Source organism: Drosophila bipectinata, chromosome 4 (assembly GCF_030179905.1).
Source record: "Drosophila bipectinata strain 14024-0381.07 chromosome 4, DbipHiC1v2, whole genome shotgun sequence".
Classification (NCBI taxonomy): domain Eukaryota; kingdom Metazoa; phylum Arthropoda; class Insecta; order Diptera; family Drosophilidae; genus Drosophila; species Drosophila bipectinata.
Genome location: NC_091740.1, coordinates 13,367,649 through 13,511,827, shown reverse-complemented (window position 1 = coordinate 13,511,827; position 144,179 = coordinate 13,367,649). Strand labels below are relative to the sequence as shown.

The 144,179-nt window shown below is 39.3% G+C and overlaps 4 protein-coding genes and 1 pseudogene across 13 annotated transcripts; 3 read left to right on the top strand and 2 right to left on the bottom strand.

The window, feature by feature from the left end:
• The first annotated feature begins 28,014 nt into the window (after window positions 1-28,014).
• On the top strand, window positions 28,015-28,464 carry LOC138926912 (craniofacial development protein 2-like). The gene has a single exon (XM_070282523.1). The coding sequence runs from the start codon at window positions 28,015-28,017 to the stop codon at window positions 28,462-28,464; it is 450 nt and encodes a 149-aa protein (XP_070138624.1).
• A 7-nt stretch (window positions 28,465-28,471) lies between these two features.
• LOC122322086 (uncharacterized) lies at window positions 28,472-29,281 on the top strand. The gene has a single exon (XM_043213440.1). The coding sequence runs from the start codon at window positions 28,472-28,474 to the stop codon at window positions 29,279-29,281; it is 810 nt and encodes a 269-aa protein (XP_043069375.1).
• A 10,570-nt stretch (window positions 29,282-39,851) lies between these two features.
• Window positions 39,852-103,443, bottom strand: lgs (BCL9 domain-containing protein legless). 9 transcript variants are annotated; one of them, XM_043213470.2, is made up of 7 exons: window positions 103,286-103,443; window positions 102,779-103,110; window positions 102,361-102,705; window positions 102,100-102,303; window positions 74,962-76,992; window positions 41,670-41,854; window positions 39,852-41,614 (listed from the first exon to the last, which is right to left on the bottom strand). In XM_043213470.2, exons 2-7 carry the CDS (start codon window positions 102,924-102,926, stop codon window positions 40,160-40,162), a joined length of 4,368 nt encoding a protein of 1,455 aa, XP_043069405.1. In that variant the 5' UTR covers window positions 102,927-103,110; window positions 103,286-103,443; the 3' UTR covers window positions 39,852-40,159. The 9 variants fall into 9 exon arrangements, with proteins under 9 accessions (XP_043069405.1, XP_043069407.1, XP_043069406.1 ...); XM_043213472.2 differs by having other exon boundaries at window positions 102,779-103,002; window positions 103,286-103,442; XM_043213471.2 differs by having other exon boundaries at window positions 102,779-103,107; window positions 103,286-103,441.
• A 22,400-nt stretch (window positions 103,444-125,843) lies between these two features.
• Window positions 125,844-132,292, bottom strand: LOC138926847 (putative nuclease HARBI1; annotated as a pseudogene).
• Zip102B (Zinc/iron regulated transporter-related protein 102B) lies at window positions 129,600-131,278 on the top strand. 2 transcript variants are annotated; one of them, XM_070282415.1, is made up of 3 exons: window positions 129,600-129,825; window positions 130,104-130,380; window positions 130,477-131,278. In XM_070282415.1, the coding sequence occupies exons 2-3, from the start codon at window positions 130,284-130,286 to the stop codon at window positions 130,983-130,985; spliced, it is 606 nt and encodes a 201-aa protein (XP_070138516.1). In that variant the 5' UTR covers window positions 129,600-129,825; window positions 130,104-130,283; the 3' UTR covers window positions 130,986-131,278. The 2 variants fall into 2 exon arrangements, with proteins under 2 accessions (XP_070138516.1, XP_017086961.1); XM_017231472.3 differs by lacking the exon at window positions 129,600-129,825 and adding an exon at window positions 129,848-130,022.
• Window positions 132,293-144,179: the final 11,887 nt, after the last annotated feature.

The following is a 144,179-nucleotide window of genomic DNA, read 5'->3' as shown; positions in this document are numbered from 1 at the left end:
TGTTTAATTAATGTTTTGTTTATATTATTTTTGCTAATATGTATGTGTAAATGTATGTTTTTAACACTATATGTATTTAAAAATACTAGCAGTACCCTGCCACGTTTCGCTGTGGCATATTGTTGTTGCACGCATAAAAAATAAGTCAAACAAAAAAGAATAATTTTCAAATTAATTAAATTCTGTAATACTTGTGGGTATACAATATTCTTTGTTTCTCCTCCTTAATCATTCATTATTATTTCTGTATTTTAGTACATAGGTTGCTCTTCACTTAAGCACCTTGTGATACACGACATTTTTTGTTTTATTATCAGGCGCAAAAACAAACAACGCAGATGGTCTTCCGACCCGTGAACATGCCACGTATAATTGACCATGGGAAAAACATGAATGTTCTAGATTTAAACCACAAACTTTTAAGGATTGGCCTTGTGATTTGTTGATTGTCATGGCAAATGCAAGACGTATCGGAAATTGAAGTCTTTTAAATTCAAACGGCATATCGGTTGGGATCATCGGGATCCTCGGAATGAGAACTTCCTCACCTTTGAATTTTCCTATCATTATCGTAGCGTAAATTACATTGTTCATCAATTTACTAACCACCAAACGCGTACCGTTGCACAGTTTTGGTTGGTTTATGTTTCGAAGCATGATTACTACGGAGCCAACCATTAGGCGTAAATTGTGCGGTGGTAAGCCAGGCACGTCCAAAGAGTGTATCTACAAAATAAAAACCAGGTTCTTTAACTACATTCTATGTAAGTATAAAAATAAATACCTTAAATGTCGGATTAAAACCTCCTTCTTCGATAATGTCTGCCCCAAATGACGTCATTTGGAAACAACTATTGTATTTTCGAGTATTTGCAAGAAAGTGGCGTGATTCTTGTGTTTCGCCGCAAAGCAATGAATACAATGGCTCTTGTGGCGGAGTCAACACTGGCAATTTCACTTTACCATTAACGCAGCATAATCCAGGCGTTTCTCCGGAAAACTTTAATGCACCACAATACTCGCAAACAACGTCCATTTGCCCAATGCAAACGCTAGGATGCAAGCTGTAATCATTGCTGCAATCGTATCGAAACGCAGCTCGATTCAAATCAGCTAAATATCTGCGTCGCAAATTGAAATCTATTTGAGAAGCACGAAGTCGAGCCATACTGTTGCGGCGCTGTTCACGTGCAATTTCTCGTTCTTCTTCAGTCCTTTCATATGCAATATTTTGTATTCTTCTTGCATTACGGCTTTGTCGGGAAAGATTCGACCGTCTTGGTCGCGGCATTATTAATTAAACTTCACTTCACTTCAATCCACTTGTTAATTATTTATTTAATAGAAATAGTTTTAATATTGATTTCAGCGCAACACAATCTTTTTGGTTCGTTGTTAAATTTGAGAGCCTGACTATGAATTTGACTTCGTTTGTAACTGACATTTTGACATTTGACATTTTCTTCTTAGCTGTCTGCCTAAATAAAAAAGTATGGGCCAGGGAGGAACGCTGTCGAACGGGACAAAAAGTATCCTATGTCCTTCTCCTGGCTCTAAGCTACCTCCCTACCAATTTTCACTCAAATCTGTTCTTCCGTTCTTGATTTATAAGTGTTGTAACATAAAACACGTTGTTCTTTTATATATATAGATATCTGTTAGTATCTATTTTAAACATTAATTCTTTTTTTTTTGTTTTATTTTACTAAAAAGAAGAATTTTTATTTTTTTTTTATTTTGAATTTTCTTTTCCTAAATCCCATTTTTCTTTATATTGTTTGTATTAATTTGTTTATATTAGAGTTTTCAATTCTATTATTATAAAGTTTTAATCTATCCTTATGTACCTTATGTATATCCAATATATATGAACGTATGTACTCATTAAAAGTTCTGTGACTTCTTTCGAGTATGCAAGTTAAATTGTTTGTTGTTTGGTGAATTAAAAAAATGTAGATTTTACTTTTTAATTATACAACTTGGTGTTAAACCTTTATTTATTAAACGTAACAATTACAAGAAACTTTGGATTTCTCTTAAATATTTTTGTCAACCGTTCGCGGTCTCGGTCAAAATAGGACTGAATTCTTAATTCTAAATCTGATCCAAAGAACCTCGGCCATCAGTTGTGTTTAGATTAGAGGCTTAAGATGAAACTTTCGCATCTTATTGTGAAATTCGATTAAGCTGATCGATGCAATTTGGTGGGTACTTGAAACGCAAAAGGCGTAATTGATTGGACTTTTGATTTTTGATTTGTTTATGGGGAACCGAGATCGGACCTCAGAGCCAAAGACAAAGCCGAAGGCAAATGCAGAGTTTGGAAATATTGTTAATAAAATTCATAAGTGGAAAGCCATAAGTGGCCTGGATTTATGGGTTGGATAATTAAGCCAAAGATCAAGCCAAAGGCAAATGCAGAGATTGAAAATATTGTTTATAAAAGCCATAAGTGGCCTGTATTTAGGGATTGGATAACTCTCCCCCTTCTAAAATGGATCGTCCCGATTCAATATGAAATTTATTTAAATGATCTCTTAATTCTGTTAATAAATTTTCTTGGTTAATAGATTTTTCTGGTACAGGCCGATGTTTTTTGGTTTCAAATAATATAGCATTTTTTTCTTTTATAATAAGTGAAAGAATCAAATATATAATGATTAAAATTAATAATATAAAGGTAAGTGATATTTTAGTATTCTTAATTTTAACGAAAGGGGTTTAAAATGTTTATATTATCTAAAGAAAGATCAGAGTTATTTGATAATATGTAATCGGATATTTCATAATTTTTAAAGTGGTTCGTAGGTACGTATTCAAGAATTTTATTTTCCAAATTGGTATATGAGATATTATTAATTTTAGTGGGAGTTGTTAACAATATTGTTTCCATTTATAAGAATGGCACCATCTTGTATGATGTCTATTTTTTTATTTATTTCTCTTATTTTTTTACAGGTTGATTTCTCACCATTTAATAATCGGGTAAAACAAGTTTTTTTGTTACTTAGAGTGCAATAATTATTAATAATCATAAAACATATTTTCGCATTTTGCGACTTGATTGCTTAATACTAGTTTAATATGTCCATTAAATCAGCTATAATTACTGGTTTTTGTTCATGTTTTAACATTTCCAAGATGTCATCATTGTTTAAAATAATGGTATTAATAACGTCTATTTTTGCTAGAGTGATTGTGTCAATTAAATTTTGCAGATCAAATGTTAATAATCGCAAGCGATGTTTTCGAAGTGGTAGATCTTGATCAATTAATACTTTTTTAAAATCATCGGAGTGATTCTATTTCTTTGAATAATCGGGAGTTGATAATAGACTGCTTATTATTGTTTTCAATTAATTCATTAATTTTATTCTGAGCTGTAATAAAATCATCATGGTCCGGAGTTCCAGCTAACCATTTCCACACGGTGCCTAACTCATTTATCCCTCTTTTTGATCTAGTTGATATTAATTGTGATAAAATTAGTTCTATTTCTTTTATATCATATTTAATTTCCCATTGTGACCTTTTATTAGTATCCCTTTTAATATTATCTGATTCCAAATTTATTATTTCTTTATAAAAGCTTAAGTTAGTTACATGGAATAAATCTGCGTATGAATCGTACGTCAATAAGGGGCTGGTCAAAAAGGGGCTGGCTTCTTAGTTCTAAATCTGATCTGATAAATCTGAATCTCGGCCATCAGTTGTGTTTAGATTAGAGGCTTAAGATGAAAATGTCGCATCTTATTGTGAAATTCGATTAAGCTGATCGATGCAATTTGGTGGGTACTTGAAACGCAAAAGGCATAATTGATTGGGCTTCGAAGGGAAGCTGATGTTTACTTTTAATTTTGATTTGTTTATGGGGAACCCAGATCGGACCTCAGAGCCAAAGACAAAGCCGAAGGCAAATGCAGAGATTGGAAATATTGTTTATAAAAGCCATAAGTGGCCTGTATTTACGGGTTGGATAACTCTCCCCCTTCTAAAATGGATCGTCCCGATTCGTTTAAATGATCTCTTAATTCTGTTAAAAAATTTTCTTGGTTAATAGATTTTTCTGGTTCAGGCTGACGTTTTTTGGTTACAAATAATATAACATTTTTGTATTTTATAAGTGAAAAAATCAAATATAATAATTAAAATTAACAGTATGAAGGTAAGTGATATTTTAGTATTCTTAATTTTAACAAAAGGGTTTAAAATGTTTATATTATCTAAAGAAAGATCACAGTTATTTGATAATATGTAATCGGATATTTCATAATTTTTGAAGTGGTTCTAACTAACGTAACTACGTATTCAAGAATTTTATTTTCCAAATTGGTATATGAGATATTATTAATTTTAGTTGTACCATTAAATGTTATTAAAAACGAACCGTTTAAATGGGAGTTGTTAACAATATTGTTTCCACTTATAAGAATGGCACCATCTTGTATAACGTCAATTATTTTATTTTTTTCTCTTATTTTTTTTACAGGTTGATTTCTCACCATTTAATAATCGGGTAAAACAAGTTTTTTTGTTACTTAGAGTGCAATAATTATTAAAAAGTTCGTTCTTAAAATTGGACATTTCATAAAACATATTTTCGCATTTTGCGAATTGATTGCTTCATACTAATTTTCCATCGATTTTCCATCGACAGCTATAATTACTGGTTTTTGTTCATGTTTTAATATTTCCAAGATGTCATCATTGTTTAAAATTTTGGTATTATAAACGTCTATTTTTGCTAGAGTGATTGTGTCAATTAAATTTTGCAGATCAAATGTTATAACCTTTTATTAGTATCCCTTTTAATATTATCTGATTCCAAATTTATTATTTCTTTGTAAAAGCTTAAGTTAGTTACGTGGAATAAATCTGCGTATGAATTGTACGTCAATACGTCTTTATTGTCCGTAAATAGAAAATATTCGTGACTTGAATAGTCAATTATTTCGGATTTTGTTAATAAAATAAGGTGTAGTATGAGCACCTGATAAAACATTTTCTGGGAAAGGAAAGAAAAAAAAGGATAATATATAAATACTTAGAATTTTATATTATCTTTGTGAATAATTCTATTTCTATTGTTGATTATTATTTTGTTGGGTAAATTTTCTTTAACTAATTGTTTTTTTTATCTGGTTTTAAGTTTATTTCTTTCCCCGTGTTTCTTTTCATAGACTACCTGTCCTACATGATATTCTTTTTCTTTTCTGTTTTCATTATGTGTTTCCAGCATTTTCTCTTGAGTATTTTTCAAAAGTTCAGGAATGTTATCGTGCTCTATTTTACGTCAAAAGGTTTTTGGTTCGTTGTAGAATGAATGCTCTGATTATATTCTTGAGCGGCTCTTATTACTATTTCGGAAAAGTCAGTTAAATTAAATTCTCCTTTAAGGCATCGAGCTAATTCTGTTAATGTAGAATGTGCCCTTTCAACCTGTCCGTTTGACGTGGTGTGCCTCGGGTCTGCGTAATGTAAAGTTAAATTGCACCTTTGTGCGAAAGATTTAAATTGGGCCGAGGTAAAGCTCGGTTCATTATCGGTCATTATTACTTTTGCTTGAGGAAAATGTTGAAGAAATTCCATTACTTTATTTTCGATATTTAATTTATTTTGGATTTCTTTTACTACTAGATATTTTGAGTAAGCGTCAATACAAGTTATGAAAGTAAGACCTTGCGCGTAATCCTTTCTCCTTCTTTACTTGGAATTGGGGCTTCCCCAATTGGAATTTTTATTGGGTGCCTGTTATATTTATTTTCGTTACAAATCACGCAATTTTTAATATATTCTTTTAATTTTTTAAAACAGTTTGGCCAATAATATAATTTACTGATCTGTTTGTAATTCTCTTCTAGCCCCCTATGAGCACGGCTGTGTGTTTCTTCTATTATTATAGCTTTATCTTCCTCGTTTTCCACGTCTTGTAGAAAGATTCTTGTAAAAAGGAATGTGTTTGTGAAATTATTTTTTAATGGTAATTGAATTTGAAATAAGTCCTCTAAGGTACAATGAATTCCTGCCGTAATGTTAGGTGGAAGATACTCTCTTAATATAGTTATTACATTTTCTGGTGTGTCATATTCAATTAAATGTCGTGTCCTGTCAAAGATTTTCAGTGACTCATGTATTGTACACCTTCCCGTTGTTAATAACAGTTGTTGTTTAAATTGATTTAACGGTTTACGGGTCTCTTATATTACATTTTCAAAACTACTTTCAGCTGAATGCTGTGTGTTCTGATCTGAGTCTGACTGGTCTGTTTGTTCTATGTCGCTGTTAGTAATATTATTTATCTGAATTCGAGATAATGCGTCTGCAACTACATTTGTTGTACCGGGCTTAAATGTTATTTTCGGTGTAAAACTTTGTATGAAAGAATACCATCCTTTCATATCTACATTGGGATTTTTGATTCTTGAGATATAACTGCACCAATTGCGACGTCTGAAGCGTCGGTGGTCAAGGTAAATTTTTTATTATAGTCCGGTTGAACTAGTTCTACTTGAGCAATGTGATTTTCTTTCAGCTCGTTAAAAGCTTTACTTGCTGGTTCATCCAGCTGAATTAACATTTTTGTTGACATTCTTTTTTGAGATTTTGCCATTATGACCTCCAAGATATTTTGTTAGAGGTTTGGCTATGTAGGCGTAGTTTGAAACAAATTTTCTATAATAGCCCGTAAAACCTAGGAAACTTCTTAGTTCCCGAATATTTTCTGCAAGCGAATATTTTCTAATGGTTTGTAAGGGTCTGCCTGTTTCTTCTCTTGTTTGGATTTTTCCACTTCGCCGGCTAGCACGCGTTAACACCTACAGGGATGGGAACACCCGGAAAAACCCAAAAGACAGCCTTACAAAAAAAATATAGATATGGTGAATAAATAATAATACACTAACTCAACAAAAAAAAAATAAATTCGAAACAAGCAAAAGTAAAAAAAACGACTACGTTACACCATTCATTAAACCAGCAAAACAAACACACAGCGGACACGAGAACCTCCGACATGGGACACCACGAAGGTTTCCCATCCATGGTCCAACTCCTGGATCCGTGGGATCATCACACTCGATCTGCACTCTCACATTCTGGATTACGCGTTTCACTTCCCCCCCTTTATTTCTTTTCTTACTCACATTTCATTTTAATTTAATTTTGTTTTTATTTCATCCTTTATATTTTTAGTGGATAATACTCTTAAATATTAAACATGAATTAACCTAACACCTAACCAAGGCACCTTGGGACGAATACAGTTAATAGATTAATTACAAAAAAAAATAAATAACAAATAATTTAAATAAATAAGTTTATAATCTACGCTAGGATACGGACAGGGCTTCAGGTACTTTTTAAATTTCTAATTTTCCAAAAAAACCTGTGGGCCACCCGGGAAGGGTGACCAATTTCCTTTCTTGTAGAAATTTTCGCCTTCGGGTGGCTCCAATTTGTTGACGAGCTCCAAGTCCTCTTTTTTCGAAAGATACTGAGGTTCAAATGGATCGTTATAATTTATCTCGATTTCATTTTTTCTTTGTACTCACTTTAGAGCTCCGTAGAAAATTATTTGGAATTTTTAGTTATTACTTTTTTTTCCCACGTGTCCTCCTCCTGTTGCCGTTCTCTTTCCCTTTTTGTTTTTTTTTTTGCCTCCTTGATCCCGGCTTTCCTCTCAATCACAGCGGTTGGATCCCGCCCGGTTCGTCCTGACTTCTTCTTTCTCAGGTCCATTCAGTTTGTTCCGATGTGCCATCCCTAGCCCCGTTGTGCCATCCCTAGCCCCGCTGTGTCATCGCTTGCAGCGACTATCGACACCTAACAGCACACTACGGTTTCCTTAGCTTGCGAGGATAACAGGAGTGGAAGAAAAGTGTCGTGTAAACTGCAAGGAGAAAACTGCTTTGATGCTTAGCCCAACGTAGGCTTCGTCCACGCCCTGAGATTTACGCTTAAACTGGAGCTAGCCGGGCCCTCATTGTTTTAAATCTTTGGCATGAAAGACGCCTATCGGTTGCCCTGGTAGGTTCTCCAGCGCGTACAGTGAGTTGCCCAGAACTTTGCATATCCTACACTTAACATATTTTTTGCAGAACTTGGCGTTGATGTTCTTGTGGAGATTGCTGAGTACGAAGTTCCGCTTAAAAACTTCTTGTCCCGGTAAGTACTTGACTTCTTTGGTTTTTAAATTGTACCTCCGCGCCGCCTCTTCGTAGGCCTTGTGAATACGTTCCTTTATCCCGGAACGCTGGACTTGCTGTTTCTCCGACCTTCGTAGCTGCTGAATCTCTGACTCGTTTAATGCTTTTAGCTTTCGGGCCAGTTGGTAATCTCCACCGTTCGAAAACATATGTTGCCCGAACATTGCGAAATATGGGGACACCCCTGTCGAGCAATGTGACGCTGCCCTCAGTGCCGCCTGCACCTCCGGTAACCGTTCATCCCATCGGGCATGGTCCTCGCCGATATTCACCCTAATGGCCGCGAGTACCGACTGGTTGACGCGCTCGGATGCGTTTGCTTGCGGTGCGTATCTGCCCGTTTTCATGTGCGTTATCCCATACAGCTGCATCATATCCTCAAATTCCTTAGAGATAAATTGCCTGCCATTGTCCGTGTGTATGATTTCCGGCACTCCAAATTGCGTGAAAATATGTTCTCTAAGGAATCCGACAACCGCCAACGACGTTGCTCTGGGCATAGCTTTCAACCAGGCAAACTTTGTAAAGTGGTCTACCACTATAAATAACATGGTATTGCCGCGCCTGGATCGGGGATATTTTCCGAGGAAATCCAAGTATAACTTTTGCATTGGTCTGTCGGTTTCTACTTCTTTTCCCATCGGCGGTCTCGTAATGTGCGTGGAGTGCTTATTTTCTTTACAGCTGACGCAGGTACTAACCCATTCTTTCACCTGTAACACCATGTTCGGCCAATAGTACATTCGCTGTAGCCTCGCTAATGTCTTCCGGATTCCCCCATGCAGAGCCATCTCCCCTTCATGAGCTTGTTGTACTAATGTACTTGTTAGTTCCTCAGGGATCCACAATTTCCAGTCGAACTCATCGCTGTCCTCCCGGCAAAAACGAGTCTTCTTGAAAAGTAAGCCTTCTTCAACTCGTAAGTCTGGGAATCGATCTCCTTGCTCTTTTACTAACTTTACTCTTTCCCGGTACTCCTCACTTGCGAACGCCGTCGTCTCCATGTTCACAAGGCTCAGCTCTTCTACTTCGTTGGGGCGTGAAAGAGTATCGGCCACCACATTGTCCTTTCCTTTCCGATGGTCGATGTTAAACTGGTAAGGCTGTAGCGCTAGAAACCATCTGGCCAGTCTCCCTTCCAGATTTTTAAAAGACATCAGCCACTTAAGGCTCGCGTGATCCGTCAAGATGGTGAACGGCATCATCTCTATGTAGGGACGGAACCTCTCAACAGCTTTGACTGCAGCCAGACACTCTTTCTCGGTTACACTGTAATTCAGCTGTGCGCCTCGCAGCTTTGCCGAAAAGAAGGCGATCGGCCGTTCCGCTTTATCGTCGTCCTTCTGGAACAACACCGCGCCGATACCTACATGACTCGCATCGCACTGAATCCAGAAGTGCTTTCGGAAGTCAGGGTGGGTCAAAACCGGCGCACAGGTCAGTGCTTGCTTTAGCTTCTGGAACGCTACCTCCGCTTCAGGTGTCCACTGTAGCCCTTTCCCTCTTTTCAGGCAATCGGTTAAAGGAGCGCTTATTTCGGAAAAATTTTGTATGAACCTTCTATACCAATTCGCCGTGCCAAGGACACTGCGCAATTGTCGGACGTTCTTCGGGACCTCAATTTCTTTAATGGCTGCAATCTTCCGTGGGTCTGTTTTCAGAGCGCCATCTCCTAAAACATACCCCAAATACCGCAAGTATTTAAAACAGAACTTTGACTTCTGCAATCCGATGGTCAAATTCGCCTTCCGTAAGCAATTTCCCACTTCTGTTAGTAACTCGCAATGCTCCTCAAAGGTCTTCGAGATCATTAACAGGTCATCGAGATATACGAACACTCGGTCTCTGAGCCTCTGTGGGATGACTCTATCCATCAACCTGCATAATCTTTGCGCCGCATTGCATAAGCCAAAAGGCATCCTCCGGAACTGATACAGCGGCCTCCCAGGTATAGTAAAGGCCGTATACGGACGACTCCTTTCCTCCAGTTCCACTTGCCAAAACGCATGTTTTAGGTCGATGCTGCTGATGTAAATCGTGTCATCGACCCGGCTGAGGATGGACTCTATATTCTGCAATGGGTAGGCATCCTTCACCGTCAATGCATTCAGCTTCCGGGCGTCTAAACACAGCCTGTTCTTGCCGGGTTTTTGCACCAACGTCGTGCGGTTGTTCCACGGACTCTCACTCAGCTCGATGACTCCGAGTCTCAACATTTCGTCCACTTCAGCGAACAAAAGTTGCTGCTTGGCCGGGGACACTGGATAAAACCTTTCCTTGACGGGCACTGCCCCCTCTACTAGCTTTATGGTGTGCTGTTCCATCGTTGTGAGTCCTAACCCTTGATTCTCATATGCCAGGAACCCTTCCTTTACTTTATCCAGCCGTTCCTTTTGTTCCTGCGTTAGGGTGTGAGGCTCTACTGGTTCCCCTTTGCTGTGGAACTCGGTTTCCACGTTCTCCAACGACTCGACTCCCACGACTTCGGGTGCGATGTGGAACTTCCTCCAAAAATCTACGCCCAGATAAAGTTTTTGCTTCAAAGAGGGGCAAAGCAGGATCGGGATGCGGTGCGTTTGACCTTGGTATCTTATCTCTGGATAAACCTTGCCAAGCACCTGGTGTTTTGCACCGCCCGCGGACTGCATGATTGCTCGCGTCTTTTACCGTCTCAATCCTAATTTTTCAATCAATTCCAGACATCCTTCACCGAGGAGACTGACGGATGCACCACTGTCTAACAGGCCTTCGATGCTGTTTCCCTCTACTTCCACGATCGCAAACGGCCTGTTGTCGCCGCTCACCGCGGCTCGAATCGCTGCACATATCCTTTGCCTCTCGGTCCTCCGCTGTCGATTCCTTCGCCGGGCACGTTCGATTCTTGGAGTTACTGGGTACTCTTGGAAACACCGCGGCTTACCCTCCTTGTAATCCGCTCCTTGTGCTGAACTTGGATTCCCATCCGATCTTTCTAACGTTGGACTCTGCTTATTTATATTTAGTATTTGATTAATATGCTTAACACTACTTATTTTCTTATTTTCTAGAGTCTGCGGATCGGCCTCTATCTTGATGCAAATGGGTTGGAACGTGGCTCCTCGGCCCGGGACATGCTCCTTCCCCCGTTTCCCGACTGACACTTTGGACATTTCGGCAACACGACTCCGGGAGTGCCACATTTGTAGCAAAATATGTTGCGCACCGTTGACTCACACTCCCAAAACGTGTGCCCCCGCTCGTTGCAGTTCCAGCAATTCAGGGTCGACTTATCCCTCGACTTCTCTTGTCGGTGCAGGGCTTCGACTTCACCCTCCTCGGGCCAGCCGTCCTCGTCCTCCTGCTGATCTTCCAGCTCTTCCACCCTCGGACGATAAGAGAATCCTCTTTGATGCTCACCCTCCGCCGTCTGCCTACACCATCGAGTGGCTAGCATCCTCTCCGCATCGTGACACTCATGGCGTAGCTGCTCCAGGTTGGTTACATGAATCGGATATACAATCTTGGATATTCTCTCCCTCAGATTCATTTTTATTATTTTTATTAGTTCAAAATCGGATACCGGTGTCTCCAATCTTGCCCTCAGCGTCAACATCATCTGGATATAGTCCTCCACACTCTCTCCGGATCTTTGCTTCCTCTCTCGCAGCTCATACTCTCTCTCAAAGTTCGACCTATGGCTTTGAAATTGCTGTTGGAGTGCGTACCGCAGAAATGGCCAGTCCGTCTTCCCGTTGGTACGTATGTACATCCAATACCATTCTCTGGCTGGACCTTCCACTAACACATGGAACTCCCTTAGCACCTCGCTCCACGGAATGCGATACGACCTCTGCAGGTGCTCTAGTCGGAACACGAACTCCGAGACCGGCATGCTTCTGGGACTGCCATCGAACAACAAGCCCCATTTGCGGAGATGTCCCACTTCCATTCGGGCCTGGCTTGACCCTCGCGTCTGCCCCAACGACTCGGCTTGGTTCATTGCCGAGGGTACGTATGACGCGTCCCATTCTGGCTCCATCTCCAGCGACAACGCTTGACCCGGCGGTTGGTAACCCCGTGCTTCCCAGCCGATCCTGGACGCGGCTCGTTCCGGAGGCCTCGACAGATCCTGTTTTCCGTATATGTTCGGTGGTGGCTTTGAATAGTCTTCCGGCAACGGGACCACCTGTCTTATTGTGTCCGCCCTTGCTTCTGCGTGCTGCATCTTTGGTCCGGTTGGTGGTGCAGATGCTGGCCCCTGCCATCCTCGGTCGGAACACCTTGCCGTCGGCTGACACGGAGGCGGCTGTTGGAGGCGAACCTCCGTTTGGACCTTTGGTATCGCTCCTCTGCCACTGCTTCCTTGATCGTAGCCTCTTGCTACTTCGGCTTCAATGGAGGCGGCCATGGCTTGATGCACCGTCTGTCGCTCATCCAGAACTCCTGTGGGCGATACCTTCTCCAGTCCGGCCATGGATTGGTTTCCCTGTTGACCTTGAGATCTGGTCACCGCTGGACTCATTATTTCTCCACTCCGATTCCGCAAAAACTCCTCACTCCTTCTTATCTTTCTACCTGACTCTACTCTATCTTTCTCTATAATCGGCATTTCTTCATAAATAATCTTAATTTAATTCGTTTCACTTATTTCTATTATCTATTTTCCTGTTTTTTTTTTTTTTTTTTTTTTTTTTTTTTTTTGTTGGGTCTTTTAATTTTCTATTCTTCCTTTTATATTTTTTTTTCTTTTACTGCTTCTTAAAGGGGGGTTGTGAAAACGCATTCCTCCAGCTCCTCAGATCTGTGAGATTTCCTCCTATCTCGTCTCTTGTGCTGCTTCCTTCGATTTACTTTACTTAATTCTATACCAAAAAAAAACATTCATTTATCCCTTTTCCGTTCACAGCCACAAATTGTCTCGGACGGAACACACATACTTCATTACATTTATCGAACGCGGACCACATCCTCGAGCCTCTGGACTACACGCAAGACACCACAAAGGGATCTATTCAGATACGTACTTTACTTTACTTTCAAAAAAAACAATGTAAACAAAGGACTTTCCTTGCAGATTCAGTCTCGCCGGAAGGGCAGCGCGTGATCTGGATTCTACGATCCTGTCACGGGTCCAACTTCCGAGAATCCTTCGATCCTATCAGGTCCTTTTTAAGTGATTGGGCGCCATTTGTAAGGGTCTGCCTGTTTCTTCTCTTGTTTGGATTTTTCCACTTCGCCGGCTAGCACGCGTTAACACCTACAGGGATGGGAACACCCGGAAAAACCCAAAAGACAGCCTTACAAAAAAAATATAGATATGGTGAATAAATAATAATACACTAACTCAACAAAAAAAAAATAAATTCGAAACAAGCAAAAGTAAAAAAACGACTACGTTACACCATTCATTAAACCAGCAAAACAAACACACAGCGGACACGAGAACCTCCGACATGGGACACCACGAAGGTTTCCCATCCATGGTCCAACTCCTGGATCCGTGGGATCATCACACTCGATCTGCACTCTCACATTCTGGATTACGCGTTTCACTTCCCCCCCTTTATTTCTTTTCTTACTCACATTTCATTTTAATTTAATTTTGTTTTTATTTCATCCTTTATATTTTTAGTGGATAATACTCTTAAATATTAAACATGAATTAACCTAACACCTAACCAAGGCACCTTGGGACGAATACAGTTAATAGATTAATTACAAAAAAAATAAATAACAAATAATTTAAATAAATAAGATTATAATCTACGCTAGGATACGGACAGGGCTTCAGGTACTTTTTAAATTTCTAATTTTCCAAAAAAACCTGTGGGCCACCCGGGAAGGGTGACCAATTTCCTTTCTTGTAGAAATTTTCGCCTTCGGGTGGCTCCAATTTGTTGACGAGCTCCAAGTCCTCTTTTTTCGAAAGATACTGAGGTTCAAATGGATCGTTATAATTTATCTCGATTTCATTTTTTCTTTGTACTCACTTTAGAGCTCCGTAGAAAATTATTTGGAATTTTTAGTTATTACTTTTTTTCCCCACGTGTCCTCCTCCTGTTGCCGTTCTCTTTCCCTTTTTGTTTTTTTTTTTTGCCTCCTTGATCCCGGCTTTCCTCTCAATCACAGCGGTTGGATCCCGCCCGGTTCATCCTGACTTCTTCTTTCTCAGGTCCATTCAGTTTGTTCCGATGTGCCATCCCTAGCCCCGTTGTGCCATCCCTAGCCCCGCTGTGTCATCGCTTGCAGCGACTATCGACACCTAACAGGTTTCAATTTTCTCTGGGTCTGTCTTGATGACGTTATAGGATACCACGTATCCTAGAAAACGGGTTTCGCGTTTGAAAAACTTAGATTTTTCTAAAGAGATTTTCATGTTTGCCCTCAATAATATATTTATAATTTTGTTTAGATCTGTATAGTGTTGTTCAATTGAGTTTGAGAATATTATAATGTCGTCCATATAGACATGACATGTTTTCCCTATTTGTTCTCTTAGAATATCGTCCATTGCTCTCTGAAAGATTCTTGGTGCATTTGTTAATCCGAATGGCATTCTTAAAAATTCGTATTTTCCATTATTTATTGAAAAAGCTGTTTTTTCGACATAAGATTCTTTCATTAGTATCTGATGAAATCCTGACTCTAAATATATTGTTGAAAAATATCTTGTTTTTCCCAAATTTGATAGAATTACTGATGGGTTTTGCATTGGGTACCTGTCAGGTATAGTACTCTCATTACATTTTTTATAATCAATGACGAGTCTTAATTTACGGCTTCCGTCTTGATTCTCTCCTTTCTTTGGGACTACCAGAAGTGGTGAATTGTAAGGGCTTCTACTAGGCCTTATTATTATACCCTTGCAGAGGGTATTATAATTTTGTCCAAAAGTGTGCAACGCAGTGAAGGAGACATCTCCGCCCATATAAAGTATATATATTCTTAATCAGGATCACCTCCTGAGTTGATATGAGCATGTCCGTCTGTCCGTCTGTCTGTCTGTCTGTTTCTACGCAAACTAGTCTCTCAGTTTTAAAGCTATCGACTTGAAACTTTGCACACACCCTTCTTTCCTTTGCACGCAGTATATAAGTCGGAACGGCCGGGATCGTGTTTTTGATGATAAAAAGCTGGAACTTGGTACAGATTCTATTTTTGGTCAGTTAATCCGATCTACCAAATTTCATAACGATCGGTTGACTATATCTTATAGCTGACATATAACTGAACGATCGGAAATGGTATTTGGTAGAAATATCAACTTTCGTATTTTGGAAGATAGAAGCTTGGGACTTTTTTTTAGATTTTTTATTTTAATTAATTGGTTTTATTATGATGTAATCATAAGGATCGGCCAACTATATCCGATGCTTGCGATATATATCCGGGTTTAGCTGCAAGGGTATATCAACTTCGGCTCCGCCCGAAGTTAGCTTTGCTTTCTTGTTTTTTCTGATAACATTCTTTTGATTTCGCTATTCACGAAGTCGTTGACAGATAGAGCATACGGATATTGTTTCCCGTATATTGGCCTATCGTGGATAAGATTTATTTCCCCCTTTATGTCTGTTCTAAAAGGAATTTGCATATTTATCTTTGAATGCTCCTTTTCAATATAGTGAACTATCTTTTTCCTCAATCCGCCTAATTGGTCGGTACCTATATTATTTATTTGATTTTTGACGTTATTTACTTCGTCGGCACTCTCAGGATTCTTAATTCCCAAGATATTTTTATTTTTATTAACGGATATTTCTACGTCGACGTTCTCAGGATTTTTAATTCCCAAGATATTTTTATTTTTATGGACGGATATTTCTACGTCGGCGTTCTCAGGATTTTTAGTTCCTAAGACATTTGTATTTATGTTGACGGATATTTCTACGTCGGCGTTCTCGAGATTTTTAGTTCCCAAGATATTTGTATTTTTGTTGACGGATATTTCTACGTCAGCGTTCTCGGGATTTTTAATTCCCAAGCTTTTCTCACTATTTTCAACAAATAATGAATCTGTGTTTTCGCTACCATTACACAGTGCGACAAAAAAAGAAAAGTTGGAGGAACTTTTGAAGAGACCTAGTAGGAATTGTTCATTAGGTCGAGTATAGTATAAAACCATGTTTGAAATTTTTCATACACCCTCAAATCTTGATTTATTTCGAAAAATCGGTTTTTCGAAAGTCTTTTGCTCTTAAAAATTCCTAAACGCATAATTTTTGGCCGATTTTCATTTTTTTTACGTTTTTCAATAGTTAAATGTTGTAGCTTTTGAAAAAAAAATACATCTTTAATTTATTTAAACAGAAAGGATACAAATTTTACAAAAGAAACTGACATTTTTGATTTTTTGTCGTGTTTTTCGAACTTGGACGCCATTTTTTCGGTACAACTTCCAAAAAATGGTATCATTTTTGACACATATCAATATTGTCTCGTTAATTTTGAATAAAACGAGACCAATTTCATTTCGAAATTATGAAAATTGTTGATGTTATAACGCTTTTCCCAAAACAAGTCAGTCCAATCTTTATAGCTTTCCGGAGCAATAGTGTGCCATTCCATTCCGTGATCGTCCATTTCTTGGAAGTTGTACCGAAAAAATGGCGTCCAAGTTCGAAAAACACGACAAAAAATCAAAAATGTCAGTTTCTTTTGTAAGATTTGTATCCTTTCTGTTTAAATAAATAAAAGATGTATTTTTTTTTCAAAAGCTACAACGTTTAACTATTGAAAAACGTAAAAAAAAATGAAAATCGGCCTAAAATTACGTGTTCAGGAATTTTTAAGAGCAAAACACTTTCGAAAAACCGTTTTTTCGAAATAAATCAAGATTTGAGGGTGTATGAAAAATTTTAAACATGGTTTTATACTATACTCGACCTAATGAACAATTCCTACTAGGTCTCTTCAAAAGTTCCAAATCACTGTCGCACTGTGTTATCATCAAAATACTTTTTTATAATAAATTCTTTAAACGGAAGAATATTATTTTCTTCAATTAAACGTATTTCACTTTTCTCCTCATTATCATAATATTTTAACTTCTCCTGTTTCCCATTATATTCCAAGATTCCCTTATCTATATTTATTATAGCTCCAATTTTTCTTAATAAATTGAATCCAATTAGACTATCACATTCTAAACCTTCGATTTCATAAAATAATTGTTTTGTTTCAAATATATTTATAATATGGTAATACCTAATAATTGAGTAGCGATGAACTGTTGTTACCTTTTTGTATATTGGTAGGTCGTTTTTATTTTCAAACATTCCCCTTTTTGTGTAACAAGCAGTAGCTCCTGTATCTATTAAAACTTTTAGCTGTTTCTTGATTTTTCGTTCTATCCTATTTAAATAAGGCATTCGTCTGTAGAGGTCTGGTCTAAAAAATGGTCTTCATTGATATTATTTAATCTGGTTACTTTATTAGCTGGCTGACAGTCTGGTGTGTAAGCTCCAACTGTACGCACGTACGATCGCAAGCGCGTCAGTGACAATTTTTTCTTTTTCGCACATTAGTCTAAACCGAATCATCATAAAGAGATCGATAAGAGAAGCCGGCGATGCTATGTCGCCGCGACCGAAGAAAAAAATGCAAGTAGCTAAGTCTGGGCAACTTCCCAACAACAGCAACTACTACTCGCCGCTTCAAACTATTAAAGATAAAGATGATGATAACGAAGACAATGGTACAGAACACATTGTTGAAAAATCAAATAATTATGTACCTCCAATAACGGTGCTTAAATGCTCCATAGAGCAAATTCAAATCATTTGCAAAACCTTATTTATAGAAGACTACTCAATCAAAAAAATTTCACTTGGAGCCAAACTTCACTGTGAAGCGATGAGTGACTACATAAAAGCCTGCAATTTTATGAAAGGCAAATATAAATTTTTTTCCTATGCAATTAAAAATGAAAAGCCGTATAAAGCTATTCTTATGGGTCTTGATACTGACCAACCAGAGCACGTCAAACAGAAACTAGTTAGCATGGGTCTGCAATGCACAGATGTCAAGTTTGTTCGTAGAAAACGGCCAAACGATACCACCTTTACCTTCTTCGTAGTTTATTTCGTCAACAAGTCCATAACTCTTAGCGAGCTGAAGAAATCTGATTCCGTCATCGACTATGTTCGCGTCAAGTGGGATTACCAAAGGCGTCGGAGCAACAAAATAACCCAGTGCTACAACTGCCAAATGTTCGGGCATGGATCAAATCAATGTGCTGTTAAGGCGTACTGTGCTGTCTGCGCAGGAAACCATAAAACTGCTGACTGCAACGAAAACTCATGCGTTAAGTGTGCCAACTGTCATGGAAATCACAAGTCGTCCTCGCTCGAGTGTCCTTCTCGAGAGAATTACATCCAGCTAAGAGCGAAGGGCTATCCTAGACTACCTAGAAGTAACCCAGTTAAATCTCCTTCTCTGCATTGGCCAGTTGCTTTTCCAAAGCTGTCTAAGCATACTCCTCCCCCAGTAAATCCGTGCTGGCCTAATAGCCAACACCGTCAGAGCGATGAGCTACTTTCTTTAGAAGAAATCAAAAATCTCACCTTTGAATTAATTAAGCAGCTTAGAAACTGTAAATCTAGAACAGATCAACTAGAGGTAATTACTTCTCTAGCATTTAAATTCATTTCTTAATGTTAATGGATCTATCAATCGTAGCGTGGAATGCTAGGGGCATTCGAAATAAACTAAATGAGTTGGGTCACTTTTTATATAAAGAAAATATTGACATTTGTCTAGTGTCTGAAACATGGTTAACCAGGAATGTGCCCAGTAAATTACGAAATTACATATGCTATCGACATGATCGAGCCGATATTAGAGGAGGAGGGGTAGCAATCTTTGTTAAGAATAATGTACGCCACACCCTGCTACCTCTCCCCAATACATCAGTACTAGAAACCATAGGCATAAAAATAATCAATTCTCAAGGTACTGAGGTTAAAGTGTACTCGTGCTACTTTCCTGGAGGTAGTTCCAACCCTACTGCTAGAAGACTCTTCCAGGCGGACATTCACAATCTAACTAGTTTAAACGGTCATTACATACTAGGCGGCGACTTCAATTGCAGGCACGGTGCGTGGGGCTGCTACAGGGCTAACTCATGGGGGAATTTATTGAAGCGGAAACTAGACTCACAGAACTTCTATATAATCCACCCGGCGGACCACACCTACATCCCAGCAAGAGCTCAAGGTCTCTCTTCAACATTAGATTTATTCATCACAAATTGCCCGCAACGCTTTTCACATGCGGGAGCAATAAACAATCTGGGATCTGATCACCTACCAGTCCAAATTACGTTACTTAATTCCCCGGCAATAGTTGAGTCGTATTACTTCGATACTAAAAACGCAAATTGGGTAGAATAAGCGCATTGGGTAGAATGCGCCTTATCAACTCTCAGCTACCAACAATAAACCCCAGCTCAATCTGTCTTCCCCAAGACATTGACGAGCAAATCAACATCTTTAATAACACAATATCTGGAGCTAAAACTGCCAGCATACCCCAAAAAAGAATTCGCTATTCACCCAAGCCGCTTCCTAGAAATGTTACCAACTTGATAAGGAATCGGAATCATTACAGACGGAACTGGCAAAGGTTTAGACATCATATCGACCTAGAATTGTTTAAGTTACATAACTTTTTGATATCAGAAGCGTTGTTCAACCTTAGAAATAAGGCTTGGAACACAACACTATCATCCTTAGACAAGGGCTCTTCTCCCTTTTGGAAACTAACAAAAGTCATTAAGAAGAAACGCATAGTAATGCCCACCCTTGTGGAAAATTCTACTCGATATAACACTCCGGAGGAAAAAGCAGAAGTATTGGCCCAGTTGTTTCATCGCAACCACTCTTTGTCCGCTGATCTTAGTGACCCATCAACCACTTCCACTGTAAACAGCTCTAACCATGCCCTTGCGAATACGCCTATAAATCTTACAAACATTCCACCACTAACGAGAGACCAAGTAAAAGGTGTCTTAAAATCCCTAAAAATTAAAAAAGCGCCTGGCGTCGATGGAATAGACAACCTATGTCTTAGGCATCTACCTCGCAAGGGTATAAGCTTTCTTACAGTACTGTTTAACAAATGTCTTAAACTCTGCTACTTTCCAAATGCTTGGAAGAAGTCGAAGGTAATCCCCATTGCCAAACAAAACAAACCGATAGATTCACCTTCTTCTTATAGGCCAATTAGTCTCCTTTCCTCAGTAAGTAAAATATTAGAGAAAATAATTAAAGAGAGGCTTATCCAGTTCCTTGAGGATAATGCCTGCCTACCTTCTTTTCAATTTGGGTTCCGGCGTGAGCACAATACAGTCCAACCTCTTGTAAGAATCAAACAAATCGTAAATAGAAGTTTTTCAGCATCCCAATCCACCGGAATGGTACTGCTAGATATTCGAGCTGCTTTTGATTCCGTTTGGCACGATGGACTGATACATAAAATGTTCATTCTAAACTTCCCCCCAGAAATCATTAAGATAGTGAAGAGCTTTCTTTCCAATAGGTCGTTCTCGGTACACATAGAAAGTGCAACGTCCACCATAAAATACATCCCAGCAGGCTGCCCGCAAGGATCCTGCCTTTCTCCAATCCTGTATAATATATTTACAGCAGATTTTCCAGTTCTGCCCGGTTGTTCCATGTCGGTATTCGCTGATGACACAGCTATTTTAAGCTCAGGTAGATTATCATCGGAGATCACCAACAAATTAACTCTAGCGTTTGAAAAAACTAACACATACTTCCGAAAATGGAAAATCCTCGTGAACTCTGATAAAACCCAGGCAATCTACTTTACAAGAAAACGGAAAAATATCTACATTCCCAATGGAGCAATCATGCTAGGGAATACTTATGTTAGCTGGGAACCTAGCGTCAAATATCTAGGACTAATTTTAGACAAAAAACTGAAATTTGGCGACCATATAAAAAACACCATTAAAAAAGTGAACATCACGGTTCGAACTATCTACCCCTTCATAAACAGAAATGCCCGCCTGAGCTTAGAAAATAAACTATTTCTATTTAGATCAATTTTCCAAGCAATAACTTTTTACGGTGCACCTGTCTGGGCAGATATAGCGAAATGTCATTTAAAGAAGCTTCAAGTGTCCCAAAATAAAATATTAAAAATGATTTACAACCTACCTTGGTACCACGCTACGACTGATCTTCATAACACTGCTAACATTGAGTTAGTTTCAGATAGACTTCCACGCCTTACTCGGTGTTTCTACTTAAGATGTCAGAATTCGACGTACCCTCATTTAAACGATCTAGCCTTAGATTATAACATTTAGTTGTAACTTAGACCTAAAGTTTTATTTTTGTAGGTTAAGATATTGTAAGCGGTTTTTGTATTTTTCCCGCACACTTTAATATTGGATACACCAAACAATTTGTCACCACCCATTATCTATTCTAAGTTGATAAGGTATTCTTCCTGAACTCTTAAAAATCTATCCCATATTAGTATCACGCACTTTTTGTAAATTTAAGTTTGTTGAGTGAATAAATTGAATTGAATTGAATTGAAATTAGCTGCCTGACTTTCTGTTCCATCTGATTCCCTTTTTTGAGCTTGAGTTTGCTCTCTATTTTGATTTGTGTTATAGAAATTTGAACGATTTTTATTTCGATGATAATTATTATTATATCTACCTTGATTATTGTTTGCCTGCCAGTTATTATTTCTTCCTTGGTTACTATTTGACTGCCAATTTTGGCTCGGCTGCCGATTGTTATTAGATTTATTCTAGAGTTGAATCGGTGGATCAACATCCATTGGCTCGATAGCTTGTTGCTTATGATTATTATTTTGATTATTATTTTGCCAAAAATTTCCCTTTTGTGGCCAATTGTAATTTTGGTTATGATTAAAATTATTTCCCATTTTAGTGATATTATTATTTTGCCGTATTTGATCAAATCGTAAGTTGTTTCCCCGATATTTACTTTCATTTTTAAATCCATTAAACCTATTTGCGAATTGAGCACGGAAGTTGTTTGATTCTAATTCTTGGACCTTTGCCAAAGCATTGGGCAAATCTGGTGGATTTAATGAGAAAAGAGTTTCTGAAATAGATCCATTAAGTCCGGATATAAATACTCGTAGAGCATTTCCCCTTATTGAATTGTTTGTTTCTTTGGTTATTACACTGTCATTTCCGTATGTCATTATGGTTTTGTTTATTAGTAAGGTCATTTTTTTATTGACTTCGTTATAGTACTCAGTAATTGTCATTCGTCCTTGCCTGAGGATACTTAGTTCTGACTCGAGAACATGTATTGGTCGTTTGTCACTATATATAAAGTCCAATCGGGATAAGATTGCTTTAAAGTTTAAAACTGTGCCATGATTGGTAAGAGCATCATGGGCAGTTCCCATAATTTTATTTCGTAAAATTGTCAAGGCGATAAAATATTGTTCACTTTGATTTTATAGAGACTCATTACAGTTTCTGCAGCTTCCCTCCAACCTACATATTGTGTTGATTCCCCTGTGAAATTTGGTAAGGATTTTACCACTTCAAGTGTTGTATCGCATTTTATAGCTGGGTCAATTGTTTGTATTTTATAATCTTCCACAGTTTTTGCATCTGTGGCTAGCCTTCCTTCTAAACATTCTACTTTCTGCTAACTTCATTTAATTGAGCGTTTATTAATCTGTTTATCAATTCTACTGTTAAGCCGCCAGCTGTGGCTACACTGCCTGCAGAAAAATTTGGTGCTGAACCTCCGATTGCCATTGTTAGATTTAATTCACAAAAGCTATTTATCAAATCTTCCAGATTTATTCTTTATATTATTTGTTAAATCGCGAATCTTCCTTTTTGCAATATATACAACTTATATTATTTTTCTCAAAGTCACTGATCTTAAATTATAGTCTTTAATTTTTTTATTATTTTAAATTAATTCCTCACGATATTGTCCCGTTGGGGTCTTTCTTCTGTGTGGTTGGTGGTTGATTGTCCTTCCTGGATACAGTTAATTAATGGATAGAGAATGTCCTGTCTTCCTTCCTTGGTTTTTCTTGTTGGAGCGAGTTGTCGTTTTTATTTGAGCCTTCCTTCCTTGGTTTTTCTTGTTGGAGTTGTCGTTTTATTTGTTTTTGTTGTTCTTGTTTTTTTTTTTTATTTTTATGCGTTGATTTTTTTTTGTTTTTGTGTTCTTGTAATTGTTTGGTTTAAAATTTCGGTCCACCTTTGTTTTAATTCACTCTTTATGGATTATTTCATTACTTATTTTCCATTTACTTTGTTGTTAACGATCACTGTCACTTGGTAGTGTCGTTTGGTGGATGTTTTAATTTTTCCACTAAAAATGTTGAGTTGTTGTCCGCGCGAGTTCCGTTTATGTTTAACTTTTTTTTTTTTGTTAAACAATTTTTCGGAGCTTTATGTGACGCGGCCCACGTTGGGCGCCAGTTAAATTGTTTGTAGTTCGGCGAATTAAAAAAACGTAAATTTTATTTTTTAATTATACAACTTGGTGTTAAACCTTTATTTATTAAACGTAACAATTACAAGACACTTTTGATTTCTCCTAAATATTTTTTGTCAACCGTTCGCGGTCTCGGTCAAAAAAGGACTGACTTCTTAATTCTAAATCTGATCCAAAGAACCTTGGCCATCAGTTGTGTTTAGATTAGAGGCTTAAGATGAAAATGTCGTATCTTATTGTGAAATTCGATTAAGCTGATCGATGCAATTTGGTGGCTACTTGAAACGCAAAAGGCGTAATTGATTGGGCTTCGGAGGGAAGCTGATGTTTACTTTTGATTTTGATTTTTTTATGGGGAACCGAGATCGGACCTCAGAGCCAAAGACAAAGCCGAAGGCAAATGCAGAGTTTGGAAATATTGTTAATAAAATTCATAAGTGGAAAGCCATAAGTGGCCTGGATTTATGGGTTGGATAATTGAGCCAAAGATCTAGCCAAAGGCAAATGCAGAGATTGAAAATATTGTTTATAAAAGCCATAAGTGGCCTGTATTTAGGGGTTGGATAACTTATACTTGGGTGGCCGGAGTAACAAGAACCACATACGCAATTTCTGTCAAAAGTGGAGCTGGAATTTTTAAATTTTTTTAGGAAATTAATAATGTCAGCATTCAGTGGTAAACGGCCATTTGCATGATCAAAAATTCAATTTCACTGTAAAGTTTAGCCAATTTATCAACAATTGGCTCTGATTTGACGTGCGACATAGGTTGAAATTTGTCCATATTGGTTCTCTGACATATCCAATTCAATTTAAGTGAATCCAATTTTTAACGTCCTGACAATTAATCACATAGCGCCACGGAGTCTCATAAAGGAAAAGGAGCTATCCATAAGGAAGCACATTAAGTCTTTGATACACGGAAAGCTTGTTTTCCTTAAAATTGACGTTGCTACTAGGCTGGAAAAGGCATTAACATAAAGACCATAAATGCGCAAACCTGTGAAGTATTAATAATAAAATTGGGAATGATATAATTGTTTGAATCTAACAGCAGCAGCTATATAGAAGAAAGTAAAAAAGGGAAAATGTTTTGTTTTTTACCGATTTAACTGTTTTCAGGATGATTGCTCAATTCGCCTAGGCGTAAAGTATGTATGCAACAATCCGATGCCATTTGTGGAAGGAGTTGCTGCGCCGGCAGTAAGTTGTATAACTCTCCTCCGTGTGCATCCTTTGCGTCTGCCATGCTGACGAATTTTGTCTTCTGCTCCAAACTGGTCTAAATAATGGTTGGCATGTTAGCCCAGTTCTTCCAAGATCCATGCAAGAATAAAGGACTATAAAACCAGATATTGTTATTCTTGAATCTTGTCTGGATGCCGTATGTGGATGCCGCTGCATTTATATAACCCAAATATGACGGATGAGTCTTGTCAATCTTGTCTGACTCTGTCCGTGAACTCTGCCCCCCTAGAACTGCTAATCAGAGTTCCAAGCTGAGCAATGATTGCTTTGTTGGACCTACTCTAGACTTAGAACACAACAGCCTTATTAACGTTTGCGCTCGCACCTGTCCTTATCGGGCCCCTTGAGCAGCTCCACTACACGTGGACTCTCGGGGGAAGTAACCTGGATGCAACGGGAATATAGCGATACAGATAGTGCACAGATAGTGCCTATGATGCCGTCCATGCCGGGAGAGCGTCTGCTCTTCAACATGGCGACACAAGCATCAACCTCTACTTCCTCGAGGGCCGGTGGGACTCTGCCCCCCTAGAACTGCTAATCAGAGAACTGCTCCTCCGCTCCGGCAATCAACTGGGAAAAAGTTACGGAGGAGCACACGCGCACAGTCACCCCAATCGGTGACCAGCTCGCCATCAATGCGGAGGCACCCAATCTCCGTGCACTTTCTGCGTTTTCGGCAGATCTTGTAGACGCGAGCATTGAAAAAGCGAGCATTGGAAAAGTTCCAGGACGGTACAGGAGCTAAGCTCTCAACTGTACTTGGGGTAGTTGGATTTGCCACAACTGTGATCACATTATGATCCCACAACTCCCACTCGTCCACTCTCCACCTGAATGGGGCCCACATCGATGCTGCATCGTTGGCAACTGTCACGTCGATATCACTGCGTGTGCACGTGAACACCGGGCTAGGCTTGTTGAGAGCAACGGTCCCATTTTCCAGCATCCACTCAGACAGCAGCTCACCCCGTCTACGATTAGCGTTTCCCCCGGGATTCCGAGGGAGTTTGCTGAACCACTTGGGGGACACTGCGTTCGCGCCAATTCCCAGGATTGCGGAGGTTCTGTTGGCCTGCAACAGGACCGCATCCATATACCTGAGGTACGGTTCTATCTCGGCTTCAAACTGGAGCAAAGGAAGATGGAACCAAAACTCCCTTTTACGCGCACACATACGCCATATGTCTAGCGTTCACCCCTTGCAAGCACCGCCGCATACACCGGACAGCTCGGGGACAGCATGCTGTGACTCGAGGGGTGCCCGTAAAAGCGGCGATTCCGGCAGTCCACCGGGTTCGCACAGCCACGCGCACTGTGGCCGGTCTGTCCGCATTGCCTGCAAACATTCTCCTTCTGTTTGCACTCTGCCACCTTGTGGTTGAAGCCAACACACCTGTGGCACCCGTAGGTTCGCACCTATGCTCTGCATCGATAGGAGAACCACTTTACGTAGATCCTCCCGTAGATCCTTCCAGCAGATCAAGCACCTTGGGCTCGCACTCCAGAGTCACATTTACTGTGGCTCCATCGGCAACCGTCCAAGGCTTTGTGTCCAGATGGACCACCTTTCGGAACTCCGCCTCCGGGATTTGCTCCTTCAGAGAGGGTCAGCTATCAATCCATGCGGCGGGAGATACGCAAGGCAGTGGTCAGACAAGGATGTCTAGGACAATCGTATAACTTGGGAAATTCAAGGCAGTCGAATAACTCTGTCAACTCAAGGCAGTCGTATAATTCGGCTGGTAACTTAGAGAGGGGTGAAAATCGGTCGTCAATCAGTGGCCAGTTTCATAACATCCAAGAGGATGATGCCAATTTTCCGTTACCAGCCTCGAGCAACCAACAGGATACTTGGGGAATAGAAGGGGCAACTCAACCCTACCTTATGTATTGATCAATATCACACCGGAAAGAATAACACAGGATCCACTTTCTCGTTTATACGTCCCGAGCTGAACCAATTACAATACGTGAAATACCTACAAGACCCGATAGCGGTTAAGACGAGTAAGCAATCTCATAAAGATTTTTAAGTAGGAGTAAGAGAGATAAGGATGCTACTCTTCAGATTCCACCAGTTTTTTGAAGGGCTAATCGGGATAGATTTTTTAAAACCATTAAAGGCCGTGATCAACATAGAAAAAGGGTGGTTCCGCACGGTAAACGGGAAGTTGCGGATTCAGTTCGCCGAATATAGACCAAGCGAGGTTCACACAATGGAAGCCGGAATGAAAAGAGTTGTTCTTATCCCTGTACAAGTAACTGATGGGGATTTCCTGTTAAGTAAAACAACAGTGAAGGAGGACATGAGGGTATTTACAGAGCTGTATCTGGTCAAAACCTGGTAGAAATACCGAATTATGCGCATATGGACTCCGCAATTCACTCCGCGGTCGAAGACCTGCAACTGGGATTCCCGATATAAGAAAAACCACTGAATGAATATAATATTTAAGGGGTTATACAGCCGTGGTGGGCAAACTCTCATTTTACATAGCACGCGAGTATAGGGTAGGAAATTCTGCCGCAGCGCTGCCGGCACACTGACAGTGTGAGCACTCTCAATTTTTTTTTAGAAGCTCTCTCAATTGCTCCCATTTTGACAAATTTGACAGCCCAAACTTAAAAATCAAAATGTTTCCACTGAGAAAAATTTTGTTCAAAAATTGGGTTGGAAAAAGTTTTCTTCATGGAGAATATAGATAGGGAAGCGTAGTTTTTTTTCATTTGCTTAAGAAATGTTGCTGGGGGGCGTTGGGTCGTGGGTTCGAACCCCACTCATGGCAATCATGACCTCCAAAGTTTTTCGGCTTCATTATGCTTAGTGGTCTCTTTTCCGATGCTACTAAACATGTGAGGTCGAAAAACGGTATTCCCAAATACCGACAGGTGGCGGCCCAACCTCTGGAATAGGTTCCACCTGGGTAATCACCGGATCAACTGAAAAACAATTGATTAACGAAACTAATACAAGAAGAGAAGAAACCAACCACCCTCCCAACCCGTTGACGACCATTCGCATATCGAAACGGACACGAATTGAAAAATGGAACGTGAGGACTTTAATGGAACCAACAAGACTGGCGCAGTTTGAAGGAGAAATGGAGAAAATGCAGATCGCAATCGCAGGAATCAGTGATGTGAGATGGAGAGGTAACGGGACAACAACAACATCAAGCGGCAATCTAGTGATGGACAGCGAGACCAATGATGGAGGCAGGAGCGGAGTCGGGATATATGTGTCCAAACAGTACAAACAGGCACTAATTTCCTGGAGCCCAGTATCCGACAGAATCATCATTGCCAGATTCCGATGCAATGCTAGACATATCACCATCGTGCAAGGCTATGCCCCAACAAAAGACGCCAGCGATAAAATCAAAGACGACTTCTACAACGCCCTCACATCCTCACTCACTAGGATCGAAAGAGGTGACATAAAAATTCTCATGGGAGACTTCAATGCGAAAATCGGCCCAACAACAACGGATTGGAAACATTCATGGGCCGACATGGTGTTGGCACACGCAGCAATAATGGAGACAGGCTAATCGACTTATGTCAGACCAACTGGTTATTGGTGGCACTGTATTCCCCCACAAGGAAATCCATAAATTCACATGGACCTCTCCGAATGGACATACTCGCAACCAAATCGACCACATCTGCATAAGTAGGAAATGGAGACGCTCGATGATGGATGTTAGGAATAGGAGAAGCGCGACTATCGACAGTGACCACGAGCTGATAATCGGAGAGCTTTTAATCAAGCTCAGCCACACTGTCAACAGGACCACAATAAGACCGCCTTCCATTAACGTACAACGGCTGAGTGACTCCAACCTATCCACCAGAATGGCCACAACGTTGCGTGAACAGATGACAACACAACCGTTGAATCACTCATGGGAACAAACATGCAGTATACTGAGGAGCACCGCGGAGGAGATGCTTGGCACCCGACAACGCAGGCGCACGGATTGGATATCAGCGCACACTTGGGAACTTATCAGCAAACGGAACAGCCAAAAGTCGAAAGCAGATCATGACTGCAGAGCTCGCGACGAACACAAAGAGCTGTGCAAGATGGTGAAGAAGTCAGCAAGAAACAACAAAAGAAAATTTCTGGACAGGCTCGCTGAAAATGCAGAAAGCGCAGCCAACTCGAACAATATCCGCTCACTGTACCAGATAATTAGTCAACTGACCGGAAGCTGCCATAGGCGAACCCAACCAGTGCGGGACCCAGATGGAAGACTCCTTACTGATGATGAGGCACAACTCCAGAGGTGGCCTTCTGGAGTGACAGAAGTGCTGTCACTTTATGGAGATCAGCTGCACAGAACAACCGAGCAGCACGCAAGATAACTTCAGGAGTATTGTACCGAGCAATAACCTCAGAATATCACCCACGGCACCATCAATTAGAGAAATAAAGGATGCAATCAGGAAATTAAAACGCAACAAAGCGGCTGGAGATGACGGCATACCGGACGAACTTCTCCAGATTAACACGCAACTAATGGCCGAAACACTGCATCCACATTTCAATAATATATGGGAATCATCATTAAGCTACCGAAGAAAGGAGACCTCAGTGACTGCAACAACTAAGGAGTGCCAGTGAAAATCATAAACATAGTGAAAGCTATGTATGATGATGCTGAGCTGGCGGTACTGCACAACGGGAAAATTAGTGCACTCTTTCAGACGAACACAGGCGTCAAGCAAGGATGTCCTCTATCACCACTTCTGTTCAACAGATGAACAGACGCGGAATCACCTGGAACTTCACCCGACATCTAGAAGACTTGGATTACGCGGATGACATATGTCTCTTGGCTCACAAATTCGAAGACATTCAAGCCAAAGCTAGGGACCTCGAGGTCTGAGCCATCACAGTAGGCTTAAAGATCAACGCATCAAAATCGAAAGCTATGCGGATCAACAACTCCAACACAAACAACAACACAATCGGAGATAATACCATCGACTTCGTCGACAGCTTTACCGACAGCTTCACAAACAGGCAGTTACACAAATAATAAATAATTGTGACAGTTGCCAAATTCAAAAGTACTATAGGAGACCAAATTAGATAAACAGTACATTCTGACGGAGATGTTCTAACGGAAAAATGTTCTAACCATAATAGTCAAATTCTCGAGATACGCGTGGGGATTACGGATTCCAGAAAAAGAAATCGTAAATATAATAAAGGCAGTAAAAAGTTTCATTGCTTTATTCCGAATACCCAAAAAGATAGTTTTTGATCAGGGATTAGAATTCTCGTCAAACCTCTTCAACAATTTGGAACATCTTTTCAGCAGTAGTTGGGGAAATACGATTAAGCAAATATACAGGCTTAAAAATGAAAATCTGACATGAGGAAGTACTGCAAAAGATCAAAGCGAAACTATACCCGAAAATCAAGAAAAGGGTAGAACAACAGAAGACCAAAAAAATTCAATCAGCGAATGCAAATAGACAGGAACCAAATCCATTACAGCCAGGGAGACGATATTTAGGAAAGAGAACAAGAGGGATAAGATTACCCCTCGTTTTTTAAAACACAAGGTGAAGGAAGACAATGTGTTGGCATTAATGTCAACTATACAACAGAAGATTCACAAGGAAAAAAAGATTAACCAGACCAAATAAATAAATAATTACAGGTGATTAAGGACCATTGCCACGGGAAGAAACTTCGAGATCCGGCCATTGAAGGGAGACGAGCCGATGGGGCAGACCAACTTGAGCTCGGCGAGAATAATACAAACGCACAAAAGATTTATACACATAGTTACACTATAGAAATATCAAGAATCAGTAGAAGGCATGGAGCAAACTCTCAGGGACATAGTTGAGGATACACAAACAAAGCATCTGGTGAGAGCATTTCAAAACAAATTACAAATGATGATGACAAGATTGGAAGCGATATGCTCAAAGAGTAGGAGAACGAGAGGATTAATAAACGGATTAGGTTCAGTCGTCAAATCGATAACAGAGAATCTAGACTAGAAGAATCTAGAAATCTATAAGACACGGAAAGGCTAGAAGCGGAGATAAGGAGAATGCAGGAAGAAGAAAAAAGATAAGCTCTCAGGAAAAGACAGGTAGTAAGATCAATATAATGTTCAAAAATCTAACAAAATACATTAATGAGGAACAAGCCAGAATTACCAAATTCATAAATAAAAAAAATAAAAAAAGTTACAAGAACTTGTATGGGGATTAAATCTAAACGATACTACAGAAAGCTTGTCTCTAGCAAAGGTGGGTGTGATCTCGAAATTTATATTTGACAAGAGGGAAGCAGCGAAGTTTGTGCAAGAGAAGAGCAAGAGCTAGAAGAGCAAGGCATACAAATAATGTCCGAGAAACACATGTATGAATTTTTAGAATTAAAATTTATTTAGATTTATAAATTTATATACATGTAGGAATAATAAAATTGTAAGCCAAGCTAACGAGAATTGTATCAAGAAACTGATCAGCGAAAAGGAAGCGAATTGCGAAACAAAGGATGTAGAACTTTTATGCAGGATTTTCGAACCGGAGGAGGGTTACATCACAATCTTTAATGGTGAAAATGTAAAACTGTGTAAGGGTCTGCCTATTTTCCTATCGGGATTTTTTCACTTCGCCGGCTAGCACGCGTTAACAAACATCTGCACAGATGGGAACACCCGGAAAAACCCGGTCTCACCAAAAAATATAATTACCTATAAACTATTTCAATTTATTAAAAAAAAAAGACACTGCTGATGTTCAAGCATTGAACACTATTTTATATACAAGTTCTTAAGTTAGAGTTTCAAGGGATCGGACCAATGAAATACGAGTCAAACAGCATGGTCTAAAACCGATCCCCTGCAGCCTACACTCAAAATAAAATTATCTCTAAGATTTAGAAATTCGCCCTATGGACATGGACATGCAGAAATCTGTTTATAACTATGCATACAATGTGGGAAGCTCTTTTCAATTTCAAAATATTCAAAACCCAGCTTCTAACATATCTGTACCATCATCAACTGAATTTGAATCTTCGTCAACCCAATATTCTGATAATGCTTTATCCCCACAGGTGCCGAACCAATACGTTTCATCAGAAAACATTATTACATTTTCAAATTAAGAAAAATATAAAAAATGTAACTGAATGAAAATTTAAAATGATTAAAATGAATGAAAACAAAAAAATTTTTGAATAATTTTTTACCTTAACGTTACAATTAACCATTCTGCAGGTATAATTGTGGTTTTATTAAAATTTGTCCAATTTTTAATAATTTGCGGTTCAATTTTTAACAGAATGTAATCAAATGTGCTGATTTTCATTCTAGTATACTTCACAAATTTTTTTTCATCTTGTCGCAGCTCATTAAATAAATGATGAAATTCGCCGAATACTTTTCTTCCCAAATTAATTGGGTGAATTCCTCCATTCACTGTTTTCTTTCGATTTAATTTTAAAAATAAACTTTCCTCTAACAGTAGCTCATCATCTGAAGAGAAATCCATTGCGACTAACATCACAAAATCGCAACAAATTCGTCTTGCACTATGTAACCTATTAGCTTACTCGCATCGCAAGGAATTCATCTTCAGCTTCGTCTTCATCTTCGTCTCAGCGCGCACTATGTTTGCAGCCTAAGTCTGTAAAGACCTGGGATGGTTCCAGGGCAGCGTAAAGTTGGTGGCGTGCGACGACAAACCATCCGCCGAGCTCTAAAAAACTGCGGTAGAGGAGCTTGGCGAGATCTACGAGGGCGCCAAACTTATTGTGTTCCCTGTCCCCTGCAGGGCCCGAGTGAGAATCTGGATCCCGGCCACTATCAAGAACTGGCCCAGATTCTTACCACGCTTCAGCTCCACGCTCCACGCTCCACGCTTCTTACCACGCTCTTTGCTCATCCTTGGTTGTCCACCAAAGCCTTCGATTCGAAGCTTGGTACCGCGGCGTTTTATCGATAACGTTCATGCTAGTCGTTCGATGATAAAATTGGTGATCACTCAATTCTGCGACCCTCATTCCACCAGAGCTCGAAACATCGCTGCCTGTCCGTTCTTTTCTTCTTCAAGGTTTGTAGTTTCTAGACCAGTGGCGGGCAAAACGCACACCTGTTTAAAATTTGTAGAGACGTAGATTTTTATTTCGTTTTTCGTTAATTTAAAAGTTTGAATGGGTACTAAAATATTTCATTTTATATTATAACAAGAAAGGAAAGCTAACTTCGGGCGGAGCCGAAGTTGATATACCCTTGCAGTTAAAACCGGATATATATCAAAAAAAAAATTTTTGGAATAGACTTTTTTTGATGGCACTTTTTTTTTTAGATATTTTATTGTAATTAAGGGGAGGTTCTTTTGGATTTCTTCGAAAATTAAGCAAACTTTGAGATTGGATTGCGGGAAAATGAAAAGACATACGAACTTATGCTTTCGAACTTTTGATTCGTTGTTTATTAACGATTAAAAAAAATATTCAATATTCAGGAAATTCAAAATGGCGGATCTCGTCGACCTCTATTTTTCTGCTTTGTCTAGTGTCGGTCCGCTGGTAGTGAACGGAAATTAGAAATGTATATAATTTATTAAAATTGATGGAATTTCCTATGCCTTATACCTAACGACAATTAATTTTGGTAAAAATAAACCAATTTCATGGACGTTTAAAAAAAAATTGACATTTTTTCTCTTTTTTTTACTTTGATCTCGTTTAAAAATTATAAATAAACAATTTTTTATGCCAATTTTAGGTATAAGACATACAAAAAAGTATGTACTTTTAAACATTTTTTGAATGAAGGAAATCGGATCATCTCTGTGCGCGACAAGAGGTTTAAAAACATGGTTCCGAGAAAAACGCGATTAAAGTTTTTAGAAACTTTGCCATGAGATAGCTTTCTTGTTATCATGGGTATGTTTGACACGCTCTAGCTCAAGAAATACGCGTCGTATCGAAATATCCCTTGGCACGTATATCCTACACATATGTAACTTTCAATTTATTAACAAAAAAGAAACCGATTTTTTCAAAAAAATCCAAAAGAACCTCCCCTTAATTGGTTTTATTATGATATCCTCATAAGGATCGGCCAACTATATCCGATGTTTGCGATATATATCCGGTTTTAACTGCAAGGGTATATCAACTTCGGCTCCGTCCGAACATAGCTTTCCTTTCTTGTTTCTAAAAAAGAACTTGTTGCAGCCAAATTCCTGAGAAAATTGTTGTCAGTGAAAACATTTTTTTTTTTAGAGTTTGGGGTGTCAAATGAGGCAAATTTCCGACCCTATGCGTGCTATGAAAAATGAGAGTTTGCCTCCCACTGTTCTAGATGAAGCAAGGTATGTTGGATTTCGTCACACTTGAAATAATTTCTTCATTTGCTTTCCCTCGATTTGTGGTCGATTTAAAAAAAATTGCACACATTTTTTGTTTTTGAACCCAATTTAGTCTTTCAGATACTGTATTACCGTGGAACTCATCACATCTATATAACGACAACTGAATGAGTGTTGCTTTGCAATAGTAGCACGATGCTTACCTGTCGGATGTACCGGATGGCTCCAGATGGCTCTTGGCTCCACGAATTCAAGTATTGTCTACGAGGGCTGGACTAAGTTTCCCATTGTTTCTTAAACTAGGCCCCTGTCGAGCTTGTCAGTAAGCAAGATTTGAATACGTTAATGCCTAGGGAAGGGACGGTCAGGTGGTTTTCCTGACTTGACTCCATAATAATTTCAGCAAGTCGCTATGGGCATCAGACTCTACTAGATCTTCTTGACGATAACATTACCCTGCTCATCTTTTCTCCATGTGGATGAACGGCCGTATTTGAAGATGTCGCAATATTTTTCGAAGATGTTCCGTTCTCATAATTTCGATGTCCGATAGCACCTAGATATCTCTTGCCCAATTTCTTGCTGGGCATCGAAGAGGTCTTGAATGTTAGCATCAAGGGCAGGTTCCATTATTATCTTTGTAACAATGTTCTTCCTTTCTATCGTTCCGTTATTTGTTTCTGAACGTTGGGAGTGTGTTTTCACTCCGACTCGCCACCGAAATTGGTCAAAGAAACTGAAAAACAAGAAAGGAAAGCTAACTTCGGGCGGAGCCGAAGTTTATATACCCTTGCAGTTGAAACCGGATATATATCGCAAACATCGGATATCCATATGAGAATATGATAATAAAACCCAATTTATTATAATAAAATATCTAAAAAAAAGTCCTAAACGAAATACTTCAAAAATACCACAGTTGATATTTCTACCAAAAACTATTTCCGTTATTAGCGAACTAGTTATATTATATAACAGGTATATGGGAGCTATAAGATATAGTCGACCGATCGTTATGAAATTTGGGAGGTCGGATTAATTGACAAAAAATATAATCTGTACCAAATTCCAGCTCTTTATCTTCAAAAACACAAAAGTTGGGTCTATAGGATATAGGTATAGGATATAGACTGCAAATTTGGCATGTCGTAATGTTTTGCCAAAAATAGCGCTAGTGTCAAATTTGAACTCTCTAACTCTAAAAACACCAAAGTTATACCATTTCCGATGAATCAGTTATATGGAAGCTATAGGATATTATAGTCGGCCGATCCCAGCCGTTCCGACTTATATACTGCGTGCAAAGGAAAGAAGGGTGTGCAAAGTTTCGAGTCGATAGCTTTAAAACTGAGAGACTAGTTATACCATTTCCGATGAATCAGTTATATGGAAGCTATAGGATATAGTCGGCCGATCCCAGCCGTTCCGACTTATATACTGCGTGCAAAGGAAAGAAGGGTGTGCAAAGTTTCGAGTCGATAGCTTTAAAACTGAGAGACTAGTTCGCGTAGACACAGACAGACAGACGGACATGCTTATATCAACTCAGGAGGTGATCCTCATCAAAAATATATATTCTTTATAGGGTCGGAGATGTCTCCTTCACTGCGTTGCACACTTTTAGACAAAATTATAATACCCTCTGCAAGGGTATAAAAAGTAGTAAAAAAGCTTCGGGGGGTTCTACTGGGGGGTTTGCCGCCCACTGGTCTAGAACAAAAGATGTTTGAAACATGATGATGAACGTGCTCAATTTTTTCAGATTGTTCTGCAGTGGAAACCAGCAGGACAAACCCAAAACTAGACAATCAGGCATGCTCCGGTTTTCACTTTCGGTTTTCGTTTTCGTTTTGGGACCAAAACCGAGATTTTCGTTTTTAGGTGCTCCGGTTTTCACAAGTTTTTAGTTATCGTTTTGCTATCGAAACGTTTCATTTCTCATAACTTCTTGCTGCCGAAACAGGTGATTTGAGGTTTGGTCAGCAACAAACAGCCGTCTTTTGTAGCCAAAAGAATTAAGGAGAAAAGCCAGAAAAACCAAGTTAAGGGAATGCCACCTTTTCAATGGATTTCATTATACCCTTGCAGAGGGTATTATAATTTTGTCCAATCCATCTCCGACCCTATAAAGTATATATATTCTTGATCAGGATCACCTCCTGAGTTGATATGAGCATGTCCGTCTGTCCGTCTGTCTGTCTGTCTGTCTGTCCGTTTCTACGCGAACTAGTCTCTCAGTTTTAAAGCTATCGACTTGAAACTTTGCACACACCCTTCTTTCCTTTGCACGCAGTATATAAGTCGGAACGACCGGGATCGGTCGACTATATCCTATAGCTGCCATATAACTGATTGATCGGAAATGGTATAACTTTGGTGTTTTTAGAGTTAGAAAGTTCTAATTTAACATGAAAGCTATTTTTGGCAAAACAATACGACGTGCCAAATTTCATAAGGATCGGCCGACTATATCCTATAGCTGTCATATAACTGAACGATCGGAAATGACCCAACTTTCGTGTTTTTGATGATAGAATTCTGGAATTTAATGCAGATTCTATTTTTGGTCAGTTGATCCAACCTACCAAATTTCATAAGGATCGGCCGACTATATCCTATAGCTGTCATATAACTTAACGATCGGAAATGACCCAACTTTCGTGTTTTTGAAGATAGAATGCTGGAATTTAATACAGATTCTATTTTTGGTCAGTTCATCCAACCTACCAAAGTTCATAAGGATCGGCCAACTAAATCCGATGTTTGCGATATATATCCGGTTTTAACTGCAAGGGTATATCAACTTCGGCTCCGCCCGAAGTTAGCTTTCCTTTCTTGTTTTCATTTCATTCCGGTGTTTTCAACAATTTTTTTTTATACACTTTTAGCACAAAACTAATTAAATTAAATTAATTAATTTTTAAAAAACATATTTTACCCAATTTCAACAAATTTATCGCCATTCGTTTGATTATACAAGTATTTTTAACTTGCTTTTTCAAATGTATGGCAGCTTAGGCGATAACTCATGGTGTCGGACTTATCGGTCGTTCACCAAAACGAAAATTGTTGTTGCCGACGGCAAAATTTTATATCCAAATTTGAGGTGGGGTCAGAAATTACTCGTTTTAAAAATAACACAGCCACACAAAAAAAAAAAGTGTCCGGGTTGGGAGATCAGAGTACCCTATCCCCATGTATTTTGGACCGCTGAACACGAATCTGAAGTCCGTTTTGGTCCTGCACGTGTACGTTTCTTCCTAACCTCAAAAAAAGTTTTACATTTTTGGAGGTATGCGACTTTATTTTTAATTTATTGGATTTTTATGAAACTGGGTACCCAGGGGTTTTTGGGGTCGCTGATTACGAATTTAAAGTCAGATTTTCAAAATTCAATATGGCGGATCCAATATGGCGGACGAATTTTTGAACAATTTTTGGATTTTCATGAAACTGGGTAAAACGGACCAGTCAGATTCGTGTTCAGCGGTCCAAAATACATGGGGATAAGGTACTCTGATCTCCCAACCCGGACACTTTTTTTTTTTTGTGTGGCTGTGTAATTACAAGCCTAATTGATCTTCTAGAGGTCTTAAAAGAACGACAATAAACCAATAAGTCAACTACTTTTTTTCCTTTTCAACTACTTTTTTTTCCAACTACTTTTTTTTAGCTGAGATGAAGAACGATCGAATTTCAAAATTAAAATGATGTTAAGGGGACCCCCCCCATTCTCGATTTTAAATTTTGACGATTTTCAATGGGCTGGCAAATGAACATAAATTATTTTTTAGGGTTGTAACTGTGCTTACATATATTAAGACACAAAAAGGAAGAAAATCATTTCACAGAATTTTTTTTTGTTTTGTTTTTGTTGTTGTTTTTTGTGATCAAAGAAAATCCCTTCTTTTCGGCGGCGCATGTGATTTCCGCTCACTGGAACATCTGAATCCAAAAATTTCAACGGGATTAGAAAAAGTACATGTTTGGCTCTCGTATGAACTAGGATTATTAACTTCGCCCAAAAATTAACAAAATGGTGGACCTTTGAAATTTTTTTTTCGAAATTTCCATTTTTTTCAGCCACAAATCGAGTTGAAAAGTAAAGAAGATCTTCACCGATTCGATTTATCCTAGTTCATACGAGAGCTATATATGTATAGAATAACGTGTTAAAATTTGGAACCGATTGGATTAATAGTTTTTGAGTAACCTCATGCGCCAGTCGTAAAAACACTGTTTCGAGAAAAACGCGTTTAAAGTTTTGAGATGGCTCTCGCCGTCGCCTGAGGCTTCCACCATAAATCGGCTATATCTTTAAGAGTTTTTGAAATTTTTACTTGAAATTTTCAGGGAACATTCTTGAATAGTTACAAGTTCGAATTAAATTTAAAAAAAAATATCGATTTTTTAAAACCGAGAATGGGGGGGGTCCCCTTAAGGGGTTACGCCACCCTGACCGCGTGGAAACGGGACGGTTTTTCAGGAATTTCTTGTGACTAAACTAGTTGAGATAGAATTTTTCCACTTTTATTTCTATTCAATACAACTAATAAGCTTTATAAATTCTAAAAAAAAACTTGTTTTCCATGCAAAATGGCGGAGATATGAATGTCGGCGATCATCGGTTTTTCCGGAGTGCTCCTTGATGGTGGGCATGATTCACGTGTCAATTTTCATCTCAATCAAGTTAACAACATTTTTTTTTAAAAAATGATAAAAAAGAAAAAAATTTTAAGAAAGAAAAGTTTAAGAAAAAAAAAAAATTACGCAAATGAGAGCACTTCAAAAATTGACTCAATTTTTTGGGCAAAAAATTTCGTACTAAAAATTGCATAAAAAAATTTCTATCCATTGGATCGAAAAAATCCTACGTCACTCTGTGGAAAATCTATGTAAGAAGATGTGTATCAATTTTCAAGTCAATCGGTTGAACAGTTTTTGAGTTATCATGCCCACCGTCTTGAAAAAAGTGGTTTCGAGAAAAACGCAAAAGAAGAAACAGAAGTGTCTTAGGTGCCCTCCTGCCGTGCCGACTTCAAATAAACATAACTTCTATAATTATCAAGATATTGTCTTCGGGGACGTCTTAAAATACGCGAATATAGTCTTTTAAATTAAGTAAAAAAAAAATTGAAATTTTTTGAAAATTTCAGGGTGGCGTAGCCCCTTAAAGAAAATAGTACGTCTGGAGACTCGTATGGCCGCCCTACCCCAAATTACAAGAATCAAAATCCTTTTACTTTTACGTGAATTTCTCACAAATTCATAGCCTTTGGCATATGTTTTGAAAAACAGCAGCTGAAGGCCGCTAAACTCCGGTTTTCACAAGTTTTTAGTTATCGTTTTGTTGTAAAATTGTTGTTGCCGACGGCAAATGATATCCAAATTTGAGGTGGAGTTAGAAATTGCTCGTTTTTAAAATAATTACAAGCCTAATTGATCTTCTAGAGGTCTTAAAAGAACGACAATAAACCAATAAGTCAACTACTTTTTTCCTTTTGGCATATTTCATGTTCTTTTATTTGCCTTGAACATTTTATTCACCGCAAACACATTTTTCGAATCAAATTGCCAAGAGTTTCCTTAGGGAAGTTCTACTTAGGAAATATTGTCTAGGGGTTACAACTAAAGAGAGTTACAACATCGACATATTTTCCTGGGGAATAGTTTTATTCTTCCAAATGTAATTTTCTGAATATATTTTCAAGTTATTTTAAGCTTATTATAATTGGCAAACAAACATTTTGTTTCTAACAATTTAAATTGAATTTACAAAAATTGTTTTAGCCTTATCAAAAAAATCTCAGATAATTTTGTTAAAAATCATGTTCAAAAATGGGTGCAATAACTTAAAGACTTAGTATTAAAAAATTACAGATATTAAAATTATTTGTTTACAAAGAATGCTGGATTTGGTGACAAGTTGGGTGACATTGCCATAATATTTCCTTGCTGCTGGATCTGTTGTTGTTGACTTCTAGTATTTGTTGCGTAAAGTTGTTGTTGAAAACTATGGTATTGCTGTGCATATTTTATATCACTCGGAGATGGTCCAACAAAGTTTAAATTTGAACCATTTTGCGGGGCACTATTTCCTGTAGTCGCCATTAAATTATTGTTGCTGGGCCCAATTAAATTCTGTAACTGTCCTTGCCCGTGTGGAGGGATTTGACCTCCAACATTTGTTTGATTTTGACATATTCCACTTGTCACAGTCTTTATGTGATGAGGCTTGGGCTGATTAGATTGTTGTGGCGCTGAAAACATATTTGATCCAGTGTTACTACAAGCAGGACCATTGAAAAGCGCTGAACCATCGCATTCTGAAGTATCCGCATTATGTGAAAACTGAATTTGCCTGTTGACTGAATTTTGGATACGGGGACCCGTTGCATGCGGTCGCAAACTATGCGGTCGCATACCTCTTATTATTGAAGGTTGACCAATCCCCATACCAACATCATGGCCAGTTAGGCTTCCATCTTCTTCCATCAAAGCAAGTTGGTTACAATTTTGGTAAAAATTTACGGTGTTTCCAGTACCTTGATTAGAAATCTTGTTTGGCTGGTCGCCGGGAGAGCTAACGATCATGGCACCTGTTCCAGTTCCTACTAACATACCACCGTCCACAGTCGGTGGGCCATTACCGACAGAAGTCATTTGGGGATTTGCGTATCTCTGCAAAAATTCAAGACTTGGTGGCATTCGCACATTGCTCACTCCATTGTTATTATTAGAATTATTCTGCGGCCGAACGGGCATATACTGTATTGTGTTTGGAGTACTTGCCTTTACCTGTATATTCGGATTAAAGTTTGATCCAAAATTGACAGGCATACGGCCCATTAAACGAGCACCAGGAGGCAAAACATTTTGAAAATTAGGAGAAATTGCAGAACCTGATATAGGACCAGAACCGAAATCTCTTATTACACTGTTTGGAGAATTAGCGTTAAAGGACGATCCGGGAACGCCCGGAGCACACATTTTCGGGTTTAGCATCCGCTGACCTAATGAATTCATCATGGGGTTAATAGAATGGCAACTGTTTTGATTAATGACATCTATAGCAGCAGCATCTAAGCTAGATATCATTCCGTGCTCCATATTCAAGTCTCCTGATCCGGACCCACTTATCATGCTTATTCCACCAGTTCCAACTGGACTTCCCACACCAGAAACACAACTAGTTAATTGTTGGGACATCTGTGCCAGGGATGAGATTGGATCAAAATTCTGAACTATCTTGTTCGTTGTAGAGCGATTGCCATTCGGGTTTAAGGGAATATTATCTGAACGCCGATTAAACTGTACGGATCCGACAAGTCCGGAAGATTGGCGCTGAAACGAAAATACTAATTCAAAAGCCATTTTTAATCTAAAATAAACTGATTACCTCCACTTGTAAATTGGAATTGGACATTTTATATGCATTTAACGATGGATTGTTATTTATATTCGAATGATGATTAAATATAAGCCCAGGGCTAGAAGAAGCGAAGCGCGAGTCAACATTGGCTTCAATTGTTCCAGGCGATCGGGGTGCATGCGAGCTTGGTCGCCTGTTTTTTATGTTATCTCCTGTAATTGAGATATTAATAAAATTAAATGATCATGATAGTGGAAAAAATATTTATCACAGCTAAAATTGTTAACTGCTAGTTTAAACTATCGGTTTAAACTAGATCTTTGAATACAACCGATAGTGATGAACATGCAAAAAGTTGTCGAACACTTTTGTCAACATATAGACAAACATTTTTTTTTGCTCATTTGCTCAATAATGAACACAGTGCTGAACACAGAAATCTGTGTCTTTTCTAACAGTTTAGTAAGATAATTTAAACAAGAAAGGAAAGCTAACTTCGGGCGGAGCCGAAGTTGATAAACCCTTGCAGTTAAAACCGGATATATATCGCAAACATATGATATAGTTGGCCGATCCTTATGAGAATATGATAATATAACCCAATTTATTATAAAACTAAATTTAAAACAAGTCCCAAACATCTATCTTTAACAATACCAAAGTTGGTATTTCTACCAAAAACCATTTCCGATCGTTCAGTTATATGGCAGCTATAGGATATTGTTGGCCGATTCTAATGAAATTTGGTAGGTTGTATCAACTAATCAAAAATGGAATCTGTACTAAGTTTCAGCTTTCTATCTTTAAAAACACGAAAGTTGGGTTGTTTTCGATGGTTCAGTTATATGGCAGCTATAGGATATAGTCGGCCGATCCTTATGAAATTTGGCACGTCATAATATTTTGCAAAAAATAGCTCTTGTGTCTCTAACTCTCTCTAACTCTAAAAACACCAAAGTTATACCATTTCCGATCAATTAGTTATATGGCAGCTATGGGATATAGTCGGCCGATCCGGGCCGTTCCGACTTATATACTGCGTGCAAAGGAAAGAAGGGTGTGTGAACAGTTTCAAGTCGATAGCTTTAAAACTGAGAGACTAGTTTGCGTAGAAACAGACAGACAAACGGGCATGCTCATATCAACTCAGGAGGCAATCCTGATCAAGAATATATACACTTTATAGGGTCGGAGATGTCTCCTTCACTGCGTTGCACACTTTTGGACAAAATTATAATACCCTCTGCAAGGGTATAAAAATACAAAATAAAACTGTAAACAACTGTCTTTTAATATTTTGTAATAAATTTAAAAAAAAAAAGGCTTTTGGTTCACAGAACATCAATTTTTCATTTCGATAAAAAAAAAGAAAATGAAAAATCGTTCAGTCAAAGGTAGAGTTAGGAAATAATTTTTTAAGATGTTATTTTATTTTTTATGTTATTTTATAAACATTTTTTTACCCAGTACTAGCTTGTTTCATTTTTATAATGTCAGTGTTTTGATCCAAAATATAAAAACCGAGGTATATTAACCTTGCCGTTAAGACCGGATATACATATAATAGAAATATCGGATATAGTTGGCCGATCCTTATGAAATTGGATTATGGATTGTTACATCAAATCAGTCTTATCTTTCTTATTTTCAGATTCAATAAATGTGTTCGGTTAAATTGGTGCTGAAGCGCGATTAGAAAAAACAAAAGCTACAGAAAGCTCAAACAAGAAAGGAAAGCTAACTTTGGGCGAAGCCGATATACGGACCGATCCTTATGAAATTTGGCATGTAATGCTTTGCAAAAAATAGCCGTAATGCTTTGCCAAAAATTTAAACTCTCTAACTCTAAAAACTCTAAAGTTATACCATTTCCGGTCAATCAGTTATATGGCAGCTATAGGATATAGTCGGCCGATCCGAGCCGTTCCGAATTATATACTGCGTGCAAAGGAAAGAATGGTGTGTGCAAAGTTTAAAGACGATAGCTTTAAAACTGAGAGACTAGTTCGCGTAGAAACGGACAGACAGACAGACGGACATGCTCATATCAACTCAGGAGGTGATCCTGATCAAGAATATATATAAGTTAACTGAAGTTAACCAGGCAGCGGCAATGTCCGATTATTTAAGGATGTAGTCTTATGTTCCGACCTACTTTTAGAGGTTATTTAAAAAAAAAATTGTTGTAATAAAAAATAATACAATCGTTTCAATTTTCAAATATGTTTTTACAGGCATAAGAAACTATTTGAAAATATTTTGTTTAACTTATTCTTGTGTAGTTTAATACACTTTATAGCATGCCAAAGTATGCATATAAAAAAAAAAGGTAGGTCCCTGGCGCAGGTGATTTCAACTGCTAGTGTCATCCGAAACAAAAAATTTAAATAGATTATTGTTTTGTAAGCTTATGGCTCTGTCCCGTACTAGAATGAAATATTTTCATTAATAAAAAACAAAATGGCAAACTCACAAAAAAAATTTTTTTTTTAATTAAAAAAATGTATCTTAAATTAATGATAATATAAAAACTAATCATTAAAAATAAATGATTCTAGTACGGGACAGAGGTGTTACTTTTTAGAACAACATATTCAAATTTCAGTTAGATCGGTACCATAGAATTTTGTGAATCACCTGCGCCGCACACAAAAATGTGGTTCCGAAAAAAACGCGTTTAAAGTTTAGAGGCTGTTTCTCTGTCATTATTTGATATTTATACCCTTGCAGAGGGTATTATAATTTTGTCCAAAAGTGTGCAACGCAGTGAAGGAGAATCTCCGACCCTATAAAGTATATATATTCTTGATCAGGACCACCTCCTGAGTTGATATGAGCATGTTCGTCTGTCCGTCTGTCTGTCTGTCCGTTTCTACGCGAACTAGTGTCTCAGTTTTAAACCTATCGTCTTTAAACTTTGCACACACCCTTCTTTCCTTTGCACGCAGTATATAATTCGGAACGGCTCGGATCGGTTGACTATATCTTATAGCTGCCATATGACTGTACGATCCAAAATGACCCAACTTTCGTGTTTTTGAAAATAAAAAGCTGAAATTTAGTACAGATTCTATATTTGGTCAGTTGATCCAATTTACCACATTTCATTAGGATCGGCCGACTAAATCCTATAGCTGCCATATAACTGAACGATCGAAAATGGTTTTTGGTAGAAATATCAACTTACGTATTTTTGAAGATAGAAGCTTGGGACTTTTTTTTAGATTTTGTATTTTAATTAATTGGTTTTAGTATTATGTAATCATAAGGACCGGCCAACTATATCCGATGTTTGCGATATATATCCTGCGCAAACTGCAAGGGTATATCAACTTCGGCTCCGCCCGAAGTTAGCTTTCCTTTTTTGTTTAATTATCATTAATTTAAAATAAAATAAAAAATTTTTTTTTTTATGAGTTCGCCATTTTGTTATTTATTGATAAAAATATTTCATTCTAGTACGGGACAGAGCCATAAGCTTACAAAACAATAACACAGTGCGACAAAAAAAAAAAGAAAAATTGAAGGAACTTTTGAAGAGACCTAGTAGGAATTGTTCATTAGGTCGAGTATAGTATAAAACCGTGTTTGAAATTTTTCTAACACCCTCAAAATCTTGATTTATTTAGAAAAAACAGTTTTTCGGGACTTTTTTGCTCCTAAAAATTCCTAAGCGCGTAATTTTAAACCGATTTTAAAATTTTAGACGTTTTTTAATAGTTAAATGTTGTAGCTTTTGAAAAAAAATATATCTTTAATTTATTTCAACAAAGAGGATACAATTTTTTCGCAAGAAACTGACATTTTTGAATTTTTGTCGTGTTTTTCTGACTTTGGCGCCTATCAAAGGTGATGTGCAGGTTTTTGTGCTCGACCGCTTGTGGAATTAACTATCCGTGGAGGAATAGCTCGGGGGAGTAGTTAATACGAAGTGTGTAAGTCACCACTGCAAACTTTTCAGGATAAATAAAAACGTTCCATCGGCAGGACCAATTCTCAAACTTTTTAAAAAATTTCAGCAGGGTCCTGTCAAAATGGCCGAGACTTCCGCATAAGTGGCTACACACATAGATCTGGCCACTGAGGGTACAGAAAATACCTCCACTGCCCAGGAGCATACGAGGACCAAGAGCACATTTTTATACCCTTGCAGTGGGTATTTAAATTTTTTCTTAAAGTGTGCAACGCAGTGAAGGAGACATCTCCGACCCTATAAAGTATATATATTCTTGATCAGGATTGCCTCCTGATATGAGCATGCCCTTTTGTCTGTCTGTTTCTACGCAAACTAGTCTCTCAGTTTTAAAGCTATCGACTTGAAACTGTTCACACACCCTTCTTTCCTTTGCACGCAGTATATAAGTCGGAACGACCGGAAGCGGCCGACTATATCCTATAGCTGCCATATAACTGATTGATCGGAAATGGTATAACTTCGGTGTTTTTAGAGTTAGAGAGTTTAAATTTGACACGAGAGCTTTTTTTGGCAAAGCATTACGACATGCCAAATAACGATCGGCCGACTATATCTTATAGCTGCCATATAACTGAACGATCGGAAATGGTTTTTGGTAGAAATACCAACTTTGGTATTTTTTAAGATAGAAGTTTGGGACTTTTTTTTTAGATATTTCATTGTAATTGGTTTTATTATGATATTCTCATAAGGATCGGCCAACTATATCCGATGTTTGCGATATATATCCGGTTTTAACTGCAAGGGTATATTAACATCGGCTCCGCCCGAAGTTAGCTATCTTATCTTGTTTACAATTGTAGGAGGTATCGTGCCAGCGTTGGATCACTACCAGCTCCGGAGCAGATTGTAAAATTTATGTGCAGCTCACAGGAGCAATGGGACTGGGTAAGCCAGTTGACTCGAAAATTAACGTCGCTTAAGGGAGAATGCCTATATTAAGCAACCCTTCACCGCGAAGCAATAATTTGCAGTGGTACTGCAGTTTCTGTGGTGTGTGCGGGGGTGTCTTTAGTACGTAGGCGCCGGCTAGACATGCCGGTGAATCTTGCATGCTATTGGTACGGTCCAATAGTATCTAGGATAGATTTTAACCTCAATGGAGCAATCAAAAAAAAAAAACATAGATCTTCTGTGTAGCTGCTGAGGAGTATCGCGAGTGAAGAGCATGTACAGGATGGGTCCAAGGACGCTTTCTTGGGGAACTCCTGCAATGATTGGCTTTAACACGGAGGTTGTTCCATCCAGGACAACGGAAAAGGTCCTATTAGAAAGGAAGCTGCCGACAACTTGAAACAGTTGGTGGTGAAGAAGTCCTTTTAGCTTATACAGGAGCCCCCGATGCCAAACCCTGTCAAAGGCCTGTTGGATGTCTAGAAATGCAGCCACCACATACTCTTTCAGTGGAAATCCGCTTAAAACTAATTGTCCCACAGCAGTTGTTTGAGGGGACTTGTTCCCCCGTGTCCACCTCTAAAACCTTATTTTAGAAGGAGAGTAAGTTGTTTAAAAAAATGTTGCGAATAGATAGGCAATGGCCTAATATGAAGTCGCAGATGAATTTTCCAACGTAAGCAGGGGAGGACAAGATACATGTTACTCTTAGTGTTTATAAAGTTATAAAACTGCTTCGGATCTTGAGTAAATTCATCCAGCACCGGCAAAAATAATTCCTGTGACATTCCGAGTTATGCATGGTTAAATTTGACCAAGCTAGTAGATATCTTCAAAAATCTATACTACTGCATTTTTTTTTTTTATTTAAGTAAGAGCCAAGAGTTAAGAGCCAAACCAAGGAGGATTTGTTTAAGCGGACGGATGGCAAAGCTCTGGAAAGAGAGGTACGATCTGCATCAGATACAAAACACAAGCCAATATTAAGTCTAATAACGAATTTCAGGTCTAATTTGACCTAGGGACATGTCCAACATGCCCGCGGCGATTTATGCGTGATAAGTAATGAAGATGGTGAGTTATATACAAGCTGGTCATGATCGGACCTAAGATTAAAAACGGAATGAATAGCGGATAAATGATGTCACCATGTGGGCTGTTAGGACAAAGGAGGCATGAACAGGTACTGTATTACTATGTTTACGGATGGCAATCACGAATTCTTAAAAGCATGATATGGAAAAAACTGTGTTTATTCGACAGGGTTGTTGATATTTGATCGATATTAGCGAATATTAATATATCAATATCGATATTCGATAATATCGTCCCGATATTTTAAAGTACGACACTATTGATATTCGATATACAAATATAGAATATCGTTATCGTTATGCCCTCGAAAACAACTGTCTCTGTTCAGTCTTCCTGGAAGCAAGCACAAGCACTGGCGATATAGGTGAAAAAAAGACAGCGAAAGATTATTTTGAAAAAATTTCAATTTCGAAAAGCAAGTGTTCTGTGTGTGGAAAAGTAGTGAAAACAAGTGGGAATACCACTAACACTCGGGCGCACCTTAAAACAAAACATCCACAAATTGCCCGAATTTTGAAAATAGGTCTAAATCAAAATACGACATTTAAAACTTATGTTAATAAAGTATACGATTATTATGATGATGTTTCGTCATTTGAAATCGCTGCTGTAGTGTTTGTTATTGTTTTGTTTCACGTATTTTGTGTTGTTGTTTTGTTACAGAGCGCTGGATCTGATAATACTGGCAGTGATCTGCGTCAATTAAATTTGAACCAGTGCGTCGAAAACATTGAAAAATATAAAGGTAACACATGAATGTTATGATAAAACATATTTTAAACGATTTAAAAAAAACAGTGCACTCTACTTCGCTATTTTAATTTAACATGTGATTTTAACAGAAGGAGGTGATGTGAACCGAAAAATTACCCAAGCGATAGTCTTTATGATTTGCAAAGATAATCTCCCAATAAGATGTGTCGAAAAAGTCGGTCTGAACAATTTGATGAACATTTGCTGTCCTCGTTACCAAATGCCTTCTAGATTTACAGTAAGATCGATTATCTATTGAAATTTTATTCGTTTTTGATTTATAACAAAGATATGAAACAGAGATATGAACAAAGATATAAGAGATATGAAGTTTAAGTTGCAGTAGTTAAAAATTTTCTCCAGAGTGTGACTGATATATCTTTTACAAGTGATGTCGTTACCGTTACGAATTCAACAAGGTCTTTTTTAACATTAACAGCTCACTTCCTCGCAGAGGCCATTGGGCCTTGACAGTGTTTGCCTTACAGCAATTCGACTTTCTGAAGTTAATATTTTCATATAATAATTTGCAATTATATTACATATCTTGAAATAAAAACATTGTGTTTTTCATCAAATTATATTTTATTTTAAGGCGCACACAGGAGAGTACACCCAGTCCTTTTTTACGCGATCTCTTTTTACGCGATTTCACTTTACGCGGTTATTTTCGCGGATTTTTCACTTTAATTGCGATTGCGATTGCGATTACTCTATGTGTATCAATTATTGCAAATCTAGTCATTAGTCATTTACCATTACGGTTACCATTTTTACGCGATTTTTTTTTACGCGATTAGTGGCAGAACCAACAACCGCGTAAAAAAAGGACTGGGTGTATATGAGTCGCGTAATTGGTGAAGTATTGGAAGAATTGGAATCACAATCGCAAAACAAGCATTGTCGATGACTACTGACAGTGCCGCAAATGCTAAGGCTTTAACCGCAAATCTTCTTGGCGCTCAAAAGTGGATTCCTTGCGCAGCCCTTGCGCAGAATAGAAACAAGGACAAAAACGTTCCAGACATGCTCCAGAATTCTGAAATGAAAGTAGTTTAAAAACTTATTGAACTACTAGCTCCATTCAAAGAAGCCTCTGAAGAAATTAGCGGAGAATATTACGTAACTGCTAGCTTGGTTATACCTTGGACCTGGGTTTTAAGACGGCATATAGAGTGCATGGCTCCAGAAACAGAAATTGGTCATCAGACTTCTCGATACATTTACATAATGCGAATTATGCGTTTAGAGTATTTTCCATCCGATATTTGATTTTCTTAATTAAGTGGTTATTTACAGGACAAGGAATCTTCTCCCACAGAAAAAATCCATACGTCCACGTGGGACAAGCACTTCAAGCATGTGGAAGAAAAAAACCTCACTGCAGAAGCTCAAATGAGTCGTGAACAGCTCCCAAATGAGATGCAGCTTTATTTTCAACACCCACTTGCAAAAAAATCTGATAACCCTTTAACGTACTGGATAGGGAATCGTAATGTTATGCCACTTTTGTCTAAAATTGCCTTGAAATATTTGGTTCCTCCTGCGTCATCCGTGCCGTCTGAACGGCTTGCTTCCCCGATTAAACTTGTTGTTTCGGACAACCGGAGCAAAATGACCCACGAACATAGTAAAAAGCGGGTTTTCTTGAAATCGGTCAACGAAAAATATTGGATCAATTAAATTTATATGAAGCCACTACCTTCCTTTTCGTTGCACATACACTTTCAGAATAAAAATGAATTTTTTTTTGAAATGGAATGTTGTAAATGTTATTTTCCCTGACATTGGTGATATATACCGATATTCGATAATATCGACAATTTTGCATCCGATATTATCGGGCTGAAATAATATTTTTCGGAATATCGATATTTACGATATTCGATATTTTTTTCAAATATCAACAACCCTATTCGACACATATCATTTTGTGACTTGATTTAAGTAGAGATGACAGCCGGGTAAAATGAGATATTTAAGACAGGTCAGACTTTTACAAAAAGTCAACAAACCAAGCAACGCGATGGATAAAAATTAATTTTTCATTTAAAAATATGATCGGAAAATAAGAATCGGAAAATTAATTTCCAAAGTCGCTAAAAAATTTCAAAAAAATTTATGCACGGCGTTGCCACCTGATTTGTACCACCAATAAGTGTTTTTAGGCTGAAATCATAAGCAGCTTTCGTAAATCGGCTGAACCGTCGATTGAAAGTGTGAATTCGCGATCGTATGAACACAGTATAAGTTAGCAACCAAATCCCAGCTTAGGCTAAGCAGGTCAATTCATATTCCCTTTATTAATATTAATCATTTTTATTATTATTATTATTATTACACTTCTTAATAATTTTGTTCCACCCTAATGGGCCCGAGACTTAGCCGTTAAAGACTTAATTAACCTGAGTCTTTAGGTCAGCGGTATCGAAGAACAGTACGCTTCCACCCTAATCTCCCTATTTCAACATAGGAGCAGTACGGCCAACCGGCTACGAATTATTTGAGACAGCAATCTCCCTATCTCAACATAAGAGCACATAGGGGCACATGATAAAATACACAAACGTCACTGAAAAGCTCAAATTCTTTGACTGTGAAAACGTTAATTTCACCAAAATTGATGAAATAGTGGTACCAAATTCGCCGAAAGCCGAATTCAAAAAAGTTATTCTGAAAAGAATAAAGGTGTTTTTGACCTCTAACGAGGCGCTAACTTTCAACACCTCGGTAATCGCCACTATTCGAACTAAGAGTGACCAACCCGTCTACTCCAGATTATACCCCTACCCCATGGTAGTTGACAAAAAAGGGACTGACGATAATGACATCAGGAAGAAGCGTTTGGTAATCGAATTTAGGAAAATAAACGAGCAAACAATTGCCGATCGCTACCCTATGCCAAGCATTCCCATGATTCTGGCAAACTTGGGGAAAGCCAAATAGTACTTACTACCCTATACTTGAAGTCAGGGTATCCTCAGATATACTTGGCCGAGAAAAATCGGGAAAACCTCGTTCTCAGCTAACGGAGGGAAATACGAATTTTGCCGATTGCCTTTCGGATTAAAAAACGCAGGTAGCATATTCCAAAGAGCCATCGATGATGTTCTGCGGCAACCATCGAGAAATAGGCAAGATATGTTACGTCTACGTCGTTGACGTTTTTATTTTTTCCGAAAACGAAACCAAACGTATTACGCACATCGATATAGGCGTGCGTATATATTACGTTTGATGAAACCCAGCGCAATGCGTTTGACCACCTGCGTAATATCCTGGCATCAGAGGATGTCAAACATTCGACCTAACCACTGACGCTTCAGCAGGTGGAATAGGAGGCCCATTACAATGATCTCGCATAAGCTTAAAAATTGCGAGCTAAATTACGACACCAACGAATTGTTGACGATAGTTAGGGCCATAGGCAAACTACAGAACTATCTTTACGGCACTCAGGAGGTTTGGATCTTCACAGACCACCAGCCGCTGACTTACGCGGTATCTGACAGAAACACCAACGCTAAAATCAAGCGATGGAAGGCCTTTATAAACAAAAACAACGGAAAGTGGCTTTACACGGCCGGGAAGCAAAACCTTGTAGCCAATGCGCTGTCTCGCCAACACTTGAACAACCTAGAGGTTGAGGCTCAGTCCGGTGCAGTGAGCTTTCGCTCTCAAACACCATCGGGACTACGGATAAACCCCAAAACTGCTTCAGAAACCAAAATATTTTGGAAGAGACAAACTAACAACTTCGGCGAGACTACATTGTTTTTGGCAATAGAACTCGCCACGTTATTTACTTAAACAATTATTTACTGTTAAAGAAATCATCAGCGCCAAGGTCATAAACGCGATCCATTGCGACTTTCCGACACTAGCTTGTGTTCAACATGCCTCAACAGTAGTTCCCTGCAAAGAAATTTTGGCACTGTAAAACCTTTATAACTGAGATTACAAATACCAATGAAAAGCTGGAAATTGTTAATGCAGAACACAACCGCGCCCACAAAGCTGCGCAGGAAAACGCCAAGCAAATCCTTCGCGACTACTATTTCCCGAACATGTCAAAACTGGCCAGAGAAGTTGTCGCGAATTCCAAAGTCTGCAATAAAGCCAAATAAGATCGCCAACCCAAGCGACAGCAGTCAGGAAGCACCCCAATTCCTTCATATGTAGGGGAGATGTTACATATTGACATTTTTTCTACCGACAAAAATATCTTCCTAACTTGCATCGATAAGTTCTCAAAGTTCGCCATCGTACGGCCCTTATCTTCTTGGGCAATAATTGATGTACGGGCCCCTATACTCCAATTGGTAAATTACGACAAAATTAGAACCATCTATTGTGACAATGAGGCTTCCTTCAATTCTGAAACGATTACGTTTTTGCTGAAAAACCAATACAGCATCGATGTCATTAATGAGCCACCGCTTCACAGTAGCTCCAATGGCCAAGTGGAAAGATTCCACAGTACCTTGGCAGAAATAGCCAAGAGCCTCAAAATCGATAAAAAAAAATTGACGACACTGTGGAATTAGTGTGGCGGGCTACAGCAGAATACAATAGATCGTTGAACTCAGTCACGGATTGTAGGCCAGCGGAAGTTATCCATGCCAGCTGCGACGAAGTCAACTCGGCTATTAGAGGCAAAATTGACAAGGCGCATCAGACCAACCTCGGCAGAATCAACACTTCAAGACAAAACAGAGTCTTTGAAGTTGGGGAAAAGGTCCTCGTGCGAAATAATAAAAGACTGCGATATAAGATGACGCCGCTCTATTTAGAATAGTAGCAGAACTAAAAACGTCTGTTCTCATTAAAGGGATTGTGGTCCATAAGGACACTAAAAAAATAAACATCTCCACCATCCATACTCGCTTTTATGTTAAGGGGCCCATCCACAGGCGAGCATGTTCGTCAAGATGCTCGCCTACTTGAATTTTATTTTCTCCACTAACTAGAGCCAACATTCGTGCGAAAATCATTATTCGATAAATTTGCAAACTATCAACATGTCAACGGACAATGACTGCGGCACTGTAATTGCACTTATGAAGCGAAAAAAAGGAAGAACAGTGTTCATCGAACTCTTTGTATTTTTTGAGTTGAACTTCTTATGCATTATTACGAAATTGCTTGTAGTGTGTGCATCGCTTTTGGCGTGCCATAGCGCAGGCTCATTTTTTAGGCTATCATTAAAATCTAGCAGGAATGTTTTGTTCATTTTGCTCTACCAAAACGTTTTTCCAACTGACGTTCGTGCCAACATTGCCATCCATTTGCGAGCATGTTGTTGCAAACGTTGTCAAAATAGAACGATTTCAATTCCATTTGAACATTTTGACGAACACAAAATTTGACAACGAACACTACCATCCACAGGAAAAATTTCGTCGAGCACAACATGTTCGCCGAACATGCTCTCCTGTGGATGGGCCCCTTTATACAGAACTCGATACTACTACAATCTCCACAGGCTTTTAAAACAAACGAAGCAGCGCTGATTGAAGAAAACAATAGGCAGGTTGTAATCAACACAGAGACACAGAAACACATTAACCAACTTACAGATACAGTAAAAAAGAGAAAAAGGGACGGGTTAGTTGACTCCGGCCACCTTTTCGAAACACTTCTAGCCAGGAATACAATCCTTTTTTCAGAATTACAAAATTGCATGCTCACAATCACACTTGTCAAGAACAATATTATAAATCCGGTTATATTTATTCACAACGACTTTAAATCTATCTTTGACAAAGAGTTCACGGAGGTCCCCATAGTTAGTCTTATGGCTGTATCTAAGATTAAAGTTTTTCAATCTAATGTTTTTTTCCATGTCATAGTTCAGTATCCTAAAGTTAAGCTTATTTGTAAAAAAGTCCTGCTCTTCCCTGTCGCACACTACCATACTATGCTACAAATAGAAGACAACATCGTGGCGGAATGCGATGACGGAATCCTAGCAGTCTCCGATTGCGCTTCTACCAACTTGGCCACATTTTACAAAAAGGCGTCCCACGACACTTGCGCCAGGCAATTACATGCAGGCGGGGCGGCTACATGCCGGACGCGGCCCAGCAATCTGGAACCCCTTACCTAGGATTAGGCCGTCAGCCAACGGGTACAACAGGGGGACCAAGCAATTGCGTGCCGTAACTGTGTACACCGCTGGTAGTGCGACTATACTCTCCACGTGAGGGCGGCTGGTAACAGGTCCCGGTAAGGTCATGTCTGTGCTAAGGATGCTGGCTAATGGTAGTCGGGCGGGGAGAAGAACACTCCCTTCCTTAAATCACCTTAATCCAAGGTGGAACAACATATGCCGAAGGATGCGTGTCCGAGGGGAGGCTCGGACGCTAATATGCGAACTCTTGGGGACCGGCCGACCTTCCAGTTTTAACCAGGTATATCGTGACAAGCGAGATGTGTCATGATGGACGAACCCCTTCCCGCCTACTCGTCGGACCAAAACATGAATACTACCTTACCAAATAAAAAGCTAAGTGGAGAACGGAACTCCCTAACTCCCTGACCCGTCAAACTCCAAGGCTCTCAAAAGCCAAGGAGTTGCTGAGATGAAGAAGCCCCCCACAGAGGGGCAACATCTGGAGGCGGGACGCGCCGGTGCGGAGGAGGAGGTTGCCAAGGCTTCTTCTTCCAAAGCGGGGCTAGCCATGGGACCACCGAACGGTGTGGAGAGGAAGACCCCAGGGTCAACCTCTAAACCAACCGGCGGGGCTCCAAAGGCGAACCCTGGTCCGGGAGCGTCTCACTCGACGCAGCGTAAAGGCTCTTATAAAGATAGGAGAAGAGCAGCCTTCGTTCTGATGAGGGCGGACCCATCGGCAGAGGTCCACGGAGGACCTCCCACTCGTTCGCCGAAGTGACGAAGGGAAGAACCCTAATTGGATGGGCTCATCCCCAAGGACCTTTGGCGACGAGTGGTTAACGAGTTGCATCGACGCTTCGTGGAGGAGATGCTACAGACCGGAGGACCGGAATTGCCTGCCAAGACGCGCGATCAGTAGAGACCTACAAGCGAATGGTAGCATCGCTTGGAGAGGTCTACCCCGGGGCTAAGCTTGTGGCGGTTGACTGGGAGGAGATCCCAAGCAAACCGAGGGCGCGAGTGTGGCTCACAGAAAAGCCAGCCGACCCTAAGACCATCCTAACGATGCTTAGGTTGTGCAATCCGACGCTTCCAACGGCAGACTGGAGAGTCTCCCTGGTTTCCTCTTCGCATCGGATTTATAAATACGGACCGTCACATGCTCAAATCCATACTTTAACCGGTGCTCCGACCTTTCCAGGGCTTTCACGGTCTCCTCGTTGAGTGTGAGGACGACCTGCCTCAGCAGCTGCCCTCCTGCTACTCAAACAGCTGTTGGAAGACAGAAAGAAGCACAATATAGCAGATAAACCTCCATCACAGTAAAGCGGCGTCAGCTGCTCTCCTACTTCACCTCGCCGATAGTGGAGCTGATGTGGCCCTCATCCAGGAACCCTGGATCCTTGGAGAAAGGATTTTTGGGTTGGGGGCGTCGGAGTATGAGCTCTGCAAAGCCGATACAACAGGTAAAAGGCGAACCTGCATCCTCACAAAAAAGAACCTTAGCATATTTTTGCTACCCAATTTCAGTAATGAAGACCACTTAGCCGCAGCCATAGAGAGCCCAAATGGCCCTCTAAGGGTGTGTTCGGCGTATATGGGCCTCGACCAGGAGGCCCTCCCCCCGCACACGCTACTCAAACAGCTGGTGGAAGACAGCAGGAAGCACAAGATCGACCTGATCATAGGTTGCGATGCCAACGCCCATCATCATCAGTGGGGAAGCACTGACACAAACGAGAGGGGTGAGTCAATCTTCGATTTTATCGTAGGCTTTAATCTTCTGGTGGGTAACAAGTGTACAGAACCCACCTTCATAGTCAACAGAAGGGAAGTACTTGGCATTACTCTTTACTCTGACTCTGATGGGGAGTCCTAGAGAAGCACTCTTTCTCGGACCATCGATACATAGTATTAGTGGTCAATTTTGAGAACTTTTATCGACTAACGGTACGCAACCCGAGAAAAGCAAACTGGGAGTTATACATGAAAAAACTAGAAAGTTCCTTGGGGAAACCTCTAACAAGAGACGTTGACAGTAGGAAAGCCCTGGATGCCATGGTGGACACGCTTACGGCAGCGTTACGAATGCCAGGGCATTCAATAAAGCTTGTCCCAAAATCAGATCGGGCAATAACAAGTCAAAGAAACCACCATGGCACAGTGGTTGCGCCCGTAGGCCATAAATCGAAAAATCGACTTGAAAATAATTATTGAAAATGTAAATAGTTTGTCTCTAAATTGACCACATTTTGTCATTGCAAGCTAGTTTTTTTCGGAAATCTAACGGGACATTCTAAAAATAGAATGCAAAGTGTGAACACGTGTTCAATTTTGCTGCTGCAGCTACGTTAGTGAGCTTTTCGTCAAAACAAAAGTGAAGTTTAAAAAGGTCGGACGTTCGCAAAAATTTACCAAATTTAATAATTTAAAATGCATTTTAAAGTTGAAGGTATTATCTTTAATAAATGGGTTTTATGAAATTTATCTGACTAATTAATTTTTTTTTGTGTATTTTAGATCTATTTACCCTTTTTTGTCTTTTTTGTAAACGTCTTTTTCATGTTTAGTTAAAGTTTTAGTTGTGATCCCACGAAATCCCACAAATAGTATGTATGTTAATGTGTTCGTCTTTGAGGGTACTGTATGCCTAAAATCAGCTGCAGAAATTTGCAGATGTTAATATAATCGAAAAAATACTGATGCTATCTAGCGTTTGCCAAGGAAAAGTTGTTCCTTATTGTGCTTTTGTTTTGTTCTCGTCGCTAGTGCTTGTAATGTTTTTGAAATATTTCTATTTACTTATATCATTGAAATTCACTTTTTAGGAGATTCCCATAAGTGTGCATTTACACGACTATATATTTTTAATCTTTGGTGTGCAGAACGCTGGAAGATTAAAAAAAAATATTGAAGCTATGCAAGAGCAAATTGAAAAGAACGGTTACATTCCCGAGCTAAGCCAACTACCAAAACGAATTTATTTCATATGCAAAAGAATGGCTACTTTTTGGAATAGATACAAACGGAAGAAAACTGCAATTATGCAATATTAATCAAGTTGATTATCAGAATACTTTTGTATTCTGATCCATTTATTACAGGACTAATGAAATTACCTTGCAAATTTAAGTCCAATTTAAAGAAATCAACTTTAGATTTGTTAGAAGAATTTGATTAACTATTATGTTTTCTTTGTTTTTTTGATTTTATTTATGTTTTGTTATTTTATTTGATATGGCTCCTAATTTGTTTACAAAAGTTTATTATTATTAATGTATTTTAATATTACTTGAAACTGGTACTTATTTCTGTTTACAATTTTTGCTATGACAGCAGTATGATAAAGTTTTCCGATTTGGACTATATTTAGCAAGCATGTATAAAACTGGCCACACGCATAAAATTTGTAAGTTTGGTTTACATATCTTGAAAAACAAAAAAGTTTTTCCTACTATATACTTATTTTTATCCTATCGTTCCTATGGCAGCTATATGATATAGTCGTACGATATGACCAATTTTTTTACTATGCATTTTAAATATTTTTTTAGAATTTTGGTGTAAATTTCGTTACAATATCTGAACTAGAAGTATTTATGGCCGCGGCTCAATACAAGCCCAACCACTGTGCATGGTGGTCGCAAACCCTTGCGACCTTTAAGACCAAGGCCCACAAGGCCTTTAATTTTGCCAGCAAGACAAACTCGGAGACAGCCTGGGAGACGTATAAAGCGAACCTTAGGCAATACAACAAAGAACTTCGTAAGGCAGAAAGAAATTCCTGGACCAAGTTCTGCACAAACATTCAGCAAACATCAGAGGCCTCCCGACTCCGGAAGGTCCTCGCAACAACTGCTTTAAATGTAGGATACATTAAAACCTCGGAAGGTAGCTGGACCACGTCCAGTAAAGGAACTCTAGAGGCTCTCACAATCCCAATTCCAAAATACGGTCGTATTCATACCCAAAGCGGGAAAACCATCGCACTGTACCCCTAAGGAGCTCAGACCTACAAGCCTTTCGTCTTGAGGAGGAAGGACGACAGGCTTATAGGCCTTAGAGGCCTATAAGACAATGGAGAGACTAATGAGCCTCCACATTAATCTTACTATCAACCCAGATGATATCTCGGAATCACAGCATGCGTATAGGAAGGGCCTATCCACGGAGACGGCACTCCACTAGATCACTACGTTCGTCGAAAAGGCACTTAGTGACGAGGACTGCGCACTCATTGCTTTTCTAGACATAGAAGGTGCGTTCAACAACATCCAACCAAGCTCGATAATCAATGCGCTGATGGGACTAGGAATAGATGATCAATCCGTACGCCTTATAAAGAAGATCCTGGTAAACAAGACTTTTGAGGCGTCACTAGGAGGAGAATCTATTCATAGATACGTCAGAAGAGACACTCCGCAAGGAGGCGTACTCTCACCAGAGAACTGCAAGGGTGTCAATTTTTGCCACCTTACTCACACCCCATACAACTGTTGTCTCGATGCAACTCATACCTGCTTTAGCAAAGTAAAAACCCCCACTCATCAAACATGTTGTGTGTGGCATGAGTGCTGGAATTATTAAGCATCCGGTCATACAGGTGCCGATGTTATTTTGACTTTTCACACTCGCACAAAAAAAGAAATTAGAAAGAGGCACAAATAACAAAAAAAGCAGGACGCAAATATGCATGAGTAGGCAAAACCCATATAAATCACCCAGGTGTTTCGGACACACCATGGTGTACATATATGTATGGGTGCACACATGTACACGCCTGTTTTTTAATTATTACTTTCTTTTGCGTTCAAGTTCATTTCATTTTTAATTATGTCTGGAAAGATTGCAATGTCGTCGGAAAAATTTAAAAATAAAATAGAGCGTGGTGAAAACACCGTAACTCCAGCACACAAAAAGTGGAAAAAGTGTAATATGGACCATATTAAGTGATATCCTACAAGAAGACCGAACTGTCCTTCAAGGCTGGATATTTTGCAATACATACAGAAAAGTTTTAAAATTGGTTGCCCACCAAACTTCGAATTTGTCAAGGCACAAATGTTGTCTGTCTTTGAGACATCCTAAGGAGGCAAAAAAAGTTTCGACGTTGGAATCAGCCATAGAAAAGTGCAGTGAATGGGTTGTTCAGGATTGTCGCCCGTTTTCGGCAGTAAGCGGGACTGGATTTCGAAACCTGGTGGAATTTTTTGTGAAAATTGGAGCTGCATATGGGGCGAATGTATATATTGACGATCTACTGCCTGACCTAACGACATTAAGCCGAAATGCTGAAAAAGAAGCAGAAGAACAGCGCAATTTCATCTCCAAGGAAATAAAAGAAGCAGTGGATAATGGGGAAGTATCGGCCACTATTGATATGTGGTCGGATCAATACGTCAATAGAAATTTTTTGGGAGTCACTCTTCATTACTTAAAAGACTTCAAAATGATTGACATCATTCTTGGACTAAAATCGGACTAAATACTACATTAAAGAATTCTTGCCCTACTCGATGGAATTCGAATTATACTATGCTTAAATCCATAGTAGATAACTGGACAACAATTAATAAAATATTGGGAGATACTGAATGGGTTACAAAACTTAAAAGCATTAACGTATATTCATTAAAAATAATATTGATTCTCCTTGACGATTTTGAGAGAATTTTCAAAGAACTGCAAACTTGTAGTTCTTCTCTATGCTTTGTGTTGTCGTCTATAACGAAAATAAAAACACTATGCGAATCACAGCCGGAAGATCAACGTAAATACGATTTGGGAAAAAAAACTTAAGTATTTGGCATAAAACTGAATTTTTTTTATATCCACCTGCAGCAATCATGGAACATGAGGATATAGTTGAAATTAAATGTTTCTGTTTAGAAAAAATGCATTATTTCAATGATAAAACAAATGAATTTCCCGGAGGCAATAGTTTTTCGAGCAATGAATCACGTCAAGGAAGTCCAAACGTCCAATTAGCAACAAGCTCTAAAAACCAAACAATTGTACCAAAGAATAAGTTTTTCTTTTCTCATCTGGTTGCATATTCAAATAATAGGAAAAGTTATTTTGAGGAATTGGAAAGTTATTGTACAGCGAGAGTTGCTTTATGCGAGGACTTTGAACCCATTGAATGGTGGCAATCCAAGAAAAGCTGTTATCCTCTTTTATCAAAATTAGCATTGCAACTTCTTTCTATTCCATCAAGCAGTGCAGCGGCCGAGAGAGTATTTTCATTAGCAGGCAATATTATAACCGAAAAAAGAAATAGATTAGGGCCTGACACCGTAAATAATTTACTATTTCTGCATTCCTACATAAATAAATTTCAATAAAGTATTTATTATATTAATTTATTATTTTGTATTAATTTGTTAAACAAAAGAAACCAAGAAGCGAAATAAAATAAGCTTATTTATTTAAATAATATAAAAAGCAGAAGGTATTGAGCAGAAGGTTGTGAAAAAACAACACAAGCGGAAGCATGTAAAAAAAAAACAAGAAAGGAAAGCTAACTTCGGGCGGAGCCGAAGTTGATATACCCTTGCAGTTAAAACCGGATATACATCGCAAACGTCGGATATAGTTGGCCGATCCTTATGAGAATATGATAATATAACCCAATTTATTATAAAACTAAATTTAAAACAAGTCCCAAACATCTATCTTTAACAATACCAAAGTTGGTATTTCTACCAAAAACCATTTCCGATCGTTCAGTTATATGGCAGCTATAGGATATTGTCGGCCGATTCTAATGAAATTTGGTAGGTTGTATCAACTAATCAAAAATAGAATCTGTACTAAGTTTCAGCTTTCTATCTTTAAAAACACGAAAGTTGGGTTGTTTTCGATGGTTCAGTTATATGGCAGCTATAGGATGGATATAGTCGGCCGATCCTTATGAAATTTGGCACGTCATAATATTTTGCAAAAAATAGCTCTTGTGTCTCTAACTCTCTCTAACTCTAAAAACACCAAAGTTATACCATTTCCGATCAATCAGTTATATGGCAGCTATAGGATATAGTCGGCCGATCCGGGCCTTTCCGACTTCTATACTGCGTGCAAAGGAAAGAAGGATGTGTGCAAAGTTTCAAGACGATAGCTTCAAAACTGAGTGACTAGTTCGCGTAGAAACAGACAGACAGACGGACAGACAGACGGACATGCTCATATCAACTCAGGAGGTGATCCTGATCAAGAATATATATACTTTATAGAGTCGGAGATGTCTCCTTCAACTCTAAAAACTATCAGGAGAAAAACTCTGCCTCAGCGGTAGCGCCAAGTACCTAGGGATTACGCTAGACAGGAAACTGGACTGGAAGTCAAACACTATGGAAGAGCTAGCAAGGCAACAATCGCGCTCTATACATGCCAAAAAGCCATTGGCCTTAAATGGGGAATGTCCCCAAAAATAGTAAGATGCCTTTACACAGCGGTCCAATCCTAAGACCAATACTTTTCTACGGGGTGGTGTCTGGTGGCCTGCTCTCACAAACTCCACAGTTAGAGAGAAACTTAGGAAAACGCAAAGGATGGCGGAGGTCTGTATCACAGCAGCCTACGTACTACACCGACTGATGCCCTAGACTTCATACTCGACCTATTACCGGTAGAGATAATGGGGACCAAGATAGCCACGCTATCGGCAATTAGGCTACGCGAGACGGGCATATGGAAAAGGACCGACTATGAACATACCAAGTTGGACCTACACCACTGCACGCCAACGGGGGCTTCAGACTACTGCGTACCTGTTGATAATCCCACCTTAAAATACAACGCCTCCTTTCCAACAAGGGAGGAATGGGCCACACAAATCCCGGGACCTGACGGTCCGCTCCATATTTACACAGATGGTTCAAAATTGAATGGCCAGGTGGGAGGCGGTTTCCATTGCGAACGGCTGTGTCTAAATGAATCCTTCAGACTCCCCGACCACTGTAGTGTGTTCCAAGCAGAAGTAATAGCCATCGGGGAAGCACTTAGATCCCCAGCACTTACTGACAATCGAGACACAATCTATATCCTCTCAGTCACTCAATGCCCTTGACGTATTCTCATCCAACTCCAGGACAGTAAATGACTGTCGCAGATCTCTTAACGAGATGGCAGAGAAGTATGACATCCACCTCATATGGGTCCGGACATAGGGACCACGAGGGTAATTGCGCCGCTGACGAACTAGCAAGAGCAGACCTCTACTACCAATCCTCTTCTCCCGGAGAAGGAACCAGTAGGCATCCCCTTAGCTACGTGTAGGCTAAAATGCAGGGATCACTTTGACCGCGCATCACTGAGGAATTGGAGAAATCCCCAAAACTGCAGGAATTCACGCATGATATGGCATGTCCGCTCTAGGAAGAGATCAATGATGCTTATGGCCCTTAATGGGCAGGACTGTAGTCTGGCAGTCAAGGCCATCACGGGACACTGGGTAATTGGATCACACGCGGTTAGACTAGCGGTGCCACATTATGATTGCTTCAGGAGCTGTGGGGATGTAGAAGAGGAAGAGACAGTCGCACACCTCCTGTGTCAATGCCCTGCACTGGGCCGCAGCCGACTCAAATTCTTGGGCGCAGCAACACTCACGGACCTAACAGACCACCACGCAGACTCGTAGCTTTCATCCGTAAATCTGGATGGGACCGCGAGCCGCCGCAGGAAGGATAGCACACTCTTGGGCACATCAGTAGATAGGAAGGGAGAGGTCCTTTTGTAGGACCTCTGCCTGTGCGGTATCACAAGGAGCCCCACCGGCTCAAGTGGATGGGGGTGTCAGTCACTGGCCCCGCATCGCCGCCTCAACCTAACCTAACCTACCTAGCATTACCATCGATGACGGTCCCACAGCAACCATAATAGGGACCCACGTTATTATTTTCGACAGGAAGGAGGTGATTAACGACTCCGTGTATTTTAACCTCAATTGCTCTGTGAAAAATAGCCCGGGAATCGCCTCTCCATTAAATAACATCACGGGACACGATCACATACTAAGTCTGCCATTACTACAACGGATGAACGAGCACAAACTGCGTCTGATGCAGGAGCTCAGAGAGGGCGTGTCGGCTGGAGGTGCACCAAGGATTTGGTTTGCCGCGGGATTCGCCGTTAGCCTCACACTGACATCCTGCTCCTGCGGGTTGGTCCTGCTCCAACAACACTGCAGGCGCAAACGAGAATAACGAATTACTATTATGGGCCGTGGCTTTGTCTCATTGGCTGACCGCGATCGTATGACTTCTGCAAAATGTGCATGGTCAGCGGTCTGCCACGGGCATCCGGTCATGCATGAGCTTTTGTTAATTCTTAAGTTCAGTTCATATTTTGTAGTCAATAAATCAAGAGCACCAGCTCCTACTAATGAAACTCCGACTTTTAGCTGTTAAATGTTTTATTAACCAATATACCGACTGAGTCTCTAGGCCAGCGGTATCGAAGGACAGTTCCCTTCCACCCTAATCTCCCTATCTCAACATAGGAGCAGTATGGCCAACCGGCTACGAACTATTGGAGACAGCAATCTCCCTTTCTCAACATAAGAGCAGAACGGCAGACCGGCTACGAATTATTGGAGACAGCGGCGACCCCACATCGACCATTCCCCTCCCCTCACACTCGTTAATTTATAGAAAGATTTACCGGACAGAATGATTTAAATGCAATTAAATTATTTTCGCAGAGGTCGATCATGTCTAAAAAAGGTGTACTTACTTGGAAAAACTTCGGAGCTAAAGATTTTTGGGATGCAAAGAGAGAACTATCAGAATACAGTTTAGGAAGTTTGCTACGTAGTCCCGTGGTGTTCTGATAGATATGTTAAGTGTTAGTGACGAGATTAGTTTTTTGAATTTGTGGACAAAGAAGAGGTGGAACGTTGGTTAGTGGTTCTAACTACTGGTTTTACTTCTTTATGGTACCAGACTGATGTTCTTGACGAAAATGTTCTCTCTAGAAAAAAACTAGGTAAACGAGCTGAGAGCCGCTAAACTGAGAGTCAAGCGCGCAGAGCTGGTCATTGATTTTTTTCTTCAAATCCGGTCTTAGTCTATCTCTTGAACAGCACGACAATTATCACAACAATAATGGAGGCCAGATCTACGGGAAATGGCATCCAAAACTAAACGCTTTTGCATAGCTAGCAGAGGATGGTAGGCTAGGATGAAAAATCATTATAATTATTAATTGCCTCCAAATATTTCACAGCACACGCGACGCGATACTGTTTTGTCTTAAATTGGCAAACACCGGTTTACAGCAAAAAAAACAAGAAAGGAAAGAAACTTCGGAAAGCCGAAGTTGATATACCCTTGCTGTTAACCCCGGATATATGTATATCGTAAATATCGGATAAAGTTGGCCGATCCTTATTATATCATAACATAACCCATTTTTTAGAATAATAAATATAAAAAAAGTTCCAAATTTCTATCTTCAAGAACACCGAAAATGGTATTTTTACCAAATTCTGTTAACTTAGTACACTCTAACTTTTTACACTCTATTAACTTAGTAGTAAATGACACGATTAAGGAGATTAAACTATACGATTAAGATTAGAATCCGATGAGGGTACTCCTGGAGGTAAAATACGATCATTAATTCAAAATGCGCTGAACACGCGCTGAAATTCTTGTGTAGATACTATGGAGTCCTTTTTAGGCTTAGCCTACAAAATGGCAGTGTTTTTGATTCAAAGATCCGAACGCATTAAGGGACAACCCGAAATTCTCAATGACTCATGGCTAGGCTTATGCCGCGACTTATGTAGTCTCCTATAGCCGTTTAAAAAAGCCACAGAGCAGATAAGCGGTGAACAATACGTCATTGTTAGCATGGTGATTCCACTCATTTCGCTATTAGAAAAAAAATAAAACAAATGAATATGGAGACAGACGAAGGAAAACTAGCCAATGAGGCGATTTGAAGGAATTCTGAGAAATGGTTCTAGTCGTTCCAGAACGACTTCGACGACTTTAAGAGCTCTCATTACAACTCCATCGCAATAGACTTACATAAAGAATCGGAAAGCAATAAGCTAAACCGCCATCAAATGTGTTGTGTGCCAGAGAACTGCAAAAATCACTACTTTCTTGATTTAATCATATGCGAACTTTTTCAATCAACTCAACTCACTGAACGAAACACAGTGGTGAGTAAAAATCAACTCATTTTGCCGTACGCATCATTCCAATCATCTTGTGTCCTCGGTTCAAAATTTCTCACTCAATTCAACTCACTGAACAAAAAACAGTGATGAGTGAAAATCAACTCATTTTGCCGTACGCATCATTCCGATCCAAAAAATGAGCAGGTGTATACGAAAGCATCAATGGGATCAACTTGAGTTGAGTGTGGATGACTAAAGCGACAAGACGACACAATGTGAGCGTTACGACTGCATGTACAATAACAATTTCTATGCCAGCTTCTTGTAGTTTAGCTTGTAGTTTGTAGCTTGTCCTTTTTTTTTGTTTTTTTTTGGTCACATTCTTCGTTTTGCTTCATATTACATTTTAGTACTTCATAATTAGTTGCATTTTGTTACTTGATGGATATGGAGGGTATCATTGAAAAAATTCGCGCAAATGAATACCAATTGGCTGCCCGACATAAGGGAAGAAGTAATATTTGGAACATATTAACAGAAATTGTTAAGGAGGATGGCGTTGTTCTGGATGGTTTTTTATATTGCCGGTCTTGTCATAATCTTGTGAAATTCTCACCGAAACAGACTTCAAATTTAAGCCGCCACAAATGCTGCAAGTTGCTTAAAGAGTCAAAATTGTTGACTACAGTGAAACCAGTGGACAAAAAAGATGCTATTGACGCATGTGTGGAATGGGTGACACAGGACTGCCGACCCTTTTCATCAATTAATGGCAATGGATTTAGGAACATGGCAAAGTTTCTAGTCAATATTGGTGGAAGGTATAAGGAAGGAGTTGATCTTGATGACCTGCTGCCTGATGCAACGACGGTGTCTCGAGCTACGCAAAAGTTGGCGGATGAGAAAAAAAACATGATTAAAGATGAGATATCCGAAGTTGCTAATAGTGGTGGAGCAACTGCCACAGTTGACTTGTGGACGGACAGTTACGTTCATCGCAACTTTCTTGGTGTCACCTTTCACTACCAAAAAGATTTAAAATTGGTAGATCTCATCTTAGGTGTTAAGTCAATGGACTTCGAGCGTTCAACTAGCACAAATGTTTTAAACAAGTTGAACACTTTGTTTGCTGAATTCGGCATATATAATTTGGACCAAATGAAGTTCGTTACCGATCGAGGCTCAAATATCGTCAAAGCTTTGCAGAATAATATTAGGTTAAACTGGAGCAGCCATTTGCTTGCCAACGTTTTGGAGAATTCGTTTAAGGAATCTAAAGAAGTTGATGAATTAGTAGAAATGTGCAAAAAAATTGTCAAATATTTTAAGAAAGCTAATTTACAACATCATCTACAAACATCTGTAAAAAATCAATGCCCAACAAGATGGAATTCGAATTTCACAATGTTTAAGTCTATTGTGGACAATTGGTTCAACATTAATGAAATTCTAATAGAAAAACAAGAAAGTCAGCGATTGTTGCTTATAAACATATCAACCCTAAAACAATTGGTAGACTTATGTAGCGATTTCGAAATAATTTTTAAGAAGCTTCAATTCTGCAGTTCTCCATCCCTGTGTTTTGTGATACCTTCAATTGAAAAAATGAGGCATATTTGCGCACCACAAGAGGAAGATGTACCGGCACTGGTAACATTAAAAGAAATGATATGTAATAACGTTAATGAAATTTGGATTCCAAATATTTGTGAAAATAACGCTTTGTTGTAAAATCATTTTCATTGAGTTGCATTTCACCTTCTTCTTCACACATTTCATCTGTGCAAAAAAAGTTCAGTTTGCGTGAATGAGTAAAATCATATTTCCATGAGTAAAATCATTCGAGTTGATTTTTGTGAGTTAAGTGCTATTCTTGTTCAAAAAAATGATTGTTGAACCGAATGAGTAGCGCCCGAAATCATTATGCTGAACACGAGCCGAACAATTTGGAGTGACACAAAAAATCGCTCGCACCTGAGTGGATTTAAAATCTATAAACAAAATGTGAGCGCATGCAAGATTGATTGGCTGATCCGAACAGTGCAATTATTCGGCTGTTGAGCGCGTATGAATTTTTTTCATTCACCCGAATCCGTTCTCTGTTGTGTGCGATGCAAGAAGCACGCACACATAAGGCAAAGGGTGTTATTAAAATTCCTAAAAACTAAATACTAGTCATTACATAATAATACTATTATTTTATAAAAGAATTTTATTGTCTTCTTATTGTGGGAGGGAAATTTTTATACCCTTGCAGAGGGTATTATAATTTTGTGCAAATGCTGTGAAGGAGACATCTCAGACCCTATAAAGTATATATATTCTTGATCAGGATCACCTCCTGAGTTGATATGACCATCTGCGTCTGTCCGTCTGTCTGTCCGTTTGTCTGTTTCTACGCGAACTAGTCTCTCAGTTTAAAAGCTTGTACACATCCTTATTTTCGCAGTATATAAGTCGGAAAGCCCAAGATCGGCCGACTGTATCCTATAGCTGCCATGTAACTGATTAATCGAAAATGGTTTAACTTTGGTGTTTTTAGAGTTAGAGAGTTAAAATTTTACTATTTTTTGCAAAATAATACGACCCATCAAATTTTATAAGAATCGGCCGACTATATCCATAGCTCTCATATAAATGACCGAAACTTTCGTGTTTTTCGGACTGACGGACATGCTTATATCAACTCAGGAGGTGATGGTGAAATTTGGTGGTGAAAGTCCTACAGGTCGCTAAAATTGAGCAATCTTCAAAATTTTGAACACATGTTTCTCAAGAAAATGTCCAAACCAGAACTGATTGAAAATATTATATAAACAAAACTACTATTTATTTAAGGGGGGACATCTGAGTAACAGGCGAAAAAAAGCGGATTTTCTGGAATTTTTGTTGGCCAAATGATTAATTATATTATATTTGAAGTACACAAAAAAATTGTCTTTGTTCGTATCAAGGATAAATCAAATCGGTGAAGATCTTCTTTACTTTTCGCTTGATTTGTGGCTAAAAAAAACTCAACTTTTTAAAAACAATTTTTAAAGGTCCGCCATATTGTAAAGTTTTGAGCAAAGTTAATAATCCTGGCCGAACACCTAACGTCCTTAATTTTTGATCTAGAACAAAAAATCAAGTTTGGTTAGTTTCTGTACATCAACGGCTATCGACACACGTAGGATTTTTTCGATATATTGATTTTTTGTAAAATGGTGAGTTATTAAACAAAATTTTCAATTTTGACAAACAAAAAATAGCAGTATTTGGGTCTAGATCATGGGTTGGCCCCCAATACATTGATATGTTTTTAACGCATTAGTATTAGTAACGAATGACGTTTCACACATTTGTACTGTGTGTGTGTGGCAGAGCTCGGGCAGAATTTCCTATGAACGCGGGATAGGGCCGTGTCCCACCGCCAATAACTTTTGAATGGATTGTAGGATTTGATAAGAATGTTGTTGAAAATATTTTGTTTGGAGACTCCAATCTCCGCCATATCCCAAGTTAAGTACACCTGGCCCTCGCTTAACACAGACTCTTTTAGCATGAACTCGGCCTTACACGGATACAAATTTGCAGCCATCCCTTTTTTAACACGCTAAAAACCTCGTTCTTACACGATTAAACTATCGAAAATGACTGATTTTTTTTATAAAAAGCTCCTAAAGAAGAAAACATGTTGAAAAAAACTGCCTTAAACTGTAAATGAGCAAATGCACTTAAAATTTAATATGGATAGAAACATATGATCTCCTTACTTTTTTACAATTTTAAGCTTCAACAAAGTTTAACCTGTCAATTAATTATATGAAGAAACTTTTTTAATGTAATACCAACTTTTAATTTTAAAAATATGAATGTTATGCATTTATTAAAGGCATATGCATAATAACTTTTACTTAACTTTGAACGAATGTATGAAACTTTAATAAAAACATACCAAATTTGAACAATACAAAATTTTTTCTGCTGCCAATTTTGAATTTTTAGAACGTAACCCCTCATTTTGTACTGAATCCATGTTTCGCTTAACACGAGGTTTTCTAGGAACGTACGTCACCCATGGACTGCCGTCCACAGTGATCGGTGGGTAAAGGGATACTTCAATTTTCGATCCCGTTGCAGAGTTGTAGCTCTAAGAAGGAATGCGTTTTAACGGACCTCAAAGAAACCACTTTTTTGTATCTGGCTATCAAGATATTAAAAGAACGAATTGACCAATCGCCTTCAAAGCAGATGTTGTCTAGGACATGTCCTGGACATAAGAGGCTATCACTTTTTATCCTTAAAAATTGGGTTAATTAAAAAGGAAACTTACAATTTTACATTATTTGAATAATTATCTTTATCTTTGTAGTGTGTGAATTTCCAACAGGGCATTCATATCACAGGGAAGAATATCACATAGAAATTAAGATCTTTTTAAAAGCTTAAAGTTTTGTATCCATTATACTCCGGTCACCTTGGATAAGTGAACGAAAAATATCACGCAAATTTTATCTATTGGTTTTTGGCATATCGAGATAATAGTGCAGCATCAGTTATGTGAAAGCTTTTTAGAGCTTTTTATTCTAGCATAGTTAGGGCTAGAATTGCATAGGGAAGCTTAGACATTAACTTGAATTCGTTTAAGAGATAAGGCTGCATTATATTATAAGCCTAAATTTATAAAAAGTAAACTCGTTTTTATTATAATTACATCTATGGAAGAATTTATTAAGCCCAGCGAAATTTGCTGCGGATATCAGTGAAATAGTGATTTAGTGATTTTAAGCAAGGTATGTTTTGGAGTTAGTACAGTGCAGTTTTCTTTAAGGGGTTACGCCACCCTGACCGCGTGGAAACGGGACGGTTTTTCAGGAATTTCTTGTGACTAAACTAGTTGAGATAGGATTTTTCCACTTTTATTTCTATTCAATACAACTAATGAGCTTTATAAATTCTAAAAAAAAACTTTTTTTCAATGCAAAATGGCGGAGATATGAACATCGGCGATCATCGGTTTTTCCGGAGTGCTCCTTGATGGTGGGCATGATTCACGTGTCAATTTTCATCCCAATCAAGTGAACAAATTTTTTTTTTAAAAAGTGATAAATTTGGAACAGAGTGACGTAGCCGTTAAGGGGTTATATACCTTTTTGAGCGAAAAAATTGAGGGAACTTTGGATTTTTATTTCGTGTGTGTAGCAATTATTTTATGACACTGAAGTTATTTTTTATTAAAAGTACATGTTTTTATTGAAACAATAAGCGTTTGTTCTTAAAAAAATATAAACAATTTACAAAGTTATGGCAATTCTCTCGGAACCCTTTTTTTTTATAGCGGCTTGCGGTGACCACGATAGCAGTCCAGCCGGTCAACAAAAATCCAAAAACCAAAATTTTTTTATTAGTATAATATTATATCCAGTTCGTGAACGATTAGTTTCAAGAATATTTGGTTTTTCCTGCATACAGTAAACATTTTTCCAAAAAATTGATGTTTTCAGTTCTAAAAATTTTATTAAAAAATTTTTATCTGCGAAATAAAAATGGACGCAAAAAAACTGAATCGTTCACGAACTCGGCACAATCATTACGAATAATTTAAAAAAAAATTGAAGAAGATCGATCAAATAGTTTTTGTGTAATCGTGGTCACGGCGAAGGCACTTTTGGAAAAACACGACTTTGAGATAATCGCATTCAAAGTTGCTTGACGCTGTCCGCAGCCGTGACGAACCGCGCCTCAAAACGCTGCTTTCCTATCGAACTATTATTCGGATCTCCATAAAACTTTGGGAAAATATTCTCTAGGAGATATACTTTAGGATTCAGCAAAAAAAAATTTTTCGTTTTTTTTAAGAAAAACAAGAAAGCAAAGCTAACTTCGGGCGGAGCCGAAGTTGATATACCCTTGCAGCTAAAACCGGATATATATCGCAAACATCGGATATAGTAGGCCGATCCTTATGAGAATAGGAATATATAATCCAATTTATTACAATACAAAATCTAAAAAAAGTCTCAAGCTTCTATCTTCAAAAATACCAAAGTTGGTATTTCTACCAAAAACCATTTCTGATCGTTCAGTTATATGGCAGCTATAAGATATAGTCGGCCGATCGTTATGAAATTTGGTAGGTCGGATTAACTGATTAAGAATATAATCTGTACCAAGTTCCAGCTTTCTATCTTCAAAAACACGAGAGTTGGGTCATTTCCGATCGTTCAGTTATATGACAGCTATAGGATATAGTCGGCCGATCCTTACGAAATTTGGCATGTCATAATGTTTTGCCAAAAATAGCTGTCATGTCAAATTTGAACTCTCTAACTCTAAAAACACAAAAGTTATACCATTTCCGATCAATCAGTTATATGGCAGCTATAGGATATAGTCGGCCGATCCGGGCCGTTCCGACTTATATACTGCGTGCAAAGGAAAGAAGGGTGTGTGCAAAGTTTCAGGACGATAGCTTTAAAACTGAGAGACTAGTTCGCGTAGAAACGGACAGACAGACAGACGGACAGACAGACGGACAGACGGACAGACGGACAGACGGACAGACGGACAGACGGACATGCTCATATCAACTCAGGAGGTGATCCTGATCAAGAATATATATACTTTATAGGGTCGGAGATGTCTCCTTCACTGCGTTGCACACTTTTGGACAAAATTATAATACCCTCTGCAAGGGTATAAAAAGGTATATAACCCCTTAAAGAAAAAAAAAAAATTACGAAAATGAGAGCACTTCAAAAATTGACTCAATTTTTTTGGCCAAAAATTTCGTACTAAAAATTGCATAAAAAAATTATCCATTGGATCGAAAAAATCCTACGTCACTCTGTGGAAAATCTATGTAAGAAGATGTGTTTCAATTTTCAAGTCAATCGGTTGAACAGTTTTTGAGTTATCATGCCCACCGTCTTGAAAATAGTGGTTTCGAGAAAAACGCAAAAGAAGAAAAAGATGTGTCTTAGGTGCCCTCCTGCCGTGCCGACTTCAAATAAACATAACTTCCATAATTATCAAGATATTGTCTTCGGGGAAGTCTTAAAATACGCGTAAGAATATAGTCTTTTAAATTAAGTAAAAAAACAACTTGACATTTTTTGAAAATTTCAGGGTGGCGTAACCCCGTAAAGAATTATTTTTTCCCCAGTGCCACGTGCCAGTGCGGCTAGTACGAGATTACGTAAACGGCTAGTACGAGGTTATGCAATGGGCTAGTACTAGATTATGCAATCAGCTAGTCTAAGTAAGGAGCTAAGGAATGCACCAATATTCGACCGGAATTAATTCCGACAGAATCGGATGGAATCATTTTCATACATTTTTGGAGTCGATAGGCGGCTGCAGTGCAGTTTTTTTTTGTGACATAATGGACACAATAGTTTCGCTTCACGGAGAAAAAGCTCCTGCGAATCCCATTCTATTAGCAGTGAAATTGTATAAACATTGGCCTGCTTAATTATTACAAAGCTTTTCAGTTTATATTTTGCTTATTTTATTATGGAGTTTTCGCGGAAGAAAACTTCCCTCGCACCTTTTTAAGTTTAATTATAATTTTGCAAATAATTAAATGTATAAATTTCTAATTATTTGAATTATTCCTAATTATTACTAATTATTTACATTTTCTTGATTAATTTTAGTATAAATAAATATACATTTATAATATATAAGTCACTATGAATTTAAAAGAGAAACATTTGAATTTAATTGAAGTACGAACTTTGCGATAATATTTGAACATAGCGAAACAAATTGTATTGTAATATTTTTTTATTAAATATTTTTATAAACATATATAGCATTCCTGTCCTTGAGCTCATCGGCGGTGAACTTCGGTAAGTGGATACCACTGAAAGAATTTATATATATTCTGTTGACTTATGGGGAGGTTCTTTTGGATTTTTTTGAAAAAATCGATTTTTATTTTTTAAGAAAATAAATGTTACATATGTGTAGACATATACGTGCCAAGGGATATTTCGATACGACGCGTATTTCTTGAGCTTGAGCGTGTCAAACATACCCATGATAACAAGAAAGCTATCTCAAGGCAATGTTTCTAAAAACTTTAAACGCGTTTTTCTCGGAACCATGTTTTCAAACCTCTTGTCGCGCACAGGGCTCGTTCTATTGATCCGATTTCCTTCCTTCAAAAAATTTTTTAACGTACATACTTTTTTGTATGCCTTATACCTAAAATTGGCATAAAAAATTATTTATTTATAAATTTTAAACGAGATCAAAAGAGAAAAAATGTCAATTTTTTTTTAAACGTCCATGAAATTGGTTTATTTTTACCAAAATTAATTGTCGTTAGGTATAAGGCATAAGAAATTCCATCAATTTTAATAAATTATATACATTTCTAATTTCCGTTCACTACCAGCAACCCGACACTAGACAAAGCAGAAATATAGAGGTCGACGAGATCCGCCATTTTAAATTTCCTGAATATTGAATATTTTTTTTAATCGTTAATAAACAACAAATCAAAAGTTCGAAATCATAAGTTCGTATGTCTTTTCATTTTCCCGCAATCCATTCTCAAAGTTTGCTTAATTCTCGGAAAAATCTAAAAGAACCTCCCCTTAAACAGTAAATTTTGAATCTATATCCTCGCAAACTTATTAATTTTTAATCTAAAATGTAATTAAAACTTAATTCTTGAACTTAACTCAATAATATTAATTCTTCTTATATATATATATCTAAATTATAAACATGAATTATAATGAAATTATTTGTTATAGATTTTAAGGAAATATTACTTTATTTAAATAGAAATCCCTAATTGGTAAAATGAATCAAGTTTATATGAATATTTCTTTGAGTATTTTGGAAGTTGTGAAGGCTTAATGCTCTAACCGTTCCGCCACCGAACCCCCAAATAGCAATGCTGGAACCACAATAGGTATCACATAGGATTATGATATGGGGCGAATCAAACGACGTAGATCTCGCCAAGGTCGGGTGGGTTAAGACTAGGGTATAATGAACAACGTCGTATCGGGATGGTTTGTATGTCAATCAACCCGTATTCAAAAGTATGATGTTAATAAATAAAAAGAGACCATAGCCTTCTAGCCTAAAATCACTTTCACTTTTACACAAATTTGTACCAAACCAAACGTACAAATTTGTACCAAACCAAACCCTTAATAGACTCTTTTAAACTGAGCAATTATAAAGCATAAAACCCAACAGATTGATGGACGGACTGACATATTTTTTTTTTTTCATGGATATAAATGCATAACAAGCATCGAGACAAAATAAATCTCAAATATTAAAGGCGGTGCAAAATACAGAGAAAGGTTTGGAGGACTTTTTTAATAGTTTGAAAAATACTTACCAGCAGCACTTTGACCATACTGCTCTAGATCCTTTGGGGAAATGTGGGAAAGAGGAGTACCTGGATTGCTGTTCAAATTAAGGGTTAAAGAGTTGTTTGATCCGTTATTGCGATTTCGATTTGAAGTATGATTTAAAGATGGTAAGACTTCTCCTTGAAAACAGTTCTTAGACCCACTAAGAACTCCTGTGCTAGGTTGAGCCGTTGATGTCGGAGCTCCTATATTAGGAACAACAGAAGCCGGAGCCGTTCCTGGCAAAGAGGTTTCTATGTTTGGCGATTTGGACGGTAATCCCATGCTTGTGCCAGTTGTACGAGGTGAAGGCAGGGATGAGTTATTTGGACTCGATGGATTCGGGGACTGAGAGTCAATTGGCACTGATGCAGACCGTTGCGTGGAGTGATAGGGTGGTGGAGGACCCTGCAAAGATCGCACCTGATTATTAGTTGTGGAGCCACCATTAACAGATGATTGTTGATTAATTGATGTCGCTCCTGTCCTTACTTTTGTGCATTTTAGTCGCTCATCAAAGAACTGCTGCTGCAACTTAGACCACTCCATTTGCGTTACTCCTGTTTGGAGTCCTTGGTTCAGGCCTTCTTGATTTGTTATGTTTTTAGGCATATCTGTCCCAGAACCAATAACGCTTGCGCTGCAGCTTGTGTTGCCAAACGGTGGTAACAAGTCAGTGGAATTTAAAGAGCTTTGCATATTAACGCTCATTGTATTAGCAGAACCCCCTGTTGCAGATGAAACTCCGGATCCTGGTCCACACTGCAAGCTGTTCTTTTGACTATTGTTGCAGGCCATCACTGACCCGATGTCTGCCATTACATCAATGGGCAGAATAGCATCCTCCGTAATTCCTGATGGCTGTCCACTAATGAGTTCTGGCTTAATTGTACCCGGCAAAGTCATTTGACGCAATTGAGGATTTATTACAGAACCTACTCCGCTCCCTGAAGCACCAATCATTATGTCACCTGGTAGCTTTGCCATATGATTTGATACACTAACATCGACTGAATTTTCGTGTTCGGGAAATAAAAACTGATTCATTTTTTTAATTTTTGCCAATTGCTCTTCTCTGTGTTGTCGCTGTTGTGGTGTAAGATTTTCATCGGGTACCTTTACCCCCTGTAATGAAACAATATTGTTCTCGAGGGTCAGACACGAATCGCTACCTTTTTGTTCCGCTCCCAAATCTACGCCAGCTGCCTCCAGAAGCTTAATAGCATGTGCCTCACCGGAAGCGCTGCTTCCGTCTAAATTACTTTGAGAATTTGAAACGGAGCCACTAACATTACCATTGGGACCGCTGCTGTCTGTTCCACTTTCCCAGCACATAAGATCGCTATCATTAGATAAAGGATTTGACTGCTCCGTAAATCCACTATTATTCGCGTTCAAAACGTTACGTTTAAGATTATCCGTTTGACCGGTAGGTGGTTTTAAATTTCCAAGGGACTTCGGTTGTAGATGTTGCTGAACTGATGTTTTTGAAACCGAAGAATTGGGTGCCATTGATCCACCTGACGTAAAACCTATCCACGGCATCCCCAACGAACCGTGTCGTTGCAGCTTGTTCATTTTCAGCGGATTCTTCATAAAAAAATCTTCAAGAAAGCTCTTAGTTGCTGGTTGAGTGCAATGATAGGCAATTATTGTTTGGAAATGACCATTTAAAACTGATTCAGCTCCTTTGTTTGCCAGCTGGGTAGAAAAAACATATATATGATTTTGCTGTTGCATATAGTCTAAGCAGTTTCCTACTCCTGACGGATTAACTGGCAACGTATTGGTCCCACCAGAACCAACTCCAGTTCCCACACCAGAGCATTGCGATAAGCCAGTACCATGGGAAGAATTAAAGCCAGTAGACAATCCGGTGACATGAACGTTGTTTAAAGATTCATTTATTACATCGGCGTTTAATTGATTGCACGTAACGGATTCCATTCCAATTTCTTCATTATTTAGGGTCATTGATAGAGCCTTTTCGTTTAAATTATTGGTCATCTCGATTTTTACTGAATAAAGTAAAGCATTAAATAAATTAATACACATGAAAACAAGAAAGAAAAACTATCTTTGGGCGGGGCCGAAGTTGATATACCCTTGCAGTTAAAACCGAAAACATCGGATATAGTTGGTCGATCCTTATGAGATAATCATAATATAACCAAGTTTTTACAATAAAGCTAAAACAAAGTCGCAAGCTTTTATCATGAAAGATACCAAAGTTGATATTTCTACCAAATACCATTTCCGATCGTTCAGTTATATGGCAGCTATAAGATATAGTCGCCCGACGCTTATGAAATTTGGTAGATTGGGTCAACTACACTAAATATAATCTGTACGAAGTTCCATCTTCAAAAACACGAAAGTTGGGTCATTTCCGATTGTTCAGTTATATGGCAGCTATAGGATATATTATTATTCCAAAAATAGCATTCATGCAAAATCCAAATTCTCAAACTCTAACAATACCAAAGCTATAGGATGTAATCGAATGATCCCGGCCGTATATATCCCGGCCTTCAGACAAAGAAGGATGTGTGCAAAGTTTCAAGTCGATTGCTTTAAAACTGAGAGACTAGTTTGCGTAGAAACAGACAGACCGACATGCTCATATCAACTCTCCTTGATATGATGGAGAAGGAGATGTCTCCTTCACTGCGTTGCACACTTTTGACCAAAATTATAATACCCTCTGCAAAGGTATAAACAAAGATCATCCATTAAACAAGAAAGGAAAGCTAACTTCGGGCGGAGCCGAAGTGTATATACCCTTGCATTTAAAACCAGATATATATCGCAAACATCGGATATAGTTGGCCGCTCCTTATGGGAATATGAATATATAATCCAATTTATTACAATACAAAATCTAAAAAAAAGTCCCAAACTTCTATCTTCAAACATACCAAAGTTGGTATTTCTACCAAAAACCATTTCCGATCGTTCAGTTATATGGCAGCTATAAGATATAGTCGGCCGATCGTTATGAAATTCGGTAGGTCGAATAAACTGACCAAAAATAGAATCTGTACTAAGTTCCAGCTTTCTATCTTCAAAAACACGAAAGTTGGGTCATTTCCGATCGTTTAGTTATATGGCAGCTATAAGATATAGTCGGCCGATCCTTACGGAATTTGGCATGTCGTATTATTTTGCTCTCATGCTCTCCAAAAATAGCTCTCATGTGAAATTTGAACTCTCTAACTCTAAAAACACCGAAGTTATACCATTTCCGATCAATCAGTTATATGGCAGCTATAGGATATAGTCGGCCGATCCGGGCCTTTCCGACTTATATACTGCGTGCAAAGGAAAGAAGGGTGTGTGCAAAGTTTCAAGTCGATAGCTTTAAAACTGAGAGATTAGTTCGCGTAGAAACAGACAGACGGACACACGGACATGCTCATATCAACTCAGGAGGTGATCCTGATCAAGAATACATATACTTTATAGGGTCGGAGATGTCTCCTTCACTGCGTTGCACACTTTTGACCAAAATTATAATACCCTCTGCAAGGGTATAAAAATTTTAGGGGAAAAATCATAGAAGCACAAAAAATAACGTATTAATCCGTAGATTGTAACTTTGGATGAATATTCCAAAGATATGGTAACGGCTAGATGACAGTTTTTAATTTGAAGTGATATACAATGTATACATACATTTAAAAATTGTTATGTACTAAAAACAATATTGGTCAACGCAATTAAACGGCTTACATAATTTAATATATGGCAAAATTTGATCAATTTCTTCTCTTAGGTGCACCGCTGAACTTATGATGAAACGTATGTTTGTTTTGTACTTTGGTTCAGGGGAACCTAAAGTTATGGAGTAGGTGAAAAGATTTTTAGCAGTTGGCCTGTGATATTAAACCGGTAGTAGAAAGCATGTTGTATGTAAGAGATTTGTTTCAATTTCCATATTAAGTGAACTTTTAATTCTACTTAAGGGGGGGCATCTGAGTAGAGTTTTGAAAAAATCGAAAAATTTTTTTTTCGGTTGAAGAATTTTTTAGGGTCTTAGAAATAACATATCAAAAGAAAGAGTCCGGCAATAGTGTCTAAGTGGCCAAATTTTACATTCTGCGGCGATGCCTCACAGGTTTATCCCACAGTACGTACAACTTTAAACGCGTTTTCTCGAAACCGCTTTTTTCGAGCTGGTTGAACACATAACTCGAACAACTCTTAACCTATCGATCTAAAATGTATACTTTTAGATGTATAATGTATATTTGACAGTATACTCAGAATACCTATGTCTATCGACACACGTAGGATTTTTTTTTTATATTGCTTACTTTTTTTTTATCAACAATTTTTTGACGTTTTTTGTTTGTGAAAATTGAAAATTTTTAACCAAACATGATTTTTTGTTCCAGATAAGATCAAAAATTAAGGACGTTAGGTGTTCGGCCATGGACCCCCTTTAAAAAAATAGGTTCTATAAATAAAGTCTGCAGAGCCGCCATTTTGTTTTCGATTTATTAAAAAAAAATTTATTTTGTACTTTAAATATAATATAATAAAACCTCATTTACAAATTTTCGATTGGCTTTCGATGGTAACGGACTTTTTTCCTTTTTTATGCAATGGAAATACAGCCTGGTACTCCATCGGAACCTAGCGAATAAACGGGTTTAACCCTTAGAAAATCTGTTAATAAGCTATTCTCGGAGAAAAACGGACAGAAAATATTATAATATTTGCTGATGTAATGTTATATGCGTAGGGCTGATCAGTCAATTTAGTAGGAGAGTAAGCTTTTAAAAAAATTTTTCGAATAGATAGGCATTTTTTTGCAAATGCTCATGAATACGGAGTTGTGTGTGACTGCTCACGCCATAAGGTTCCGTCCCAGCATAAGCAAAAGGCAATTACAATAACAATTTTTCGTGTTTTGCCTATTCTCTTCAATCGTACTATTCCGAATGCATTTAGTTGTTTGAGTACCGTAAACTTTTCACTGCAAGAAGTTCATTCTTGTTTTTGTTTCTGCCAAAAAGGTCGACCTGAAGCGATGAATTTCTTCTTCGCAGAACATTTTTTTTTAAGTAAGAAGCTCTGCATAATTTGTCATGTTTTTTTTAATTGCTGTAATAAAAAGTTTTTTTTTGTATTATATTGATATTTTTAAACCCCTTGTGAATGTTACTATAATTTTATTTTTCAGTGCACCCACATGGATGGGATGATTTTTTGCATTGGTATGAGAGTTTGCTTTCCCGTATGCAGAGTTTGGGCAACACTCGTTTACAAAGTTATAAAACTGCTTCGGATCTTGAGTAATTTGATCCAGCAGCGGCGATTATAATTCCTGTGACATTCCGAGTTATGCACGGTCAAATTTGACCGAGCTAGTAGATATCTTGAAAAATTTATACCACACTCTTTTTTTATATTTAAGTAAGAGCCTATTTTTAGTATGTTTGAAGTTTGTGAGGCACATTGTAAACCAAGGAGGATTTGTGAGGATTTGAAGTGGACGGATATTTCCATTGCACACATGAGGCAAAAAATGTATATTATGTATGGTACAATTATAAGTGATAAAGATGGTGAGTTATCGACATTGGACCACTTTAGTTCTGGGATATTAAAGTCACCCAGAGCTATAGCTGGTCACGATCGGTCATAATTTTTAAAATGGATTGATTAGCAGACAAATGATGCCAGTATGTGGGCGGTTTGGACGAAGGCGATATGTATAAAGATTTAAATGTATAAAGGTCTAGCGGACAACATGATTTTAATGCCAAACTCTTGTAATTTCACCTCTTCAGAAGCAAGTTCGAAGTCTACCGAAATGAGGTCTCTACCCCCCGTACTCGTACTTTCTTGGAACAACTTCGAAGCTAAAGATCTCCGGATTAAACCAAGTTACCTAGTATTCAAACCCTAGTATTCAAATATGTAAGTGTTAGTGACGAGATTAGTTTTATAAATTTGTTGACAGAGAACAGGTGGAACGTTGGTCAGTGGTACTAACATGTGGAAGTTTCACACCCACTGGCTGATGTTCTCGGACGAAAACCAAAAGTGTCCGTTACGACCGTAATATATGGCGAGCGCGTTCATACAAATCGAGCCGCAAAACGGAGAAAACTTCGACTCGAGGAAAAGGAAAATGTAAGCCCTTAGTGAAAACGAGAGGAAGCGAGCATACTAGATGCAGCAAGATGAAAAGGCGCGAGCGGACGTAACCCTGTCTATTTGCATTATTTGTTATATCATATATCATTTTTTAGAACAAGAAAGGAATGCTAACTTCGGGGGGAGCCGAAGTTGTTATACCCTTGCAGTTCAAATCTGATATATATCGCATCGGATATAGTTGGACGATCCTTATCATAATATCGTAATAAAACCAATTAATTACAATAAAAAATCAAAAAAAAAAGTCCCAAGCTTCTATCTTCAAAAATACCAAAGTTGGTATTTCTACCAAAAAACATTTCCGATCGTTGAGTTATATGGCAGCTATAGAATATAGTCAGCCGATCTCGCCATTTCGACTTATATACTGCGTGCAAAGAAAAGAAGGGTGTGTGCAAAGATTCATGTCGGTATCTTTTAAACTGAGAGACTAGTTTTCGTAGAAACAGACAGACGGACATGCTCATATCAACTCAGGACGTGATCCTGATCAAGAATATATATACTTTATAGGGTCGGAGATGTCTCCTTCACTGCGTTTCACACTTTTAGACAAATATATAATACCCTCTGCAAGTTTATAAAGGATGCGCTCAACGTCTTGAAGATTATTTTGACTTCTATTGCCCAATAGAGTAAGCAACCTTAATGAATAAAAAAATTTTTGGTTAAAAAAAAATTTGAAACTTAAAAATTTTGGCGTTAGCCAAATGTGACATGTGAATGAGACATTCCGATCTACCAAATAGGTGCTCTAGAATCTACCAGTAGGTGGATCCACCACCAAAAGGCGCTCTAGAAGAAACCCTACTCCCTCTAAAACCCTGGGCAAAGGAAAAAACAGGTACTTCAAACTTTTCAGACATATTTATGATACTTGAAAGATAATGGCGTTAAAACTTTGAAGCAAATCCGGAAGCAGGACTCAAGGAGATGTAGACCAATGCACGAAACATGAACCTCGCTGGCGACTTTTCAAAATCGTCAAAAACAAAAAAAAATTTAAACATTTTCCTGTTTAGTAGGAGTGTGGTCACGGAAGAGACTACTTTTATTGAAATTGATCAAAAAAACAAAATGCTAATTTTCGTACTTTTTCGTCGATAGGTTGGCCGTCAGCCAACGGGTACAACAGGGGGACCTACACGCAAGCAATTGCGTGCCGTAACTATTTACACCGCTGGTAGTGCGACTATACTCTCCACGTGAGGGCGGCTGGTAACAGGCCCGGTAAGGTCATGTCTCTGCCGAGGATGCTGGCTAATGGTAGTCGGGCGGGGAGGAAACTCCCTTTCTTAAATCACCCCAATCCAAGGTGGAACAGCATATGCCGAAGGATGCGTGTCCGAGGGGAGGCTCGGACGCTAATATGCGAACTCTTGGGGACCGGCCGACCTCCCAGTTTTAACCAGGCATATCGTGACAAGCGAGCTGTGTCATGATGGACGAACCCCTTCCCGCCTACTCGTCGGACCAAAACATGAATACTACCTTACCAAATAAAAACCTAAATGGAGAACGGAACTCCCTAACTCCCTGACCCGTCAAACTCAAAGGCTCTCAAAAGCCAAGGAGTTGCTGAGATGAAGAAGCCCCCCACAGAGGGGCAACATCTGGAGGCGGGACGCGCCGGTGCGGAGGAGGAGGTTGCCAAGGCTTCTTCTTCCAAAGCCGGGCTAGCCATGGGACCACCGAACGGTGTGGAGAGGAAGACCCCAGGGTCAACCTCTAAACCAACCGGCGGGGCTCCAAAGGCGAACCCTGGTCCGGGACCGTCTCACTCGACGCAGCGTAAAGGCTCTTATAAAGATAGGAGAAGAGCAGCCTTCGTTCTGATGAGGGCGGACCCATCGGCAGAGGTCCACGCAGGGAGAAACCCCCCAGGCTAAGAAGAGGGAGGCCCAGCCGCAGCCGTCTAACCACTCGTTCGCCGAAGTGACGAAGGGAAGAACCCTAATTGGATGGGCTCATCCCCAAGGACCTTTGGCGACGAGTGGTTAACGAGTTGCATCGACGCTTCGTGGAGGAGATGCTACAGACCGGAGGACCCCCACCAGAATGCGCAGACGCAGGATAGTATCAGGGTAGCGTCAAGGTAATTGCCTGCCAAGACGCGCGATCAGTAGAGACCTACAAGCGAATGGTAGCATCGCTTGGAGAGGTCTACCCCGGGGCTAAGCTTGTGGCGGTTGACGATGCTTAGGATGTGCAATCCGACGCTTCCAACGGCAGACTGGAGAGTCTCCCTGGTTTCCTCTTCGCATCGGATTTATAAATACGGACCGTCACATGCTCAAATCCATACTTTAACCGGTGCTCCGACCTTTCCAGGGCTTTCACGGTCTCCTCGTTGAGTGTGAGGACGACCTGCCTCCGCAGCTGCCCTCCTGCTACTCAAACAGCTGTTGGAAGACAGAAAGAAGCACAATATAGCAGATAAACCTCCATCACAGTAAAGCGGCGTCAGCTGCTCTCCTACTTCACCTCGCCGATAGTGGAGCTGATGTGGCCCTCATCCAGGAACCCTGGATCCTTGGAGAAAGGATTTTTGGGTTGGGGGCGTCGGAGTATGAGCTCTGCAAAGCCGATACAACAGGTAAAAGGCGAACCTGCATCCTCACAAAAAAGAACCTTAGCATATTTTTGCTACCCAATTTCAGTAATGAAGACCACTTAGCCGCAGCCATAGAGAGCCCAAATGGCCCTCTAAGGGTGTGTTCGGCGTATATGGGCCACGACCAGGAGGCCCTCCGCCCGCACACGCTACTCAAACAGCTGGTGAAAGACAGCAGGAAGCACAAGATCGACCTGATCATAGGTTGCGATGCCAACGCCCATCATCATCAGTGGGGAAGCACTGACACAAACGAAAGGGGTGAGTCAATCTTCGATTTTATCCTAGGCTTTAATCTTCTGGTGGGTAACAAGTGTACAGAACCCACCTTCATAGTCAACAGAAGGGAAGTACTTGGCATTACTCTTTACTCTGACTCTGATGGGGAGTCCTAGAGAAGCACTCTTTCTCGGACCATCGATACATAGTATTAGTGGTCAATTTTGAGAACTTTTATCGACTAACGGTACGCAACCCGAGAAAAGCAAACTGGGAGTTATACATGAAAAAACTAGAAAGTTCCTTGGCGAAACCTCTAACAAGGGACGTTGACAGTAGGAAAGCCCTGGATGCCATGGTGGACACGCTTACGGCAGCGTTACGAATGCCAGGGCATTCAATAAAGCTTGTCCCAAAATCAGATCGGGCAATAACAAGTCAAAGAAACCACCATGGCACAGTGGTTGCGCCCGTAGGCCATAAATCGAAAAATCGACTTGAAAATAATTATTGAAAATGTAAATAGTTTGTCTCTAAATCAGTGGTGGGCAAAACTAACACATGTTTAAAATTTGAGTGTGTGCGTAGCAGAGAAAAACAATGAGAGCAGAGAATTCACTGAGCGAAAAAAACGTTTTTTTTTATTTCATTTTTCGTTAATTCAAAAGTTTAAATGGGCACAAAATTTGAGTATTATATTTTAAAAACAGCTTTGCTAGCAACATTTCTTAAACAAATGAAAAACTACGCTTCCCTATTTATATTCTCCATGAAGAAAACTTTTTCCAACCCAATTTCTGAGAAAATTTTTCTAAGTGGAAAAATTTTGATTTTTAGTTTGGGCTGTCAAAAGAATCAAAATGAGAGCAAATGAGAGAGCTTCTAAAAAAAATTTGAGAGTGCTCACACTGTCAGTGTGCCGGCAGCGCTGCGGCAGAATTTCCTACCCTATACTCGCGTGCTATGTAAAATGAGAGTTTGCCCACCACTGCTCTAAATTGACCACATTTTGTCATTGCAAGCTAGTTTTTTTCGGAAATCTAACGGGACATTCTAAAAATAGAATGCAAAGTGTGAACACGTGTTCAATTTTGCTGCTGCAGCTACGTTAGTGAGCTTTTCGTCAAAACAAAAGTGAAGTTCAAAGTGGTCGGACGTTCGCAAAAATTTACCAAATTTAATAATTTAAAATGCATTTTAAAGTTGAGGGTATTATCTTTAATAAATGGGTTTTATGAAATTTATCTGACTAATTAAATTTTTTTTGTGTATTTTAGATCTATTTACCCTTTTTTGTCTTTTTTGTGAACGTCTTTTTCATGTTTAGTTAAAGTTTTAGTTGTGATCCCACGAAATCCCACAAATAGTATGTATGTTAATGTGTTCGTCTTTGAAGGTACTGTATGCCTAAAATCAGCTGCAGAAATTTGCAGATGTTAATATAATCGGAAAAATACTGATGCTATCTAGCGTTTGCCAAGGAAAAGTTGTTCCTTATTGTGCTTTTGTTTTGTTCTCGTCGCTAGTGCTTGTAATGTTTTTGAAATATTTCTATTTACTTATATCATTGAAATTCACTTTTTAGGAGATTCCCATAAGTGTGCATTTACACGACTATATATTTTTAATCTTTGGTGTGCAGAACGCTGGAAGATTAAAAAAAAATATTGAAGCTATGCAAGAGCAAATTGAAAAGAACGGTTACATTCCCGAGCTAAGCCAACTACCAAAACGAATTTATTTCATATGCAAAAGAATGGCTACTTTTTGGAATAGATACAAACGGAAGAAAACTGCAATTATGCAATATTAATCAAGTTGATTATCAGAATACTTTTGTCTTCTGATCCATTTATTACAGGACTAATGAAATTACCTTGCAAATTTAAGTCCAATTTAAAGAAATCAACTTTAGATTTGTTAGAAGAATTTGATTAACTATTATGTTTTCTTTGTTTTTTTGATTTAATTTATGTTTTTTTATTTTATTTGATATGGCTCCTAATTTGTTTACAAAAGTTTATTATTATTAATGTATTTGAATATTACTTGAAACTGGTACTTATTTCTGTTTACAATTTTTGCTATGACAGCAGTATGATAAAGTTTTCCAATTTGGACTATATTTAGCAAGCATGTATAAAACTGGCCACACGCATAAAATTTGTAAGTTTGGTTTACATATCTTGAAAAACAAAAAAGTTTTTCCTACTATATACTTATTTTTATCCTATCGTTCCTATGGCAGCTATATGATATAGACGTACGATATGCCCAATTTTTTTACTATGCATTTTAAATATTTTTTTAGAATTTTGGTGTAAATTTCGTTACAATATCTGAACTAGAAGTATTTATGGCCGCGGCTCAATACAAGCCCAACCACTGTGCATGGTGGTCGCAAACCCTTGCGACCTTTAAGACCAAGGCCCACAAGGCCTTTAATTTTGCCAGCAAGACAAACTCGGAGACAGCCTGGGAGACGTATAAAGCGAACCTTAGGCAATACAACAAAGAACTTCGTAAGGCAGAAAGAAATTCCTGGACCAAGTTCTGCACAAACATTCAGCAAACATCAGAGGCCTCCCGACTCCGGAAGGTCCTCGCAACAACTGCTTTAAATGTAGGATACATTAAAACCTCGGAAGGTAGCTGGACCACGTCCAGTAAAGGAACTCTAGAGGCTCTCACAATCCCAATTCAAAATACGGTCGTATTCATACCCAAAGCGGGAAAACCATCGCACTGTACCCCTAAGGAGCTCAGACCTACAAGCCTTTCGTCTTGAGGAGGAAGGACGACAGGCTTATAGGCCTCTAAGGCCTATAAGATATAAGACCCCTATAAGACAATGGAGAGACTAATGAGCCTCCACATTAATCTTACTATCAACCCAGATGATATCTCGGAATCACAGCATGCGTATAGGAAGGGCCTATCCACGGAGACGGCACTCCACTAGATCACTACGTTCGTCGAAAAGGCACTTAGTGACGAGGACTGCGCACTCATTGCTTTTCTAGACATAGAAGGTGCGTTCAACAACATCCAACCAAGCTCGATAATCAATGCGCTGATGGGACTAGGAATAGATGATCAATCCGTACGCCTTATAAAGAAGATCCTGGTAAAAAAGACTTTTGAGGCGTCACTAGGAGGAGAATCTATTCATAGATACGTCAGAAGAGACACTCCGCAAGCAGGCGTACTCTCACCAGAGAACTGCAAGGGTGTCAATTTTTGCCACCTTACTCACACCCCATACAACTGTTGTCTCGATGCAACTCATACCTGCTTTAGCAAAGTAAAAACCCCCACTCATCAAACATGTTGTGTGTGGCATGAGTGCTGGAATTATTAAGCATCCGGTCATACAGGTGCCGATGTTATTTTGACTTTTCACGCTCGCACAAAAAAAGAAATTAGAAAGAGGCACAAATAACAAAAAAAGCAGGACGCAAATATGCATGAGTAGGCAAAACCCATATAAATCACCCAGGTGTTTCGGACACACCATGGTGTACATATATGTATGGGTGCACACATGTACACGCCTGTTTTTTAATTATTACTTTCTTTTGCGTTCAAGTTCATTTCATTTTTAATTATGTCTGGAAAGATTGCAATGTCGTCGGAAAAATTTAAAAATAAAATAGAGCGTGGTGAAAACACCGTAACTCCAGCACACAAAAAGTGGAAAAAGTGTAATATGGACCATATTAAGTGATATCCTACAAGAAGACCGAACTGTCCTTCAAGGCTGGATATTTTGCAATACATACAGAAAAGTTTTAAAATTGGTTGCCCACCAAACTTCGAATTTGTCAAGGCACAAATGTTGTCTGTCTTTGAGACATCCTAAGGAGGCAAAAAAAGTTTCGACGTTGGAAAACAGCCATAGAAAAGTGCAGTGAATGGGTTGTTCAGGATTGTCGCCCGTTTTCGGCAGTAAGCGGGACTGGATTTCGAAACCTGGTGGAATTTTTTGTGAAAATTGGAGCTGCATATGGGGCGAATGTATATATTGACGATCTACTGCCTGACCTAACGACATTAAGCCGAAATGCTGAAAAAGAAGCAGAAGAACAGCGCAATTTGATCTCCAAGGAAATAAAAGAAGCAGTGGATAATGGGGAAGTATCGGCCACTATTGATATGTGGTCGGATCAATACGTCAATAGAAATTTTTTGGGAGTCACTCTTCATTACTTAAAAGACTTCAAAATGATTGACATCATTCTTGAACTAAAATCGGACTAAATACTACATTAAAGAACTCTTGCCCTACTCGATGGAATTCGAATTATACTATGCTTAAATCCATAGTAGATAACTGGACAACAATTAATAAAATATTGGGAGATACTGAATGGGTTACAAAACTTAAAAGCATTAACGTATATTCATTAAAAATAATATTGATTCTCCTTGACGATTTTGAGAGAATTTTCAAAGAACTGCAAACTTGTAGTTCTTCTCTATGCTTTGTGTTGTCGTCTATAACGAAAATAAAAACACTATGCGAATCACAGCCGGAAGATCAACGTAAATACGATTTGGGAAAAAAAACTTAAGTATTTGGCATAAAACTGAATTTTTTTTATATCCACCTGCAGCAATCATGGAACATGAGGATATAGTTGAAATTAAATGTTTCTGTTTAGAAAAAATGCATTATTTCAATGATAAAATAAATGAATTTCCCGGAGGCAATAGTTTTTCGAGCAATGAATCACGTCAAGGAAGTCCAAACGTCCAATTAGCAACAAGCTCTAAAAACCAAACAATTGTACCAAAGAATAAGTTTTTCTTTTCTCATCTGGTTGCATATTCAAATAATAGGAAAAGTTATTTTGAGGAATTGGAAAGTTATTGTACAGCGAGAGTTGCTTTATGCGAGGACTTTGAACCCATTGAATGGTGGCAATCCAAGAAAAGCTGTTATCCTCTTTTATCAAAATTAGCATTGCAACTTCTTTCTATTCCATCAAGCAGTGCAGCGGCCGAGAGAGTATTTTCATTAGCAGGCAATATTATAACCGAAAAAAGAAATAGATTAGGGCCTGACACCGTAAATAATTTACTATTTCTGCATTCCTACATAAATAAATTTCAATAAAGTATTTATTATATTAATTTATTATTTTGAAATAAAATAAGCTTATTTATTTAAATAATATAAACAGCAGAAGGTATTGAGCAGAAGGTTGTGAAAAAACAACACAAGCGGAAGCATGTAAAAAAAAAAACAAGAAAGGAAAGCTAACTTCGGGCGGAGCCGAAGTTGATATACCCTTGCAGTTAAAACCGGATATATATCGCAAACATCGGATATAGTTGGCCGATCCTTATGAGAATATGATAATATAACCCAATTTATTATAAAACTAAATTTAAAACAAGTCCCAAACTTCTATCTTTAACAATACCAAAGTTGGTATTTCTACCAAAAACCATTTCCGATCGTTATATGGCAGCTATAGGATATAGTCGGCCGATTCTAATGAAATTTGGTAGGTTGTATCAACTAATCAAAAATATAATCTGTACTAAGTTTCAGCTTTTTATCTTTAAAAACACGAAAGTTGGGTTGTTTTCGATGGTTCAGTTATATGGCAGCTATAGGATATAGTCGGCCGATCCTTATGAAATTTGGCACGTCATAATATTTTGCAAAAAATAGCTCTTGTGTCTCTAACTCTCTCTAACTCTAAAAACACCAAAGTTATACCATTTCCGATCAATCAGTTATATGGCAGCTATAGGATATAGTCGGCCGATCCGGGCCTTTCCGACTTCTATACTGCGTGCAAAGGAAAGAAGGGTGTGTGCAAAGTTTCAAGACGATAGCTTAAAAACTGAGAGACTAGTTCGCGTAGAAACAGACAGACAGACGGACAGACAGACGGACATGCTCATATCAACTCAGGAGGTGATCCTGATCAAGAATATATATACTTTACAGAGTCGGAGATGTCTCCTTCACTGCGTTGCACACTTTTGGACAAAATTATAATACCCTCTGCAAGAGTATAACAATACCAAAATCACTCAACACATTTTCTGCCTTCATTTTTGTGTCTTCCTTTTCACCCAAACTTTTTGGGACGCTTACTCCATATGCAATATGCAATACACTTTTATACAAAAATATACCTAACTAAGGTGATGCTTGTAACATCACACACCCATACGTGCTTGCAAAGCAATCACTTATACCCAGTTGTCTGACAACTAAAAACACCAGGGTGTCAAAATCACCCTACATTTACCCGGTGCACCCGGCACTTGCCGGTGGATTGTTGCAGCTCTCTGACTCTCACCCCTAATGTGGAACGTGACGGTTAATAGCCTACTGTGATCCCTAGAAGGTGGTGGTTGCAAAGTTATCGCTTATGCGGATGATGTCGCAATTGCCTTCTCTGGGAAATTTCCCTAGACTCTATGTTACCGCATGATGGACAAACTTAGGGTCCTCTCAACATGGGCAGTTAGGAATAGACTAGGTGTAAACCCGTCCAAAACCGAGCTCGTCCTTTTCACCAGGAAGTACAAAATACCAAACTTAAGGCTTCCAAAACTATCAGGAGAAAAACTCTGCCTCAACGGTAGCGCCAAGTACCTAGGGATTACGCTAGACAGGAAACTGGACTGGAAGTCAAACACTATGGATAGAGCTAACAAGGCAACAATCGCGCTCTATACATGCCAAAAAGCCATTGGCCTTAAATGATGAATGTCCCCAAAAATAGTAAGATGCCTTTACACAGCGGTCATAAGGCCTATCCTTTTCTACGGGGTGGTGTCTGGTGGCCTGCTCTCACAAACTCCACAATTAGAGAGAAACTTAGGAAAACGCAAAGGATGAAGGAGGTCTGTATCACAGGCAGCCTACGTACTACACCGACTGATGCCCTAGACTTCATACTCGACCTATTACCTATTACCTATTACCATACTCGACTCGGTAGAGATAATGGGGGCCAAGATAGCCACGCTATCGGCAATTAGACTACGCGAGACGGGCATATGGAAAAGGACCGACTATGAACATACCAAGTTGGACCTACACCACAGCCTACGTACTACACCGACTGATGCCCTAGACTTCATACTCGACCTATTACCTATTACCTATTACCGTACTCGACTCGGTAGAGATAATGGGGGCCAAGATAGCCACGCTATCGGCAATTAGACTACGCGAGACGGGCATATGGAAAAGGACCGACTATGAACATACCAAGTTGGACCTACACCACTGCACGCCATAGGGGGCTTCAGACTGCTGCGTATCTGTTGATAATCCCACCTTAAAATACAAGGCCTCCTTTCCAACAAGGGAGGAATGGGCCACACAAATCCCGGGACCTGACGGTCCGCTCCATATTTACACAGATGGTTCAAAATTGAATGGCCAGGTGGGAGGCGGTTTCCATTGCCAACGGCTGTGTCTAAATGAATCCTTCAGACTCCCCGACCACTGTAGTGTGTTCCAAGCAGAAGTAATAGCCATCGGGGAAGCACCTAGATCCCCAGCACTTATGGACGTAGGAACCACGAGGGTAATCGTGCCGCTGACGAACTAGCAAGAGCAGGTACTACCAACCCTCTCCTCCCGGAGAAGGAACCAGCAGGCATCCCCTTAGCTACGTGTAGGGTAAAATGCAGGGATCACTTTGACCGCGCATCACTGAGGAAATGGAGAAATTTCCAAAACTGCAGGAATTCACGCATAATATGGCCTGTCCGCTCTAGGAAGAGATCAATGATGCTAATCGCCCTTAATAGGCAGGACTGTAGTCTGGCAGTCAAGGCCATCACGGAACACTGGTTAATAGGATCACACGCGGTTAGACACATTATTACTACTTCAGGAGCTGTGGGGATTTAGAAGAGGAAGAGACAGTCGCACACCACCTGTGTCAATGCCCTGCGCCGGGGCGCAGCCGACTTAAGTTCTTGGGCGCAGCAGCACTCACGGACCTAACAGACCTGACGGAGATCGCTCCACGCCAACTCGTAGCCTTCATCCTCAAATCTGGATGGGACCGCGAGCCGCCGCAGGAAGGATAGCACACTCTTGTAGGACATCTGCTTGTGCGGTATTACAAGGAGCCCCAGCGGCTGAAGTGGATGGGGGTGTCAGTCACTGGCCCCGCATCGCCGCCTCAACCTAACCTTCGTCGATAAAAAATCCGTATATATCGAAATCCGTATATATCGAAATCCGTATATACCATTCTATCGAAAACTTAGTTACGCGTTCATGGCTATGCAAATAAATGTACAGCTCCAAAGAAATTTATTGAATTGTGTTTCAATTTTGAGAAAACATACACACATATGTAGATAAGAATAAAACAAATTTTTACTTTTTGGCAAAACTAACCAGAATGCACCCATATTCACAGCGATGTCACAGTTCCAGTGGAAAACTTCAGAACTTCAGAAAACTCAGAACTTTCTGGCAGGATACATTTACAATCAAAACAAGAAAGAAAAGCTAACTTCGAGCGGAGCCGAAGTTGATATACCCTTGCAGTTAAAACCGGAAAAATCGGGTATACATAGTTGGTCGATCCTTATGATAATATGATAACATAACCAATTTATTACAATAAAGCTACAAAAAAGTCCCAAACTTCTATCTTAAAAAATACCAAAGTTGGTACCAAATACCATTTCCGATCGTTCAGTTACATGGCAGCTATAGGATATAGTCGGCTGATCCTAATGAAATTTGGTAGGTTGGATCAACTAACCAAAAATCTTGAAATCAAATAGAATTTTTACTAAGTTCCAGCTTTCTATCTTCCACAACACGAAAGTTGGTACATTTCCGATCGTTATGAAATTTGGCATGTCGTATTATTTTGCCAAAAATAGTTCTCCTGCAAAATTTGAACTCGCTAACTCTAAAAACACCGAAGTTATACCATTTCCGATCAATCAGTTATATGGCAGCTATAGGATATAGTCGGCCGATCCGGGCGGTTCCGACTTATATATTGCGTGCAAAGGAAAGAAGGGTGTGTGCAAAGTTTCAAGTCGATAGCTTTAAAACTGAGAGACTAGTTCGCGTAGAAACAGACAGACGGACAAACAGCCAGACGGACACACGGACATGCTCATATCAACTTAGGAGGTGATCCTGATCAAGAATACATATACTTTATAGGGTCGGAGATGTCCTCTTCACTGCGTTGCACACTTTTGACCAAAATTATAATACCCTCTGCAAGGGTATAAAAATTTTAGGGGAAAAATCATAGAAGCACAAAAATTAACGTATTAATCCGTAGATTGTAACTTTGGATGAATATTCCAAAGATATGGTAACGGCTAGATGACAGTTTTTAATTTGAAGTGATATACAATGTATACATACATTTAAAAATTGATATGTACTAAAAACAAGAAAGGAAAGCTAACTTCGGGCGGAGCCGAAGTTTATATACCCTTGCAGCTAAAACCGGATATATATCGCAAACATCGGATATAGTTGGCCGATCCTTATGAAATTTGGTAGGATGGATCAAAATATAATCTGTACCAAGTTCCAGCTTTCTATCTTCAAAAACACAAAAGTTGGGTAATTTCCGATCGTTCAGTTATAAGGCAGCTATAGGATATAGTCGGCCGATCCTAATGAAATTTGGTAGGTTGGATCAACTAACCAAAAATAGAGTCTGTACTAAATTCCAGCTTTCTATCTTCAAAAACACGAAATTTGGGTCATTTCCGATCGTTGAGCTATATGGCAGCTATAGGATATAGTCGGCCGATCCTTATGAAATTTGGCATGTCGTATTATTTTGCCAAAAATAGCTCTCATGTCAAATTTGAACTCTCTAACTCTAAAAACACCAAAGTTATACCATTTCCGATCAATCAGTTATATGGCAGCTATAGGATATAGTCGGCCGATCCCGGCCGTTCCGACTTATATACTGCGTGCAAAGGAAAGAAGGGTGTGTGCAAAGTTTCAAGACGATAGCTTTAAAACTGAGAGACTAGTTTGCGTAGAAACAGACAGACGGACAGACGGACAGACGGACAGACGGACATGCTCATATCAACTCAGGAGGTGATCCTGATCAAGAATATATATACTTTATAGGGTCGGAGATGTCTCCTTCACTGCGTTGCACACTTTTGGACAAAATTATAATACCCTCTGCAAGGGTATAACAATATTGGTCAACGCAATTAAACGGCTTACATAATTTAATATATGGCAAAATTTGATCAATTTCTTCTCTTAGGTGCACCGCTGAACTTATGATGAAACGTATGTTTGTTTTGTACTTTGGTTCAGGGGAACCTAAAGTTATGGAGTAGGTGAAAAGATTTTTAGCAGTTGGCCTGTGATATTAAACCGGTAGTAGAAAGCATGTTGTATGTAAGAGATTTGTTTCAAATTCCATATTAAGTGAACTTTTAATTCTACTTAAGGGGGGGCATCTGAGTAGAGTTTTGAAAAAATCGAAAAATTTTTTTTTCGCTTGAAGAATTTTTTAGGGTCTTAGAAATAACATATCAAAAGAAAGAGTCCGGCAATAGTGTCTAAGTGGCCAAATTTTACATTCTGCGGCGATGCCTCACAGGTTTATCCCACAGTACGTACAACTTTAAACGCGTTTTTCTCGAAACCGCTTTTTTCGAGCTGGTTGAACACATAACTCGAACAACTCTTAACCTATCGATCTAAAATTTTGACAGTATACTCAGAATACCTATGTCTATCGACACACGTAGGATTTTTTTTTCTCGCGCAATAGAGGATGAATACCTGGGCCATATTATCAACCCAGATATTGGGGCGACCGACAAACAGGAAGGTAATTGGTCATAAACTAGTATTTAAAAAGATGGTATGAAGATGGTTTTGAAGATTATTTTGACTATTTTGACTAATAAATTATCATATTATCAACCCAGATATTGGGGCGACCGACAAACAGGAAGGTAATTGGTCATAAACTAGTATTTAACAAGAAAGGAAAGCTAACTTCGGGCGGAGCCGAAGTTTATATACCCTTGCAGTTAAAACCGGATATATATCGCAAACATCGGATATAGTTGGCCGATCCTTATGGGAATAGGAATATATAATCCAATTTATTACAATACAAAATCTAAAAAAAGTCCCAAACTTCTATCTTCAAAAATACGAAAGTTGATATTTCTACCAAATACCATTTCCGATCGTTCAGTTATATGGCAGCTATGGGATATAGTCGGCCGATCCTAATGAAATTTGGTAGGTTGGATCAACTGACCAAGAATTAAATCTGAACTAAGTTCCAGCTTTCTATCTTCAAAAACACGAAAGTTGGGTCATTTCCGATCGTTCAGTTATATGGCAGCTATAGGATATAGTCGGCCGATCCTTATGAAATTTGGCATGACGTAATGTTTTGCCAAAAATAGCTCACATGTCAAATTTGAACTCTCTAACTCTAAAAACACCAAAGTTATACCATTTCCGATCAATCAGTTATATGGCAGCTATAGGATATAGTCGGCCGATCCGGGCCGTTCCGACTTATATACTGCGTGCAAAGGAAAGAAGGGTGTGTGCAAAGTTTCAAGACGATAGCTTTAAAACTGAGAGACTAGTTCGCGTAGAAACAGACAGACGGACAGACAGACGGACAGACGGACAGACGGACAGACGGACATGCTCATATCAACTCAGGAGGTGATCCTAATCAAGAATATATATACTTTATAGGGTCGGAGATGTCTCCTTCACTGCGTTGCACACTTTTGACCAAAATTATAATACCCTCTGCAAGGGTATAAAAAGATGGTATGAAGATGGTTTTGAAGATTATTTTGACTATTTTGACTAATAAATTATCAATTTTGAGAGAACATACAAACATATGTAGATAAGAATAAAACAAATTTTGCAGTTAAAACCAGAAAAATCGGGTATAGTTGGTCGATCCTTATGAGAATATGATAACATAACCAATTTATTACAATAAAGGTGCAAAAAAGTTCCAAGCTTCTTTCTTCAAAAATACCAAAGTTGGTATATCTACCAAAATCTAAGATATAGTCGGCTGATCGTTATGAAATTTGGTAGGTCGGATTAACTGACAAAAGATATAATCTGTACCAAGTTCCAGTTTTCTATCTTCATTTCCGATCGTTCAGTTAAATGGCAGCTATAGGATATAGTCGGCCGATACTTATGAAATTTGGTAGGTAAAAATATAATCTGTACCAAGTTCCAGCTTTCTATCTTTAAAAACACGAAAGTTACACCATTTCCGATCAATCAGTTATATACTTATATAACGCGTGCAAAGGAAAATAGGGTGTGTGCAAAGTTTCAAGTCGGGTAGAAACAGACAGACGGACATGCTCATATCAACTCCTGATCCTGATGATCCTGATGAAGAATATATGTATATACTTTATAGGGTCGGAGATTTCTCCTTTGCTGCAAACATTTGAACAAAATTATAAAACCCTCTGCAAGGGTATAAAAATAACTACTATGCGATCACCTGAGCATACAATTTGTCCCCATTTTCGAGTCGTGCCATGAAAAAGTTACTTGGAAAACTGTCTGGGTAATGTGTCTCCCATTTGAAGGTGGGACATTTCCTGTGATGAAGGCCAATAGATAAACATGCTTAGGATACTGATTAAACGAATTGTTTAGCGAACTGTTTAAACCAGGGATCGGCACCCCAATACATTGATATGATTTTACCGCATTAGTGTTAGTAACGAATAGCAGAAAGTAGGCTGTGTGCATGACGTTTCACACATGTATACTGTGTGTGTGTGGCAGAGCTCGGGCAGAGAAATTTCCTATGCCCCCGAGATAGGGCCGTGCCGACCTCTGGTTTAAACCATAACTTTGTATTTTGAGTTCCTTCTTAAAGATTTTTACCGTACCGCCTTGCCCTGATGCAGTACTCTATTGACTCACAGAGTGGTCTGAGATTAATATTGCTCACATTGTAAGAATTGTTTTAAGGGGAGGTTCTTTTGGATTTTTTTGAAAAAATCTATTTTTTTTTTTTAATAAAATGAAAGTTACATATGTGTAGAATATACGTGCCAAGGGATTTTTCGATACGACGCGTATTTCTTGAGCTAGAGCGTTTCAAACATACCCATGATAACAAGAAAGCTATGTAAAGGCAAAGTTTCTAAAAACTTTAAACGCGTTTTTCTCGGAACCATGTTTTTAAACCTCTTGTCGCGCACAGGGCTCGTTCTATTGATCCGATTTCCTTCATTCAAAAAATTTTTAAAAGTACATACTTTTTTGTATGCCTTATACCTAAAATTGGCATAAAAAATTGTTTATTTATAATTTTTGAACGAGATCAAAGTAAAAAAAAAGAGAAAAAATGTCATGTTTTTTTTTAAACGTCCATGAAATTGGTTTATTTTTACCAAAATTAATTGTCGTTAGGTATAAGGCATAGGAAATTCCATCAATTTTAATAAATTATATAGTTCACTACCAGCGGCCCTACACTCGACAAAGCAGAAAAATAGAGGTCTACGAGATCCGCCATTTTGAAGCCGCCATTTTGAATTTCCTGAATATTGAATATTTTTTTTACTCGTTTATAAACAACGAATCAAAAGTTCAAAAGCATAAGTTCGTATGTCTTTTCATTTTCCCGCGATTCATTCTCAAAGTTTGCTTAATTTTCGGAAAAAACCAAAAGAACCTCCCCTTAATAGTTTACGGCTTTCTAATTAACTAATTTCTTATATTGCATTTGTGTATAATTTAGACTGTTTTTAATTAGGAGAAAAACTAAACAATACACAACGAATTAAAATTTTAATAAATTTCAACAGTAACTTGATTGATGTTACATACATTCAATCTACTAGTACCGGACATAAAAACAAAGAGACATTTTTTTGTTTATTGACAATTCCAACTACCTACGAATACATTCATAATAATGTAAATATAAAAGCAATTTAAATAAAAGTATCTGTTTATCTGTTATTCTGTTTCTTCTGCATGCAGAATAAACCGAATGATCATAATTGATAGACCAGTTTATGGTGCATGCAGGGACTTAATGTTATGTACAGAGGGTGCGGGGCGACTCGATATTATGAAACTGAAGATCTCGATAACGGTCCGACCTAGAAATCTCTAAAGAAAGGCCCGTCGAAGTCGTGCGGTCGAGAGAGAGTCACCTTGCGACCAACTAAGCGATTTGTACATAAGTAAGCCTAATAAATAAACATTACACTAAAACAGCGGCTCCTGCCTGACCCGACATAACTTTTCAGCGACTTTTGAGGAAAGAGTTAGAAAATTAAACATGTTAATTAATTAACATGTGTTCTGACTATAATATAAACTCATCTCTTCCACCCACAATGTACCTAACCTTTAAAGTTTAAACTTTAACGGTATGGATTCTAAGCAACAAATTTTTGTTGCACCCTTTTGCGCTTGGGAAAAACAAAAACAGACCGCATAGGGAAGCAGACTAAAAGTCTCTAACTCCTTCAAAAATTATCGAATATGACTGCTTTTTGATTTTTAGGTGAGGATTCGCAATTGGAACAATTTGGTATCAAAACATTTTCCGAAAACATTAACGACTTGCGCTAACATCAGATTTTTGTGTGGGATGTGGGAGTGAGCGTGGAACAAACGTAGAAATTTTGACACAAACTTAATCTCCGCGGATACCATACAAGTTTAAGTTCCAACTCGGATTGCTCTATCTTTTATAGTATTTGAGCTCCAAGCGTTCAAATATATATATATTAACTGTAGAAATGGTTAATAAGTAATAAGAAATGGTTAATAAGCACTGGCGCTACAGAAATTCGCGCACAGCACTGGCCCTATTTGCGAAAATAACGTAAGCTCCAAGCGGCAAATTTTACAGGAGAGGGTTTATTCGCATTATTTTCTCGGCCACTAACATAGGCGTTGGTGATTTGACTCCGCCACATGAGCCATTGTATTTATTGCTTTGTGGCGAAACACAGGTGGCAACACAAGAAGATGCCACGTTATTATACTTGGAATGCTTCATTCAAGAATTTTCAAAGACGGATGCAGAGATAATGGCTTCAGCGATTGTCGTATCCAATTATTATGTCGTATGTCAATTATTCATCTGGTGGCATCTTCTTGTGTGGCCACCTGTGGCACAAATACAAGGATAATATGTCAGAGGATATTTTACATTTTACATTACATTAAACTTGCCTTACTCTTGATCGAAGATATGTGTTACCTTATTTGCGGTAATTTATTTATCAGGAATTAGGAATTAATTAGAATTAATCAGGAATTAGGAATGCCAGCGCCATATCTTGAAATGAATGACGCATTTAATCGAGAATTGGAACGGGAACGTCAATATGATCAAACGAATGTACCCCTGTTGAATTATCAACAAAAGGAAGTTTATGATACTTTAATAAAGGCAATCGATGATGAAAATGGTGTTTTATATTTCTTAGATGTCCCTGGTGGTACTGGCAGGACATTACTCATGTCATTAGTTTTAGCAACTGTTCGGGCGAGATCAAACAAAGCGGTTGCAGTTGCTTCTTCTGGAATCGCAGCCACATTGTTAGAAGGATACGGCTCATTCAAAATTAAAATTACCGTTAAATCTTCACACTATTGAAGAACTAAAGTGCAATATTGCAAATCACTCAAGAATGGCCAAAGTTTTAGCGGCATCGAAAATCATCATCTGGGACAATGGCGCATAAACGTGCATTAGAAGCACTTAAGGGGAGGTTCTTTTGGATTTTTCCGAAAATTAAGCAAACTTTGAGAATGGATTGCGGGAAAATGAAAAGACATACGAACTTATGCTTTTGAACTTTTGATTCGTTGTTTATTAACGAGTAAAAAAAATATTCAATATTCAGGAAATTCAAAATGGCGGCTTCAAAATGGCGGATCTCGTAGACCTCTATTTTTCTGCTTTGTGGAGTGTAGGGCCGCTGGTAGTGAACTTAAATTAAAAATGTATATAATTTATTAAAATTGATGGAATTTCCTATGCCTTATACCTAACGACAATTAATTTTGGTAAAAATAAACCAATTTCATGGACGTTTAAAAAAAAACATGACATGTTTTCTCTTTTTTTTTTACTTTGATCTCGTTTAAAAATTATAAATAAACAATTTTTTATGCCAATTTTAGGTATAAGGCATACAAAAAAATATGTACTTTTAAACATTTTTGGAATGAAGGAAATCGGATCAATAGAACGAGCCCTGTGCGCGACAAGAGGTTTAAAAACATGGTTCCGAGAAAAACGCGTTTAAAGTTTTTAGAAACTTTGCCTTTACATAGCTTTCTTGTTATCATGGGTATGTTTGAAACGCTCTAGCTCAAGAAATACGCGTCGTATCAAAAAATCCCTTGGCACGTATATTCTACACATATGTAACTTTCATTTTATTAAAAAAAAAAAGATTTTTTCAAAAAAATCCAAAAGAACCTCCCCTTAACCGAACATTAAAAGATTTATGCAATGACTCGAGATGTTTTGGAGGATCACTTATTTTACTGTCTGCCTATTTCCGCCAAATACTGGCAGTAATTCCAAGATCTACGGCTTCCGACGAAATAAACGCTTGGCTCAAATCGTCAAATCTATGGCGCTATGTGAAGAAACTGCAGCTTACAACAAACATGAGAGTTACATTGCATAATGATACATCTTCTAAAGATTTCTCGGAGTAATTGCTAACTATCGATAATGGTCAAGTACCTTTTTTCGATGAATCGAGCGGATTAATATCATTTCCAAATAATTTCTGTAATTTTGTCTTATCAAAAGACGAACGTATCAACAATGTATTTCCAAAAATTATTTCTAACTAAAAAAATAATGAATGGTTGAGTGAGCGACACAAATGAAGATGAAGCCACCAACCATCCTATTGAATTTTAAACTCTTTGACATAAACCAACCAAAACTGTGCAACGCGTTTGGTGGTTAGAAAGTTGATGAACAATGTAATTTACACTATGATAATCATAGAAAAATTCAAAGGTGAAGAAGTTCTTATTTCGAGGATCCCGATAATCCCAACCGATATAACCGTTTAAATTTATAAGAATTCGGAAATTCCGATATGAATTTCCAATACGTCTTGCATTTGCCATGATCATCAACCAATCACAAGGCCAATCCTAAAATGTTTGTGGTTTAAATCTAGAACACTCATTTTTTTCCCATGGTGAATTATAAGCGGCATGTTCACGGGTCGGAAGACCATCTGCGTTGTTTGTTTTTGCGCCTGATAATAAAACAAAAAATGTCGTCTATCATAAGGTACTTAGGTGAAGAGCAACCTATGTACTAAAATACAGAAATAATAATGAATGAAATAATAAAAAAAAACAATCTGCTTATTTATAGTCATAAGGGCGGAACAATGTGCGCCGTGTCAACTAGTGTTTGATAAAAAGTTTTTTTTGAAGATAGAAAGTTCAAACTTTGTACAGATTCTGCTTTGGCTATTTTTAGTTGATCCCACCTACCAAATTTAATAAGGATCGGCCGAGTATATCCTTTAGCTAAACGATCGGAAATGGTATTTGGTAAAAATACCAACTCTGATTTTTTTAAAGATAGAAGCTCGGGACTTTTTTTGTATCGAAATAAATTGGTTTTATTATGATATTCTCATAAGGATCGGCCATCTACAAACGATTTTTTCGTATACACTTTTCGCCCACAATCTATTGTTGTGCACAATCGGTTTTTAGTGCAATAAAAATATCTACAATGTGACCAAGTAAATTAAATAGCTCTTGAGTCTTGAGTATGTAACGCTTGATGTGTATAGACAATTTCAAATTGAACCTCAGTGGGACGCCAACCTCGTGACAAAAAGCTAACATTTTTACCTTACGTGTGTCCAATCAAATTTCTAAACCTACGAAATTGATGAGGCCTTATGCAGATTATCAATTTAATTTTTTAACATAAAACAACATCACATTCTAATTTCAGGAAACACTTTTTTTGAATGGTAATAAATTAGGCAAATAAATTCGTAAACAAGCACAAATTAACTTTTTACACAATAAACTATGTTAACAATTTTTTCGTCGTACCAGAGGTGTTTGAATTGTCCAGCCCAATAGAACCAAACCCAACAGGTGATATACTTGGCGACAGGTTTTCTCTTTCTTCTTTTTTTATATTCACCAAACTATTAAGAATATCCGCTGGTTCTTCCTTTATAGTGCCAGTTATTGACAATCCAGATGCCAATCCAATTCCAGAACCTAAGTTTTTAGCTTTGCAGGACGTTTTTTCTACGGGATTAAATCCGTTAAACGGAGAAAAAATCAATTTAATAGGTAGGACCTTACCCATATTTTCTTCATTTCCAGTCATCTTTTTTTTAGCATGATCCTCCTTCTGAACGTCACTGTCCACAATTTGATTTAACGCAGCAGTAGCAACAGAAGACAAATTACTACTATTTGAAAGTTCGCTGGTGTTTGGAGAAGTGCCTAGGCAAGAATTTACACTGCTTGAAGAATTTTGCCTCAGAATAGGTGTATTCGTAGCACCTCCAACACATGCCGTTTTTAATGATTGACCATCTGAACAATTGGTTCCTACGCCACCTTTGCCACTAGTAGGAATAGCTAAACTCTTTTCGTTACATGTTCCAGCTTTTTCCGAAATTTCTTCAGGAATTTTAGATTGCTCTATAAATAGTTTAAAATATAACGTATATATAAAACAGAACCTAAATTATATCAACATATAAGGATCACATACCCGGCGACGTTGTGGAAAATGGTTCGTTTTTAACTTGTTTTGGAGAGCTGGACCCTGCAATGACTTTTCCTATATTCATTCCAAGGGCAGTTCCACTACTTGAGGAGGCATCAGTGTTTGGCTGAGCTTGAACTGGACTCTGCGCCATTGTTATTACAAGTGTATTCAAAGCTAAATATATGTCTACATATGTATTTTTTATATTGAGCACATATGCGATTTTCCTAAGAATGACATTTTAGAAGTTTGCCTTGTCAAAATTTTACACGTTTCATTAATATTTATTTTCATTTAAAGCTTTGAAGATTGTTTTCATAAACGTTCAGCAGCTACTTTAAAAAGAAATACATTTTATTCTGTAAGTAAAACCAATACTTTTTCTACATATGTTAACTATAGCTGAGACTTCAAACTTATTGCAGGTCAGGAAAGTTATTTGATTTTTTTTTATGTATGTACATATATACTTAAACACTCATACACAGATTAAATTCTGATTTCACTCACGATTTTATGACACTTAGGTGTAAATTTAACCCTAGATTTTACGACTGAATGGTAAAAAATTATTTATAATTCGACGAAAACATTAAATTTCGTTGTTTTGTGTTCAGACCTTGAATCAATTTATAACATTAAAACATAAATTTACTTCTTTTAGAGTAACCAGGCTAGTATATTTCCATAATACCATAATCAATATAATATACTAAGGGAATAGTTTGTCAAATGGTATAAAATTAATCTTTTAGAAAATCTAGCCTAGTAGTGAAGCCTAATACTCATATCGACAAAAACTTATTTTTATATGGTGTCGTATTCAGATCGACAAAAAAAGTTTTTCATCTACCGACATAAACCGTTTTTGACAGGGTCTTTTCGCAAAAAATACTTAAATTGAAAAAAAATACCAAAAATTTACATATGAAAATTTTACAGGTTTCTATGTATGTACATATATAGGATGCTAATTCAATGACAAGGCATTAGGCCAATTGTAACATAAGCCATTTTAAATTAAAATTGTTACACCCAAATAAATATAAAATTAACAAAATACTTCTATGACATAAAAAAACCTATATCAGATGTTTCAAAAATTAAAGATTTTTAAATTCAATTATTTCGATGGTATGACTGTAGTGCCCATGATACAATTATACAAGGTAGTCTATTCGGCTGACAAATCGTTCGGGTTTTGGTCCCTTAATTTCAGGGCGTGCCTGCTGGTCAAACTGAAAGGTGATTTTTTTTTCAAAAATTAAAGCATAGTACTGAGTTGACGAAAATCCGCTGTCCAACGAGTGACAGCTGTCAAACTCCATATAAAAAAAAACGGTGTAAAAAAGGGAAGAGGAAGAAATTTTTGCCTTCTAGATTTTGCGGGTACTGAGTTGACGAAAATTTTTGTTATCGATTCTAAACGTGTTGCCGGATCAAAAAAAAATAAACAGCTGCTCTCGGGGAGTTAAAAGAAATATTTTCATTTATTTCTATAGGAGTGACATGGAGGGTCAATTGATCAAACAAAAAAAAAGTCGGTCCGAAAAATTTTCGACGCGCCAGGACAAATTAAAATTAATTTCTGCGGTCAAGGCGAAGCCCACAATATGGGATTTGACCCACAAGGGGCATTTTAATTCCATAAAATGGCATTGAAATGATTTGTGATTGATTTTGATTTTGATTTTGACCCAGTTTTCTATATCTTAATCAGCTCCTTAGCGGCGAAATACATAAACAAAACACCAACATCCAATCGTTTTGAATTCATTTTTGCTTATTTGTTTTTTGTTTACAAACAACAGCTGTTCAGTATTACCTTATTTCTTAATTTTTTTGGTCACACTACCTCGGTAGCTGAATAAAGTGCAAAATCGCTATCGGAATTTCAACAGCGGACGTGCTAGGCGTAAAGTTTGTTTTTTTTTAAATTTTTTTAGCTAATAATTTAAAACAGACGTTGTTGAACGCCGCTGAGCAGGTTGATATTTATAAAAAATAAAAAAAATTTTATTTTAAGATACGTATATACTTTAGAACAGAGGTCGGCACGGCCCTATCTCGGGGGCATAGGAAATTCCTCTGCCCGAGCTCTGCCACACACATACAGTATAAATGTGTGAAACGTCATGCCTACTTTCTGCTATTTGTTACTAACACTAATGCGGTAAAATGATATCAATGTATTGGGGTGCCGACCACTGCTTTAGAATTAAGAACTTAAACAAGAGAATGGCTGTCAAAAAAACAAAAACAAAGAATAATGTCAAACTCAAAACTTATTAAAATAAAATTATAAACACTACAACTCTTGTCAAAACTAAGGTTAATTAATCGGTTATTCGAAGGTTAATCGAAGTACTGTATAGCCGTTTCACTCACACTTACTGTGTTAAAATTAAAAAAAGGGACTATAATTCAACGAATGGACTACCTTGTATAATTGTATCATGGTAGTGCCTAACTAAAAAATATTCCTTCGAAAACATGTTTTTATATCTGTGTACAAGGTGGAGGTGGAAGAAACATCGATAGCATCGAAGTAGCCTACATTTTCTTCAACATCGATGTTTTTTTTAACGTCGATTATCGTCACTTCCATGGAAACTAAACATCTTCGTGGCTTTAATCATCGATGTTGTTATTTTATACAAAAAATAATTATTTTTCTTAGTGTACTTCAACCATAAGCCATAACTCTGGGGGCTCAGGCCGAAGCGGTATTTAAACAGCTATGCGATTCCGAATAACTGCCTCGATCCCGGGATATCGCTCGAAAGCTGATGAGGGTTGCCAAAGAACCCCCCCTTAGAGTTCCAGTTGGGAAAAATACTTGGCTGGGAATCTGACTTTTCGTCCTGAACATGAAAAGTGTTCGGTTGTCTGGGCAGTTAAAGCTGTCGTTTGCTTATGTGTCGGATGACAAATGTAAAAATATTTAATGCGCTATTACCTTTTTTTTAATTTGTTTGTTTTGTGTTAAAATGTCGAAAGACTAAATATTACTATGAATTAAAAAAAAATATATTTTTTTAATTTCAAAAATAAATAATTCAAATAAAAGTCACAAGTTAATAATTAAGAGAAAATATTTTTTTAATATTAAAACTTGATATTGATTTCATTTTCTGCAAAAAGTTTCATTGAGTTTAATTTTTCTTAATTGAAACAACAAAAAAACGGCTTAGCATTCGAAAACTTGGTTTCATTCGTTCGCACTCTAATGCCATTACTTCGTCGTTTCAATTTTGTGCGACTGAGTCGGACGCTCGTGCTCAATCACTTTAACTTGCTCACTTACAATCGCTCACTCACTCTAACCAAAACGAATACGCAGTCAATGAATTCAATTCATTTTGTATTCATATGAAAGTTTTTTGGCATACATGCAGATACCTAACGGAGACGTTGAATGCGTAGTAAGGTTAGGAAGATTTGAAGACCATTGAAGGAAAATCCGTATTCCAGTAGTAAGTTGTACAAATGTACTAATGCCAAAACGATTCAACCACTACGAGGTAAGAACCGATCCCGGAGTGCCAACAATACTGGGTCCACGGTTTAAGAAGGATTGTTTAATGTCTCCATCAAATGCAGCTGTCTCCTGTCTGCATTGAATGCAGACTATATTCTGTCTCCATCGAAAGCGGAAGCCTTGGTGGATGAGATTTGCAACTACTTGTCTCAGGCACAACATGGATCGGCAACACCACCGATTCCGGAATCGAAAAAGAAAACATTCTCCTTTCTACAGCAGAAAGTTGTTAGGACAAGTCAGCAAAAAAAAAATCTATTATAGCAATTTGGCAATATTTGAAGATTCAATATTTGAATTTACCTAAGTAGCCCCAGCGTTTAGCGTTCTACAAGGTTTGTTATTTTGAAACATATTATTTTTGCGATGGGGAACGGCGTGTCTAAGCAACCAAAATATCATCCAGATCGCCCAAAACAAAGCTTTAAGAGCTATAACCGAAGCTCACCTGTACCACGATAACGCAACAATCCACGCCCAACTGGGAGTCCCATCCGTGTAAGCAGAAGTTCAGCGATTCGCCAACAGATACGTGGAGAGACTGGATCGACATCCCAACCATGAGGCCATCAACCTGTTAGACAACAGCTACACCACTAGGAGGCTGAAACGGACTCACCCACTGGACCTTTGCCACTCGAACGAATAGGACTGAGCTGCATTTCTAGATTTATCCACGCCCACTAAAGGGTTCACCATAAAATTCTAATTGAAACGTCAAGGCTTAAACAAAAATTAAAGTTAAAAGTAGTTCGTAGGACAAGCAAAAATCATATTTGTACATTATGACGTATTACTCAATATTCCATTAAGTTAAGGTATCATTAAAAAATTTAATTACTGTTCATAATTCCGGACAGATTTTAAATGTAACTTTTGAATGATTGATAATAAAAAAAAAAAAAAATTTTTTGCGATAGCCATAAATCTGGGTGCTTGGGACAAAACGTCGGTATTGTAACAACCACGCGGTTAATAACTGCATCAATACCGCGAGTAGGTTTGGTTAGGCTGAGGCGGCGATGCGGCGTCAGTCACTGACACCCCCATTCACTTGAGCCGTTGGTGCTCTTTGTGATACCACACAGGCAAGGGATCTTACAAAGGGGACCTCCCCCCTTCTACTATTCCTGCCCAAAGGAGTACTGTCCTTCCTGCGGTCGCTCGCGGTCCCTTGACCACAATATTGCAGTCCTGTTTATTGAGGGTGATAAGCATCATTGATCTTTTCCTAGAGCGGATAGGCCATATCTTGCGTGAGTTCCTGCAGTTTTGGAGATTCCTTCATTTCCTCAATGCTACCAGGTCAAAGTGGTCCCTGCATTTTAGCCTACTCGTAGCAAAAAGAATGCCTACTAGTTCTTTCTCCGGAAGGAGGGGATACGAGTAGATACAAATAATGTCTTGATTGCCAGTAAGTGCTGGGGATCAAAGTGCTTCCCCGATAGCTTTTACTTCTGCTTGGAACACACTACAGTTGACGGGGAGTCTGAAGGACTCATTTAGACACGAGCCGCTCGCAGTAAAAGCCGCCTCCCACCTGGCCATTCAATTTTGAACAGTCTGTGTAAATATGAAGAGAACCGTCTGGTCCCGGGATTTGTGTGGCCCATTCCTCCCTCGTTGGAATGGATACCTTATATTTTAAGGTGGGATAATCACCAGGTATACAGTAGTTTGTAGGCCCCTAGGCGTGAAGTGGTGTAGGTCCAACTTGGTGTGTCCATAGTTGGTCCTTTTTCATAGACCCGCTTCGCGTAGTTTAATTTCCGATAGCGTGGCTATCTTCACCCCCACTATCTTTACAGGTAATGGGTCGAGTATGACTACGTAGTACGTAGGCGGATTGTAATGCAGACCTCCACCATCCTTTGCGTTATCCAAAAGCTCTCTCTACATATAAAGTTTGTTGGAGAAGGCCACCAGACCACCACCCCGTAGAATAGGATGGGTCTTATTACCGCTGTGTATAGCCATCTTACACTCTTTTAGGGCATTCCCCATCTGAGTCCAATGGCGTTGCGGCATGTATAGAGCGTGGTTGTCGCCTTGCTTGCTTTATTCATAGTGTTAAACTTTCAGTTCATTTTCCTGTCTAGCGTAATCCCTAGCTCTTGGCATGAGGGAACGTGTTTCCCACAATAGTTTTGGAAGCTTTAAGTAGATTTATGTAAGTATGGTATTTTGTACTACCTGGTGAAGAGGACAAGCTCGGTCTTGGATGGATTTACTCCTAGTCCGTTCTTAACTGCCCATGTTCAGAGAACCCTCAGTTTGTCCGTCATGCGGTCGCATAGAGTTTGGGGAAATTTTCCAGAGAAGGAAGTTGTGACGTAAAAAGATAAAAAAGCGATAACTTTGTAACCACCACCTTCTTGGGATAGGGGGGAAAGTACACCTCCTGGCAGCGTGCTTCTTCTGACGTATCTTTGAATAGATATGGATCTCCTCCTAATGTTTACCAAGACCTTCTTTATTGATCGTCTATCCCTAGTCTCGTCAGCGCATTGATTATCGAACATGGCAGGATGTTGTTGAACGTACCTTCTATGCCTAGAAAAGCAATAAATGCGTATTCCTTGTCACTAAGTGCTTTTTCGACGAACGTAGTGATTTTGTGCTGTGATCCCGAGATATCATCTTGGTTAAAGCTAAGATTAATGTGGTGGCTGATTAGGTGGCTTAGATTAGTAATTAGTCATTGACTTGAGGGGGAAGGACGACAGGCTTATAGGTCTGAAGTCCTTAAGGGTGTAGTGCGATGATTTTCCCACTTTGGCTATAAATACAACCTTTGTCCGCAACCACGTCGCATGCACGATGCCTATGTAGCTAAGTGTCTGAAAATTGTTGAGAAAGCTTTCCTAGCCCAAGACCACAGATTGAATCCGGCTTTAATTAATTGTGCCGTCAAAATGACTTCTGGGCCTGCGGCTGGATTTGAAAGGCTTGAAGCTGTTTATCGCCCAGCTGAGATACCTATTACTTAGGAGATATTCGAGCTGGTTCGGGAGGGGGAAACTGCCCCTGTCTCTGCGTTTCCTGGGTTGTTTTCTCCTGAGAACACCTTGAGAAATGTGCATTTGTGAGAGCCTCTAGGGTTTCAGGAGGACGTGGTCCGGCTACCATCCGAAGTTTTAATGTATTCTACGTTAGATGCAGTTGTTGCGAGTACCTTCCTGAGTCGGGAGGCCTCCGAAGTCTGTTGAATGGTCGTGCAGAACTTGGTCCAGGCATTCCTCTTTGCCCTGCGCAGTTCCTTGTTGTAGTGCTTGAGGTTTGCTTTGTACGCCTCCCAGGCTGTGTCTGTGTTTGCCTTACTTTGTTTTTTTTTTCGAAAACGTTGCTTCTTTTTCTTGGATCTTCTCTTTGCGAGTTTAACAAGAGGTGTATCAAATCTTATATTTTTAAGTTAACTAACAGTCATATTGACTGATACAGAATTAGACGGCCCTAAAAATCGATTGCTGGGTTGGGAGGTCATTGCGTCGAAGGCGGGATATGCTAGAAATCTTGGGTGCAAATACAGTTTTTCTTTGTATGACTCTTTTTGGTTCTGGATTTCGTCTTTCACTGCGAGGATGCCCAGATCCCGGGTGATTTTTTCGTTGCGAACATTTCCCTGCAGCAATCCTGCCAGGCTGTGAGCGATCTCTCCTTGGCCTCCTCCCTTGTAATTATACTTATCAAGGGTGTCGCCAGCCACCCTCATAGCGAGCGCGAGTTTCCTTTAGCCCCTTGATCTGTCGAGCGCGCTCTTTCAGCGGGACCATCCCCGCAATAACAAGAATGGCGTCGTCGGAGACTGTCCTAAAACCGGACGCTACTCTTATGGCTGCCAGCCTGTACGCTGCATCTACCCCTCTCCTGTAGCTGGGCATATTCATCGCCTCAGCCCAGATGGGCACTGCGTACAGATTTACCCCTCACGAGGAGCCTTCTCCTGTTCTGCTTGGGGCCTCTGGTGTTTAGAAGGATCCTGGCAAGGCACCTGGTAGTGGCTGCAGCCTTGCCCTGGATATAATCAAGGTGCTCGCGGAAGGAGAGCCAGGCGTCGATCATCACACCAAGGTATTTTATGGCCCGCTGGGAGGTCATGGCCATTCCACCAACCTGAATCGTCACCGTTTCCAGGACCTTGCGGCTGCTGACCAGCACCGCTTCCATCTTTTGCGGGGCTAGGCTTAGTCCAGCATTTTGGAGCCACTGCTCCATTGCCTTGTTTGCCGCTCTTTCCGCTTCCTCCCTATGCTTGGCCACAACCACCAACGCTACGGCGTCTACGAAGCCGACGACGTCGCATCCCGCTGGGAGCTGCAGCCTCAGGATCACGTCATACAAGAAGTTCCACAGCAGCGGTTCTAGGACCGATCCTTGGGGCACACTCGCCGTAACGTCGTAGGACTCCGTGCCCATGTCCGTGTCCACAAGTAGCACTCTGCAGCTAAAGTAACTACTGACAACGTTCATTAAGGCACTGGGACGTTAAACCGCCTTAGAGCTGCCAGTGTTTTGCCCCAGTCCGCCGTATTGAAGGCGTTCTTGATGTCCAGGGTGACTATAAGGCACCTGGTTCCCGCTATTGCTTAGCGTGCTATGCCAACCACCGCTGCTATGGCATCCACTGCCGACCTTCTCTATGGCGACTTCGAGCCTTACAGCGATCACCCTCTCGAAGACCTTGTCCGATGTGTCCAGCAAGTTTCCCTGGTTTGAGTAACAGCAGGAGCTTCTGCACCTTTCACCTGGTGGGAAAAGTGCCTTCGTGGATGCATTAGTTCTATAACTGCGCAAAACTGCCCGGCTGCAGTGCCAGAGCCAGCTTCAGGGCGCGGTTAGGAACCGAGGCCAGAACTTCCTCTTCCGTTCACCCCTCAACCACTTCAATGTCTTTTGGGGGGGGTAGGTAGCTGGGTGACATGACTGCCGGCTGGGAACAGCGCTCGCTCTATGGTACTTAGTCCGTTCGGGTCCGTTGGGGACCTGGCGGTGGCCAGCCTCCTACGCGCAGCCTCTTCACCACTAGCCCGTTGCCCCATAGGTTTTCCTCCGCCGAGTCACATATCTCCAGGAAGCATTTTCTTTTGCTATCTCGGATGGCCACCTTCAGTGCTTTACGACGGTCCTTGAAGGCTAGGTGCCACTCCTCAAAGTTGTCGCTGCCTCTCGCTCGCTGCATCATCCTCCTTGCTCTCATACACTCCGCTCGGATGGAGCCAATCTCCAGTAATCAAAAGTAAACGGGAGCGTGGTTTCTGTGGCAGCGGTTCCATCAACTGCATGCTCGCCATGCATGCTGCCTCGAGCTTACCTGCCAGGGTGTCAGCCAATTCGTTGGCTCCGCTTGGTGGGACGTTGCCGATGTCGCACGCTGCCTCGGTGAAGTTCCTCACCTGGAGCGTACCGACTCTGTAGTCTCGTGGGTTCGGTTTCCTCGGTCGTTCTTGAGGGCTCCCAATTGAGCACAATATGGCTTCGTGGTCACTGACCGTAAAGCTGCCGTTTATCTTCCAGTTACCGCCAGTCGCTAGCGAGGGGCTTGCGAACGTTAGATCTACAATGGATTCAGCATAGGCGGGCTGAAGGTGTGCTGGTTTCCCTCGTTTAGCGGTACGAGATCGAGTGAGGCAAAAGTTTCTCTCATCACTCTCCCTCTTGCATGCGTTCTCGGGCAGCCCCAGTCCTGCGCCCACGCGTTGAAGTCCCTCAGCCTGCGACAGCACATCTTGAGCCGCCCTGCAGTGGTTCAGGTTCCAGTAGCTTGTGGGCTTGTTTTAATTTTGTGCATGAGTCCAATGAGCCAAACTCGGTCAAAAGCTTGAGATACGTCAAGGAATATAGCGCATCAGTATTCTTGCTGTTTGACGGCTGAGATACACTATATCTTCCTCAATTCTCATTTCGGATGTTAATATATCACTTGCTCGATGGTTCCGTGGTTTCTTCGGAAGCCAAATAGGTGTGTCGGGATAATATTGCAGGCTTCTAGATGTGGTATTATCCATTAAATAGTTTGTGGACGACCTCTATAGCGCATATTGGAAGTTCGATCAGCATCTTTGGCGTCAATGGGTCACCACCAGGAGCCTTTTTTGGTTTTAGCCCTCTTATGATTTTTTCGATTTCGTTCGGCCGGAATGAAGGTGCAGCGGTCTGAGGGGTAGCCTCTGTGTACCCTTCACAGAGGGTACTTTGTGCTTTTTGGCGAGAGATTCTGGATGTATCTAGGCTGTGCATTTTCTTCCTGTTGGTGAAGAGTCTGGTCGAGTGATCGGGTTGCTTCCTAAAGGCGTTGTTTTAAAGCTGGTGATCTGCTGTTTTGCCAATCACGACGCGTGCGCCATCTTTCCTATGAGGAGTAGAGATTTTAGCTGCCGCAACGAGTACTTCTTCCAGGGCGCTCGTAGTGTAGTCGATGTCCGATTCCATGTTAAATTCCGGGGCGAGTTCTATGTGGGCACTCACGTACTTTTTGTATTTTAGCCAGTTCGTTTTTGGCGTCGTCAGGCTGAAGGGGTGTTCGGTTATTTCTGGGCTTTGAAGAAGCGTTAGAAGCACAGGCGAGTGGTCTGATGATAAGTCCGAGACTGCTTTGGCACTTATTAGATTGCGAGGTATGTTTTTTGTCACTGCAAAATCAATAAGGTCTGGGAGCTTTCGTGAGTCTGTTGGCCAGTATGTGGGACTTCCAGGGGAAACGTAGTCCAGTTTATTTTTCACATTTATAATTGCATTGTACAATTGTCTTCCTTTGGGAGTCACTAGACGTGATCCCCAGTGCGTATGTTTGGCGTTGTAGTCTCCTGCGGCTATAAATCGGTCCCCAAGTGAATTGTAGAAGTCCATAAATTGTCCTTCCGAGATTGAGAAACGAGGAGGGCAGTAAACGGCAGCGATTGAAAGGATTCCGTTGCTTGACTGAATTTGTATCGATGTGGCCTGCAAGAAGTTTGTTGCAAACCTTTTGTGAAAGTGGTGTTTAATGCGTTCTCTGATTAGAACTCCAGTTCCGCCGTGGGCTTTCCCATCTGGATGATCTGTGCGGTAGATTGTGTAGCCTCTTATATGAAAGTTGTATTTGCTTGTAAGATGCGTTTCCACCAATATGGTTTTCGGTTAAGAATTGTGAAAATTCTAGTTTATGCCGTGAGACACCATTGGCGTTCCACATTGATATTCGTAGCGCCTGCATAGATTATTTAGACTGTTGTGCTACGAGCAGCTGTATCACCATGTTCTGGTTTTGAGTAAGCGTTTGCATGGTCGTTTTCATGAATGATATAAGCTCTATCATACTTATTGGAGGGTAAGCATCATAGTTTCCATTTTGCTGTGTGGCTGTTCTGGGGCCTGTTGAGCGCTTTGAGAGTTAGGCTGAATTGGAATTTCCCTTCCAGATCGTAGAGCATCGGCATAGGAGAAGCCGTTGGTGGTGTTTAGTGGACCGAATGAGGATCTCGCAGCTTTGGCGAAGAAGACGTCTGGCGTAGTTTTTGACGCAATGTACGCATTTTGTGGATTTTGGTTGCGCGTTGCGGTCGCTTGACGCATGCGACTCTTTAACTCCTTATACACCATACATCCTCATTAGTTTGCTGTATGTCCGCAATTTTCACATTTCTTCACGGTACTGTCCTTGTTTGTAGTGCAGCAAGCGGACTTGTGGGCGTCTCCGCAGACTACACAGACAGCCCGAAGTGTGCAGTAAGACCTTGTGTGTCCATACTCTTGACAGTTAGTGCATTGCACTGGACCGTTGCGTTTATGTGGCTCTTCAACAGTGATTTTCCGATGCAAAAGATATTGCAGCTTGTGAATTGGGTGGACTTCGTTCTATTTCAGCGACCGGTTTTCTGGCTCGAGCTCGACCTTGAAGAGGGGTTGTGGTTTTTTATCTCTATTTAGAATGTTAATAATATTCTTGGCGGAGAAGCCCTTTTTTTTAAGAGCGGTTTTTATTTCCGCGGCGGTAACATCGGGTTCGATTTTCTTTACTACCACTTGTAGACCCTTGCCGCTTTTCAGCTGGTACGTGTAATAGTTTTTCTGAGCATTTTTAAGATATTTGGACACGATTCGAAAGTGCTATTCAGTCTTGGTTTGCACCTTTGTTTTATCGATTTTCCTTTTGATAAGCGGGAGGAAAGTTGTCACCGTTCCCGATTAACGGCGCAATTCGGTTGACCAGGGCACTCGAACTTTTCTCCCTGATATAGGTTGGAGGTCGCTTGGGTTTTTTGTGGTGTCTTGGGCTGGTTGGTTTTCCTCAACCTCCGCCAGTAGGGCAAATCTGTTAGTAGTGGATCTGCCTGGTTCTTCGATGGTTTTTTGTTTTTTTGCCTGCCAGATAGGCTAGGCTTGCGCGATCCATTGCCATTGCATTTGTATGTAGCGATCCATTGCAGTCCGTGTGGCTGGGGCTGCTTTGGTATTTTCCGAAGTTGATGTTTTTGTACTCGCTGTAGTCGTTGACGTCGCGGTTTTTTGAAATACAGTTGTTGTCGCTGTGGTTGCAGGAATTGCAACACTGCTTGTTATTGGTGCGAAATTTGTTTCCGCCATTGGAGAGGGGTATTACACTGCGAACTCCATGACGTGGGAGTCGGAGTGAGTAGAGCGGGTGAGCAAGACCGTGCCCTTTGGCTTTCAGCGGCCAGTAAAGCCGGGTTGCTCTTAATCGCCGATTTTTCCACTTTGGTATCGCGGGTTGAAAAGAAAGAGTAGAAGCCGTTTTTTTAATTCACTAAACATCTACGCTCGTTCTTTTGATCGTTGCTCAATGAGCTCATTGGGTGGCACTTATTTATTTTAAAGTTTAAAACAATGCACTAGTTTTGGTTTAGCACATCACAACTGTTATAAAAAGCTTGTTTTTTGCTCTTAATAAATTGTAGTTCATTCGAAGATTTTTCGAATTTTGTTCTTGTATAGGGACCTATACACTTGCTTTTCTAGTATTGCGTACATTGATGTTCTCGAAATTGTCCACTAATTCAAAGTATCGAGGGTCCGAAAAAGAGTGTTTCTCTAGGACTTCTCTAGGACATCTAACAATCCTGTCAGCTGAGGAGTCAGAATAGAGAGTAATGACAAGTATTTCCCTTCTGTTCTTGACTATGAAAGGGGGTTCTGTACCCCTATTACCCACCAGAAGATTTGAGCCTAGGATAAAATCGAAAATGATGATGATGTGCGTTGGCATCGCAACCTATGATCAGGTCGATCTTTTGCCTCCCGATGTCTTTCACCAGCTGTTTGAGTAGCGGGTGCAGGGGGAGAGTACCATGGTCGTGGCCCATATACGCCGAGCACACCTTTAGAGGTTCCTTGGGTTCCTTCCTTCATTGGTGAAATTGGGTAGCAAAAGAGGTTAAGGTTCTTTTTTGCGAGGATGCAGGCTCGCCTTTCACCTGTTGTATCTCCTTTACTGAGCCTGTACTCCGACGCCCCCAACCCAAGAATCCTGTCTCCAAGGATCCAGGGTTCCTGGATGAGGGCCACATCAGCTCCACTCTCGGCGAGGTGGAGTAGGAGGGCAGCTGACGCCGCTTTACTGTGGTGGAGGCTTATCTATAAGATTGTCAGGGACATTCTTAAGATTCCCCACCGCAGTAGCCTCTGCCTCCGTCTCGGAGCTCAGCAAAGAGTCCTCCTCCATCCCGGCGCCTTTAAGTGACCTTGCCAAGTCACTCTCCTCTGAGGTGTACCCTTCCCGGATCTCCTGGATTTGTAGATACGGACCGTTACATGTTACTCTTTTTCCAGGAATTTAACGGTCTTCTCGTTAAAGAGTAAGAAAGACCTGCCTCTGCAGTCCTACCACCTCCTCGACCTTGGCGACTTTCCAGTCTGCCGTGGGGAGCGTCGGATTCCACATCCTAAGCATCGTCAGGATGGTCTTAGGGTCGCCTGGCTCTTCTGTGAGCCATACTCGCACCCTCGCACCTTATTTGGGATCTCCTATCAGCCAACCGCCACCCATTTTGCCCCAAGGTAGATCTCTCCAAGCAATGCTGCCATTCGCTTGTATGTCTCTACCGATCACGCGTCTTATCAGGCAATTACCTCGACGCCACCTATACCATACTGCGTCTTCGCATTCTGGTGGGAGTCCTCCGCTCTTTAGCTGCTCCACGAAGCGCCCTCGTTTACCACTCGTCGCCAAAGGTCCTTGGTCCTTTGATAAGCCCATTTTGGGATCCCTTGTCTAGGACTTCAATTAGGGTTCTTCCCTTCGTAACTTCAGCGAACGAGTGGTTAGACGGCCGCGGCTTCCTCTTCTTGGCTTGGAGGGCTCCTCCTTTCGTTGATCGCTGCCTCTTCGCACTCTGCGCGACCTCCTTGGCAGACTCACCCCCAGCGTGCCTTTTTGGCTCCAGCCTCACACCCGCCATTGCCCGTTGGAAGTCGGGATGGGTCTCCCTTGCCCACTTTAAAATCTCGGCCTGGTCCGGGTTGGCTTCTGCCGATGGGTCCGCCTTCATTAGGATTAAGGCTGCTTTCCTACTATATATATAGGAGCCTTTCCGCTGCGTCGAGTGGGACGCTACCGGATCAGGGTTCACCTTAGAGGCCCCGCCGGTTGACGGCCCTGGAGTTTGACAGGTCGTGGACCCCATTTCAGGACTTTTATAGGGAGTTTCGTTCTCCGCTTTGGTTTTTGTTTGGTAAAACAGAATTCATATTTTTGGACCCAAGAGTTTTGGAGAACCCCGGTTTTGGAGTAGGCGGTTTTGGAGAAGGCGGTAAGGGGTTTGTCCATCATGACATAGCCCGCTTGTCACGATAAGCCTGGTTAAAACTGGGAGGTCGGCCGGCCCCCAGAGTCCGAATATTAGCGTCCGAAACACTCTCGGACAAGCATCCTTCGGCATATGCTGTTCCACATTGGATTGGGGTGATTTAAGAAAGGGAGTGTTTCTCCCCGCTCGACTAAAATTTGCCAGCATCGTTGGCAGAGACGTGACCTTACCAGGATCTGTTTCCAGCCGCCCTCCCGTGGAGAGTATAGTTGCACTACTAGCGGGGTACACAGTTACGGCACGCACTTGCTGGCGTGTAGTTCTCTCTGGGCTCTTGGTACCCGTTGGCTGACGGTCAAGTAACGGTATTGTGAAAGACATCGGCGTCACCTTGTGAGGTCCCGCGTGTATATAGTAATCACGTCGGGGGCACCAATTTAACGTTCCAATATTAATTCAACACTATATACATATACTTAAAACAAGAAATTGATAAAGAACGCGGTTCAGTAGTTTGGTGCACGAATGTACCAATGCCAAAACGATTTAACTACTACGAGGTAAGAATCAATACCAAAGTGGCAACAATACTGGATCCACGACTTATTAAGAATTATTTCCTACCTCCATTCACATGACTAAAATAAACCCTTGAACCATATGAGTACAAGGTAAGCAAGAAAGAAAAGCTAACTTCGGGCGGAGCCGAAGTTGATATACCCTTGCAGTCGGATATAGGAATATCATAATAAAACCAATTAATAACAATAAAAAGTCTAAAAAAAAACCCCAAGCTTCTATCTTCAAAAATACCAAAGTTGGTATTTCTACCAAAAACCATTTCCGATCTTTCCGGTCGAATTAACTGACCAAAAATATAAACTGTACTAAGTTCCAGTTTTCTATCTTCAAAAACACACATTTCCGATCGTTCAGTTATATGGAAGCTATAAAATATAGTCTGCCTTATGAAATTTGGCATGTCGTAATATTTGGCAAAAATAGTTCTCGTGTAAATTTTGAACTCTCTAACTCTAAATAAACCAAAGTTATACCACTTCCGATCAATCAGTTATATGGCAGCTATAGAATATAGTCGGCCGATCCCGGTCGATCCGACTTATATACTGCGTGTAAACGAAAGAAGAGTGTGTGCAAAGTTTTTAAGTCGATAGCTTTAAAATTGAGAAACTAGTTCGCGTAGTTCTAAGAGGGTAGACAGACAGACGGACAGACGGACATGCTCATATCAACTCAGGAGGTGATCCTGATCAAGAATATATATATACTTTATAGGGTCGTAGATGTCTCCTTCACTGCGTTGCACATTTTTGGACAAAATTATAATACCCTCTGCAGGGTATAATAAGAGGCTCCGTTATACCGCTTAGAACATTCGGAAGGCAAAGCCCGCGACGGAACAGGAGGTTTAATTAATCGCATCAAACATAATTTTTTTAAGCACATTGTGCAGGAAAGAACGTCGAGTTTAAAGACACATTGTGCAGAAACAAACGTCGAGTTTAAGGAAAACTTATATTTGCACAGCTCTCAAGGTTAAAAGAACTTCCAACGCTTCTCCTTTTGCCTTCAAAATATAACGATGATCGGGCCAAAGAAATCATCTTGTAATTTGATGGAAGATGTCTGTGATGTCAGCGCAGACGGTGATGCGGCTAACTTAATAAGCCAAAAGAGCTTCTGATAGTGAATTTAGGTAGTCGTTTTATGTATTTATATAATTTTAATAAGACTTCAAAGCCAATCCATAAAAATTTCTGTACCATTTGCATAATTTGTTTGCATCAACGGTCTGCTTTGGAAGTGACAGCTTTTTAACAGGGGGCACTTTGTTGGGCCACATCTTTTTGGAATTTTCTGTTAGATTTTTTATGTAGTGCCCTTTCGAAAGTATCCTTAGCTTAGTCTACTGTAGACACAGTGCATCATTTGTTGTGGCAATTTTTGGATCAAGAGTCTAATTTCGATGATAGTTACTGATGAGCTTTCATCCAGCCAGGCAAATTTATTGATGCAAACTCCTTTCCTGTACACGAAGACTCGCAGAAATAGAATGTAGTGTAGGTCGATTGCCTAATCCCAGAAATAATACAAACAAATGTTTGATGCGATTAATTTAACCTCCTGTTCCGTCGCGGGCTTTGCCTTCCGAATGTTCTATGCGGTATAACGTAGCCTCTTATTATACCCTTGCAGAGGGTATTATAATTTTGTCCAAAAATGAGGCCTCTTGGTCAACTAAAAATCACTCTTTGCTCTCGACGGGCTCCGCTTCAAAACCTCGCTGCTCTTCCTGGGTTTCCGCTCGGCTCCGCCGTCGGCGTTCGTCCGCCCAACGCTCACCAGTCACCCTTCTGGGTCGGTCACCAATAAGCACACTACTATCTTGGTGCCTGACAGCCGGTTCAGGTCGTTGCTCACTACGTTTGGACTCCCGCGCTGTTTCTCTGGCTTGCGATGCGCCAGCACGGCGTCAACGTTTGTTGTTGTCGCTGCTACTGCTCCGTCCCATGCGATGGTTTCTCTCGTTGCTGTTAGTGCTTGTACCCCGCTCATCCGTGTTTGCTTCTAATAGGCACACCGCTCAGGCATACCCCGGGAGGATTAGCTGTCTTGGTTTCCGATAGATACACCGTCCAGGATGCGCCGGGGAGAGTCCTGTCATGGTGCCTGGGTGCCGGACAAGGGTACGAAAGCCTTTTAACTTTCGTTAGGCAAAAGACTAGCCATCGCGCCTCTGCTACTCCGGGGAAACACCTGCCTCCCTTAAAACCGTTAAGTTCTACGTCGTCTTTGCTTTCGGCGCGGTGGCGCTGCCGTTCTTACTGCTCGTCGCAGTAAAGACTCTTGGCTTTGTTTTTTCTTGGCTCAGGACGGCCTCGACTCCAACGAGGACGGTCTGCAGCTCCTCCGCGGTCAGCCTGGCGGTCCCTACCGCTCCTAGGAGTAGGTGTTTTGCAGACTTCACACCTGCCTCCCATGTTCGCAATGAATGTATGTATGAACGCAAATACGCATACTTTATTTGATGGGTATCGCGTGACCGCGTTTCTTCGATTTCCTTATAAAGCGGAACATATAAACGAACACTCACAGCAGTTCTAGGTGAGAGGAATATCCCTCTATCACTTCTAATAAATGGGAGGTGGAGACGATTGCGGTTAATCCGACCGCATTCTTCTTTGCTTCCATCTGTAGAAGTTATGGTGACAGATCAAACCGGAGGCTCGTCGGCCACTTATCTTCCGGTTCCTTTAAAAATGATGGGCCTGTAAGCCACATCGATTCTACAGTCTCCCTTAGGGGTCTACCTCTGGAAAATATATCTGCCGGGTTCTGTGTAGTTGGTACATGCCGCCACGTGCTATCATCTGACCACTCTTGAATTTCAGCAACTCTATTCGATACGAACGTTGACAACGACGATGGATGGGAACGAATCCCATGAAGAGTTACTTCTGAATCCGACCAAAATACACTTCGTTCAATCGAAACTTTTATGATACGCTTTATATTGCGGCAGAGATATGCGAGAAGGTGAGCGGCACATAACTCATGACGGGGGAGCGTCTTTGTCTTGAGCGGCGCTACTTTGGACTTTGCCGTCAACAATGAAACTTTAATACCTTCTGCAGATTTGCAACGAATATAGACGCAGGCCCTATAGGCTCTCAATCATGCGTCAAAAAAGGCATGAATTTGAATCGGTGACATCGGCTCGGTAAACACGAATCTCGGAATTGAGATGTCCTCTAATTGAGATGTCGACAAGGCAATTTGTATTTTGTTCCACGCTGTTTCTAAGTGCAGTGGAATTGACTCATCCTAATCTAGCTTATTTAGCCAAAGTTTCTGCAATAGGATCTTTCCTTTTATAAGTATAGGGCTTAATAAGCCCTATATAACAGCTTAGATGTCACCGAAAGAATGTTCCGCTTGTTCGCCCATTGACCTATGACTGAAGCGTCAATTTCAAATTTAAATATATCTTCGTAAGGAACCCAAGCGATTCCTAATGCTTTTGTCAGATCTGAGTCCGAAAGTGTTATTGGCTTAACCGTGCTCTCGGACGCAGTAACTTCAGGCGAGTTTTAAAACCACTTGCTTAATTTAAACCCAGCTTTTTGAAGAACCTGAGTTACTTCAGACTTAATTGGCTTTAGCTTTCGACGTCGACGTAAAAGTCGGACCCCATAATTTTGGCTCAACCACTCAATTCACTCAACCTCTTCAAACTCTTTATGGCCAGGAATGGGTCTGGCGCAGTGTCATATGTATCAGTGTTAACCTTGCACAGTTTCAAGGACTCTAATGGGTCCTACTTCAACACTATCAACTGGTATCACCTATCGGTTTAATTTACCATTACTTGGGGATACATCATTTTTGTCGGATATCAGAGCGAATCTATTTATTCGGAACCGAATAAATTAGTAGTGATTTAGTAGGTAGGAAAATTAAATTAGTAAGAAATTAGTAGTGATTTCGGATGTTGTTTCCTCAGCTGTCGAATATAATGAAGCCTTTAAGAAAATAGTCGAAATAGTCCAAGAGCACGAGTATCAAGATAAAATAGAAAAGATCCGAAAAAATTTAACTGTTAGCCCTAGTCTACAAAAGCTAAATCCCTTTTTACCCGAATCATCTGATGCTGAGCTTACCTTTTTGTTTTTGCGGGTTGAGGGGCAACTAGCTAATGCTCCTATATCGTACGATGCCAAGTTTCCAGTATTGTTGACAAAACGCTCTCAATTTGTTCAGAGCTACGTCCGATACTTGCATGAGTCGAATTTTCATGTGGATCCACGAGCAGTTGTGAGTCTTTTGCGGCAGCGCATATGGATCGTAAATGCGCAGGAAGTCCGCATGCCCGGAAGGAAGTACGGTCATGCATAAGCTGCTTTAAATGCAAGCCTCGTCTAATGACTCAAATTATGAGAGATTTACCCTTAGATAGAATTCGTGCTCTCCGGCCATTCTCCATATGTGGTGTTGATTTTTGTGGCCCTATTGTGAGAGATAAACTAATCTCATTTAACAAAATCTTAATGACCAAACAATAAGTATACATCAATGTCCATATATATGTTTTTGTTTTCAGAAACGAACCGGTCACATTATGTTGACAATTGTGCCTTGTGAGTTGTTTCTAATTGTAAACGGGTAAGTTTATGGTCATTTACTTCAAATTACCTCTCTGAAGTTGTTATAAGCATGTCCGTTTGTCTGTCTGTTTCTACGCGATCTAGTCTCTCAGTTTAGTGCTATCGACTCGGAACTTTGCACATATCCATCTTTCCTTTGAACGCAGTATATACCTCGGAATGTTCTGAAACTAATTGAGAGAATTTTCAGAAAATCCGCTTTTTTCGCCAGTTACTCAGATGTCCTCGAAGACTATTCGAGATAGATCTATCCGATTTGGAACTTGGACTTGGATTTTAAATTCAGTTAATATTGGGAAATGTTTAAATGCCTAACTATTTCAACTCGACTTTAGCCGTCCTATCTTGATTTATTTACATCAGCATTTTACAGCTTCTTATTTATTTCATTTCAGCTTTCACTAATTAATTAATAATCATCAAAAATATCATAATTTTTTTTATTTTCCGGGAGGAAGTATACGATTTTTATTTATTTCTTGGGGACCTTCTGCAGGATTTTCCTCCTTAAATACCGCAGAGCTTTCTTGAAAGTTTTTTTCTACCATCTCCGAAAAACTCCAATAGGAGTTATATGCAAAAAATACCCAATACCTTCACTAAGATTTCTTTTCCATGAATTCGTGTGGTATCTCCCTAGCCCTTAACCACTAGCCCGTAGAGGAAAAAATGACAGGTAACCGATGAATTGGACATCCTATACAAAACTCAACGATACTCATAAACGGTTACTAGGTAATTTCCTAAAAGTAAGCGGATATATGTATGTACATACATATGAGATGTATTAAAACTTATCTCAAGGCGGAATCTCAAGGGTTATCTCCAAACGAAAGGTGAATTAAATCGTTATACTTCATTTGGAGAAAAAAAATGGTTTTTGTAAAACTAAATTTATTTTATGTGTTCAAAATTATTTTTTAACAAAATAATGCACGTTTAGATAGCTTTATTGGTTATAAAGTTATGAGTCAGTTAAAAAAGTTTTTATCCCAAACTGATAGACTTTTGATAAATGCTTTGCCAAAATTGTTAAATTAAAACAGGGGTGGGCACGAAGCTTAAAAAAAAATTAAGAGTGTACTGGTGTGAAAATCTAACTTCTGCACTGAGTGAATCGAAGAGTGCCCTGGGTATACAATTATTTAGGACCCATATAAATTTTATTTATTATAAATTATCGGCTTGCAGGTTTGTCTCCGGTATTTTCCCGTAAGAGGTTTTTTTTATTTGATTGGTGTATTAAATAACAAGAAAGCAAAGCTAACTTCGGGCGGAGCCGAAGTTGATATACCCTTGCAGTTAAAACCGGATATAATTGCCCGATCCTTATGATTCATAATCATAATAAAACCAATTAATTACAATAAAAAATCTAAAAAAAAGTCCCAAGCTTCTATCTTCAAAAACACGAAAGTTGATATTTCTACCAAATACCATTTCCGATCGTTCAGTTATATGGCAGCTATAGGATATAGTCGGCCGATCCTAATGAAATTTCGTAGGTTGGATCAACTGACCAAAAATATAATCTGTACCAAGTTCCAGCTTCCAGCTATCTTCAAAAACACGAAAGTTGGGTCATTTCCGATCGTTCAGTTTTATGGCAGCTATAGGATATAGCCGAAGGATAATCCGAAATGAAATTTAACATGTCGTAATTTGTTGCCAAAAGTAACTTTCGTGTCATTTGAACTCTCTAACTCTAAAAACACCAAAGTTATACCATTTCCGATCAATCAGTTATATGGCAGCTATAGAATATAGTCGGCCGATCCGGGCCGTTCTGACTTATATACTGCATGCAAAGGAAAGATGGGTGTGTGCAAAGTTTCAAGTCGATAGCTTTAAAACTGAGAGACTAGTTCGCGTAGAAACAGACAGACAGACGGACCGACGGACAGACGGACAGAGGGACATGCTCATATCAACTCAGGAGGTGATCCTGATCAAGAATATATATACTTTATAGGGTCGGAGATGTCTCCTTCACTGCGTTGCACACTTTTGGACAAAATTATAATACCCTCTGCAAGGGTATAAAAATAGTGGAATGGAATGATCGATGGAACGATCTAAATAATTAGTCCTAATTCGTTGAAAAATTTTGAGTTTGTGGGATTAGAGCTGGAAATTAATCGATGGCACTATCGATACCATCGATGTTTCTTAAATTTTCGAAACATCGATGGTTCTTAGGCCACTATCGATTATTTTTATTTTATTTGCGCATTGAGGGCAACTTGTAAGTAAAATTGGTTAATTTTATTTTTAATTTTATTTTATTAATTTTTTTATCACAATTAGTGAAATGTACATGGTATCTGTCTAAAAAAGTTTTATGCGTGCCAGCATCTTCCTGCGCTTCAGAGCGAGCGTTCAGCAAAGCTGGAAAGATTATCAGGCATGCTCCTGTTTTCACTTTCGGTTTTCGTTTTCGTTTGAGAACGAAAACGAAAAAATTGGTGCTCCCGTTTTCACTTTCACAAGATTTTTTCGAATTCAAAAACGAAAAAATTTGTCTTGCCCAAATGAAAAGTAAATGCCTTTTTCTATATTAAATCGGATCTTATTTGCAAAAGGAAAAAAAGTAGTTGACTTATTGGTTTATTTTCGTTCTATTAAGACCCCTAGAAGATCAATTAGGCTTGTAGTTATTTTTAAAACGAGTAATTTCTGACCCCACCTCAAATTCGGATATCAAATTTTGCCGCCGGCAACAACAATTTTCGTTTTGGTGAACGACCGATAAGTTTGACACCATAAGTTATCGCCTAAGCTGCCATACTTTTAATAGAATAAAAAAGCAAGTTAAAAATACTTGTATAATCAAATGGATGGCGATAAATTTGTTGAAATTAGGTAAAATATGTTTTTTAAAAATTAATTAATTTAATTTAATTAGTTATGTGCTAAAAGTGTATAAAAAAAATTGTTGAAAACACCGGAATGAAATGAAAATGAAATCCATTGAAAAGGTGGCATCCCCTTAATTTGTGGGAAACAAGTGATTGCCTTTGAAAAACTGTTTTTTTTTAAATGTGAGTAAAAAAGCTTATTTTTATAGAAAACAATAATACTAATATATTGTTTGCAGGGGAAAACACAAATCATCATATCAGGATGAAGTTTTTCTGAATTTTATGCAGAGCAACGAAAGTTTGGCGCGTGGATTCGCCAAAGGCGATCGTGTGGCTGCAGAAGCTAAATGGAGCGAGCTTGCCGGTGCGTTGAACGCAATTGGGCCTCCAATTAAAGATGTTGCGGGATGGAAAAAGGTATGAGTATCCCCAGAATTATGACAAACTAATATATTATAATATTACATTCAAGGTTTGGTGCGATTGGAAGGCCAATATTCGAAAAAAACATTGCCCAAAATAAGGCAGAGGTCAGGGCTACGGGCGGGGGTCCTTACTGCCAGCAACCGCTGACAGCCATGGAGGAGGACGTGGCAAAGCTCTGCGGGATTTTTGAGATGGTGGAGGGAGCACCAACCACCATTATAGTAGAAGAGGTGGCTAAGGAAAAATAGATTTTAATAACTGCAATGAATAATTTGTTTATTTAATTTGTTACATTGGCAGAGATAGAGCAATTTCGTCGCGTACAGATGGTTGGTCATCATTTCCTTCAATGTCGTTATCATTTATAGCCTGTTTAATATCCTCAAATTGAAAGTCGTCACCTATTGACAAATTCCGTCTTCTACATATGTTGTGCAAAGCACGTTACGTTACGTTATAAATTTAATAATAATACGTAATAATAATACGTTAATAATTTGGCAGCAAAAAATGGGCTGATAATTTAAGCATCGTTGTAAACAACGGAAACGGCTTTTAAGAACACCAATTGTTCGGTCTATTATGTTTCTGGCTGCATCATGTCTTAAATTAAATCGATGCTGATGCGTCCCCATCTCTGCGCTCCTGTAGGGAGTTAACACAAAACTCTCCTGTGCGTAGCCAGAATCTGCCAAAACAAAATATTCATTTATTGTTCTCGACAAATATTCCTTGGCGCTTGAATGATTCCAAATGAAAGAATCATGACAAGATCCAGGGTGCGTCGCATCAATAGCGATAATCTCCATATTATAGTTGCAAACCTGTAGGTAAAAGTAAAATCTTAACGTAACTATAACCAATTTAGACATTCTACTTACAACCATGGCGTTCATGCTGTAATAGCCCTTTCTGTTAAAAAAACAGAGGTATTATTTAGAGGTTTCACTATTTTTATATGAGTTCCATCCACGCAGGCGACTATTCTTGGCAGTTGATGTTTGCTAAAGAAGTATTCGCTAGATTTCCGCATTTGCTGGCTAGACATCTGAAGGCGAATTGTGTCCTGACAAAGAAGCCTGTTCAGCAACGGAATAAATATGTGGAGAATTTTCCCAAATGTGCTTCGTCCTATATTTATATGGTGGTCCTTGGCGATTGAGAACTGATAACATCCAGTAGCAAGATATCGCAATACAGAAGCCAATTGCATAGAGTGAGACAGTGTGGTTACTTTTAAATGTGGCTTGACTGTCTCCAATATTTTTTTAAAAGTGTCTTTATCAATCCTAAATGATTGGACAAATCTGCAATAAACATAAATTAGAGGCAAAATTTGAAATGGGGTAAATGTAACTTACCGGTCGTCAGACATATTAAAAACACATGTATTACATCTTAATTGCTTAGATTTTCTTAAGTCAAATAACTTTTGCTTTCTTTTGGCTTCGAAAGATGCATCTGAAAATAAGAAAGGCATTTTTTCGCGTTGTTTGCTGCTAACCAAACCTCAAATCAGCTGTTTCGGCAGCAAGAAATGATGAGAAATGAAACGTTTCGATAGCAAAACGATAACTAAAAACTTGTGAAAACCGGAGCACCCAAAAACGAAAATCTCGGTTTTGGTCCCAAAACGAAAACGAAAACCGAAAGTGAGAACCGGAGCATGCCTGTATATCTGACAGGAGATGCGCCTTAAAATTAAACATTGTTGATCAATTAATGTTTTTAAATAAGAATCTCAATCTCTAAATAAGCTCTGACCTCAAACAAAAAACTTTATTGTTATTTTATTTTTTATTTGAAAATTTATTTATTTTTATTATTTTATATTTATATGTCCGTCAAACTAGCGTCGCTCAGTTAGCGTCGAAGTGGAGCGGTGGAATTGGAACACAGCAACGAATATTTTGTTTCTAAATTATTTCCCTATTTAGCCACTAAATTTAATCAAATAAACATTAGAATTGGTAATGTCCGTCAAACTAGCGTCGCTCAGTTAGCGTCGAAGTGGAACGGTGGAATTGGAACACAACAACGAATATTTTGTTTTTCAATTATTTCCGTATTTAGCCACTAAATTTAATCAAATAAACACTAGAATTGTTAAGAATTGAATAAACTATTGTTGTTTCTTACTTTGAGCGGGCTCTTCACTCTTTAAGTAGCTTAAAAATGGGGTTGAAAAATTTCCCCTACATTGTATTGAGCAGTATCTCAGAAATAAGAGGATGCGCCATTAAGCGCGATACACCAGCTTATAGACCATTCTTTTGAGAATATGCCCTGAAAATTTCATTAAAATCGTTCCCTACGTTTTGGAGCAAATCGACTAAAGGTGGACCAACCCGGATAACAGCCCATACAAAAATGACCCCAAAAAATTGTTTTTAAAATTGTGAAGCTCCAAGAGGATGCGCCAATATGCACGGTAGTGGTGTTGATGTAGGACCTTTTCAAGTATGTATGGACCAAAAATCATACAAATCGTTCCCACAGATTTTGAGAAAATCGAATTACAGTTTCCCATATAATTTGAACTAATAAGAGGAGCGCCAACCAGTGAACCGGAACCAGTCCGCAAAAAGTTCATTGAACTAGTTTAAAAATACTATATGGCCTCTTATAGACTTATTAAGTCCTTCACAGAGGATGCGCCATTATGCACGGTATACCGTTGAAAAGCTTATTTTATACAGAACATTATAAGAAAACTTTTATTTAAATCGCTTCCACAGATTTAAAGAAATCAAGTCCCGAAAATTTCAGACCCTGATTCACCAACACTGGCCATTAACAGCATCACATATTTCTGACCTGCCTAACACGGCGCTAGCCGTTATGGAATTTGAATGCCCCCCTAGCTTTTTTTTAAAGAGGATGCGCCATTATGCACGGTATACCCCGAGAAAGCTAATTTTTAGCCCGTTCGAATGGTACCAGTGCCATTAAAATCCTTTCCACAGATACTTAGAAATCAAGTCCCGAAATTTTCGGGACGTGGTTTGCCAATACTGGCCATTATCATTTTTCCGTGTTTGCACGCTGCCCAACACGGCAGCCGCCACAATGAATGTTTTCCTTTTTTTAAAGAGGATGCGCTATTATGCACGAGAAAGCTAATTTTTAGCCCGTTCGAATGGTACCAGTGCCATTAAAATCCTTCCCACAGATTTAAAGAAATCAAGTCCCGAAAATTTCAGACCCTGATTCACCAACACTGGCCATTAACAGCATCACATATTTCTGCGCTACACTTGATTTCTTTAAATCTGTGGGAGCGATTTAAATAAAAGTTGTCTTATAATGTTATGTATAAAATAAGCTTATCAACGGTATACCGTGCATAATGGCGCATCCTCTGTGAAGGACTTAATAAGTCTAACAGAGACCATTTAGTATTTTTAAACTAGTTCAATGAACTTTTTGCGGACTGGTTCCGGTTTACAAGTTGGCGCTCCTCTTATTAGTTCAAATTATATGGGAAACTGTAATTCGATTTTCTAAAAATCTGTGGGAACGATTTGTATGATTTTTGGTCCATACATACTTGAAAAGGTCCTACATCGACTCCACTACCGTGCATATTGGCGCATTTTCTTAGAGCTTCACAAATTTAAAAACAATTTTTTGGGGTCATTTTTGTATGGGCTGTTATCCGGGTTGGTCCACCTTTAGTCGATTTGCTCCAAAACGTAGGGAACGATTTTAATAAAATTTTTAGGGCACATTCTCAAAAAATTGGGCTATAAGCTGGTGTATCGTGCTTATTGGCGCATCCTCTTATTTTTGAGATAATGCTCAATACAGTGAAGGGCCAATTTTTCAAACCCATTTTTAAGCTACTTAAAGAGTGTAAAACCCGCTCAAAGTAAGAAAAAACATTTACTTGATTAAATTTAGTGGCTAAATACGGAAATAATTGAAAAACAAAATATTCGTTGCTGTGTTCCAATTCCAACGTTCCACTTCGACGCTAACTGAGCGACGCTAGTTTGACGGACATTATATTTATTTACTTTTAAAACATCGATGGTCCCAAACATCGATTGTTTTCCAACTCTATGTGGGATAAAAAGTATTTGAATGCTAATTACCACGAAAAATTTTGGGAGACATGTTTTTAACAAACACGAAAATACGGCTAAGATAACAGAAAATGTATTATGTTATCTTTAGCATACACTGGAAAGAAAAACAATTTTTGTCGTGGAAAATATGCCAAAACTCAATATTAGCCAAAAAGATACGTATTGTATTTTTATATATTTTTTTCTGGTATTAATCGATTTAGGTGAGCATTTCTTTTTGAATTATTCTCATCTCTAACTTTAAATACATAGATGTGGCAAAAAATGTAAGATCATTTGCCTATTAAAAAGTAATAGGGAAATTATGGCAGAAACGTTAATTCTAACATTGTTAGTTTGTGTTATGCTTGTGGGGTCTTATATTGCAGGCAGCATACCCATGTTAATGAAATTAAGCGAGGTTTGTACACATCAAATAATAGGGTTGGCTTTCAAATAAAACGTTTGTCAAGTGGGTTTTCAAACCATTTCTTTTTTTTAGGAAAAGTTAAAATATGTCACGGTTCTTGGTGCTGGATTATTAGTGGGTACTGCTTTAGCTGTCATTATTCCGGAAGGTATTCGGTCATTGTACGAGGATAATGGACGAACGCAACAGTTAATACATGAACCTGACCATACGCAGACCATTGGACTGTCTCTTGTACTTGGCTTTGTTTTCATGATGATGGTAGACGTGTCGCAACAGAGAAGCAATATCGGAAACGACAACAAAAATTCTGCTACTTTGACTCTAGGGTTGGTAGTGCATGCTGCAGGTACTATTACTCACATTTGAATGAGTATTTCTCTCTTCGTTCAATTTACCTCATAAGATTCACATATGTAATACAATTTAATTTTTTGTTGTTTAGCGGATGGAATTGCTTTGGGTGCCGCAGCAACAACGAGTCACCAAGACGTTGAACTAATCGTTTTTTTAGCTATAATGCTGCATAAGGCACCAGCAGCCTTTGGCCTAGTGACTTTTTTATTGCATGAGAAAGTGGATCGGCAAAGAATTCGGCGACACTTGGCGTTATTTTCATTATCGGCACCTCTATTGACGCTTTTGACTTTTTTTGGAATAGGCCAAGAACAGAAAGAAACTCTAAATTCTGTTAATGCTACAGGAATAGCTATGCTGTTTTCAGCTGGAACGTTTCTATACGTCGCTACTGTGCATGTACTGCCGGAGCTCACCCAAGGCGGAATCAAACAGACTGGACAGCATGACTACCGTTTGCTTGAGGAATCTCGTGATGTAGCCACAAATGACGTAAACGTAACTCATAGTCTGCAATCATTGAATTATAGCGAACTAGTAATTATGATATGTGGAGCCCTATTGCCTCTAATCATAACCTTTGGCCATAAGCACTAGGATTAGGTTAAAAATGAAAAAGCGTTTCTTTTTGTAAATACATGTTTTCTGGTTTCATACAGAAACAAGGCTTCACGATTTGTTCTTACATTTAAAAACGCTATTTAAAGCTACTTATAATAACTAGTTATTTAACTGTGCTTCATTTTCGAAATAGTTATTTCTTTAATATCGTATAGGTTAACATAATGATCCATTATTTTGGTTGGTACAAATGTTATATCCAATTGTTTTTATTATTCCAATATGAATAAAAATATTTTTCTTTTAATTAAATGAAATTGTATATTAAACTTACGTTTTTTTATACCCTTGCAGAGGGTATTATAATTTTGGTCAAAAGTTTGCAACGCAGTAAAGGACACATCTCCGACCCTATAAAGTATATATATTCTTGATCAGGATCACCTCCTAAGTTGATATAAGCATGTCCGTCTGTCTGTTTCTACGCAAACTAGTTTCTCAGTTTTAAAGCTATCGTCTTGAAACTTTGCACACACCCATCTTTCCTTTGCACGCAGTATATAAGTCGGAACGGCCGGGATCGGCCGACTATATCCTATATATATAACTGATTGATCGGAAATGGTATAACTTCGGTGTTTTTAGAGTTAGAGAGTTAAAACTTTACGTGAGAGTTTTTTTGGCAAAACAATATGACATGCCAAATTTTATTAGGATCGGCCGACTATATCCTATAGCTGCCATAAAACTGAACGATCGGAAATGCCATAACTTTGGTGTTTTTAAAGTTAGGGAATTGGGATTTTCCGTGGATTCTATTTTTGACAAAATAATACGACTTGACAAATTTCATAAGGATCGGCTGACTATATCCTATAGCTGCCATACAACTGAAAGATCGGAAATGCCATAACTTTGGTGTTTTTAAAGTTAGGGAGTTGGGATTTTCTACGGGTTTTATTTTTGGCCAACTGATCCAACTTACCCAATTTTATAAGGATCAGCTGACTTTATCCTATTGCTGCAAAATAATGGATTGATCGGAAAGGCCATGGTTGTTTCTTAAGTAAGAAAGATGGGACTGAACATTCAGAAACGCGAAAACTTTGGTGTTTTCTTCAGAAATAACTTTAAGCCTTTTTTACAATTTTTAGAGAGCACTGGTTCATATAAGAACTTAAGAACTTAAGAACTTAAGAAATACGGCTATCATAGGTATCATCAATAAATAATTTTTTTATAAACTAGTTAAAACAAATGATTGATGCTGGTTTCCGTGATATTATGAATCCTCACATACTCAGCCCCCTCACATACTCATATTAAAATCTCCTAATATTACCATTTTGTATTATTTTCTAAGCTGCATATTCTTTCTACATCCGCCATAACTTTATTTCGAAATTGTGTTATAGGAAAAGCAGGGTTCCTATAAACAACAATGAAGGATGTATCGATATATTTGAAGGCAATCGATTGGTATGTAGTTCTTCAGCTCAAAGACTTATTTGTCTCAAACAAAACAACTACATTTTCGGCAATATTTTGCTTGGCATAAATCATAATTCCATTTTTGCCAATACTTTCAATCGATTGCTATAAATTCTTCGTATAATGTCGAAACCTTGTGAAGAAAAGTCTTCGCTGGAAAGAGTCCAAGTTTCGACAAAACAAAGAAAATTTGCAGAACAAATAATAGGGTCGTTGAAAATGTCTTCGCGATGGCTTCGAAGAGACTCAACATTATGGTAATATATGGAGATTTCTTTATTACTGCTGACCACAATTTCATAATGCGTAGTCAAGAACTTTTCCTCTCTTAACTTTTGAAGTTAGTCTTGGACATTTGGTGCTCCAAATCTTGTTGGAGGAACAAAGTCGCTTAAAACTGTTCCGAACTTTTGATCTGGCGATAGCGCCAACCGTGGGTTCAAAAAATTTAATCCAAATTCGCGTCACTAAATTTGAGCCATTCACTAAGCAATGGTCAATTTGCATTAGCTGACCAGTTGCTCCATTTACAAGTCCGTCACTTGTGTCTATATTGACGGTTACCATATATTTAGCAGTTGTTTTGAGATGAAGATTATATGGTAAACCTTGTGTTTCAGAGGTTTTCATATTTTGAGCATATCTTAACGTGTTTTCTCTGTTTCGTGCAGATATGTTTGCAGTTTTCACTGTATCAACAGCAGTGGAAACCAACTCTTCCGTCCCAATTTGCGCTAGTTTTATGGAATTGTAATTGTTAACTTCTTCGTTAGAAGAAAATAAATGAATGGGCATCATCAGGAACTTCGCTGGGTGAAACAACTCTTTGTTTTGGGAGCTCTATATCTGCAATTGTCATGCAAGCCTCAGATAAATGATTCAGGGCTTGAGCAAATGCATGATCGCCTCTTTGGCGCATTATTTCTGTGAGCTCAAAATACATAAAGTTGCTTCATAGTTTAGGGATATAATGATGTCCCTGGAGTAAAACACCAACACTTTGCTTATTCTAGTTTATTTATTTGTTCTGACTAGATCCGCTTCGGATCGCTGCTGGTGTTCGACTGACTCCGCTCTCAACTCGTGATCAGCATCAACCCTCATCACTCGCTTAAAGAGCAATGAGAGCGATGAGAGCACAAGAGAGAGAGAGCCAGTACCGACAACAGGCAACGACACCAACTTACACTAACAACAGTTTACAGTTATGCAATACTAATATATATATACCCTAAGTAGCAATCCTGCTACAATAGGCTATTTCCTGCTAAAACGCTATAAGGATTAATTGTCCTTTCCGAAAATATCCAACTGTCTCCAACTGGGGAAAGCTGCTTTAGATCTCCAAAAACTATAATGGATTTTCCACCAAAACTTATGTCATGAAAATTTGGCGAAGCCTTTGATCCAAAAAAGAAAGCATTTTCGAACCAACCATAGAAGTTTCATCAATTATAATTAATTGGAGATCGATCAACTTGCAATGAATTGTATTTAAACTGTCATTGCTTAAAGGTCTTAAGGGACCTGAATCTTGATTTATTGGAAGAGAAAACACTGAATGCAGTGTCAGTCCTCCAATTCCAAAAGCAGCTTTTCCAGTTGGAGCACATAATAAAACCTTTGCCGAATCCGTAGCACCAGGAAGTTTGTTTGCTCGCCAAGTCACAGACTGATAGATGGTAGAAATCAGTCTGCTTTTTCCTACACCGGCCCCTCCACCAACATATTCGTAAAAAATATTTTTACAAACAACATTATGCATCACATGTGCATAATATTGTCTTTGCTTGTAGTTGAGGGACCGAGTTAGCGGACAAAGGTCATCATTGGAAACTAACGGGGGGAGTCTTATTAATTGAAGTTCGCCGTCTTCTTCAGGGTTATTTATCGCGTTGTCATCCTGAAGAATATTTACGTTCCGCTCTATATTTGGTACTGCCAAAGCTCTAAATTCTTCGTCTAAAAATTGGGAGGCATGTTCTTCCGCAACAGGAGCATCCTATCCTCCTATCCTTATCATCAAACACATCAAACAACTCCATATCATCAAACACATCATAGTTCTTTTTTTTTGTCATAATGGCTTCGTGGTTTGCTCGGAATGTGTTTTCAATGTCATTGGAAAGATGTTCAGCTTCTTCATTTCGCCAAGGATAGAAGAGCATTAAATGCTCTCGGAAATAATCGGAAGGTGAAGAGTTAATGCTAAAGCGAACCCACCTTAGAATCAGGGGATGCCTGCGTTTCTTAACACAACCAGACCCATCCATCAGTGGAAAGCTTTGCTCAGCAACTTCATCTTCGTCATCTACCTCCACATCATTTGCTTCCTCATAGTCTTCCCTATGATTAGCGGCAGATCGTGCATTTCGCTTGACAAATCTGTACCAAGCCGCGAAATCTGCTAAACAAATTCCTTCCAACTGCGCATGCCTTTGCACATATCGGTCAGGAATATTACGCTCAAAAATATCCACCGAGTTGTTTGGTAGTCGCTCTAATTCTTCATTTGAGCGAGTCAATCTAACTCGTTTGTCTGAATGGCAAGTGTTTATAAAAATAGTACCTTCACTTGCCTCCGACATATGCAGACCCAAAATATTGTAAGCTGCTTCTTGGGCCGATATTTCTGTAGCGTTAATAAACTTATTCCCGAGGTGCTGTAATTTCCTTTTAATAGAAATATTCCCATAGCTGGGAATATGGGAAAGATTGAATTCCCCAAAAATATCGGTTTTGAACAATTTCATTAATTGCCGCAACCTATAATCGAAGTACCGGGAGCACGTCACTGGATCGGATCGGATTAACCGAGCCTTTTCGGAGCTGGAAAGAGCTGCCGCTTCTTCCTCGCTTATAGCCCTATTGTCCAATAGAAGGGAAAGGATAACTAAAAGTTCATTCCACTTAGTTTCAGCAGCGGAAAGAGTAATGAAAAAGGTTGGCAACCCAAATTGTCGAATCATAGCAATAACTTTTTTTTCAGCCTCCCAATGAGCTGGTGCAGACCGTAAGCCTTTAAGGATGTGGTAGCCATCATCATGTTGAACAAGTCTGTCAACAAATGACTCATCCCGCAGATTACCAGCGGTAACTGCACCTGACTTTTTGCGTAAAGCAATTGAAATAGAATTTTGAATGCGCTGCATTTCGTAAAATTTATACATGTATAAAACTTTAGGAACTACAGCGCAGCGACGGTCGTAAAAATGGATTTGAGATCTGGCTTATTTTGCATAGGTTGTCTTTCCTTTAAATATTTCTCCGCAAGAAATAGTTGGAAAGGAAAGTTCCTCTGCGTCTTCGTCAAGCGTTAAGCTTGTTGGGCGACGGCCTTCACCCGGTGCCAATGCAATGCGCTGAATTGCAGTATCATTATTTTCCAATAATGTTTCATGGCCTCCGGGATTTAAATTTTCTTCGAGCTCTGCAGCATTTTGGGATAGGTGTTGCTGCTGAAGAAGTTGCTCTACTGCTTCGCGATCAGATTCATCCGCAATAAAAGGAATTTCATTATTTCCTTGAAGTCCTGCTAGCCATGATTCGTTCAGTGAAATGTTGTGCTTTCTGTAGAGCTCGGTATTCACTAAGTACCGTACAGCTTCAAGGACCCGGGTCGAATAGTTTCAGTCATGAAATTGTGAGCATACTCTAGTCTCCTTTTTAAATGGACTTGGATGACATGAGTAGAGTCGAAAGAGCGCGGAAGCGCAGCCACAATATCAGGAACTGAAATTGGAACGTTCACTACTGTCCCTCTGATTCCGCATTGCCTTCCATAGGGAAGGGAAATAATCCTCATAAAAGAAATTCTCGGTGAAATAAGGCGTTCTTCGAGGCAGCTGAGTCCATTTAAGCACTCAGGAATTTCTGGGCACTCAGGCAGAGTGATGGTAGTTTGCCAAGAGAGATGGCACGACAACAAGTGTTGCAAAAGTTATAATTGCCGGACGGACTGGGAAATTTTCGTGACAAATAAAAAGCGTTGCCAACGTTTAGGAGGGGAAATTTAGAGGAGATAGCCAGGATGTATAATCCACTTACCTGCGAACGGAACCATGTTCCTCCACAGCAAATACAAATTTCCGTTGGTCCTTCCTTTATGTTCCTGTGATAAAGATCCCTCGCTGATACTCGAATCCTATTTCGCTGTTGTTCTCGTTCCTGTTCCAGTTCGTCCTCCGAAAGTTGAGCTCTTGCGTCCATGTTTCGTTGAGACTGCCTTTGGGAGGCATCCAGTCGATTTTGGGGGTCCATCCTAAAGTTTAACAGTCGATCCTCTGCCATTTGCCGAATTTGTTCTTCCCGAATCCTCCGCTGTTGTCGTGTTTATCCGTTGCTCCTGTGTTCTTGCTATGGGCGTCCCTCTCCCGTTCTCGCTGTCTTTCCTCAGAATCCCTTCGTCGCTGTCGATGCTCCTTTCCTGTTCTCTGGCTCGTTCCTCTGAGTCCTCGCGATGAGCAGCTCGCGCTGCGGCGTCCCGTCCGCTCTGAAATTCGAAATGTCGGATTCGTCCTCCGGGAGGCATGCTCAGCAGTATTTTGCACCTGCTCTCGTCGCCTCTCCTCGGGGTCCTCTCGACGGGTCGCGTGTGCATCCATGTCCCGAATGCGTTCAGGAATTCGAAACTCCGGAATAGTCGTCCGAGTAGAGTGCTTAGCAGTGTTTCGCAACTGCTCTCGTCGTCGCTCCTCGGGCCTTTCTCGACGGATCGCGTGTGCATCCATGTCCCGAATGCGTTCAGGAATGCGAATCTCCGGAATAGTCCTCCGAGTAGAGTGCTTAGCAGTGTTTCGCAACTGCTCTCGTCGTCGCTCCTCGGGGTCCTCTCGACGGTTCGCGTGTGCATCCATGTCCCGAATGCGTTCAGGAATGCGAAACTCCGGAATAGTCCTCCGAGTAGAGTGCTCAGCAGTGTTTCGTAACTGCTCTCGTCGTCGCTCCTCGGGGTCCTCTCGACGAATCGCGTGTGCATCCATGTCCCGAATGCGTTCAGGAATGCGAAACTCCGGAATAGTCCTCCGAGTAGAGTGTTGAGCAGTGTTTCGCAACTGCTCTTGTCTTCGCTCCTCAGAGTCCTGTCGACGGGTTGCGCGTGCCTCCATATCCCGAGTCCGCTCTGAGACACGAGTCCGCTCTGGTCCTGTCGACGATTTGAATGCCTTGCAGCATCCTGAATACGCTCCGCAGAACGGATTACTGGGTTAGTTCTCCGAGACGCATGCTCAGCAGTGTTTCGCAACTGCTCTTGTCTTCGCTCCTCAGAGTCTTGTCGACGGGTTGCGCGTGCCTCCATATCCCGAGTCCGCTCTGAGACACGATAGTCCTGGTCCTGTCGACGATTTGAATGCCTTGCAGCATCCTGAATACGCTCCGCAGAACGGATTACTGGATTAGTCCTCCAAGACGCATGCTCAGCAGTGTTTCGCAACTGCTCTTGTCGGCGCTCCTCAGAGTCCTCCCGACGAATTGAATGCGCTTGTGCGTCCCGAATCCGTTCAAGGTTGCGAACCCTTTCGCTTCTTCTCCGCTGCGCGCGTGCAGTGGAATCCTGAACACGACTTTCCTCCCGTATGTTAGGGTTATTGTCTCGAACATTGGCGATATGTTGGGAGCTCCGAGCTCTTATTTGGGACGCATTCCGTATATAGCGGGCTCTGCTGCGGTTTAAAGCAGCTTGGCGGCGTTGTTCCTGGGATAACCGTGATACGCGTGGCATTTTTTATAGTCCGGTATGAAAAAAAATGAAAGTTATAAAATGTTAGAATATAAAATCACCGACATGGAATGCCGTTCACGGGTATAAGATTTTAAAGAATTAAAAAGTTAATATACTTACCAAAGTTTGTGTTTTTAAGCAATTTTAAGCACGATGTTAACGTTCTATTAATTTTGTATCACTTGTTAAAATACTTTAATTTTTCCCACTGGTAAAAATAACTTTATCACACTTTAAATTTGGCACTTTTAAAAAATACTTCTGCTCTCTTTAAAATTTTTGCACTTGTAAAAATACTGACTGACAGAGTACCGTCATCACTCGGTAAATTTTTTTCATTGACTGATCTAGGGATTGAAGTATTTCTCAATATATGCCAAGCTAGGTAATATCCAAACAAAAAAGAATTATCCTTTGACCCTTTAAAGGTTCCCTAGATTACCCTTTTTAAAAAAGGCAATAAAAATGCATTTTTCCTTTTGTACCTTTGCTACCTGTTGTGCAATTTAGGTGTTTTTCAATAATTTGAGTCTTAATTTGTAGCGTTTTTTTCCACTCTATAAATTGCACTCATACCTGCGTTAAGGGTTGCGAAATTAAGGTCTTTTAAAAAATTGTGACCCCTTGCACGTGTTTATTGAAAATAAACCAAATGACGGTCTACCATATTTTACCTGCTAACCTGGTTAAAATGGGATAATCCCATGGATGCCTTTAGTGTTATCAAAAAGTAAAGGGTTGCGAATGTAAGAATGTAAACTCTGTTGTAATTTTTATGACTGTAACAGTCACTCCCACCATTCTAAAAAGGCCAGACGAAAAAGGGTAGATATGTATGTCTAATTTAAGAGATGTATAGGAATAAAGAATGCATTATATGATTGAATTTGAAGAATATAATTTACAGATTATTCTGCAAGGGTATATAAACTTCGGCTCCGCCCGAAGTTAGCTTTCCTTTCTTTTTTTAAATTTTATTAGCGGTGCTTATCGTAAGGGGTTAGGTTTTACGAAAAATTACATGTTTGTTTATTTCAATCTAATATTTCTCTCAATATCGTATATCCATATTATATATCTTATCCAAAAAATATTTATGGAGCAAAACTGTTTTTTGTGAGACCTTGTCAGAGTGCTACGAAGGAAGTTTCTTAAGCTTCACCGATCTAGCTTTCGATTTAGCTTTCCAAAAATGGAAAAGTTGATTGGTCAGAAATTTTTACACAATTTTCTTGTACCTAGATAAAGATGAATTAGATCAATGGGGGTATAACGCAAAAATGTTTAAAATTTTAGTGTATGCGTAGCAGAGAAAAATAATGAGAGCAAAGGATTCACTGAGCGAAAAAAACGTAGCTTTGTTTTCAATTTTCGTTAATTCAAATGATGTAATGGGCAAAATAGTGGAAATGGAAAAGTTGAAAAATAGTGTATTTTAATTTAAAGAAAGTTTTGCTAGCAACAGTTCTTAAACAAATGAAAAACTACGCTTCCCTATCTATATTTTCTATGGAGAAAACTTGTTCCAAACCTATTTCTAAGAAAAGTTTGGGCTGTCAATATTAGAGCAAATGAGAAAGCTTCTAAAAGTGCTCAATTTTTCAGTGTTCACGCGTGCTATTGAAAATTAGAGTTTGCCCCTCACTGACATAGTTTAAAGATAACATAGATAACATGAAAGAAAAGCTAACTTCGGGCGGAGCCGAAGTTTATATACCCTTGCAATTGAAACCGGATAGATATCGCAAACATATCTATCTATAGTTGGCCGATCCTTATGAGAATATTATATTAAAACCAATTAATTACAACAAAATGTTAAAAAAAAACAGTCACAAGCTTCTATCTTTCAAATACCAAAGTTGGTATTTGTTAGAAATTTTCAGTTATATGGCGTTATATGGCGATAGTTCAGTTATATGGCAGTTATAAGATATAGTCGTCGATCAATATGAAATTTGGTAAGTCGGATTAACTGACCAAAAATATGATCTTTACTAAGTTTCATCTTTCTATCTTAAAAAACACGAGAGTTGGGTCATTTCCGATAGTTCAGTTATATGGCAGCTATAGGTCTACCTCCATGGGCTGAACTTTATTCTGGTCTAAGGTCTCAGGACCCCTGCGCTTTGACCTGTCTGGCTAGAATTGCATCGAAATTCAGCACGGTGTTGTGGGATGTGAGAAGTGACCGAGCGGGACCGCAAATTTTGTCTGTAATGATAACAACGGCCTCGTAGTGGGCTTCGCTGCCGTCGTATTTTTTGAATACTTCGTATGCATCGGATGCAGCCTGCCTCCACGAAACGTACTCATCGTGTCTTCCATTAAACGTCGGCAGAGATTTTACCACGTCTAACTTGACATCGCATTTTATTTCAGGGTTCGGCACTGCTCTTTTATAAACTACCTGCGGCGCTTGCACTGTCAGCGCGCTAACCTGTGTTCTAACCGCTTCTAATTCTGAGGCGAATTGGCCTCTCAAACGCTCTTCCTGAGCAACGAGAGCGGTGCTGACCGCATTTACGACAAACGCTTCGATCATGTCCGCGTTCATTTCTGGTTGATGTATGTTCCTAACTTCGGGGCGAAATCCTACTTCTTCGCTATTGTCGCTATCAATTTCCTGTTTTACTCCTCTATACTCCCAACTCATTGGCAGCTAAGGGGAGCTGTTTAGATACGCAGATACGAGGTTTTTAACGATTGGGACACAAGGCAAAAGGTTTCGATGGGCCACTTTTTTGCGATATAAAAGCCGAAAAAAATTAGCGGAAAATACTGGATCGTTACCTAAAACACAGAAAAAGAGCGAAACAACAGGTATTGGCCAATTCGACTAGGTGTATTATTAGCATAGACACACTGGATAACTTCAGTACAAAATTCAATATATGCACAGTGGATAAAATTGTAGCGAAATACAAGGAGAAAAACGACTGGCAACCTCTAAATGTGTATAGACACCAACCGTAAGAAATAAAATGTTTCTTTGCATAATTAATTCATGTAAATATTTATTGCCTGGGCACCAGTGTGCGTTATTTGAGTTGCATGTTTTTATTTCTGTAACGCACACAAAAAAACCTAAACCAGAAAGTCACTTTTATTTATTCGTAGAAAATTCCTATTGCCGGGCATAGGTATTTATATGCACTGTTATATGTGTAGGTGTGTAAGTGTAGACCTTGGCTATAGGCGCTCAGTTACTTACATATTGTATAACTTCATGGGTGGAGTTCGAATAATAATAGTAATATTAATCCGTTGGGCGTCAATTATTTAATAGTCTGGACCGGCTGGCTATGCCTCCGTGGCAGGGGAAGAGCCGGCTGGTTGAATATCCGTGGCGGGGGTCGGCGGTAGGTTGCTGCCGCTGGTGGCCCTCGTCGCTATAGCTCCAAAAGGGTTGGGTAGTGGTGACCACTAAGGTTGGCAGCCACTGGAGAGTCGGGTGGTCGCTTCGACTTCCTTCCTTCTTCCGAAGTTTACGGTGGGAGATACTTATCACAATAACCAAATTCAATAAGTAGAATAAATTTAACGGCTTAAGCCGGAGTTTTATAATCGAGCTAGTGTTCTTTATTTCAAATCCAAATTAAAACTAAAACTTAAAAATTGACAAAAGCTTATGCCTGGCCGGATGCCCGTGGCAGACCGCTGACCTTGCACATTTTGCAGACAAAGTCACAGCATGCATTGGTACAATATGCTGGCTAAGCTCTCGGGCCCATTAGGATGAAACCAATTTAAGGTGGACAATACAAAAGTGTGTTAATAATAGTAATAATAAAAAATGATTAACATTAATAATGATTAATATTAATGAAGGGGATAAGAATTGGCCTGCTCAACCTACGCTGGGAGTTGGATGTTAACTTATGGTCGGCCGATCCGGGCCATTCCGACTTATATACTGCGTGCAATGGAAAGAAGGGTGTGTGAAAAGTTTTAAGTCGATAGCTTTAAAACTGAAAGACTAGTTCGCGTAGAAACAGACAGACGGAGAAATGTCCTTGTTCTTTACCAGGAAAGAATCTATGTACAATTTATGTTATTTTTATACCCTTGCAGAGGGTATTATAATTTTGTCGAAAAGTGTGCAACGCAGTGAAGGAGACATCTGCGACCCTATAAAGTATAAATATTTTTGATCAGGATCACCTCCTGAGTTGATATGAGCATGTCCGTCTGTCTGTCTGTTTCTACGCAAAATAGTCTCTCAGTTTTAAAGCTTCTTTACCTTCTTTCCTTTGCACGCAGTATAAAAGATATAAATGGCCGACAATATCTTATAGCACTCAAACGACCGGAAATGGTTTTTGGTATTTTTTGAAGATAGAAGCTTGGAAGCTTGGAAGATAGAAGACTTTTTTTTAGATATTTTATTGTAATTAATTCGTTATATTATGATATTCTCATAAGGATCGGCCAACTATATTCGATGTTTGCGATTGTATATCCTGTTTTAACTGCAAAGTTATGGGGCCGTTCATAAACCTCGTGACGCTCATTTTCGGGTATTTTCACCCCTCCCACAGTGGTCGATTTGGTGTCGCTAGCGGCATTTAATTATGATTTTCAAATTTAAATATATGTCAATTTAAGTTTACCTATCGATATAATACACCTAGATTAGATGCTAATCAGCTGATAATCAGCTGTGAACTGTCAAAGTCAACATATGTTTCAGCAGGTAACATATAGAATTTTGGCGCCCTTTTGCTTATTGGTTGCATATTTGAATAAATAATGCAATTTAAGTTTATTCTAGTGCAAGTTTGGTTTTTTAACAACTATTAAGGTACGTGCTACATAGAAAATCTGTGCTTGTGACGTGTCTTGTATTTTTTACTTATAAATTGTAGTGGATATTAAGTGTATTAAAAGTGCGCGGGATAGAGCGCACACCAGTCTTTCGTGAAGTAGAACTTAACAGATTCCTCTGAATTCACTCTGTTTGCATTTATTTGTTAAAGTGTGAATCATTACACAGCCACACAAAAAAAAAAATATTTTTTCGTGTCTGGAGGTCAGACCATGTTTACTATATGTTTTCGGGGTCGCTGAATCCGAATCCGAGGTCCAAAAAACCCCAGCACGTCAGGGTTCTGACATAACCTCAAAAAACCTCATACAAAATTTTATTGGAGTCCGTGGGTCAGACCATGTTTATTATATGTTTTCAGGGTCGCTGAATCCGAATCCGAGCGACCCCAAAAACACATGGTAAGCATGATCTGAGCCCAGAACTCGGAAATAAAAATTTTATCAAGTTTTTGAGGTTATGTCGTAACCCTGACATTCTGGAGTTTTTTAGACCTCGGATTCGGATTCGAAATGTCAAAAATGAAGTGCGTATTCCTGCGTATCTACAAGATATTTCACGATAGGAAGAATGTCAGTGTCGAAGCGCGCACTTTTCTTAGTATGGCATGCGAAGCGATCCCCACTAAAAAGTTCTTCGTAATGGAAAACTTTGCATTAAGAGAAGTTTGTAACAAATATGATTGTAACAAAAAGGAGCTTTTCGAAATTGGGAAAAATCTGCGCAATTTCAATAGTAGGCTTTTCCAGAAGTGGAAGAAATGCGATAGAAATAAGGCAGCTTTTGAAAAAAGTAATAAAGAATGGCTAGACACGCCTCATGTGTTGATGGAAAGATCATCATTTAGAAATGTTGGACGCCCAGAGAAAGGTATTTCAGAGTGTTGCAGAAAAACTCAAAACAACAAACTATCAGGCATTTCGGAGAAAGTCTCGACGGATGCATTGTTGTTGGCTGCAAGTAGCAGCTTGTATATAGACGGAAGGCGCAATACATCAAGAATTGTGTCGATGCTGAATTCTGGCGAGGAGCTTACCGGGGATATTATAAGTACTGGAAGTACTAACAATGAAAACACTGCACGAAGATTTTTTCAGCAACCAAATTTAGCTGCGCGCATAACAGGAGTACACTTAATGTTAATATTTCGATTTAGCGTTGTCCTGCGAGCATTGGCCTGTGGACATTA

Bases quoted from the DNA above. Each gene is read 5' to 3' on its own strand.
- LOC138926912 (XM_070282523.1), top strand. From the start codon at position 28,015: ATGGAGAAAATGCAGATCGCAATCGCAGGAATCAGTGATGTGAGATGG.
- LOC122322086 (XM_043213440.1), top strand. From the start codon at position 28,472: ATGTCAGACCAACTGGTTATTGGTGGCACTGTATTCCCCCACAAGGAA.
- lgs (XM_043213470.2), bottom strand. From the start codon at position 102,926: ATGGCGCAGAGTCCAGTTCAAGCTCAGCCAAACACTGATGCCTCCTCA. The intron at 102,706-102,778 runs GTATGTGATCCT...AACTATTTATAG, and splicing joins ATTTTCCACAACGTCGCCGG to AGCAATCTAAAATTCCTGAA. The intron at 41,615-41,669 runs GTAATCAGTTTA...TTTTCGTTTCAG, and splicing joins ATTCCAATTTACAAGTGGAG to CGCCAATCTTCCGGACTTGT.
- Zip102B (XM_017231472.3), top strand. From the start codon at position 129,927: ATGGCAGAAACGTTAATTCTAACATTGTTAGTTTGTGTTATGCTTGTG. The intron at 130,023-130,103 runs GTTTGTACACAT...TCTTTTTTTTAG, and splicing joins TGTTAATGAAATTAAGCGAG to GAAAAGTTAAAATATGTCAC. The intron at 130,381-130,476 runs GTACTATTACTC...TTTGTTGTTTAG, and splicing joins GTTGGTAGTGCATGCTGCAG to CGGATGGAATTGCTTTGGGT.